Source organism: Vipera berus (assembly GCF_964194415.1).
Source record: "Vipera berus genome assembly, chromosome: 1".
Taxonomy (NCBI): domain Eukaryota; kingdom Metazoa; phylum Chordata; class Lepidosauria; order Squamata; family Viperidae; genus Vipera; species Vipera berus.
In genome coordinates, this window is record NC_138202.1 from 123744695 (window position 1) to 123888873 (window position 144179).

Consider the following 144179-nt stretch of genomic DNA (forward strand, 5'->3'; position numbering starts at 1 on the left):
ATTAAGGTCATGAGAACTATATTACCTCTTTAATGAGGACATTATGTCTCTTAGTCTTAGGCATTAATAAGTATAAATGGCAACCCAGTCTACTTCTGACCTTCTCACACGCATCTGCTTCTTCTCAGAAAAAGATAAATGGAGTTTAAATAAACCTGCAGGCTAAAAAAACAGCCCAAGCTCAACTTAATGAAATTTGCCACCAAGTCATCAATCTTTAATGATTTCTTGCCTCTTGGCAGCCTTTATCATCAAGGTTCACACAAAGCACAGCTATATTCACCCTTGTTCCTTAGGAATTTAAAACACACACCCCATTTAGTAGTTAGCAGAAGCTTCATTGACTTGAGACAGCTTTAAAAAGTTCTTTTATTGCAAACAAGAACATCTAAGGAGCCCAGCATACAGTATTAGCTTTAAGATATAAATTCTTAGTATTTTCAGTCAATGAACATTTGTCCATTCCATTCTCAGCCTTGAGTTGGGAGTTTCCTGCTCAGGGTTGGTTCAAGAGTTCTGATTCAGTGAAACAACACTAGTGCTTTCCTCACCTGTTTCAGCCCTTAAAAGTCTCCAGCATCAACTATAGACATAAACAATCTCTACTACAGTGGCTGCCATGTGTTGATGATCTTGAGAACACCATTTTAGAATGCGATCAGTGGTTTTGGTTTAACCTGCTTGTGCAAGTTGATCCCATTTTGACACATTCATATAAAGAACCAATGATTCAACCCAGCTACTGGATTTACAAATGTCTCAATGACTTCCCAATATCCTTCAATTGCACTGCAAGGAATTTAAGGAACAAGGATTGTAGCTAAGGCTGCTGAAATTCAGTTGCTATCTTCTGTTCTGAGATTCTTACAATGGAGAACAAGGGACTTCCTTCCATGCCAGGAGAAAGTGGGGGGTTAATGTGAGCAGCAGGTCTAAAAGGCAGCGATTCAGGAGGAGGGGATTTCAATACAGCTGTGTGGGAGAATCTATTCACAACTGTGTCCATTGTTTTTCAACGTTTCCAATTTTTGATAGCAAATCAAAGTCAACGTGTTTTCAAGGCATTCCAACCTTTGTGTTCTAAGGACTGCCAGCAAGGAAGAGAAAAAGGAATGTTCTTTGTCTTTCTTCATCCATTTTATATTTAGCTGAATTTTTGAACTGGGTTGTGGGGAACCCCAACTGGAAGCAAACATTCCAATTTCATTCCAAGCTGAAGGGAGAAGATTGAAGCATTTGTGCTGCTGAATGGGTGGATGAGGGATTTGATGACTTCCCACTGGAAAGTATCAGACTGGATTCGTAGGAGGTTCGGTGTTATTGCCATGGGGCTGATTATTTTGTTTTTGTTTGCACCCCTGTCTTCGGCAGCAGGCGCTATAGGCTTTCATGGCCATGTCACTCCAAAATTCAGTGTATTGACGATTGCTAAGACTGAGAATGATGGGTATTGCAGCAGCACTGGCAGTGCCTATGCAGATAACAGTACCAAGGGTGGTATTCTTCTTTACTTCTAAATGCAGTGAGATATTCAAACAAACAATATATGGCACCCAGCACACCAGGAAGATGAGAGATATACTGGCGATACTCTTTGCATGCCTCAGTTCCAGTTGTTGCTCCAAATCTGATGGGGTCTGACTTTGATTCACTGAATTAAGCAGTTTTTTAATGTTTTTAAGCTGCTTTCGGGCTATGCAGAGCATTTGGATACCCATTGCAGCTATTGCAAAGATGATTGGGATGATGAACACGTAGGTTTCCACATAGAGGTAAGGCCAGGATAAGATTTGTTCAACAGAGCAGGAAGTCTCATTGGGCTTCCATTGGTACCAAGCCAATGGCATGGAGGCAAAACTCAAGGGGGACACCCATGCTAAGCATATGTAAAGACCAGCCCGATGATAAACCCAGGACAGGTGGTAGTGCAACGGATGACTGATGCATGTATATTTAGCATAGTGCATCACCAGCAGATTGGCTAAAAAAGAGAGGAAAAGGAAATTGGGAATAGCATAATGTGCAAAACACCAATAGTTGCTCGGAGGCTTTCCAAATGACATTTTGGAGACTTGGGGAAGGGCTCCCCCTGCCAAGAGATCAGCAATAAGCAAACTCAGGAAGAACCAGTTGATGGTACCATGGAGCTTGCGATTAAAAAGGATCCCAAGTATAATGAAAACATTGGCTAGAATGATGAAAGCTGATAGGAGCTGGGAGAATATGGGTATAAGATCTTCCATCTGAGCATCTAATCAAGAATCCACAATCTTCTGGGCTTCTGAAATCACTTCCTCAAGGAAATAGGAAAATAGTCTAAATAAATAAAACCAGGAGATATATGGCTTAGTATTTAGCTTTCTTTTTAAAATAATGACTAGCTATAGAAAAAATCAGTAACATTGCATTTCTTAGCTATTGTAAATTACACAGTGATATACATTCTATAAAAATAAAATAGGCTGCTCTCAATACTGCGAATACCCTAATAATGTACTAATTAGTGCAAAAATTCTATGACTTTAGGTAAACCGTGTAAAAGAAATCTTACAAAAAGTACTGCATAAATGATAAGGGTATGATTAACCACAACAGAGAAGTGAATAATTGCAACTCCACATTTCAGAAATTTAAAATGCAGTCCTGGTATACCTACACAAAAATAAATCCAGTAATATATTGCCAATCACACATATCTAGAGTAATTACTGCTAGAGAAACTTCATAACACATGTTCCAAATGTGATTTTTTTTAAAAAAAGATGGATTTGGAAACATTCAATTGTTCTATATCTTCCTCAACTAACAAAACCAGAATGTAATTTGGAGATGGTGATTTAAACATAATTTTTTTGTGAAAGTGCACAGGGTCTTTTGGAATGTGATGTCATCACACAAGAAAAGTGCAGCCAATGCAAGAACAAACTAGTGCGCAGTACGTAGATCTCTTTCGCTCACATTTTTTATATCATCCCACGTGCTTCTTTGCATAAATAGCCCTTTTCCACTAATTTTTGAAAACAGAAAGCTTAATTTTAACTTACTTGGAAATCACTAGAAGTGGCTGTTCTATCTATAGCAGTAATTCTTCCTTGAGACCCATCTCCTTAGAGAATGCTCTTGAGTGTAGTAGCCATGTACTGTAGGAGACCGAGCAAGGGCAGAGTTGAGGACAGACACAGTGCATTTCCTGTCTTGGGGTAGTAAAACCTTCCCTCTTCTGAGCAGGAACAGGTCAGTTACTAGGAAAGATGTCAGGAAACTGGGGTGGGGAGGAGACTTCCATGGCATCACCGGTGGTTGCAGTCACTCTACAAGCAAAATCCACAAACACCAGGAATGTTATTTTAACAAGCTCATAAAGAAGCAGCAAAAGGCACTTAGAAAGAAACTCTTACCATCTGGCTAGTTATAACAGGAGTCAATTAAGCTATTACAGTGACAGAATGGCCAGCAGGAGAAACCATCCTCAGTGTGACACCCTCTAGTCTTTCTCAAGAGGGAGAAAACAAATTGGGACCTTCCTGATGGAAATGCTCTGAACATCGGGAAAGAGAGAAAAATGTGGAAAAATCCCACTGGTCCTTTTGAGAGGCCAGGTAAACAACTGTTGAAACTGCTTTCCCAGTTTCTAAGGAGGTATGTTTCATTTTTTCCCCTGATCAGAAATGGGGAGCCCAATTCACATCTACATCACTAAAATATTTATTTTTATAAGCTGCTGGTAGTTAAACTCTGAAGCAAAAGTTGCTTCTTGGGCAGAGGTTAATATGATCTCACAGGTTTAAAAGTAATAATGGGATATTGCTCATTATTTTCTTTGTTTTCAAATGAAAAACCTATTGATCAGTAGCACATTCAAATAATTGTAGCTTAGGATATATTGTGGTAAAAGTACTTGTAGAATAAAATTAGATATTTTTTCCTTACTTTGCAGTAAACCATATTGTAGTGTACTCAGTAGAGCTTACTTCTGACAATTATGCCTAGAATTGCATAAAAGATCCAGTACTGAGGCAGGTGAATTTCTTAGAGAAATATCATTTTCCCCTGCATATAAACAGTATTATTATTCCTTGGAAGAAGCCCAGCTCAACTCCCCTCCCCTGTATTAACCATAAAATTAACTCTGTTTTAGAAGTATTTTCCTAAGTGCTCTTATTCGAATTATATTATCCCAAGGCAGCATGTACAATGGGATAATATGATTCACACATGACAGGAACCGTCTTCTGACAATGTTCAAAAAGGCCTGTATGTGCTTAACCCCAATCAAAATTAAGGACCCAACACTGTATTCACAAAAGGCTAAATTAACTAACCTTTTGCAAATCTCGTCTAGACACAACAGGAATCCTGTGGACGTCACCACTCATCACATCCAAAATGTAAGGAGAAGGAGTCAGCACGTTCTGCTTGGGGCGACGTTCTCCGCTGCCAAGAGCTGGTCTTCCTTCAGCTTTAAAACAGTAACATGACCTCTTCATCCAACCCAGAGAGCAGGCAGTCAAAAAAAGTCCCTTCTGAGGAACAGGAAGAGTCCAAATTGCTATCAAAGAACGAGGCGTCTGTTTCTTGTTCTGGCCAGTCACTTCCTTTAAATTATTTGTCAAACCCAGCCTTGAAGATTGCTTCCCTCAGATGCTCAGCTGCCTCCTGGTGGCTCTCAGTTATGGCAGAAAGTGCATTATTGCCAGCTAAGAGATGGAAGAACCTGCTTTTTAGCGTGGGATGCCATCAGCACCTGCCCGCAGAATAGCAGAGTGGTAATGTTAGACTATTTGCTTTAGTCATCATTTTAATCTAATGAACCAGTTAAAATCGATTTCTAGCTTTGCGGAGATAAAGACTGGGATGTCTCTTTCCTTGTGCTCTCTGCCACATTGAGACTTTGGGTACTTTGCACTTGACAAAAGACCAACTAAGAAAGAATAATCTTTGAGTTTTCACTCTGAAAGATGGAAGAGAAGTAACAGTAGCCACTGATTTTGTTCTGAAAAGTAATTAACGTACAAACAGAATACATAGTAGACAACACTACCAGTGTAATACAGCCTCCGTATGTTGGACTGCAGATGTCTGAAATAGCTGCCTAATTTTTTGGATTTTTCTCTTCCCCCTCCCTTTTTAAAAATCTAATTTGCCTAATAAAAGTTTCTGGAGAACTCAAAAGTCTATCATCTGAATTTAAAAATAGATTTTCATTTTGTAAAAGATACCTCTAAAGTGCTTTTGTTTTCATAAAGGAAAGCAGTTAAGCAGAACCCAAACTGAGTTTAGCGCTCAGCTCAGAAATCCGTATCGGTTCTTTCTTCCTCTTCTGCTTTTATTGAGATTTTGGGTTTCTTGATACGGGTTTAAAAATGATTCTATTGTCCTGTTTATTTATAACAGCTTGGTTTACAAATATGGGTTCAGCCAAACCAGTCTGTTCTGTACCAGCCTGCTACCGGCCCTGCAGAAAAGGCAGGGACAACCCCTTTTACAAGAAGGCAAGAGGCTGGAATTACACCTGCCAAATTTATTGCTACAAAAACAAATAGAACAAGACACGAACCAAGAAACAGGAGCTTTTCAAGCGGTTGCCTTCAGCAAACCAGCCCTCCCACGCATTCCCCCTTAAATAAAGTTCAGGGCGTGGCTTCTCTCTGCCTCCTTCTGAGGAGCCCCATTGCCTTCCTCTGTTTACTCCTGATTGACTGCCTCCTGCGTCGGGCGTCCTTGAACAGGGCCAGCTGTGGGTCATCTTCATCCACGCTGTCAGGCTCACACAGCTGGGTCTGCGTCGTGACCAGGTGAGAGGGGCCTGGCTGAGGGCTCTCATCAAGCTGTCCAACCCCCTCAGCAAGCTCTTCAACACCCCCCTCCTCCTCCTCCTCTGAGTCATCCGACCCAACTGCCGAACCCACAGGCTGACCCTGAATCACAACACAGTCCTGCCTCTCTCTCTTTGCAGTTTCTACCCCCCCCGCCCCCACCTTCCTGCTGAGAGAGAGGCGGGGGGGGGGCATGGTAATCTAGTTGATCTGCGCCTAAGGTGGAACTGAAACTCCCCTTCTTCTGGTTTCTAGTCAGACACCTAAATCATTAAACCAAATTGGCTCCACATCTGGAATACCATAAATGCCATCCACACACCATAAAGCTGATTTGCAATGTAGATAAATATTGTGGTTATTCCAGAGAGGAAGGTTTTAGGATATAAACAACCTATCTCATTTAGGTAGAGTTTTTGAGGAGTTTGTTGTTCAGAGAGAAATCATCTCTTATTGGCAATATGCTTGGGGTTTCTGTTTCTTTTATACAGTATCTATCCGTGTGTTCATTCTTTCTATAAAAATGAATATTCCTCCTTAAGGAGGAAAAAAGGAGGAATCCAGTATCCATATGATGATCCGGTTCCATCAGGGCTATGAAAATGCATGTCTTTCCACAATATATTGAGCTGCAAGCTCCCAACTCCATTTTAGCCTAGTCTGCAAGTTGTATGAAGCAGGCAGTATCTTTTAATTGGTAATCCACCTAGATGCACTCAAGGTTTTTTAGTCCACCACTGGTTGGATTCAATGGGAAAAAAATAAATGTAAGAAGGATGTTGCTATACAACTAAAATGAGTGATTCCCACAGTGGTTTAAGGAACAGTGCTTCCATTTATAGAAATACACATCTAGTTTACAAACTCTGCAGATAACGTAGGCTCTAATTCCCATAATCTCAGCCTGCATGGCTGACCCTTAACGGGAATTGATTACAGAGGATGTCCAGTGATTGCCAAATGCTTTTTAAAGCCTTGCATCTGCCTCCTATATTCTCAGTTATGTTCTCAGCTCTCAGTTGCTCAAGAAATTGGTTATACGTATAAAAAATCATAATGTTAAGTCTGTCGTTACTCTTACATACATGACCCTTTTGAACCCTTCCTAAATATTAAGATCTACTTTTATCCACAACTTGAAAATTAAACCATCTCTTCCAATGTTATTGTTAAAATTTCCTATGAGCTCAAAATTATGTAGGTTAAAATAACCTCATTATTCCTACAATGATTCTGTTTCCTCTATCTCTTGGTAATTTCAGAATTTCAGAAAAGCTCTTGAAAGACACCCTAAAAAAAACTTTAGAGTCAGATTGTTATTTCTCCTGACCCCTTTCTGGTCTCATCCAGTATTAGTTATTTGAGTTCCAATGACAATTCAAATTCCAAGAACCAGTATGGTCTAGTAGTTAAAAGCACCAAGCTAGAAAGGAGACCATGAGGTCAAATCCTGGTCTTAACCATGAAAGCCAGCTGGATGACTTTGGGCCAGTTGTTCTCTCTCACCCCAATCCACATCACAAAGTTGTTGTTGTGGGGAAACAGGAGGAGGAAGGTGTGCTGAATATGGTTGCCATCTTGAGTTATTTGTAAAAATAATAAAGGTGGGATACAAATAAATGATTTAAATTTAAATTTAATTTGAGTTCACCTCCAAGATAATGGATAACGAAGAATAACAGATTTTACACATCTTGAGATTAACCTTGGTAAATGTTTCTTCTAAACCAGGGTTAGGCAATCTTGGTTCTTTTATGACTCGTGGACTTCAACTCCCAGAATTCCTGAGCCAGCCATAGAAGGCAGTCTCACTCAGGAAAGATGGCAATATCATAGAGACAAAGAAGGAAAACACTGTTATCTGAGCTTGTTATAGTTAAATACAAACGGAGACCAGGATTCAGTCATTCCTCTCTTCCTCCGATCCATCACAAGCAGAGAACTGCCAATTTTCTCTACATGACTTTCAAGAAGACAATTCATTCTATGTATATCCCGGAAGCCAAGTCTGTTTTACAGGCTCTAGTCTAGCTGAGGAGGAAAAGAATTCACTTTTCAAAAGCATGAAAGATCTAATTGATGAATATAAAAGCACTAAATTCAGAGCTCCTGAGACATTTATTACTGCTTTGGGAAGGGAATGGTGTCTTAAGAGGGTTAAGGTTGAAGGGCCTGTGGCCAAGATGTCTGGCTTCTATTAGAGCAGGGGTGTCAAACTGCCAGCCCACGGGCCAGTTACACCATACAGAGGCCACACCCATCCCAGTTCCAGCAATGCAAAAACAGTCACAGTATGTCGCAACACGTCACGTGATGCGACGAGTTTGACACCCATGTATTAGAGGGAGAAAGGCAGGCAAGGAAGTCTGGACTTTTAAATTCAAATCCTCCTCAGTAAGATCAAATGAGTTGATTGAAAAGCATGAGAACAACTCTCCGCCCTACCTCAAGTGTGTTTGCTCCATTTGCAAAATAAGCAAGAGTCCCATAAAAGACAAGTTAGTTAGTTAGCTTCCACCATCCATCTACAGCTGGGTTCTTATAATAAGATAGTCCAGACTAAAATGGAGTTAGGTGTTTGATGTTTCATCATACTGTGGAAATTCAGCCATTGCTTTAGCATGTTGTGTGAATTATTAAGCCACAATACAGTTTGTTTGGGCATACTGTAATATGACAACATCAAAAAAGCATTTTCTTAATCCAGGTTTAGGATTAAACATGAGGCCATCCTGTGCATTCCTTCAGCTCTGCCTGAATGCTATTTATGCTGCATTATTTCCTGAAAATTGTTTTCTACTCTCTGTGTCACTGAACTTTGCTTTTGGTCTGCCGCTATAACTTTTTCACATATTTCCACAAATATCAATCTCTACTGGTGAAGAGGAAAAAAATAATTTCCAAGGTTGCTTCTCTTGTGTTTTTGCCATAATAATTTCTTTAAGCAATTTCAGTCTTTGATAATTCTCACAAGAACATAAATGTTTTTATTTATTTATTTATTTTTCAATTTTATATAGTTGCCTATCTCACAAAACAACTGACTCTGGGCAGAGTACAACAAAGTTTTAAAAAATACAATTCACAGAGCTTGAAAGAAAATTTGGAACTTTGTTTCATACATGTTGACAGTGCACACAAATGGAAAGACACATTAATTCCCACAATGGAAGAACGGATGGTGAAAGCAATGGAGTTGGCAGAGATGGGAAAATTGACTGTTCTAATTAAAGAGAAGATTCTATCTAGTTTTGTTTTGGAAATGCCTTTTGGACTTTGTACGCAAAACTGAAAAAAATAAAACTTTGATTTTATTTTTTGATGACTATATTGACTTTGTTGTTATAGAAACGACTTGAAATTATTTAGAAATGTAAAGCAAAAGGCTGACAAAATTTTTACTAGTCACTACTTTTTTCTTTCTTCCTCTTTTCTCATTTTTTAATTTTTCTTAACTTTTGTTTCTGTTTATATTTTATCTCACAGTAAACTTTAATACAAAGCTTAAAATAATCACAACATTAAAAACAGTAAAGACTATAAAATGCAATTAAAAATGGGTGAAGGGATGTTAATAATAAACATGACAAAACTTTAGCTCAGGAAAGAATTGAAAAAGCCATTTCAGGTTTTTAGCTTTTTATATAATCAATGTGCTTCTTTCCCCAAGCATATTATCTCATGCTAATTCAACAAGGAAGCATCCACATCGTCTAATTTTAGATGCAAAAGATTTACATCCTCTACCCATAGTGTACACAATGGTACTGTTAGCCCAATATGTTTAAGTGTGTCAATGGAGTTTTTAATATGTTGTAGAAAATTCAAAAATGGTTTAGCTGACTCACAGAAGCCCAAGGACAGGGAAGCCAGATGTGGACTGGAAAAAAAAAGTGACACTCAAGATCCGGATAAAATAAAGAGTTGAAAAGAATCTTTGAGACATCTAGTCCATCTCCTTCTCTGGTATAAGAATTACTGAAAGAACAGATAGTTATCTCTCTTTTCTCTGAAGACTTCCAGTGAAGAAATCTGTCTTTTATGTTATAATAGTTTAAATATCTGAAGACTGCTATCATGTCTTCCCACAGTCTTGTCTTTGAAAAACTTCAATGTTTGTATATTGTTTTAAAAAGGCGGCCCTCTAAAATAGGCTTATTTTATCTTCCATCTTAATACCCACTTGAATGTTTGTGAACATTTTAAATGTAGACTGCTTTGCATTCTTCTCATTCTGTGGAAAGTATCAATCATGGGCTTACATAATGCCATACTTCCATTGCAAAGGTCCAGTTAGCCTTTTAAGGACAATAATGATTTAGCTTCTTAAACTGTCCTCAAGACTGCCTAGTCTGTTTCTGAAGTGCCATAAGTGGACAGTTAACATCCCGGATATCTGGGACTAGATAGAACAAGTCAGCACTGTTAGAGATTAAACTTGATTTGGGTGACAATATTATATAATGGAGTAAAAGCACCTTTAAGGAGTTAAACGGCCTAAGGGTGTGGCTGTAATTATTCCACATAAAAGAGAGTTAGATGTTACACATAGTTGCTCTTGTATATGTGTTTGATGTTAGTGTTTGGATACCTCTTGTTCTCTTGTTTGCTAACTTGATATTTATTCTCTCAAGAATCAACTGCTTGCTACAGTGTATATTGTTTTTGATATTGGTAAGCAGCTTTTGTATTTTGATACTATGTTTTTTATGGACTGACTTTTATGTGCATGATACTGGATTGATACTTGGACTATTTCTTACTGTGTTTCTTTTTGTTGTCTGAGTAAAAATAAGTTATAAAACTCGTGTTAGTGCATTACTGTTTGCCTAAAAGTCCCAGTACAACTTCCATTGTGTATTAATAATACTCTGTTAAACAAACCATTTTTTCAACAACATATTCTAACAATGGTTATGGGCCCAGATCCAGTGTGGTGCTGAGGACAGGCACAGTATTGTATTTATATTTCCTAACTGAGTTTTCAAATTCAGACAATGGCACAAGGACTATTCAATCCATTCTGCATTACCCGGCTTAATGGGTCAAACTACGTATCCTGGTCTACACAATGTAGTTTGCTATTACAAAATCAAGGTCTTTGGAAAATAGTCCATAATCCTCCTGATGTAACTGCCTGGGATCCAACTAATGAAGAAGATAACAAGAAGATTGTAGACTTCAATAAAGACAATGATAAGGCTTTATCTATCATTGGGCTAACATTAGGAGACCAACAGCTAGTCCATGTGCGTGGAGAAGAATCTGCTGCTAAATGTTGGGCTAAGTTGAAAAAGATTTTTGTTTGGGACAGTGTTGGTGCTCATATAAATCTTACCAGAAAGCTATTTAGAGCTAGACTGGAAAAGAATGGCGATATGTTAGCTCACCTTAACTTTATAAAAGCAACTTTGTTGGAACTGCAAGAAAAAGAACTTATTTTTTCAGAGCTTCACCAGGTTTACATCATTTTATCATCATTGGATGAGAGCTACGATGCCTTTGTATCGTCCTTGGAGGTTTTGTCCAAAGAAGACCTAACTGTTTCTTCAATAACTGGAAGGTTGTTGGAAGAATCAAGATGTCGTATGGAGAGAAAACAGTTGAGAGAGCCATTGCAACAAGAAATAAAGAAGACTGAATCTGCTTATATTTTAAGGAAATGCTTTAATTGTGGGTTAAAGGGACATATTGCTAAGTTTTGTCAGAATAGTAATTGTCAGAGAAAGGAAAGCCATAGAAAGAATAAAAAGCTGATTAATGTAGCTGTAGCTAATAGAACTACTAATAACCACAATTGGTGGGTGGTAGATAGTGGAGCTACACACTGTATTTCAAAAATAAAAAGGGATTTTGAGAATATAAGGTCTAGTAAAAAATATATTTCTATGGCTAATGGCTGGAGAGTCAAGGTCTCTGGAGAGGGTAAGGTTTACTGTTCATTTTTAAAACAAAATTTGGAAATGCTATATGTTCCCAGATGTGATTATAATCTATTATCAGTTAAGGCATTATTGGAAGCAGGTTTTAAAGTTACTTTCCAAGGGGAGGAATGTCTTATTCAAAAGAATGAAGTGAACTTAATAGCTAATATGAAAGACGGTTTGTTTGTAATTAGCAATGATCCTATTATAATGGCTACTACTTGTACAAATCAAAAACCACATGATGAATGTATTCATTTATTACATAGAAGATTGGGTCATGTGAATTTTAATACACTAAAAAGAACTGTAGCTTTGTCTGATGGGTTTAAGTTAAAGGCTTGTAAGAAATATCTGCAGTGTAACGTATGTGGTAGAGAAAAGAGCAGGGCAGCACCAGCTAATAGGTTAGATGGATTTAAAACCACAACTCCATTAGAACTGGTATTTATGGATTTGATAGGTCCTATGAAACCCAGTTTAGGGGGTGCTTGCTACATATTAAATATTCTAGACCATTATAGCAGATATGGGTTCTGTTATCTCCTTACGTCAAAAACTGAAACTATACAAACAATATCTAATTGGCTCAAGTTTGTACAAAGGAAAACTCAGTTAAATGTAAAAACCATAATAACAGACAATGGAACTGAGTTTGTTAATAAACAGTTCAATGAGCTGTTAGTTTCAGAGGGAATAGAGCATAGACGTACAGCTCCTTATAGACCTCAGCATAATGCATTTGTTGAACGGAGGGGCCAAACATTGCAAGCTATGATTAGATCTATGATTGAAGATTCTGGTTTACCTGATAGCTTATGGGGAGAAGCAGCAAAATGTGCTAATCATATTTTAAACAATGTGGTTAGTTCAGCTACAGGTAAAATTCCTTATACCTTATGGTATAAGAGAAAACCAAATCTTAGTTATATTCACACATTTGGGACACCTGCTTGGGTACATATTCCAAGTTCAATAAGAAATAAAGGAGAACATAGAGCTAAACAATTATTTTTTGTTGGCTATGAGTTAAACCATAAGTCTTATCGGTTCTGGGAGAAAGGTACTAAAAACATTTATTGTAGTTCTAGCGCTGTTTTTCAAGAACAGTCAGGCTGGGAAAGGGTAGAAGATATTGTATATATTCCTCAACAAGATTTAACTAACTCCTCAAATGAAAGTGATAAAGAAGAGGAGGAACCTGCTAGAGAGATCAAACAAGAACCACTGATAGTGGAGACAGGAGAGGAAGAAGATAATAATGTAAATGTACCTATAAGTCCAATAATTCTCAGAAGGTCTAACAGGGAAAGACGACAGCCTGATCGTTTTGAGGCAGGTTTAATTTGTCAAATAGACATTGAACCTTCTAATGTTGAAGAAATAAAAATGTATCCTGAGAATGAAAGAAAGAATTGGAAAGTAGCTATGGATAAAGAAATAAAGTCTTTGCAAGATCTTAATGTTTATCAAGAGGTTAAAATACCTAAAACAGAAAAGTTAATTGGATGTAAATGGGTTTTTAAACTGAAAGAAAGTGTTACAGGAGAGGTAATACATAAAGCAAGATTAGTTGCTCAAGGATTTGCACAAAATAATAGTGATTATGATGAAGTATTTTCCCCAACGTTAAGAGCTTCCACTCTTAGGGCTGCTTTAGTTTGGGCAGTAAATAAGAATTATAGTATAAAACATGTAGATATTGAAACTGCTTATTTGCATGCAACATTAAACCATGATATATATATGAAAGTTCCATCAGGAATAGAAAGTAAGGTAGGGTACTGTTGGAAACTGAATAAGAGTTTGTATGGTTTAAAACAGTCAGGTTATGAGTGGAATAGATGTTTAGTAAAAGAGTTAAATAGTTTGGGATTTAAAGCTAGTATTGCAGATCCTTGTTTATTTATAAAACAGCAAAATAGTGAATTATCATTGTTATTATTATTCACTGATGATATTGCTATTATAGCAAAAGATGAAACAGAAACTGAAAGAATAATTTCAGGGTTAAAAAGAAAATTTAGAGTAAAAGATCTAGGAGCTATTAGTCATTATCTAGGGCTGGATATTGTCAGGACTAGTAAAGGATTTAAACTGTCTCAAGCTAAGAAAATTAATGGTTTGCTGAAACGTTATAATATGGAAAACTGTAAACCAGTAAAAACACCTATGGTTCAAGGTTTTGAGAGTTCAGCAGATAACAGCAATGTCTTTGATAAAAAGATATATCAATCATTAATAGGCAGCTTGATGTATTTATGTAACTGGTCAAGACCTGACATAGCATTTACAGTTAATCATTTAGCTAGATATTGTGAGAATCCTACAACCAGATGTTGGCAAGGTGCGAAAAGAGTTTTAAGATATTTGAAGCACACCATACATTATTCTCTATATCTAGAGCCAACAAAGGAATTGGAACTAAAAGCATTTGCAGATGCTAGTTTTGCATCTGATACTGTAACCAGGAAATCCACTTCAGGATTGGTTGTATTATTGGGAAACGCTTTAGTAGGATGGAGGTCTAACAGACAGAAGCATATAAGCTTATCAACAACTGAATCCGAATTTTCTTGTTTATCTTTATTATGTACTGAGCTATTGGTATGGAAACAATTATTGTTTGATATGGGTTTAAATTGTAATGAACCAATAAAAGTGTATGAAGACAATCAAGCAGCTATAAAATTAGCAACTAATGCTGCAGTGAAAACTAGATCAAAACATACGGATCTACGGTATCTAAATGTCAGACAATGTGTTAAAGATAATTTGATTAAACTGGAATATTGTGCAACTGAAGATAATATTGCTGACCAGTTTACTAAAGCTCAGGGTGCTATAAAGCATAAATCTGTTTGTGATATGTGTAATTTGAGATTGTAAAAATATATGTATAATATGCCACCCAAAAGGGGAGATTGTTAGAGATTAAACTTGATTTGGGTGACAATATTATATAATGGAGTAAAAGCACCTTTAAGGAGTTAAACGGCCTAAGGGTGTGGCTGTAATTATTCCACATAAAAGAGAGTTAGATGTTACACATAGTTGCTCTTGTATATGTGTTTGATGTTAGTGTTTGGATACCTCTTGTTCTCTTGTTTGCTAACTTGATATTTATTCTCTCAAGAATCAACTGCTTGCTACAGTGTATATTGTTTTTGATATTGGTAAGCAGCTTTTGTATTTTGATACTATGTTTTTTATGGACTGACTTTTATGTGCATGATACTGGATTGATACTTGGACTATTTCTTACTGTGTTTCTTTTTGTTGTCTGAGTAAAAATAAGTTATAAAACTCGTGTTAGTGCATTACTGTTTGCCTAAAAGTCCCAGTACAACTTCCACTGTGTATTAATAATACTCTGTTAAACAAACCATTTTTTCAACAACATATTCTAACAAGCACCATTCTACTATCCAAGGAAGAATTCTATTCCTGGTCTAAAATAACTTAATTTGCTTGCTTTATATACCGTACAAGACCGACTTTTTAAAAGGAGCCTCTGGAACTGATTTTCTCTGATCTTTGTGGTCTATTTATGGGTTTGGCTTCTTGGTCATTGTGAGATGAGGCTTCTCTCAACATGGCTCCTGAAATACTTCTGGACTATAAATTTCATCACTTCTATCAAACCAGAATGGTAAGAGTTACAATCCAAAAACAACCAGGGTCAAGGTTGGGAGAGACTGTAATTAGATATAGCAAAAAGACATAGGAAATGCTTTAGTATGATAACAGATATCTCAGCCGAAGGGATTTTCATACAGATTTTAGGTGTTATCTTTTCCCATATAGATAATAATTCACTTCTTGTGTAGTTATTTTGGAAATATCTATGAGTTTTATTCTTATGAAAAATATTTCAAGTCCTGCTTCCACCTTCAGCTGTTTGTTACAGTTCTCAGAGCTTTCAAGGTCATCCAGCTGACTGCTTATCTATGTCTTGTCTTTGTGCCAGGTCTATCCCAGGGATAATATACTAAAGAATTTTATCTCTATTTCGCCACTAGATGTCACTCTCTTCTGAGTAATAGAAGTTTAAATTGAAAGTTATTCATAAGATTAGTCTCATTCAGTTATTTCCAAGTGCAAATTAATAATTTTGACAGTTGATCAAATTTAGCAAAACAATGACTTTATATTACTCATGGTTTATTATTCTGTATTCTCTATTCCCATCCCTCTTAAAGTTTTCTTCCTGCTGATTTTGTTTGTCTGGTAGGGTGGAGGGAAAGTTCTCTTCCTCCAGTCAAACCTGGGGAGTTCTTGCTTTGGGAGAAATTATCTATTCCAGGGAATAGTGTTAAAAATGGTAGAGAGAAAGAGGCTCTTCTTACCCAGTTCCACAACACACTGTTATTGATCCACTTGTAGGGATAATCCTGCCCTTCCCGGGTATCAGTAGCTCTTGGACAGACTGCATATATGCGGTCCGTCTTTCTTCTGTGGGTTTGGGGGGATTTCCTTGGATCAAATGGGCTGACCGCCATCCTCCCATGATCGAGGGTCCCCTCCTTTCTTGTCGCCTCTCCGGGGCAACTTTTGGCCCTTTGGGGCTCCCCTGGCAGAAGGAAATCAGCTGTGGGGTGCGGAGCTTCGCTCTCCCTACATCTGTATCGCTATGATGTCAAACCGGAAGTCCTAGCTATCAATGATGAAAGCTTTTACACATCCAAATTTAGTTAAATTTGAAAACTCTTTTAACATGTAAGGATATTCTGAATACAGATAGGAAATTAAAATCTAAACAAGAGTTAGAAAATGAGGGCATTGACTTATCATGGCGGCCCCGATTGCAAATGACAGAAATGTTAAAGCATATGGCTTTTATAAAGATCAGACAATGTTTGATCAGGTGTTGTTCACTTCTGATGAAAAATAATTAAAAAATTGTATAATTTTCTATTGAATTTAGAAATGGAAGATGAACAAGTGAAAGAAACGATTATATCAGCAAAAAACTTTGGACATAACATAGAATTAGAGAAACAGCAAAATGTTTGGGAAAGAAATTACAAACTGACAATGGCAACTTCATATGAAGAAAACTTATATAAAATGTTTTATAGATGGTATTTTCCACCTGTTAGATTAGCAAAAATGTTTAAAAATATGTCTAGCAAATGTTGGAAATGTAACCAAAATCCTGGTACATATTATCACTTGTGGTGGACATGTGTAAAAGAAAAAAAATATTGGACTAAAGTACATACCTGGTTAGAAAAAATGTTAGGCCTCTCATTTTAAAGACCATTGTTCATATTGAAAACTAAATAGATGCTGACACCTAGTGGCAGATGAAGATTATGACAGCTATGATTTCCATAGACAACTTGCCAAAACCTGGGAAAAGCTAATCTGTGTTTGTGAACTTCAAAGCTTTAATAATAAAGAACAGCTGTGACAAAAAAGAGAGAGACAACAATCTGGGCTGCAGATGGAGAATTATAAACTTTAGGGGAAAAAATCTTTTTTGAACTCTTTGGATTACAAATATCTATTTAACCGGGACTCTAAAGCTATTTGCAGATAAGAAGGAAAACTTCAACTTTTGGCCATCATGGATCAGAGACATGTAGACAGAACACACAAAACATAAATACCTCTCAGGAGGAGATATATGTTGTTGTTGTTGTTGTTAGCTGCGAAGTCGTGTCCGACCCATCGCGACCCTATGGACAACATTCCTCCAGGCCTTCCTGTCCTCTACCATCTTCTGGAGTCCATTTAAGCTCACGCCTACTGCTTCAGTAACTCCATCCAGCCACCTCATTCTCTGTCGTCCCCTTCTTCTATTGCCCTCGATCTTTCCCAGCATTAGGCTCTTCTCCAGCGAGTCCTTCCTTCTCATTAGGTGGCCAAAGTACTTGAGTTTTAGCTTCAGGATCTGGCCTTCTAAAGAGCAGTCAGGAATGATCTCCTCTAGGACTGACCGGTTTGATCGCCTTGCGGTCCAAGGGACTCGCAGGAGTCTTCTCCAGCACCACAGTTCAAAGGCCTCAATTCTTTGGCGCTCAGCCTTTCTTATGGTCCAACTTTCACTGCCATACATTGCAACTGGGAAGACCATAGCCTTGACTATACGCACTTTTGTTGACAGGGTGATGTCTCTGCTTTTTAGTGTGCTGTCTAGATTTGCCATGGCTTTCCTCCCCAGGAGCAAGCGTCTTTTAATTTTTTGGCTACAGTCCCCATCTGCAGTGATCTTGGAGCCCAGGAAAATAAAATCTGTCACTACCTCCATTTCTTCCCCATCTATTTGCCAGGAATTGAGAGGGCCAGATGCCATGATCTTGGTTTTCTTAATGTTAAGTTTCAACCCAAGTTTTGCACTCTCCTTCTTCACCTGCAACAAGAGGCTCTTTAGTTCTTCTTCACTTTCTGCCATTAGAGTGGTATCATCTGCGTATCTTAGGTTGTTGATATTTCTTCCGGCAATCTTAATTCCAACTTTTGATTCATCTAGCCCTGCCTTTCTCATGATGTGCTCTGCATATAAGTTAAATAGGCAGGGCGACAGTATACAGCCTTGCCGGACTCCTTTCCCAATTTTGAACCAATCAGTGGTTCCGTGTCCAGTTCTCACTGTTGCTTCTTGACCCGCATATAGGTTTCTCAAGAGACAAATAAGATGGTCTGGTACTCCCATCTCTTTAAGAACTTGCCACAGTTTGTTATGATCCACACAGTCAAATGCTTTAGCATAGTCAATGAAGCAGAAGTAGATGTTTTTCTGGAACTCCCTAGCTTTCTCCATGATCCAGCGTATGTTGGCAATTTGATCTCTAGTTCCTCTGCCTCTTCGAAATCCTGCCTGCACTTCTGGTAGTTCTCGATCCACATACTGCTGAAGTCTAGCTTGTAGGATTTTAAGCATGACTTTACTAGCATGAGAAATGAGTGCAATGGTGCGATAGTTTGAACATTCTTTGGCACTGCCTTTCTTTGGAATTGGAATGTAAACTGATCTTTTCCAATCCTGTGGCCATTGTTGAGTTTTCCAAATTTGCTGGCAAATTGAGTGTAGCACTTTTACTGCATTGTCTTTTAAGATTTTGAATAGCTCAGCTGGAATACTGTCACTTCCACTAGCTTTGTTGTTGCTCAGCTTTTCTAAGGCCCACTTCACTTCACATTCTAGGATGTCTGGCTCGAGGTCAGTGACCACCTCATTGTGATTATCAGGGACGTTAAGCTCATTCTTGTATAGTTCTTCTGTGTAATTTTGCCACCTCTTCTTAATCTCTTCTGCCTCGGTTAGGTCCCTGCCATTTTGGTCCTTTATCATGCCCATTTTTGCATTAAACGTTCCCTTCATTTCTCCAATTTTCTTGAAAAGATCTCTGGTCCTCCCTATTCTATTGTTTTCTTCTATTTCTTTGCACTGTTCATTTAAGAAGGCATTCTTATCTCTTCTAGCTATTCTCTGGAATTCTGCATTCAATTGGGTGTATCTTTCTTTTTCTCCCTTGCCTTTCGCTTCCCTCCTTTCCTCAGCTATTTGCAAAGCTTCCTCAGACAGCCATTTTGCTTTCTTGCATTTCTTTTTCTTTGGGATGGTTTTGGTTGCTACCTGTTGTACAATGTCGCGAACCTCTGTCCATAGTTCTTCAGGCACTCTGTCTATCAGATCTAATTCCTTAAATCTATTTGTCACCTCTACTGTATATTCAACAGGGATATGATTTAATTCATACCTGAGTGGCCTAGTGCTTTTCCCTACTTTCTTCAGTTTAAGCCTAAACTTCCCAAGGAGAAGCTCATGGTCTGAGCCACAGTCAGCTCCTGGTCTTGTTTTTACTGACTGTATAGAGCTTCTCCATCTTTGGCTGCAGAGCATATAGTCAATCTGATTTCTGTGTTGACCATCTGGTGATGTCCATGTGTAGAGCCGTCTCTTGGGTTGTTGGAAAAGAGTGTTTGCTATGACCATCGTATTCTCTTGACAGAATTCTATCAGCCTGTGCCCTGCTTCATTTTGCACTCCAAGGCCAAACTTGCCTGTTATTCCAGTTATCTTTTGGCTTCCTACTTTAGCATTCCAATCCCCCATGATGATAAGAACATCATTTTTTGGTGTTAGTTCTATAAGGTGCTGTAGTGCTTCATAGAACTGGTCAATTTCATCCTCTTCAGCACTGGTGGTTGGGGCATAGACCTGGACTACTGTGATATTGAATGGTTTGCCTTGGATTCGATATATAGCGTACTGCAATTAATTCAAATAACACTGAGTTCAATTCACAAAGAAATCCAAAATAACCTTAAAAATACAAATCAATCTATCTCTAAGTTAACTTTACAACAACAAAAAAATTCCAGGAAACAACAACAGAGAAGGAGCAGACAAAACAAATAAGTGGACATAAAATTGAAAATAGAGACTCAAAGATGGAACTTAACAAAGCAACATAATTTAATCCTTGTGGGGGGGAAATTACAAGAAATGGGAAAAAACAACTCATCCCTTAAGACTACAAAATAAATCTGAGGACAAAAAAAACAGATTGGATAAAACGGAATGCAGAGATGTTGAAAACATCAGAGAGAAAGGAAGTGATAAGAGAAGCAAAGAAGGAGAAATAGATTTTCAAGAAATATAGAAAGGCAAAAGCCTCATATAAAGACACTTTCTTTGATTTACTTCTTATATCTATAGCAACAGTCATGACTATATGGGAAAACTTTTTGATTCAGCAAAACACATTGATCAAGAAAGATACCGGTCAAAGGAAAAGGATCAAAGTGAAAATTAAGAAAATAAACGATGGGGTCTACCAGAGAGAATATTTTAAAAAAGAAATATTTGTTTGAATATGGTTAAAGAAATAGAAAAGATTCTGAATACATATGTCATTCTAGGAGAGATGAATTCCTTAAATAATACTGTGTGCTTTTTTCCCTCCTTTTTATTTTATTTCATGATATAAGTAATATGATACTGCTGAAGTGGCCTAAATGAAGGAAATGTTTTAGATAAATAAATGTGTGTGAATTTAGGGAAATTATAATGTATAAAAAAAGAAAAACAATGTTTTAAATAAGAGTTAAATTAGACGACTAGGCACATTAAATGGAATATTTAAAGATTAAATATATTTTAATCATGGTTAAAAAGAATAAGAAATTTTGGAATGAATATATATTAGTTTAGGAGGAATATATATATTAAGTAGTATTTTACTTTTTATCTTTCTTTACTCTTGCTCTCTTTTCCTTTTCTTTATTGTTTTTACCTATTCTGTAAAAGTATTGAGATGGTTTATATGGGAAAAATGGACCTAAATCTTTAAATGTAATTAACTGTTGAGAAAATCTTAACCAGCAAGAATACTTTGAACTTTATGGGAGAAACAAATCTAAATAAGGACTGTAACAGGATATAAGTTGAGGCACCCAGAATGATTAGATAGAAAAGAAATATTATATTGATGTGATCATTATTTCTAGGAATATTGGGAAAAACCATGTATGTAACTTATTTATCAAAATAATAAGAACTGTATTATTTCAAGGTTTGCAAAGAAGACATTTTGGGGAAAAGGGGAAATCAACTAATGTACTATGTGGATTATGCATTATAGAAACCAATTGTTAATGATTTTTCTTTACAAATGTAAACCCAGCAAACACACTGTTTACCAACTATTGATTTATGTTTTAAAAAATCAATAAAATATATGAAAAAAAGAAAAAAATGTTAGGAAAACGGTTTAAACCTGAACTTTTTCTGGCATAATGCCAGAAAAGTTTGATAAATAAAATGTATATTTAACATCACATGTATTAACTGCAGTGAGGATTGTATTTGCTCAGCACTGGAAAAATGAGATAACACCATCAGCGATAATTAAGAAAATATTGGACTGTGCGGAAATGGCCAGACTCACACTGAGAATCAAAGGAAAAGAAGATACAGTTTACTTTCAGACATGGAACTTATTTTATCAGTGGTTGGAAAAGCGGGATAGAGAGTAAGAACTTAATCTTTATGACTAGGCAAAATCAACCCAGACAACACATTGTTTATTAAGCACAAATGAATTGTAATGACAGAAAACTAATAAAATACTTTTTTTAAAAAAAAAGATATCTCAGCAGAAGGAATGCTATTCATCAATACATAGATATGTATTTTTCCCCTTTAGCTACTTCCTGGTATAATCGCCAGGCTTCTTTTTTGTGGCAGAAATTTTCACTCTCCTTTGAATCTGAGAATTTGTGCTCTTGGCACAATTCTTTGTATATGTCTCACTTAGAAAGATCAAAACTTCCTTAATACAAGCGGAGAATAAATGTATGATACAAACTATGAAAGGAAGTCAGTATTTGGGGTTGAGCAATGACGCAGGGACGCGGTGGCTCAGTGGGTTAGGACGCTGAGCTTGTCAATCAGAAGGTCGGCAGTTTGGCGGGTCGAATCCCGAGTGCCGCGTAACAGAGTGAGCGCCTGTTACTCGTCCCAGCTTCTGCCAACCTAGCAGTTCGAAAGCACATAAAAATGCAAGTAGAAAAATAGGGACCACTACGGTGGGAAGGTAACAGCACTCCGTGCGCCTTTGGCGTCTAGTCATGCCAGCCACATGACCACGGAGACATCCTCTGACAAGCGCTGGCTCTTCAGCTTTGAAACAGAGATGAGCACCAGCCCCTAGAGTTGGAAACGACTAGCACGCATGTGCGGGGGAACCTTTACCTTTACCTTTAATGATGTGCATAGGCCTGCTGACAGAACTCATGCAACATACTGAGTCCAATGACACATTTTTTTCAGGAGCTTTAATGTAAATTGGTAAACAGAACATATTATCTGCATCATTTTATTGGCAAAGTCAAACTGAGCCATTGTAGCTTGAAAAAGAGATAGCACTGCATGGGAGAAAATGTGGAGGTATATTAAGTAGGTTATCACTAGAGGCTACAAAAACAATCAGTTTTATGTATTTAAGATACATTGACTTTTTGCTGCTTCTATTACAGTCATTTCTCTGAAAAATGACTGGCCTCTGAAATGACTTTCCCATCCTTGGTCTCAATGGTCTTGATCATCAAAGGCCTCTTCAATGAGCTGCTGTCAGAGACCCAAATCCCTGCAGCTCCAATGTGAGAGGGAAGGGCGATCCCCTGAGTCAGGCGTCCAGCTGCAGAAGCAATGGATGGATTTCAGAATTTGATCGAGAGATCAGAAGAGGAGGAAGGCCTTAATGGAGAAGTTTTTGATTGGCTTACCAAAACCATTTGTCAGAAGAAGAAGCGAGAGAACTCATGCAAATAAGTCAGCCAGACCAATATAACCAAAACCCCACAAAACAACAACAAAAAACCCCCAAAAGGTCAACTGACCGCATGCAATAAGCAAGAGTTTGCTTAAAATTTCCTTCTCCATTCTCCAGTCTTCAAATCTGTTGTGTTTCAATTGTTACTATCCTAAACTATGTTGATTGGGCTGGCATTGATGGAAGTTGTTTTCCAATACACCTGCTGAGCGGCTTCTTGGAGAAAGGTGGTTTTGGCAGAGAAAGTCAAATGCAGGCAATAATTTCAGACTGAGAAATATTTAATCAAACACTGATTCTTGAAACATGGACACTCTACATGACTCACAGAAGAATCTAGAGTCTGGTCCATAATCTCAAATGGGCAATGCAGAGAAGTTAGCATTAGCATTATTGAACAATCAAAAGATAAGATGAATGAGATTTAAAGGATTATTTTGCACTATAATAATAATAATACAATAATACATTCCAATTCTTGAAAGAACACTTTAATGGTAAATGCATGCGGTATGAAATAGCAGCAAAGAATGCTACATGGAAGGTCTTGGCTTCACTTATTTCATTTAGTAACAGAAGGCTAAGTGGCTGGCAATTCTATTATTTCTAATTCCATGGACATGCACCAAGTCAGATTCAGAGGTGGAACAAATACCTATAATTCTACATTGGGCTAATTTGCCATTCACTCTTAGGATGAAATCTGCAACTTCCATCTTTGAATTCAGACTGTTAAAATTCAAAATTCACATGTTTTACATTTGTTTGCATCTCCTGTTTATTTTGATGTTTGCTGGTTTCAAACGTTGACTGTTAAATACTACTTCCCATTAAATACTACTTCCCATAACATTACATGTCCTCCATTAAATGCCATCAATATATAGCAGTGGTTTTTCACCTATGTTTTGGAGACTTGAGAAGCTGTCCTAAAAATTTAACAGCAGTACTTCAATGAGCTAATAATTGATAAACATCTCTCAAAATCATGTTGACCAGCACAACAGATATTTTTCTACAATGTATAAGGAACAACTTTCCAGTAGATAATGATGATGCTTAAGTAGATAGAATAGGATTATTCCCCAGATAATCCTCCATCATGTGCAAGATCTGTTTGAAAGCTTAATGTTAACTACTGCCACTGTTTATCACTGATCACTAGCGCTAAGCCATATTGCATACCAATTTTTGAACTTGAAAATTAAATGTCATTACAGCATACAGTAAGTGGTACCACTAACCAGCTAAGCATACACATTCTTTTCACTTATAGAAACTGTACTATGAACATTCTGTTAATGTTCATTCCTCAAACAGTTGCAATGTTTGGGAACATTTTGTGATACTGAACTCAGAGAGTCAGTTTCAGAAGCCTGTGTGCTACAAGTAGGATATAATATACATTGCTACTATTTCCACTGTGGAAATTCTTTTTTGTCAGATTGCAATTCTTGATATAGCTGTCCTATAATTATACTTTTCCTTGGTTCATCTAGAAATATAACACATACAAGCCATGCCTGTGGTATTATTAGTATTTTGGATGTATTGAGATAAAGGCATATGGAAAAGAAATGCTTCTATAGTTCTTTGTTCCTTTTGATTTTCAGGCATTTTATGAATTCAGAGTTTATTCTTGTGCAAGACTTGTTTAATTACACCTAGATCAAAGTGGCATTAGAAAACACCCCGCAACTATACTTATTCTCACACTTAACTTTTTCTTCCTCGAAAGGGGTAATGGAGGATTTTAAAGGATTTGTTCTGTAGTATTCTATATGGTGAAATCATATTTACTCATATCCTATTAATAAATCTGGGTTGAAACTGGAAAGTAGATTAATTACAGTTTCCAAATGTTCTTTCTCGATGTTCTAATAAAAGTGTGATTGCATTTCAAGTTGTGTAATAGACCAGTAACTGCAGTCATAATCTGGGTTGAATGAGTAAGCATCTTTTAATTTGTTTAAACCAAAATACATGGTTTTGTAAACTATTTAAAAGCCTTAGCAGCTTTCTTCTATGAATTAATTACTGGTAGGCCATGGAAAACTTGAGAAGACTAGTATTAAGTGAGTGTTCTTATTTATTGATACATGAATATGTTTGGGAGACAAGAGAGTAACAGTCCAAAAGCATATTTTTATTCAAAGTGTTGGTGCTGACTATTTAAAAAGGTATTCTGAGGGGGTTTTAATTTAACTTTAAATTTTAATTTGTTTTAATTGTGGGCTAGTCTTAATTTAATTCTATTTTAATTGTATTTATTTGTATTGTTTTAATTCGCCCTGTAAACCGCCCTGAGTCCTTCGGGAATAGGGCGGTATATAAAATCAATTAAATAAATAAATAAATAAATCTAACCCATAATTTAAAATTCAGGGATATGGAATGGCAAAAGTGGCGAAAGAAGATTTTAGGTAAGCCTTTGCCCTCAATTTGTTTCAGTTTTACCCAGGTGAAACTCAGGACACTGCAAAAAGCTCACAGAGAATTGGGAGGAAGAATAAAGCTTCCACAAGAGCAAAAACCTCAGAGGGAGAAAAGTCAGTATCTCAACCCATCAGAACAGGAAGACAGCTTACCTAACTTGTTAATGGCATTGACCTGTTGTGGTGGAACCTGACCAACCATCCTAGGAGAAGAAAAAAGGATCTTTTTGAGTTGGGAAATATGTGAAAGACAGCACGGCTTCTTTTGGAGAAAAAGCCTTATCTTACTTATATAGCCAGTTAAAAAAAAGGTCCTATGTCCAGTTTTGGGAACATCCAAGAAGGACTGGGAAAATATGTCTGAAACCTTGGAGAACTGCATTAGAAAATGCTCTCCTAAAGTGCTCTCGTTGTCCCATCCCAAATGACAGTGACAATCTAGATTCACATCTATATTTCTGCTACTTTGTTCTTCAACGATTCAAACCATTTGTGCCCTGATCGCCTTTCTGCAGTGCACTTTTTGCTGCTTCTGACGGCTTTAATCTGCACGTTCATACGTTTGCAAGCCAGCACATGGCAGCATCAAAGGGCCTATCCTAAGCAACGTTCCATCTACAGAAACCATTTTTTTCTTAGATCAACCTGCCTCAAAATGTTATCCTCCAGCAATACCTGGAAACTGACACCCATCCTTTGGGGAGGGCCCTAGGCTGAAGAAATTTGCCCTAGGCCAGGGGTAGGCAACCTCGGCTCTTTTATGACTCATGGACTTCAACTCCCAGAATTCCTGAGTCAGCATAGCTGACTCAGGAATTCTGGGAGTTGAAGTCCATGAATCATAAAAGAGCCGAGGTTGCCTACCCCTGCCCTAGGCGATCAAGTGCAGAGGAACCAATTCATACCCATGCACGAAAAGTCCAAGCTCACACTTGCTTACCGGTTTTCTTCTCCTTCTAGCAGCTTTCTGTAGGTGGCAATTTCTATATCAAGGGCCAGCTTGAGATTCATCAGTTCCTGGTATTCTCTCATCTTGGTGGCCATGTCATGTTTGGCTTGCTTCAGTGCCTCCTGCAGATCTTGGGCCGTACTTTTAGCACTTTGCACAGCCTGCTCTCCTTGTTCTTCTGCCGAAGCCACGGCATTTTCCAGATTGGCTCGCTGGGCAGGAGGAGGAAACAGGGACATTTCAGTTTCCACTGTCTCGATGGGAAGCCTTATGGAGAGCTCAGCAACTAAGAAAGAGGCAGCAAGGGCTCAGAAGCAAAGCCTCTCTCTCTAAGTACGGTGGGGAAAAACCTGGCCTCTTTTGAGCTGCAGCGGCTTGCCTTCCATTCCGCAAGGCTATTGTGAATAGCCAAGAAGACTGTGAAGAAGTTTCAAGGGAAATAACCTCCCAACGAAGAAGCAGCTAAAAGTCAGCCAAGAAGCCAGCACTGGCTGCAGTCACTGTATTGAACCCAAACTTGTGCAGCTTTTTTCCCCAGCTGAGAGCTGTACTTGATCTTTGAATGGTATGGCCATATTTGCCTTCCAAAAAGCGATAGGACCAATGGTTACTTCCAATCTATTTAATAATATTTGCCTTTGTCACATTAGCAAATATTATTGGCAATTGCTGTTAGAAGGGAATAGCAATTTCTTTGTTTTATATCTCACAGGAGCTCACCACAATTTACACAAGGATCACTCATCATTTTATCTTCCTAAGAACCCTCAAGTGCTTGGGCCAAAATTGCTCAGCAAGTTTCCATAGCTGAATAGACTCTGCATCCAAGACTTCGGAGGCACAGAGGTGGTTTATCTCTATGCCTATTCCAAACTAGACAAACCACACCACAGCTTCACACAATTTATCAGCCCAAATACCATTTTGGGTTAGAAGGCCTCTGGAATGAAATGCTGGCCTCCTGGCCACAAGATTCATCTAGTAATGGAGGAGAGTAAAATTTAACAGCTGGTGCTTTTGAGAAGCCTGTCCCAGTAATAAGAAATTGCTCCGTCTTGTGTTTTATTTTTAAAAAAGGAGAAGACAGTTGTAGCTGGACAAATTAAAACCAGATAGGAAGATTGTAACAGAAGAGATGAACTGTTGGCTGGATCCCAGAATGGGTTGCAGGTAGAGTCTCTGTGGCATTTCCCTGCCACCCTTGTGTGTTCTCTGTTGTTATGAATATTTCTGGTTAAGACGTGTGATTCTGTCTAGAGACTGGCACCTTACCTGATTCTTTAAGGCCTCAATTTCTCCATTGACATGCTGGGCATAGCGAGTCAATTCGGCAATTTGACCTTTGATGCTTTTCATCTCATCATTACGTTTCTGAGTTTGCCTTACAATGTCATCAATCTGGAAGGAAAGAGAGGGGTAAACAGGAATCACTATGATAGCATATTCTGAGGAGTAAGAGGCAGGGACCACAGCAAGAATACCAGGTCTCAGGTAGCCAAACACATAGGAAGATTTCCCACTTTCAGATCTTCCAGATGTGTGGGATATCGTATCATACTGGATTTCTTCTAGAACAAGCATGGGATAAAATATAGGGCATGGAAGGCATAATCAGAAGTTTCATGAAGTCCTTTCGAATAGTGCAAAAGATTGGGTCCAAGTCATGATGCTACAAACATGTTCAAATACACATATGCCTCGTTATTACAACTAGATGAGGATTGACTGGCAGTAGGGGATCATGCAGCATTATTGGCTCTGAAATATTACAGTACTGGAATGATAGAATTATCCTGATAATTCAGGCATTGGTTGAAGGAGTCAGGTTGGAATTAGGAAAGTTTGTTAAAGGAATAGCCGAGGCAGAAAGTTGCAGCTGTGATTAGTAATGAATGGTGGGACACTATTACCTAGCAACAAGAAAGTTACACATTAGAAGGATGCTGTTAGAAGGATGCTAGCTAAGGCACATAAACTTTGGTAACCTCTAGCTTATTATAATAGTAAATCACATACCTCTTTTGATAAAAAAGCTTATTATCATAAACATGCAGTGTATGAAGAAGGAAGGTAAAGTAGAAAAAAGAATAAAAGAGAACATGTGTCAAGGAACCAATAAGTGGTTCTTACGGTATTAACTTCCTTAATCATAACTGTATAAAATTTATGTTTGTGTATTGTTCGGGGTCTTGGCTTCTTTAGCTGCTGAGACCTTTTTGCTGGAGTACTCCAATAAAAGAAGCTGAAAATGCCATTCCTCATGTTCATTGGCTTCAGTGCCAGGCTAGGACCCATTTTGGGAACAAGTCAGGCCTTACCTAAAGGATTACAGTAGCTTAGCTGAAATAGACCTCTGCTGGTCCTGCAAATCCTTAAATACTTTCCTAGATTCCACTGAGTTGCAAAAGAGTGCCAGATTCTTTTCCTTGTTTCTAGAATCTGATTATGATGTTTATTTGGATCTGAAACTAGTTTGCTTTAATCTTGCAACAGTTTGTGTTCAGAAGCTGAATTTCTCAGTTTAATATTAAAGAGGTAGCAAAATAAGATTGCCCTTTAACCAATGTTTGTATGTGTACGGATGATACTTTCATGATGTGGATGCAGGGAAATAAGTGAACCAGTTACCTTGTTTTTGTACCACTGTTCAGCCTCATCACGACTCTTGACACTCATGGTTTTATATTGTTCTTTCACCTCATCAATTATGTTCTTCATCTCCAGTCCACGGTTGTTGTCCATCTCCACAGTGACCATTGCATTTTGGATCTGAGATTGCAATTCCTTGATTTCCTGGATGGGGGCAGGAAAGGCATAATAAGTTGTGGATGACATTGCAACTGTGTAGCCCATCTGGATGTAGGTGAAGCTTAATCATGAGGCAGAACTCAATCCCAGCCACCGCATTATCTGTTCTTTCCTCAGTGCTCTTGCAAGGAGCTACTAGCAAACAAATGAAAATGAGAGAAAAGTAATGTTTTGGATCATTTTCATTGCCTACAATGAATACATCAGTCATTCGTTCATTTTTGTCTCCGGTACTCACCTCTTCAAAGAGCTGCCTGAGGTATTTGATTTCATTTGTGATGCTCTCCAGCTTGGATTCAACATCTACTTTCTGCAAGTAAATATCATCCAGGTCCTGCCAGAAGAGAAAAGCAGACAGCAGGATTCACCTCTGGACACCTGTCATATTCCTTGAATCTCACTAAGTACTGTATGAGGTGGAGGTTTCCAATTTTTGAGTTAATACGGGCCAAATAAATGATCCTAAACCTTTTGGTGAGCCTCTAACTTCCCTTCAAATCATAATGTTTAATATGTGATTCAAGGGGAGAATTATTAAATGCACACTGTGAATAATCAAAATGATAGTATGTAATTTAGTTATAATTATAGTCATGTTTCATTCAGTCAAATTTAGTTCTTTTCCTGCTCTTTATCCATTTTTCTTATGGTGACCCTAGCTTTTCATGCAAAATTCGGCAAGCCTCCACCTTTTTAACCTTTCCGAAGGTCATCATCACCCAGGTCTTGGGGGCAGAGGGAAGATGTCTGAAGTTGGTTGTGGGGCATGTCAAGGAGATGATTGTGGCACTGGGTTTTTATTTGGGTTTATGTTTTTTATAGTGATTGTGAGCTGCCTAGAGTTGCCTTTTTTTTTAGACGAGCAACTATACAAATCTTTTAAACAAACAAATGCAAGTAGCCTTCGACTTACAACAGTTCATTTAGTGAGCGTTCAAAGTTACAACAGGCATCGAACAACCTGACTTTTGACTTTTTCATATTTATGACCGTTGCAGCATCCCCATGGTCATGTGATCAAAATTTAGATGCTTGGCAACTGACTCGTATTTAAGATGGCGGCAGCGTCCTCTGTGTGTGTGTGTGTGTGTGTGTGTGTGTGTGTGTGTGTGATGTGATATCACTTTTGTAACCTTCTGACAAGCAAAGTCAATGGGAAAGCACATTGATTTGTGCTTCTAGCCGCCCTGAGTCCTTCGGGAGATAGGGCGGCATATAAGTCCCAATAATAAAGAAAGAAAGAAAGAAAGAAAGCCCGATTCACTTAACAGTCGTGTTTTTAATTTAACAACTGCAGTGATTCACTTCACAACTGGGTCAAGAAAGGTTGTAAAATAGGGGAAAAAATCATTTAAGAACTCTTTCTCTTGGCTCAGTTGTGGTCAAGGACTACTTGTACAGTTGCTACTTAAAAAAAAAAAGACTGTACCCTCTCTCATTTAGTACTTTCAGTATTTTAAATAAACAAATGTGGGGATATCATTGCAAACACATATGAGGCAGATATGCAAAGCTGAGTCACAACATTATATTTGAGTAGGGAAACATCTGAGGGCACTGAGCTGCTTGAAGGGATTCAACAGCTTTTTGGGAAAAATACAGTTTCTCCAGATAGCAATTAGCTTGGCTTGGAAACCTGAGCCATTTTGCATATAGCAAAACAATACCCTTTTCAATAGTTCTGGAAACTTGAGCAAAGGTGTGCATTTTCTCCAGTGCGCAGGAGGAAAGAATAGTTGAAGTAAACCTTGCTTAGTTCTCTCTAGCTATTGGTAAATTAAAGGAGAGTGGAAATCAAGTCAGGCTAACTCTGTCTATGTATCTACCAATCTATCCACTTTGTGTGCACTTTTCATATTTCACAGACGGATACACAGTGTGAAAGCAAAAACGTTTAACAGTCCCTCTTCCGTCATAACAACAATCCTCTGTTGTATTGCTCAGAAACAGAAGAAAAAGTAAAGGGAATGGGTGAGTATGGAGAAACAAAAGGAAGCTGGCACCGAAAACAGCTTGAACTCCTCAGGAAAGAAAGTTGTGTTAGTTGGAAGTTGCAGAAGAGGGAAAAACAATCCCCGACTAGTCAATGGTAAGAAGGTCTTGTACCACTAATTTTTAGTGCTCCAGTACTCATTTCACCTTTTTAGTCACCACAAATTCATTTTCCAGTTGGTTACGGTGATTTATTTCCTCTTCGTACCTATAGATTAGAGGACAAGAGACAATCGTGTGAGGTGCTATGGGGAAGAAAGTAATGTCATTGTTGAATGGGCACGTACCAATTACCAGCTTCCTTTTCTCTAGCCTCTCTGTCTTCAAAACATCCAACTTGTACCATTTTATATTAATGTTATAAAATAAATAGGAAACTAGCTATTGATAGTTGTAGCACTGGGAATTCAATAGATCAGGGGTGTCAAACTCAATTTCCTTGAGGGCCGCATCAGCATTGCAGGTGCCCTCAGGGGGCCGGGTGGGCTTGGCCAGGGTGGGCGTGGCCTACTGGGTGGGCGTGGCTAGAGTGCATATGGCCTACTGGGTGGGCGTGACCAGCTCTACATCGTTGGCATCAAGGGTGCCTATGGGGGCCTGGGCAAGAGTGGGACTGATCTGAGGGTCTCTGGCAGAAGGAGGGTCTCTGGGCCAGGGCCAAGGCAGTGGGGGCCATTCCCTCACTGTTTCCAGGATGGCTTCGTGGGCCACATGAAACCACTTCGCGGGCCGGATCTGGCCCCCCGGGCCTTGTGTTTGACATGTCTACAATAGATGGTATACTAAAACTCAACTGAGGTAAAATAGGACTGAACATAAATTGCTTTTCCAAATTCTTCATCTAATGTGCAGGCAGCAAAACGAGCGGGTATTTTTTTCCAGGCAGAAGAATAAATGCTCAACTTCGCAAGGGCACAACCATCACTTAGTCACTGCTACTGAAACCCCCCCCCAAAACAGGAGTTCCCTCATTATATCTTCCCTTGGGATTTAATGGAATGTGGGAAGCCAAATGTCAGTTTTCTCCCAGCATACTGAACTGGAAACAGATAAGCTCTCAAGGTTTCTAAACCTCTGCTAAGTAAAAATGTTCTGTAGAAAAACTAAAGAACTCTGTTGTGTATCAAATACAAGACCTATTTATAAATAAATTATTGTTCAAATTCTTGCATCTCTTTTTCTCATCTATATAATTTAATAGCTAGAAGCTAGTCTCTTCTGGGAAGGAAGGGCAGTTTTAGTTACAGACAGATCTGGTATCAGGCTGTGCACATTTGAAAATCAGTTCTCATGTGCCAATGTGGCTGCAGATGGATTGGTGCACTACCGTTCATTATACTTTCACCCATCCTGAGAACTTTATAACTAAGGACAAACCCACCACATTCTACTCATAAGGTCATTAGAGAGAAAAAATCCTGCCCCCTTGAAAAAAATTCTGAAGTCATGACACACATGTGTACTCATGCATACAAACAGAATATTAAATAGCAAATCTCCCTTTATCTCTCATGATTTGCTCACTGGCTTTTTAGTTCCTCCAGAAGTGTCTGTGTCTGGTCCAGCTCATTTTGTAACTTCATCTTATCTTGATTGAGCATGTCTATCTGCTGCTTAAGGGGCTGGCTGTGGGCTGTCATAATACGCCCCACATTGGATTTGTATTGGTCCTTGCCCTTCAGAAGTTTCAGCTGTGTCTCCAGCACTTTGTTCTGCTGCTCAAGCTTACGTACCTTGGAGAGGGAAAACAGAGAGGTAAAGAAGAAATTAAAAAGAGAGTAATTGGGAAAGGCATTTAAATTTTTTTGATCAAGATGCAGGAGTTTTATTTGGCCATTTATGTATACTCTCACAAATCCACTGTGTGCTGGACTAGTATACATTCATCTGCTCCATTTTATATCTAGTTTAGGAATTAAGAACTGTGTTAGTGGATTCAGCATTACAGGGTTAATACAACCCCCTTAGCAGCATTGTATATGAGAACATGTAGCATTAACAGGGTTAAACGTTATTTCCTCAAGAGCTGTCTTATGGGAACTGTAGTCTAGCTGTATAGTGAATACCATGCTTTCTAGTTAAGTGGGCGGAGCTTTCATAGTTTATGGCAGAACTTCCTGCCTTTGTCTTTGTACTATCTCTCTGGATGAACCTGGCATGTGGCTGAGAATATCAAGCTCCATCTTCAACATGTAACTTTGCACAGGATGGAAAGTTCATCATTTTTTTACCTAATGAGATGGGTTCAAATTACAATCTTGCATTCCGGATGGACCATTGCTGTAACCGTGAGTTATTGACATTGGACGCATGAGAAATAAAGTAGTTTGTTTATTCCCATTTCATTTAAGTTTATTCTGGCTGTTTCAAGAGGGATCAGCATTCACATCTCTACGTGAAACAGAACACACTGTGTAAGTATCTGTGGAATCTGTCATATGAAATTGCTGTTAACCAATTCCAATTATGTACACTTTCCCCACATGTCAGTTAAACTTTAACAGAAGTTATCCTTAGTGAATTGTTGCCATTGGGGTTTTTTTTCTAAACAAAGTCACAACTGGTCCAGAATGTGGTACTACGAACATTTTTGGCCACCCCATTATTCACCTGTGTTACATTGTTGTTGTGTGAGCTATATTTGATTATGATTAAGAGCCATCAAGTTGTTTCAACCCATAACAACCATGTAGTTAGACTTTCTCCATGATTCCTAACTTAGGTTTTTAACCTTGACCTTCAAGCACTTCCAATGAGCCACCCCTGAAGTAATTGTATCTTTCTACCTTGCTGCCGGTTATCCCCTTTTTCTCTTTTCTTCCACCTGTCCCATCATTATAGTCTTCTACAGGAAGATAGCTCTTTGTGCAATGTGTCCAAAGTAGGAAAGTTTGAACCTGATCATTTGCGCCTCAAATCAGAACTCTGGGTTGATTTACTCAATGACCCATTCATTTGTTTTCTTGGCTGTCTACAATACTCCCAGGAGTCTTCTCCAACACCAGAGTTCAAAGGCATCAACACTCTTCTTCTTCTACATCTTCAAAGTCCAACTTTTTCTTCCCTAGAATATCACAGGGGATACTATGGCTTGCAGGATTCTGACCTTTGTAGCCATAAAGACATCAACATATTTGAATATGTTTTCCAAGGGCTTCATGATCTACCAAGTGCCAGTCTGTAGCAGATTTCCAGGCTGCTGGTTCCTTTACCTTTGATGGTTGATCCTAAAAGTCAGACACTATCCACCACTTTGATACCTTCATTGCCAGTTCTAAGCTGATTGTTCTATCTTTTGTCATTAGTCTGGTTATGAGTTGCATTGGCTTCTGGTGTTTGTTTTTTTCTAAATAGAATTTAAGACGTTGGTTTTCACCTAACCCCCCCCCCCCAAAGGTACAGAGCCAGGTTATTTGTGGGACCTTCTCACCCTGAAGGTATCTGCCTGTTGCACTAGGTCTTCCAGGGTGGAAGGCTCCAAGTCACTTCCCTTAAATCTAGTGGAACATAGACATGTACCTTCTCAGTACTTGTCCCCTCCCCCCCCTCCCCCCTAATCTTCCAAAAAGTCCTAAAATAAACTACATTGGGGCAATACAAGACTGGAGTGCAGAAAAATTCCTTGTGGATATATGGGAAAGTGTTGTGGTTGGAGGCTGCAATTTTGTTTTGTTTTTTTACTGTTTACTTGGGTCTGTGTGTCATCTAAAATTATGTAGTACAAGAACAGCAGCTATACTGTGCATTATACATACATACATACATACATACATACATACATACATACATAATGTTGGCAGTCAGGGAATTTGACTGGAACATGTAAAACAGGAGCTGCAGCTGATCTGGAGTGGAAAAAAAATGCTAACGTGGGATGGGTGGGGGTGGAAGAAATGACACCGTTTCCAGATTTGAGACAGAAGATCTTCTTGGTCCTAGGAATTCAATCTGTTTTCTTCCTCTGCAGAACATGTGCTCTACTGTTGAAATCTTTTCTTTGAAGAAAACAGTCAAGTATTGCAATCCTACTCAGGGATCTGATTGTCTATCCCTTTAAAATTTCTTTTCAAGCTAGCCTGGGAGTAACCAGTCATACTGGAACCATAGTGAAAGGAGAATTAACCCTTTGGTCACACTACCTGAGTTTGGATATTCTGGCTTGCATCATTTTTGAATTATTCGTGGAAGAAAGGATTTCTGAAAATGGCTATTTTACCTTCCTACCTTGTGTTGCTGTTTCTGTGTATGTTTATTATACATTTCTCTTCTTTTGTGCACTATTTTCACTCACTCTCTGGCTGCTGGAATCCTTACACCAGTGCTTACCAAATCTGGGTAAACTACCCAAAATTGGGTAAAAGGGTTTTTTCACAAACAAAAAATTCTACCCAATCACAACAGGGACATTTAAATAAGGACTTTCTGATACGCAGTTTTCGGGCAATGAAAGAAAAGGTTTGGGAATCATTGTTGTCAGCTGATTTCATCTCATCCTTACATAGCTATGGTCTCTAATATATTTGATTTTGCTCTAAAGATTTTTTTTTTAAAAAATAAGCACCATCCTTTTGCAATAAAGGTAGCTGTAAAAAGAACATAGTTCTTAAAATTTAATGCAATCCTTGATGACTTTATGGAGATATTCAAGTAGTTTTCTTGGCTGTAAAATATAAGAGAATTACGACCTTTTTTTTCTGGACTTTCTTTTCTTTGCCGTCTAAAGTACAGCTTTAAACTATTAAAATGGTATCTCAAGCTAATTGAAACACTAAACGAGACACACATCTTCGAATCAATGCGGGTCTGTATTACCAACTTTTAGAAACATTTTTTTTCTTTCTGTTTTCCAGTACCCTCATTATTACCGGTCGTGCAAGCGCCAACTAGGCACGGACGCGTTTACATTTCCCTCTCCCACACATGCCTACGTTCGCCTTAACACGCGTCTCCGAAGCCGCACCTTGTCAATGAAGGAGGCGAACTGGTTGTTGAGCCCCTTGATCTGTTCCTTCTCTTCCGTGCGAATCTGGTGCAGCTTGGGATCGATCTCCAAATTGGGCAGCGACGGGAGAAAGAAAGACGCCGAGGGAGAGTTGGACAAAGCACTGAAAGATCCTCGGAAGAACCCCGGCTGAAAGCTGCCCGAACCGCCTCGGTACAAGGAGCTTCGATTTGGAACGGATCCCAGGGAGCGGCTGCTAAAGCTCGCGCTCCTCGGAATATGGTAATTGACGTTCATGGTGCAAAAGCGCGCTTGATCTCCAGAGGCCACTGAAGCGAGAAACAGAACTTCGGTCCTCCGAACAAAATAAATACCTGAAGCTCACTGATTTCACCCTCCCCTCCCCGGCGTATCGCGGCATCTTATTGGCTGAGAGGAATCTTCACCCTGACGTGCCTATTTACCTATCGTACTCCCGCCACCTCATTTGCAGACCTCATTTGCATTTTCAACCAGTCCCGCCCGCGTGCGCGATACCTGAGCAGCCGGACTCATCCCAGAGTCGAGCTAGAGCAGGGGTAGGCAACCTCGGCTCTTTTATGACTCATGGACTTCAACTCCCAGAATTCCTCAGTCAGCATAGCTGACTGAGGAATTCTGGGAGTTGAAGTCCATGAGTCATAAAAGAGCCGAGGTTGCCTACCCCTGAGCTAGAGTCATTGTGCGTATACCTTCCCCCCCCCCCCAGCCCCCAGCGCGTCTGAGTTTTGCGCTTCTCACGACAGTCACCGTAACTTGTTTTTCCAAGGGGATATTTTATGCGGTCTCGAAGGCTGACCTAAAGTCGCACCTTTTCCCCTCGGTCGCTAACCAAGGCTTATGCAAATAGCACGCTCCTTCATTGGCTAGTTTCTCTCGCTCTACATGCAAATTACGAGGATTCGCCGGTGCTGTTCGACCAATGAAAATCGCAGCGTTTTCCTCATTGGCTGACCGCTACCTGAACATGCAAACGAGAATCCCAGGAGCTATAAATAAGGCGATGGGCGCCGAAGGAGCTCAGGTAGCAACAATGGCTTTCTCTCTGTCTCATCCTCGGAACGGCTCCGGACGACTCTTCTCCAGTTCCTCTAATAATGCCTCCGTGCGTGGTAACTCCAGCGGTTCCGACGTTCTGTTAACCCGGCTCCGTGCGGCGCTCCCGGCAGCCCGAGTCAGCTTAGCGGCGGCTCCTTCATTGCTGGGCCCGGGCCGGCAGCAGGAGGCGCTGCAGGGATTGAACGAGCGCCTGGCCGGCTATCTGCAGCGGGTGCGGGGGCTGGAGGCGGCCAATCGAGCCCTGGAGGAGGAGATCGCCGCCATCCGGTCGAGCAGGGCCGGGGCGGTTGGCCGTCAAGACTGGGAAGCCTGCGAGCAGCCCCTGGCCGCGCTGCGCAAGCAGGTGAGGGGAGTACCGGTAGTAAATAGCAAGAGTTCCCCGAAGAGTTAAAAACTCAGAGCAAATAGGATGCAAAGAAACAAATGCGGCTCCAGGGAGAACTTTGGGGACAAGCTGGAGTTTGAGCGAAGGACGGTCTTCAACCTGGTGCTCTAAAAGGGCCTTGGTGTTTAGTTTTATTTTTTTTATTTTATTTTAATTCCATTTATATCCCGCCCTTCTCCGAAGACTCAGGGCGGCTTACAAGCTTAGCAGTAGCCTTCATTCTATGTATATGCCTGCTTATTAGGGCTTTCACACACACACACCCAAGCGGCATTATTACAAAGTCAGCTTAATTGCCCCCAACAATCTGGGTCCTCGTTTTACCTCCCTCGGAAGGATGGAAGGCTGAGTCAACCTTGAGCCTGGTGGGATGCGAACCTGCACTAATTGCAGGCAGCTGGTGTTACTTAAGGAGGCATTAGCCCACTGCTCCACCAAGGCTCCCTTGATTCCAGCCTGGCTTGAAGTTATGGGAATCGAAATAGAGGCTTGAGGGGTCCAAACAGAATTATTGGCAATGATTCGGTGGGTTAGCAATCAGGCTAACTTTTACGGTGTTATTTTTTACTTTGGCTATTCTTCTGAAGCGAAGATGGATATGGGAGCAGAATAAGCATATCCCGTTTTAGTCCTGTAATAATTTTATAATCTATATTTTTATATAATAACACAATAGCTTTGAAATAGATGGTGACGCGGTGGCTCAGTGGGTTAGGACGCTGAGCTTGTCGATCAGAAGGTCGGCAGTTTTGGCGGGTCGAATCCCGAGTGCCGCGTAACAGAGTGAGTGCCTGTTACTCGTCCCAGCTTCTGCCAACCTAGCAGTTCGAAAGCAAGTAAAAATGCAAGTAGAAAAATAGGGACCACTACGGTGGGAAGGTAACAGCGTTCCGTGCGCCTTTGACGTCTAGTCATGCCGGCCACATGACCACGGAGACGTCCTCGGACAAACGCTGGCTCTTTGGCTTTGAAATGGAGATGAGCCCCTAGAGTTGGAAACGACTAGCACGCATATGCGGGGAACCTTTACCTTTTTATATTAGCTATGCATACTGCCTTGGGTTGGCAAAAAATCAAATAATTTTTATTCTAGTTGTATGGGCAAAGTTCTCTCACCTCTGTAGTATATAATAGGTGTAAAAGCAATTATAAAGTGCAGGATGAGGAGGAAAAGAAAAGTGTTGGATGCATCTTTCATAGCATTAGTACATGTGGCCATTTAAATTTCCTCCCAATATGACCATTTAAACTCTGCCTCAAACATTACTTTACTGTCTTAAGGAACAAACAAAATCCTGTCACATTATTCCTCACATATTTTTTCATTCAGTCCAGATACTGGTGAAATTCAATTAGTTTACCAGGCCAAATAAAACTATACTGACATACTAGTCATTATATATATTCTTGTTGGACTTCACAGATTTCTTTATTATCTATCATAGTTATATTCCATAGCAATCATAAAATAGACTCTTAATGGTTCATAACGCATAACACACAATACCTAATAATAAAAATGAAAAGTACAGAAGTGTACAATTATTCCTGTAGATAAGTGATCGTATTTTAAAGAAATAGTAAATTGATGTTATCTGTCAAATCCAGATGAGTCAGTTGAACAAGCTGGGCATAAAGGAAGATACATAAATACATATGAGTGGAATTAGTAAAATGTGGATGAAAAAGGGGCCAAGATTGAGTTAGTGAGGCAGGAGATGCATTACAAGATTTTGAATTAATCAGGAAAGTAAGAGTAAGAGTAGCAGGAAGAAAGCAAAGGGTAATCTTAATTTCAAGTATTTCAGAGCACAGTATCTTAAAAATGACATTGAATAGCTTGTTCTACTTGGTATTGTCCAGATGGGGCCATTCTATCACCCAGGCCATGCTGATTGGGAGGACAAAGATTGGAGAAAACAGTTATACAACCTTTAGAATCCTTTAGATACTGTTATAACCTCAAAATAATTCTGAGAAATAGATGAAGCTGCAAAACCTCACTGTTAGAGAGGCAATTTGTAGAAAAGGTAATAATAAACATATCCCAAATTTTATGTAGAAAAGGTAAACCGCACGGGCAACAAACCTTTTGCAGACGATGGGCAAAAAAGGTATCTTGGGAAATGGGCTGCAGAGCCACAACTGAAAGATTTAAATTCGATGCACTTAAAAAAAAGGAATATAAAAAAAATGGAAACATCTCTAGAGAAGACTTGACTTAATCGGTTTAATAATACAGGCAGTAACTATGTGGGGTATGAAAAAGATGCATCTGCATGCTGAGCTTCTTTAATAGATATTTGCCTATCTCAATGATTTGTTTCCCATTGGGTGACCTGTTTCTATATTTGCAGGAACTACACCAGAGATTGGGCTGCAAGTCTTTCAGAGGGACAAATGGCTTGTTTTTCTTTTAACTCTCATTCATAGGAACAGCTGGATGTTTCTTTTAGCAGGTGCCTAAACAAAGGCACAGAATAGGAAGGTCATAGGCAGGTGGGCAGGGAGATTAAGCGGAGTTTTTTTTAATTTCAGGACCTACTGCAGCTTGGGGCAAGGTGATATTTGATCCTTGTGTCTTGTGGTTGACAGATTGGATTGCTTTGGAAAATGTGGGGTATAGGAGTGGTATATGTATAAAACTGCCCCTAGGTGTGACTATATCCTGTTGCAATCACTAGAAAAGCACTCATGCAAAATATCACACTGTTTTCAACCGGATTTTGCTATATACTAATATTTACTTGAATAAGCCCCAAACAAGGAAGGGAATTAAATAAGGGTGATTTTCCATTTTTGCCCAAGACAAACTTTTTTTAAAATTGACTTTCTTTTCTTCCTTGTGCAGTCAGTTTGCCAAAAATAAAAAAAGGATCTTGGATTCAGACTCACGTTATATTTGGTCTGTAATTACTTACGTGATTATGTGGCATCAAGTTGTTTTCAGCTCCTGATAGATTTTCTCCATGAGGCTCCATCCCTAAACTGTTCTTTCAAATCTTCCAATCACCATTGTCATGGAGTCCATCCATCTTGCTGCCTGCCATCCTATTCTCTTACTTTCCACATTTTCCAGCATTAAGTAAGGGCTTTTCCAGAGAGCTGAGTCTGGAAACTTCACATAATGTGGTTGACTACTTGTGTAAAAATACCCATCCTCTAAAATACCCATCTCCCCTTCATTAAAATGCAATCATTTTAGTTTAATTTAAGGTTGCCAAATCTGGGCTGCAAAAGTCTGGGTGAGCACTATAAATCAGCAAAGAGATTCAAAAAACCACTAAGACTTGGTTATCATTTACTATCTAGACCACGGGTCGGCAAACCGCGGCTCTGGAGCCGCATGCGGTGGTGTGCGCACACCTCTCCAAATGGAGAGTGGCACCACCCGTTTCAAGAGGTGCGCGCGCACCTTTCCGAAGGGTGGAGGTGCACGCGCACCTCTCCAAGCCGCCGCCGTCCCGTCCGGAGACCTGCCGCGTTCGTCAAACATTGACGAACACGGCAGCTGTGCAAACGGGATGGCGGCGGTTTGGAGAGTGCGCGTGCACTCGCCAAACCGCCGCCATCCCGTCTGGAGACCTGCCGCGTTCGTCAAACATTGACGAACACGGCAGCTGTGCAAACGGGATGGCGGTGGTTTGGAGAGTGCGCGCGCACCTCTCCCAAGCTGCCGCCGTCCGGAGACCTGCCGACGTTTGGGGAGGTTTGGGGAGGTGCGCGCGCACCTACGGTCGTTCGGAGAACCGGTTCCATCACACATTAAAAAAAAAGGCAACCTCACGCATCCGCGCAAGAAAAACCCGACGCACGCACGCGGCTCCCACTTTTTTTATGTGTGATGGAACCGGTTCCCAGTGGCTCTTTTCCTTTTTCGGGTTGCCGACCCCTGATCTAGACCTTTAGAATTTGGATGTGGTAGTTTTGATTTAATTGCTAGCCTTTAAAAGTCAATGATTTTACCATTGCAGATTTGTTTCTGGAACATTATACATCTATTAGGTTGTTTTTCACTCTTTGGAAGAATGCAAATTTCTGCTCAGTTGGTTTTTAGATCATTATTATAACACCAAGAAAATGCTGAAACACGCAGCAATCAGTTTGGATCAATTGCACATTTTCATTCATACATTTTTCCAAAAATATAAACAATGACCAATATTTCATGAGCCACTTATTGCTAGACTGCAACAGCCAATCTGTCCTAAAAGTCCCTAATAGTCAGGCCAGCTCTATTTTCTTTATTATTATTTTTCTTTTACTTTGTAGATTTTTGGCTCAAACTACTCCTCTAGTTTTAAATATAGACAAGCTGTGTAATATAAGAATCATAAGAATGCTGACATAGTTGCTTTTGTTGTGTTTGGAATACAAATCAGCAATGTATTAAAAATTTATTTATTCACATTTCTACCTCTCTCATCTCACCTAAGTGACTCTGGGCAGTTTACAATAAAAGAAATATTGCTGCATAAATCTGTTGAAATGTAAATACCTTGATCAAGAATGTGTGGGGGGAAACATATGTGAAAAATTTACTATGTACCCTAGAAATCTAAGCTGAGGAAGGAATGTTCATATTACACTTCTTTCAGGTTGAATCTAGTAAAATAACAATCAGCTCAATTTATGCTCTGAATGATGACAAAGAAAAAAAGATTTTTTTAATTACTTATTCAAAATGCAGAGGAAGATATCTTGATTTTTGAAAGTGTGAATGATTCCCCCCCCATTTTTTTTTGTTGTTGTTAGTTGCGAAGTCGTGTCCGACCCATCGCGACCCCATGGACAATGTTCCTCCAGGCCTTCCTGTCCTCTACCATCTTCTGGAGTCCATTTAGGCTCACGCCTACTGCTTCAGTGACTCCATCTAGCCACCTCATTCTCTGTCGTCCCCTTCTTCTATTGCCCTCAATCTTTCCCAGCATTAGGCTCTTCTCCAGTGAGTCCTTCCTTCTCATTAGGTGGCCAAAGTATTTGAGTTTCAGCTTCAGGATCTGGCCTTCTAAAGAGCAGTCAGGGTTGATCTCTAGGACTGACCGGTTTGATTGCCTTGCAGTCCAAGGGACTCGCAAGAGTCTTCTCCAGCACCATAGTTCAAAGGCTTTAATTCTTTGGCGCTCAGCTTTTCTTATGGTCCAACTTTCACTGCCATACATTGTAACTGAGAAGACCATAGCCTTGACTATACGCACTTTTGTTGGCAGGGTGATGTCTCTGCTTTTTAGTGTGCTGTCTAGATTTGCCATGGCTTTCCTCCTCAATAGCAAGCATCTTTTAATTTCTTGGCTGCAGTCCCCGTCTGCGGTGATCTTGGAGTCCAAGAAAATAAAATCTGTCACTACCTCCATTTCCTCCCCGTCTATTTGCCAGGAATTGAGAGGGTCAGATGCCATGATCTTGGGTTTCTTAATGTTTAGTTTCAACCCAACTTTTGCACTCTCCTTTTTCACTTGCAACAAGAGGCTCTTTAGTTCCTCTTCACTTTCTGCCATTAGAGTGGTATCATCTGCATATCTTAGGTTGTTGATATTTCTCCCGGCAATCTTAATTCCAACTTTTGAGTCATCTAGCCCTGCCTTTCTCATGATGTGCTCTGCATATAAGTTAAACAGGCAGGGTGACAGTATACAGCCTTGCCGGACTCCTTTCCCAATTTTGAACCAATCAGCGGTTCCGTGTCCAGTTCTCACTGTTGCTTCTTGAACCGCATATAGGTTTCTCAAGAGACAAATAAGATGGTCTGGTACTCCCATCTCTTTAAGAACTTGCCACAGTTTGTTGTGATCCACACAATCAAATGCTTTAGCATAGCCAATGAAGCAGATGTTTTTCTGGAACTCCCTAGCTTTCTCCATGATCCAGCGTATGTTGGCAATTTGACACTAGTTCCTCTGCCTCTTCAAAATCCTGCCTGTACGTCTGGTAGTTCTCGATCCACATACCGCTGGAGTCTAGCTTGTAGGATTTTAAGCATAACTTTACTAGCATGTGAAATGAGTGCAATGGTGCGATAGTTTGAACATTTTTTGGCACTGCCTTTTTTTGGAATTTGAACGTAAACTGATCTTTTCCAATCCTGTGGCCACTGTTGAGATTTCCAAATTTGCTGGCAAATGGAGTGTAGCACTTTTACTGCATCCTCTTTTAAGATTTTGAATAGCTCAGCTGGAATACTGTCACCTCCACTAGCTTTGTTGTTGCTCAGCTTTCCTAAGGCCCATTTCACTTCACATTCTAGGATGTCTGGCTCGAGGTCAGTGACCACCTCTTCGTGGTTATCAGGGACGTTAAGCTCATTCTTGTTTAGTTCCTCTGTGTAATTTTGCCACCTCTTCTTAATCTCTTCTGCCTCTGTTAGGTCCCTGCCGTTTTGGTCTTTTATCATGCCCATTTTTACATGAAACATTCCCTTCATCTCTCCAATTTTCTTGAAGAGATCTCTAGTCCTCCCTATTCTATTGTTTTCTTCTATTTCTTTGCACTGTTCATTTAAGAAGGCATTCTTATCTCTTCTAGCTATTCTCTGGAATTCTGCATTCAATTGGGTGTATCTTTCTTTTTCTCCCTTGCCTTTCGCTTTCCTCCTTTCCTCAGCTATTTGCAAAGCTTCCTCAGACAACCATTTTGCTTTCTTGCATTTCTTTTTCTTTGGGATGGTTTTGGTTGCTACCTGTTGTACAATGTTGCGAACCTCCGTCCATAGTTCTTCAGGCACTCTGTCTATCAGATCTAATTCCTCAAATGCCGCTTGGGGGGGGGGGAAAGCCCTAATAAGCAGGCATATACATAGAATGAAGGCTATTGCTAAGCACATTGGTTTGTGCTTGAATTGTAAGCCGCCCTGAGTCTTCGGATAAGGGCGGGATATAAATGGGATTAAAGTAAATCTATTTGTCACTTCTACTGTATATTCGTCAGGGATATGATTTAGTTCATACCTGAGTGGCCTAGTGCTTTTCCCTACTTTCTTCAGTTTAAGCCTAAATTTTGCAATGAGAAGCTCATTGTCTGAGCCACAGTCAGTTCCTGGTCTTATTTTTACTGACTGTATAGAGCTTCTCCATCTTTCGCTGCTGGATAAAATAACTTTATCCAAAAGAAACATCGGCAAAGGTTTCCCAAATGTTTTAGATTTTATTTGATTGTTTTCTCTCTTGGATGTTGAGATATAAATATCCCATATAGAGCAAATACACCCACTATTCAGTTCATAAGGAATTAATTAAACCATGAATGAATGAATGAATAAAATAATCTGATAAGTAATAAGCCATTGGACAATCCCAAGTTCCCAACAGAGACTGCTGATTGGCCAACGTTGAAGCCCTGTCCTTTGCTTAGGACAGGGGTCGGCAACCTGAAAAAGCAAAACAGCCACTGGGAACCGGTTCCATCACACATAAAAAAAGTGGGAGCCGCGCGCGTACATCCACGCACGCGCATGCGCATAAAACAAAACGTTTTGCACATGCACAAAACGTTTTGTTTTTTGCATGTGCATGGATACACGTGATCGGTTCCACTTTTTTTTATGTGGACGCACCTGCACACCAGCGGCGACGGGTCTCCGTGGTGATGGGCGCTGGGTTGCGGCGCCGCCTTCAGCCCGGGTGCCGCCGGAGCCACCCCCAGGACCTCCAAACTGCCGCCCGAACACCCGTTTGGAGACCTGCTGGTGCCGGTTTAGAAAGTTGCCGCAAGCCGCGGCAGCTTTCTAAACCAGCACCAGCAGGTCTCCAAACCGCACCTCGGCCCGAACACCAGCAGGTCTCCAAACGGGTGTTTGGGCGGAGGTGCGCGCGCACCTCTCCAAACCTTTGGAGAGGTGCGCGCGCACCTCCGCCCGAACACCCGTTTGGACACCTGCTGGTGTTCGGGTGGAGGTGCGGTTTGGAGACCTGCTGGTGTTGGTTTAGAAAGCTGCCGCAGCAGCTTTCCAAACCAGCACCAGCAGGTCTCCAAACGGGTACCGCCGCTGCCCGTTCCAAGAGGTACGCGCGCAGCTCTCCAAACCTTTGGAGTGGTGCGCGCGCACCTCCTCCCATTCGGAGTGGTACGCGCGCACCTCCGCCTGTTCCGAGAGGTGTGCGCGCAGCTCTCCAAACCTTTGGAGTGGTGCGCGCACACCTCCACCTGTTCCGAGAGGTGTGCGTGCAGCTCTCCAAACCTTTGGAGTGGTGCGCGCGCACCTCCTCCCGTTCGGAGTGGTGCGTGCGCACCTCCGCCCGTTCGGAGAGGTGTGCGCGCACCGGGCGACTGGGAGCCACAGGAGACGGCTCAAAGAGCCGCATGCGGCTCTGGAGCCGCGGGTTGCCGACCTGTGGCTTAGGAGCTTGACTGAGGCTCAGGCCTCATGATCTGCTGCCTGCCCATCTATTCCTATATTTTAATTTCAAGAGATATATTTAATTAGAGTAAATTTTCAGTAAGAATTCAATTTATTGTAGTTTATATTCTCACTTGTTGATTTAACTGCAGCTTCTGATATTAATTCTTAGCTCAAAGCTTAGCTGTGATTCACGATCTTTTAAAGTGATATTTCAAATTATTCCGAATTCACTAATGATCTATTGTATTAGGAAACTGTAATGTTCACGATATTTTTAGATCCCTTGTGTGCTAATATGTATTTTAATTATTATTTTTTTACTGGTCATTTATTTGTGTTTGCTTGTATTTTTTCTTGAAAATGTCAATATAAATAAATACCCGAAACTTTTCTCTCACAACTACACATTCATACAGATTGTTCATTTTTGCAACAAGGATGATGTTTAAAGCTTGGGCACCTGGAACAGCATGCTTGATTTAATACGCTGTGAGACTTGATCCAGTTGAGATACTATCAGCCTGTAGGCTAAAGTTGATTAATGTGAGAGAACAAGTACACTAATTTGAATGCTTGAGTTATTGATAGACTTACCTGCTGGGTTACTTATCAACCAGATGGCATTTCATAAGTGACTCACTCTGGTCAATATAACAGTTAATCCTCCCTAGATTTTAATGACCCAGGACCTGCAGATCAAAACAAAGATATTAGTTTGCTTTGCAAATATTTAAGATTATTTGGACAGCAACCCAGTGTTTGATTCAAAGATCTGGCTGGTTTCAGCAGGAGTTAAGAAAATGAGATTGACCTGGAAGATCCCATAATATGCCAAGGCAAAGTCACTATAGTTAGTTAAATCAATCTTACATCTTGGACTACATAGTTCCATATTGTTGACACTTGATTGGCAAGAGTTTCCTAAGTTTTTCCATTATCTGAGGATCCATGGAATGAATGAATGTTACACGTTCCTTTGGAAATTAAAAAAAAAGCTTGAGAAATTACAAGACAATTTTCTGTGCAGCTGTAGTCCAATACAATAGGATTTGTTTGCTACATACATATTTCATGAAGGCAGTGATATACTTTACTGTCTAGGGAACTCTTTAGAAGACTTTCTGAAACAAGGGAAGTCAAACAATATACAAACTTCCCATTGTCACTTCCACAAGAATCATTAAGTTCAAGAGTTTAAATTAAGGACCTAACAAATACACCACTTGACTACTAGTGCAACTTCTGATGGAAGGAGAATGCTTGATTATATGAACTTTAAATTAGATCCTGGCTCTTAAAAATATGGCGTACATATGCCATTATTGAAGCTATACCTTGCTGTTGTATTTGCTTTTAATAATAATAATAATTTATTTGTTTAAAGTACAAATACAACAAAAGAAAAACATGGAGAAAGTAAAATCATAAACAATTGGACACCAGAAGCCTTGGCTGAGGGGAATTACAACATTCTCCTCTAATAGTTAAAAGGTAAAGGTAAAGGTTCCCCCGCACATGCATGCTAGTCGTTTCCGACTCTAGGGGCCGGTGCTCATCTCCGTTTCAAAGCCGAAGAGCCAGCGCTTGTCCGAGGACGTCTCCGTGGTCATGTGGCCGGCATGACTAGACGCCAAAGGCGCACGGAACGCTGTTACCTTCCCACCGCAGTGGTCCCTATTAATAGTTACAGCTCTTTAAAAAAAATTAGAGACCTGAGAAGTAATATATGAGGAGCCATCCCCTAAACAATATAAGACCAAATTACTAGCATTGGGACCAGAAGGGTCTATTTTAAGGAGAGACAGTAGTTTAGTTCTGCCTGCGTTATACATAGGGCAGTATAAAAAGACATGCTCCACAGTTTCAACCTCAGCCCTATCACAGGGGCATAATCGCTCACTAATCGGGAGCCTCTTAAATCGCCCGTTGAGTAGTGCTGAGGGCAAGACATTGAAACGAGCTAGAGAGAAGACTCTCCTATACTTGGGGATAGAGTGTAGAAGTATGAAGCCATCCTCAGTCCATAATTATTAGATTGGCTGAAGATCAGAGGGGAGCAGGTTTTGTTAGCTCTGGCTCTTAAATATTGCAAATCTATGTCTACAAGCCATTGGACTACCCTAGATTGGGCGTCCTTATAAGGCCATAATCTCCCAAGGCATCACCCGAAAAACCTAGCAAGTGGAGTTTCTTCGTCAGCTCCCTCTCCCAACGAGAGGTATGAGGGTCAGCAAACACCAGGGAGAGGTAGCTACCAGGGACTGCCAAGAAGAGCACCCGAAACCACCAACCTTGCTATTGTATTAGAATTCCACACTTCACGTTTTAAGTAAAATGTTTCTGTAGTCTCACAATTCATACAAATGAAAGACCAGGCTTAACCCAGGTGTCACCAGCTGTTTATTTGGACAAATCCAAAATGACAAGATGGCAAGGTGGGCAAGAGTGCACTTTATCAGGAGCTAAAACTCAATGACTGCAATGGGAGTGTTTTTGCCTAGGTTGTGCCTATGTCATCTTTTAAGAGTTCTCTTTCTATGACAGGTTGAAGAGCTGAATATGGAGAATGTCAGGCTGCTTCTGCAAATTGATAATGCCAGGCTGGCAACAGATGACTTTAAGCACAAGTAAGCAATAATGTTCTAGTATCTTTGTTTACACTATCAGTGTAAACATGGCTACCTATAAATTCATCATGGCCGTCTTGTAATCTCTTACTCTTAATTATATTTGATTTTCCCATGCCAAAATCCTGATCTATGCAGTTCAGGAACAAACATGTATTTTGGCTTTGAATTAGAATCAGCTCTGGATTAATGTTTAAATCAAGGCTAGGCTACCTCTTAGAGGCCAAGGGCTACATATAATAATTTTGGGGAAAATCATTTGTATTTTAAATTGCAGGAAACACTGCATTGACTAAAAAGGACTTGGTTGTAGGATAAAGATTTTTGAAGAGCTGATTCAGTTCTTCAGAAGTCTGAATTATAGGGAGCTAGCCTTGTCCCCAAAATAAATACTTTATTCAGCATCTTGAGAAGTTGCAGTTCCATTAGCTAAAGTGTGTAACTGCCAACTTGGCAGGAAAAAATGAAATACTGTATACTTTGTAAATATACAGTAGTTGTCTACAGCCTCTTTTTCAGATCTATACTAATAATTTATGTTAAAAAAAGACATGCCATCTACACCGATATGCTCTTTACCCTGAATGAACTAAGTCCTGTATTTTGTTTGGTTTCCTGGCCTCCTTTTTTTAGGCTGGAAGTAGAACAGGCTGCGTGTGACAGTGTCCAGAAAGACACACAAGGATTGCGCAAAATTATAGATGACACCAACTTCCTACGTTTGAAGCTGGAAGGGGACTTGGACTCCCTCAGAGAGGAACTGGCTTACTTGCGTAAAAGCCACGAGGAAGTAAGGCCTATCTGTGCACTTCCATAGTTTAAAAAAAAAAAGCTGTCTGTCTCCAGTCTGTGTTCCATCAGCACACATGACCTCTTAAAAATGTCACAGACAATGTTCCTCTTAAAAATGTCAGTTTCCCTGTCCAAACAGAATTCAAGAACAGAAGAAAGGCGTGCCATTGTGAACCTAAAGGAACCTGCACTTGTTTCAATAAATTTATTGTGTAATGGGCTTGATTCCAGTAGAGCAGACATGTCAAACACAAGGCCCGGGGGCCGGATCCGGCCCGCGAAGTGGTTTCATGCGGCCCACGAAGTCATCCTGGAAACAGTGAGGGAAAGGCCCCCACTGCCTTGGCCCTGGCCCAGAGACCCTCCTCCTGCCAGAGACCCTCAGATCTGTCCCACTCCTGCCCAGGCCCCCATAGGCACCCTTGATGCAAACGATGTAGAGCTGGCCATGCCCACCCAGTAGGCCACACCCACTCAGGCCACACCCACCCGGCCCCCTGAGGGCAACCGCAATGCTGATGCGGCCCTCAATGAAATTGAGTTTGACACCCCTGCAGTAGAGAATAGGAATAGGGTGTGATGTTGGGAGACTGCTTGTTCACTTCTCTCCATTGCAGGAAACGGAGGCTCTCACTGCTCTGGTGGCCAACTCTGATGTAACAGTTCAAGTGGACAACCCACAGAAGCCTGACCTGAGTGAGACTCTTGCTGAGATACGCAACCAGTATGAGCAAGTGGCTGAGCAGAATCGTGCCGATACCGAGAACTGGTACAGAACCAAGGTGAGGACTGGCTGAAAGTGGTTAAAAGAAACAAAAGCCTGAGCTTTTTAAACACCCGCCCATCCCCCCCCACTCCCTTTCTGCTGTCCCTGGCTCTGACAGGTTGACTCCATGTCCCAAGAAGCCAGCATGAACACCCAAGCCCTCGAGCAGGCCAGGAGTGAATTGTCAGACCTTCGTCGGCAGTTGCAAGGTCTGGAGATTGAACGTCAGACTCTCCAGAAAATGGTAAGGGATGCTCTCTTCCCTTTCAGTCGCTGCAACAGTTCTTCATCCTAGTTGGCAAAGAGGTCTTCTTTCCAGAATGATAAATAACTTAATGAGCGTTAGAAACAGTTGAGTCTTGTTTAACAGAATAACAGAGTGGGAAGGGATCTTGGAGGTCTCCTAGTCCAACCCCCTGCTCAGACAGGAAACCCTATATAATTTTAGATAAATGAAATTAGGATGCAATTGTGGACCCCTATAACCGAGATAAATCTTGAGAAAATCAACAGCAATTATCTTTATTTTCATCCTGTGCATGGAGCATCATCTGGAGGATGAGTTCACCCTGATTCCTTGTGCTCTTAACTCATTGCACACCTGTGTCACTTTTGACCATTATCTGTTTTTGTACCAAATTATTTCTGGCTTAGCTGTGGCATATTTGAATCTGCATTAAAAAATCAAAATATAATTAGATAATGAAAACCTGTGGAGCACAGGTTTTCTGTTTCCATATTTGCAGGGAATCATGTCTCATCATACTTGGGACGTGGCTTCAGTTGCCCTAACTGATCTTTCAAGGGGTATGCAGCTCTGAGGCAAACTTTGGGGTAGAGGGATGAGCTCCATACAACCAGATGTATGCCTCCAAGTTTAGACATGGGTTTGTGCATGTGCAATTTTTTTTTAGATCCTAAGGCCTTCGAGTTTTGCAGCTCTAGATTAACATAAGGTACTCTATGATACAGGTGGATGCTCTGGAGAACACACTGAAAAACACAGAAGATCACTATCTCAGTGGCCTGGCCAATCTGAACCAAGTTATTGCTAGTCTGCAAGAGGACCTGGCAGCCTGTCGGGATGATCTGGAGACACAGTCCCGAGACTATGAAACACTTCTGGACCTCAAGACAAAGCTGGAGAATGAGATTGAACACTATCGTATTTTGATTGAGGGTGTAATAGACAGGTGATGGATGGATGGGATGGATCTCTCTTTCCCCTTACTCATCTTTCTTGGGTCCAAACCCGTTTTGGAGGAATTAAATGTCCTGGTTATTCTATGAGGCCCACAGAAAGTTACAGCCAAGGGTTGATCCGGGGGACTGTTTTATAATATTAGCCATTAAATGGAGTAACTTTATAATATAGCAACAATTAGCTACAAAGTGAGACTTTGGAACATTTTTTTGTTAAATTTAAAACATTAATACAAATTTTGTCCTGCATCATGGTATAAGACATTTTGCTTATTCAAAGGGAAAACAAAAAAAAATGGTTATCCAAATGCAGGCTATGTGTACGTTTACAGATTAACAATAGGGCAAAAAGTACCGTCAGGGTAGGTATTCCAAAAAATCAGAAAATTCTAATCAGTGAAAGAGAGATCACAATCTCTTTCTCTGTCTTAATGCAGCAAATTAAGGTGATAAAGGTAATTAATTTAAACTTCTCTGTTCCCCCACTCAAGTATATGTCAATTTTTCTATGGCTCAGAGATATAAATCAATTTTTCCATGATTTTTTTCCCCGTGTCTAAGATTGCAGCAGTATATTGGTTGAATGAGTGCTCTCTAACTTAACGATTCTCTAAACGAGATCAGATATGAAGGGGAGAAAACCACGGATTCAGCAACTGATAGGTAGAATACGTGTTCAGATACAGAGAAAGATCATGTGCATTTTAGAACGGCACAGATAAAAATACATCTTAATAGTCTTTCTTTTTCAACCTATAGAGTGAAGCTGTCTCTCCAGTGAATTTTATCCTATTAGTTGTTTTAAAGACTGACGGAGCTCTCGTAGGATTTAATTGTGGCTACCTTGTGAAGTCAGGAGTGAATAGTTTTTATCAATTATTCTAAATCCCTTAAACAGCACCCAGAACACATTCTGTCTTCACAAAGGTAGCAGGTGTTTATAGAAGCTGATCTCAGGGTGTTGTGACTCGGGGATAAACAAATACGTAGCAGGAAGCACACTGGGTAAGCAAATTGTCTGGTGACAAAGCACACAACATTTGCCATGTTTTGTATTTGCAGAGGGGATGTGTTGAGCTCAGGAAAAGCAGGTAAGTAGCAGTGGAGACACTAGCACACATAGCTATCTGCTTCGGGCATCTGCTATTTGTCATTCTCATTGTTCGTTCTCCTGAGCTTTAGTGCTGCTCTTCACACAATCATCATTTGAAAAGAAGCCAGAGGTTAACAATTGTTGGATTGAATCAGTTCAGGTCCACAGGGACTGTAAGCATTTTGTTCTTGCCAGACAACAGCGGTACTACTTTTAGGAAGTCAAAGATTGCCAAAATCAATGAAGCCAATGCATCTGATAGTAGCTTCCTTCCGAGAAGAAGTGCATGCAGCCTCCATATAAATATAGAAAGATTAACTAACAAAACACTCTACTCTTGGTCGTTTTTAAAAAAATGAATTTCAAAATCAAGACAGCACACACAGAATTTCCTATTGGTTATTCATTCAATTAGCAAATCTAGCTCTAAAGCAGGCATGTCAAACTCGTGACGTCGCGCGACGTATCACGACTTTTTCCCCATTGCCGGCAATGGGGAGGGCGTGGTTTCGTCATGATGCATCCGGCCCACGGCCGGCAGTGACACCCCTGCTCTAAAGGATCTACATCATCTGGTTTAGATAACAGTCTGTGCTTTACAGATGTTCTTTCTAATCTGTATTCTTATCTGCTCCTTATGGCCTTTCCAATCACCTTGTCTCCAGAAATCCTAATTAATGGGAAAGGATATGGACATAACAGTATACAAGTTTTAGGGATACCTAAGATTACAAACGAAAAAGGAAGATCAGTGTAAAAGCAATTATCCCTTTCCCTCACATGCTGTCCTTCCATGCAAAAAGTATTAATATTCCTAGGTCTGCTAAACCAGGGGTCCCCAACCTCTAGTCCACAGCCCTGTACTGTTCCACAGCTATTGGGAACTGGGCCATGCAAGCAGTATCTGAGCTTGCGAAGCCATCACCTCTCCTCATCCCGCCACTATTGCTGCCGGTCCAGAGTACAAAAGGTTGGGAGCCGCTGTGCTAAACTCTTGGAAAGTGGCTGCGGCTGCTGCTGACTTGTAAACTTAACTATATCTGATTTAGTTTAAACATGGTCTGCCTCTAATCAATATTTTTCCATTTTTTTGCAGAGATCAGGAGCCACAGAATTAAAAAGGTGGTGATCATTACACACAAAATTGTGAATGGGCAAGATATGTTCCAGAGATCTGAAGAAATAACTCAATAAGATTTCCTAATGCTTTACTCTTCCATCAACAATCTCTTCTGTTGACTAAAATAACAATGAGCAAATCAACATCCTATTGCGATGTTTGCCAACTGGGTCATGTTGAGTTTTTTGTTTTTTTAAAAAAAATATTACTTGCAATAGAAATTGAAGGTTACCTAAATGGTAACCACATTGCTACTGATCTTGTGCTATTATCTCTCTTCCACTTTTCACAATCTTCTGAAAATGTGGGCATAATTTCTATATATTTGAAAGGGGACAGAAGAGGCAAGTCCATATATATTCTCCAAAGACACAAAGAAATTCAAGAGCTTCAATGTATGTTTTTCAGAATTGTACTGATGACTTCCTATTATGCTGGAAATACAACAAAAAATCTGGATTAAAAATAAAAGGCATCTTATTTGTTATATTAGCATTTCACTACTTTAAGCCTATGGAACCTTGGTTCAAAGTCACCAAATATTTTCTCCTTTGCAAGTTGAGATTTTTATCTATTGAGGGCATGCATTCAATTATATATATTCATGGTTACAGTGAGGGAAAAATTTGATCCCCTGCTGATTTTGTATGCTTGCCCACTGACAAAGAGATGATCAGTCTATAATTTTAATGTTAGGTTTATTTTAATACTGAGAGACAGAATAATAGCAAAAAAATCCAGAAAAACGCATTTCAAAAAAGTTATAAATTGATTTGCATTTTACTGATTTGCATTTTACCCCTTCGCAAAACATGACTTAGTACTTGGTGGCAAAACCTTTGTTGGCAATCACAGAGGTCAGACGTTTCTTGTAGTTGGCCACCAGATTTGCACACATCTCAGGAGGGATTTTGTCCCGTTCTTCTTTGCAGATCCTCTCCAAGTCATTAAGATTTTGAGGCTGACATTTGACAGCTTGAACCTTCAGCTTCCTCCACAGATTTTCTATGGGATTAAGGTCTGGAGACTGGCTAGGCGACTCCAGGACCTTAATGTGCTTGAGCCACTTCTTTGTTGCCTTGGCCTATCCGTGACCCATTTTCAATGCCCTGGCTCAGGGAAGGCAGTTCTCACCCAAGGTTTGACGGTATAGGGCCCTGTCCATCGTCCATTTGATGTGAAGTTGACCTATCCCCTTTAGCAGAAAAACACCCCCAAAGCATAATGTTTCCACCTCCATTTTTGATGGTGGGGATGGTGTTCTTGGGGTCATAGGCAACATTCCTCTTCCTCCTCCAAACACAGTGAGTTGAGTTGATGCCAAAGACCTCGATTTTGGTCTCATCTGACTGCAATACTTTCACCCAGTCCTCTGAATCATTCAGATGTTCATTGGCAAATGTCAGACGGGCCTGTACATGTGCTTTCTTGAGCAGGGGCACCTTGCAGGCACTGCAGGATTTCAGTCCTTCATGTCGTAGTGTTACTTATTGTTTTCTTGGTGACTATGGTTCCAGCTGCCTTGAGATCATTGACAAGATCCTCCCGTGTAGTTCAGGGCTGATTCCTCATGATCATTGAATCTCCATGAGGTGAGATTTTGCATGGAGCCCCAGACCGAGGGAGATTGACAGTTATTTTGTTTCTTCCATTTGTGAATAATCGCACCAACTGTTGTTAACCTTCTTACCAAGCTGCTTGGCAATAGTCTTGTAGCCCATTCCAGCCTTGTGTAGGTCTACAATCTTGTCCCTGGCATTCCTTGGACAGCTCTTTGGTCTTGGCCATGGTGGAGAGTTTGGAATCTGACTGATTGCTTTTGTGGACAGGTGTCTTTTATACAGGTAACAAGCTGAGATTAGGAGCACTCCCTTTAAGAGAGTGCTCCTAATCTCAACTTGTTACCTGTATGAAAGACACCTGAGCCAGAAATCTTGCTGATTGATAGGGGATCAAATACATATTTCACTCATTGAAATGCAAATCAGTTTATAACTTTTTTTGAAATGCGTTTTTTTGGATTTTTTGTTGTTATTCTGTCTCTCACTGTTAAAATAAACCTACCATTACAATGGGCAAACATACAAAATCAGCAGGGGATCAAATAATTTTTCCCCTCACTGTATATGTTTCTCTCCTGTAAATCTTTTCTGATTCTGTTAAACGCAAACAAGTAGTAATGAATACCCAATAATCATGCTTGGTAAGATAGAAAGATCTCCTTTATTAATGAACCTAACAATATTTCTTCAGATACAGGAATTGTGAACTCAAAATACTTGGGAGAAAAACAAGTTAATATTGCATTATTACCATAAGAAATACTGCAACTCATAACCGGTAAACATACTGCAAAGCAAAACAGCTTGAAAAAGGGGAGCAGGAAGGGGGAAAGAAAAGAAAGAAAAATGGATCAAAATGGAATCAAAGGATGTTTTCATTTTTTTTAATTAAGTCCTTGCAAGCACAGCTCGATGCCACTGATCACTTTCCAAACTTGTGTAGAAAACATAACCCAATTGGATTTACTTCCTTAAGAGCCCAGAGAGGTGCAATATTAAAAAGCTACGATTATCAGGTAGCAAGTGCTCCAGCCTTCTACCGCAGTTGTCCGATTCCATCTTGCCTCAGGCTTTAACGGGACGCAAATGTCTTCCCCCTGGCAAGAAGTCAGAGAGTGTAGGGTGAGGGTGGTTCCAGTAGTCCTACCTTATGATTTTGGGGTTCTAAGATTTACCCATGTCCCATTCCTTTTATCCAGTAACATTCATACAAAAATCATAATCTTACATTTCAGACTTAAGTACATACAATTATTGCTAACATCAAATTTCTTCAGTGAGAAGACAGGAATGGAATGGTTTGATTATCAAAATTACATACTCAAAGGGCATTAATAACTCATACCCACTAAAAATTCTGGCAATCTAGTGCATTACACTTTTCCTTCTTTTCAAAGTCAATACAGTTACTTTGACCCCTTTCATCTTCATTTCACCCCAGTCTTGCGTTACATCTGTCCAATAGGTCTCTATAAATTAGAGATGAGCACATAGTAAGCTATTTTGTACGAAATGTCCTTATGTGGTACAGGTAGTCCCTGACTTGTGACCATTTAAAGACAGTTCAAAGTTACAACCTATACTTGTATCTATGATCATTGCACCACCCCTGCATACGATTGCAATTTGAGTGCTTGACAATTGGCTCGCATTTACAATCAGTTGTTGCAATCTGCAGTCACTGACATGATTTGCAACTTTTTTTGCAGTTTCCCCCCAAAAAATCACTGGGGAAGCTTGATTCAATTAATGACCATGTGATTGACTTAACAATCATGCAATTCGGTTTATTCTGTCCTAAAACCACTTGTAACCACGCTTACTTACAACTGAAATTCTGGTTCCAATTTTAGTAGTTGTAAGTTGTGGAGTACCTGTATTACAAAAATTGTGTGTACCACACTTGTATAAATGTTCTCATGTTTCTAGTTTTCACATATAGACTGCACCTGAATTCATATACTTTGGTGAACAAATACAGTCAACTACAAAAAAAATTTGTTTTTCTAATTTTCAATAAAAATAGCAACTGAAGTAACCTCAGGTCCTTAAAACGTTTTATTTTAAAGGAGATAATGAGCAATTATCTGTTCTCATGAACACCCACACACTTTCACATTCTTTGTACTCCGGGTTCGCTTGTTAAGATTAATGTAGCATAAATTTCCAACTGAAGTGAACAGCAGAAGAAGTGTAGCGGCAGTATAAATAATACCTAGTTGTGCTCACAAATATCTTACCAAAAAGAGTTTATAATTATAATTCAAAGATGAAGGGAATTCAGGGATATAAAGTGATATTCCCCCAAATAAGAGAACTTTATTTTTCCTTAGTCTCTCTCAGCAACATTAGGGATTTGTGAGAAGTAAATGCCATGAACTTAAAAGCCTGCAAGTATGATACATAGGGGGTACTAGAAAAGCTAAGAACACACAAATTATGTATTGAGGCTTTAGCCTGCAAGTATTTTGGATTCAAGGATATAGCTACTAACCCAGCAAGATAATGCAATGGAGACTGAGTTCTACTTCGTAAAGAGCCATTCATATTTCAGATGAGCAGCTATGGAAGTTTACCAAATAAATCAGAAAAAGATACTGCCCCTTTAAAACTCACGTGATTGTTTTCATTTCCTTCTTTTCTGCATCTGGCCGGGCACGATTCAGTACTTTGAGGAAATCTGATGTTTTTGCCCTCATGCGCGTGTGAATGTAAGCCTGCATTAAAGAAGAAGAAAAAACATATCTAAGGGCTCTTCATAGTTCTTAAAATTCAAGCTAAATGTCAGGTGCAAGAAACCAATAGGACAGGATGATTTACTTAGGGTGGTTTCTTTATTGTTGTTCACCTAGAGCAGGGGTAGGCAACCTCGGCTCTTTTATGACTCATGGACTTCAACTCCCAGAATTCCTGAGCCAGCCATGCTGGCTCAGGAATTCTGGGAGTTGAAGTCTATGAGTCATAAAAGAGCCGAGGTTGCCTACCCCTGACCTAGAGAGAGAATCTTGCCAGACTAAAGCACAATCTGCATAACTATCAGATACAGCCACTCTGGGCCTCTTCCTGGATACCAAGGATTCCAGGCTATTTTGCCTCCTGAAATATCTCCTCCTTTCAGTGAATTTGCATCAGATTTCACCACACTCTCTAGTTAATCAAAACTTGCAACTGACCCAAAAGATCTGCATCAAATAGCTTGCTGAATTTCTACATTCAAGACAGCTAGAAAGATGGAAAGAAAAGCATCTGTTCTCAAGGGAAATTGCTTACTGTTAAAAAAAAAGGCTGTTTTTTTTTCCTGTCAGGAGTGTGGAAGGGAAAAAAGGGACAGAATTACATGGAAGTCATAATCTATTATTTTTTCTCTGTCTCTCACTGAACAAAAAGGCTACAGAGAAAAGGAAGTTTATTTTATTATTTTTAAATTTCTTGTATTTTTTCCATAATTTGATGCATCAGATCATGGAAACTGTTGCTGTCATTCGCAGTATACTTTTATGTATAATGATAAGTTAGTATGTGTTAGTAGTAAATCTCTGAAGGAGTGCTGATAAACAAAAAAACAAAACGGTTAACAGGTAATAGGAAATAAATTTATATATACCATATTGAGAAAAAAAATGAACTTTTAGGACTATCTGTAATCCAATAGCAGTGAGACCCACAATATGATCTGAACTTTACCTAGTCTTATTAATAAATATATTCTAAATAATCAACAAACCAAACAGCATACTATGTACCTTTTTAATAGAGTATTATTAATACTATTAGTTCTTAATAGTATTGTTAATACTATATTAATAAAAAGTATTAGTTACTCATTATCTTGGTTAGTAAAAAACCCCATGAAACCCTAGAATAGGCAGCTGTCTTAAAAGGAGTAAGTTGAGTCTAGTCTTCCAATAAATAAGATAATCAGATGTGAACCTGTGATCACATTGTAGGTCACATTACTGCTGGATTACAGTTTTACATGTTTTGCAAACTTTCCACTGGTAATCTGTGATTTATGACCACAACTGAGCCCAGAATTCAGAATTCCGGAAAGTCAATAGGCTCATAAGTGAAGTCACCATGTGACTGGACTCAAATTTATGGTCATTTTATAACAGTTTTAAAATGATTCACAATGGTTATTAAGTAAATCATGCGGTCATTAAGACTATAACCACTTTATCCAATTGGGTTTTGGTTTTTTTGCCGGAAAACAGCAAAAAACATTGCAAAACATGATCAAGTACCATGGGAATGCTGCAACCGGTTGTAAATGCTGGCTACTTGCCAAGCACCCGAAATGTGAACACATGACCACACGAATGGTGCAACAGTGGTAACTTCAACAGCCGGTTGTAAGTAACTTTTTTAAGTCTGTCGTAACCAGTCCTTTCATTTCCCCAAACTGTATGTTAGGCATTTGCATCCCTGAGACTCCAGATGCCATTCCTATACCTTGGAGCATTTGATGTGATAGTGCAGGTAGTCCCGGAATGTGTGGATCAGATTTATGGTGTTGTCCCTTGCGGCAGAATTGGTATGGCGGGGAAATAACACTGCAAAGAGAAGGCACCAAGAAATGTTTACTCCTGAGTAATCATTGCATAGCTACATTAGACAATTGCCAAACTGACCTACCTTATTCTTTGGCTCGATATTCATTTGCATCATTTCCATAATTAATAAAGGTGTTTGTATAGAACAGATATAGTCTAGTCCTCCCCAGAGCGACAAGCAATTACCAATTGCATTTTGAGCATTCTAATTGTGTCAGGTACGGTAGACAACTAAGATAACACTTAACTGTCAGGTAGATAACTAAGATAACACTGAGCCCAAAATTTTCTTTATGCAGATTTTCATTAAATAGAGCCAGAATTCAGTTAGCACTGATAGAAAAAGAGAATTTTTTTTTACAAAAACCTATTTGTGACAACAGTACTAAGTATGTATGCAGACACTGAAATAATTTTTGGCAGATTCTGCAATCTTTTTCAAAGATTCATGGTAACTTTATAAGTTGGTCCTCTTTCATATGATTTATTAAAAAAAGTAAAGCACCTCAATGCTATTTTATTTTCTCTTTGTCACAGTAGAATGGGAAACTTTCCTATTTCAATGAAATAAACATTCAGCTTGACAAGGATGAAGGCCCCCTCTCAAAATATACAATTCTGAAAATTCAGGTGTTTAACATTGTCTAGAATGCCTTAAACAGATAGTAAATGATTTCCACAGTACAGATATGGAAATACAAGACAGTTAGGAAAGGTAAGGAAAAAGAGAAGTGAAGTCAGCATGCACATTTTCCCTCTGGCCACCCCATGAATCATACAGTTGGAAGGGGCCACACAGGCCAAGTCCAACTCTTTGCTTAGTGCAGGTATCGAAGTTAAAGTACCTACAACCAGTGTTTGTTTTTTTTTGTAAAAGAAAAAGGCGCCGGAACTCACATGTCATACAACCCACTTTGCCTACAAGGTTCCATCCAAAAAAGGTGCTGGAACTCCGTTCTGGGTGTTCTATGAGAAAAAAAAGCCCTGCCTACAACCATTGTGCTTTTAGGCCCTGCCTGAAGATATCCTACGGTGGGAAGCTCCCTACCTCATTATAGAATTGGTTTTACTATACAAAGGCACTCAGCATAGCATAACTATTTTTTTTCCACATTTTGCCTGTCCGACAAGAGAGGAGTTGACTTTCTTTTGTGTGACATCCCTTCATGTACGTCAAAAGGCTATCTTATATTCTTCCCCAATTATCCACTGCGTGCTTTTAACAAATGCTGCATATGGCATCTCTGGGTTAGACAATATTTTGAAACTGAACATTTTGTGCAGTGATGACACGCTAAAAAAAAGCTAAAGAACAAAAGGATTGCTATGCAAAAATCAAAGGCTTTCCAGTGGAAAGAAATTCGGTCACTCCTGATCCCGGAGAAATATTATAGCTGACTGCTCTTATTACTCCATTCTCTGATGCTACAACACATTTGGGCTGCCACAGACAGGACGCACAGCGTGTGCTGGAATTGAATGCTGCATGCCTCCCAAGTTCCAACAAGTGATCTACGCTGCTTTGCCAATCAGCTATAATTCACGATGGGCTGTGCCCAACATCCTATTATGGTTTTAGGGAAGCAAGCATAAATATGAGAAAAAAGTACTCCCTGTTATGGTCAGCATGCTACTTTCTAGTGAGAAGGACTTCTGTGTTAATAGAATGGTCCAAATTGCTTACCTCATCTCACAGAATAAGAGAATCAGGATTTAGAGAGATACTGCTAATATCTCAACATATTTACTTTTTATGTGCAGAAATTTAAAATATATTAAATTTTCCTAATTTGAGTGAATTCATATGACGGATGTACACAAAGCAGCAAGCATATTTAACTTATGATCTTTCTACCAAAGTTACTGAACTAGGTCTTTACAAACATTCAGATGAGCTAAAAATCAGGATCAAAGAACCATAAATCCATCTACCAGCAATGTCAACCTGTAAGATCAATCATTACAACTGAATCAGAAATCAGACACTTGGATTCTGAAAATCCCACCGGTCAGAGAATGCCGTCTGGTGGCCCCCAGGGGGAGGTCCTTCTCTGTGGGCGCCCCGGATTTATGGAATCGGTTGCCGGTTGAGCTCCGGATGGCGCCCGACCTTCGCTCCTTCCGGCGCGATCTGAAGACTCATTTGTTCGAACAAGCCGGCCTGGCCTGATGGGTTGGGATTTTATTGTTGTTGTAAATATTTTTACTTATTGTTTTAGCCTGGGCAGTTGTTTAATTTCCTTTTAACTTTTGTATCTTTGTATTTTTATATGTTTGCCCTGTTCACCGCCCTGACTCCTTGGGGAGAAGGGCAGTATATAAATAAATTATTATTATTATTATTATTATTATTATTATTATTATTATTATTATTATTATTATTATTATTATTATTATTATTATTATTATTATTATTTAACTGAAGAAGTGGAATGCTTCTGATTGAATGATAGCTCAGGCAATCTTCAAGGTCCACAGACAAATTCCTAATAGAAGGTTTCACAGCTACTTTCTTGAAGGCAGTCAGCTCTTCTTAGGAGAGATACTAAGTCCTAGGGCTAGCTCAGGGGTCTTCAAACTTGGCCCTTTTATGACTTGTGGACTTCAACTCCCAGAATTCCTCAGTCCACAAGTCATAAAAGGGCCAAGCTTGAAGACCCCTGGGCTAGCTGATCAATCTTGGTTTATAAATTTTCCAAGCAAAGCCAAATCAAGTAATCTTTATTTAATCAATTACCAGCTCAAGGAAAACAAAAAGATAAAGACACATAGAAAGCACAGACCTACAACCTTGATCTAAAACATCTTAAGCAGCATAAGTAACGTAATAGTATATTACAACACCAACATAGTAAATCTCAAGAATATAATATTGTTAGCAGGATGTTATGTCTAGCTTTAAAGGCTCTCTTTCTTAACTTGGGAAAGATGAGAGGATATCAATAATTTGCTGGTTTCCATGCACCCTTATCAATCTAAATTCTATTATTCTGGGACAGCCTATTTATTTCAGCCTGATGCTTCATATCATTCATTTTTAGGATAAGAACTTGCTTAGCCTGATTTTATCCGATCAATATTAAAAATGGTGCCAAAAGCCTACGTGATAAAACTTTTGGCTCCACCACCAATTTCCAATTTGAGAAGAAGTAATCAGCAAAAATTAAAGGTGGCAATCCTATTGGAAAGAATTGAGTTTTCACCAATAATGAGACCTCGCCCTTCAACATCGTACCTGTATTTTGGGAATTCCTGTCTCCAATCTAACCTGGGCATTCGCTATCCTGTTAAGGGCAACAAATACAACTCTCAAGAAAGAAAATGGAAGCAGGTTTTTTCTCTCTCCAAGTATCTTGTCAACAACTGTAGTGTGGCTCAGTGATAGTCTAGAATAGATGTAATTTCTGAGTGCATTTGTTTAAGTAGTGACCAGCAAGGTACAGCTATATACAAAGCATACTAAGAATTGTGTATCATAATGCTTTAAAAGAAATGTGTACATTTATGTTGTTTGGAATATAAAGAAAGGCTAATTTCTTAGAAATAAAGAACGTTTAGAGAAAAACAGCTCTTATATATTTACCATCCGATCCTAGCCTGGCTGAAAACACGTTCACTTACCAAATGTGATATATCCAATGTTATCTCCAACGGCTGCATCTGTATCTTTCAGTTCCAAGGGGGGCTCCCTGTGACTAAAGAGCACTTGAGGGGCTGTGTGACTGGCACGACGGCCCTCTTTAAATTCCTAGGGTAGGAAAAGGCATGAGAGTATTGGGATTGTTAAAAACAACACACCGAAATCATGGAATGCAAGTTTAATAAAGATTAAAAGCTATACTGTTAGTTGTTATTGGCCAACATAAACACAACTAATCATTGGCTTATCTAAATCATAGTGACAAAAGAGTTCATTTTTCTTAACATGGAAATAACAAATTCAAAAGCTCGGGTGTAGTTTATAAGAAAGCTCAGCTCCTTCACACCCTTCCCAAATACCTTTATTGAAGGACACATAAAATCATACACACTAGACGTGCATGACTTTAAGGTAAAGGTAAAGGTTCCCCCGCACATGCGTGCTAGTCGTTTCCGACTCTAGGGGCCGGTGCTCATCTCCGTTTCAAAGCCGAAGAGCCAGCGCTTGTCCAAGGACGTCTCCTTGGTCATGTGGCCGGCATGACTAGACGCCAAAGGTGCACGGAACGTTGTTACCTTCCCACCGTAGTGGTCCCTATTTTTCTACTTGCATTTTTATATGCTTTTGAACTGCTAGGTTGGCAGAAGCTGGGACGAGTAACAGGCGCTCACTCTGTTACGTGGCACTCAGGATTCAACCAGCTAAACTGCCGACCTTCTGATTGACAAGCTCAGCGTCCTAACCCACTGAGCCACCGCGTCCCTTTACTGATAACTAAATTGTGAGGTTTTATAAAATGTACTATATTTCAGTGTTGTAAAGTAATTTTACTGTTCTCTTCAATGTTCATTTTATTCAGATTTAAATATTTCTGACCTTTTTTCTTTTCATCATTTAAACTTATTTCTCACATTAAAATTCTTATACTTGAAAAAAAAACCTCTTCAATGTTCTTCCTATATATGTATTTCTTTCACTTTCCACTAATGTTGCTTCCTACTTCCCTTGCTCGAGCAATACACAATTCACTTTTTGAAAATGTTTTAATTTCTAGAGAGAAAAGCAGATGCTGAGAGTCAAATCAATTTTGAATTACGAGCCTCTGGCTGGACAACATTATTCCTAATCCAAAGTATGAAGGGGTTCTAACATATTCTGCATTTGCATTTACCTATTATTTTCCAGGGCCGAACATGAACATGATGAAATAGTATTTGGCTGTTCTATTAGAATGAGAAGGGACGCGGTGGCTCAGTGGGTTAGGACGCTGAGCATGTCGATCAGAAGGTTGGCAGTTTGGCGGGTCGAATCCCGAGTGCCGCGTAACAGAGTAAGCGCCTGTTACTCGTCCCAGCTTCTGCCAACCTAGCAGTTCGAAAGCACGTAAAAATGCAAGTAGAAAAATAGGGACCACTACGGTGGGAAGGTAACAGCGTTCTGTGCGCCTTTGGCGTCTAGTCATGCTGGCCACATGACCACGGAGACGTCCTCGGACAAGCGCTGGCTCTTCAGCTATGAAACGGAGATGAGCACTGGCCCCTAGAGTCGGAAACGACTAGCACGCATGTGCGGGGGAACCTTTACCTATTAGAATGAGAATAGAGAGACCTCTCCTCCTGAACAGTTTACCTGCTGAATTGTGGGTGACCCCCCCACACACACCTTTATGGTCTTTGAGAAGGTGAAATCATGGCTTTTTTTGAAGGGCCTTTAGATATTAGTCATACACACTGTTTGCCTTTTCTATAATTCTAGCTTCTCTAGTTATTATTTTAAGTAATTTTATTCTGATTTTCATGTTGCTTTTATTACATAAGTTCTATAAATGGCTTAAGTTCAAAAGGTTTCAGGTGATAAATTTTATAAATACATTTCATAAGTATGTAATTCAAACCACTGGAATGGATACAATTCAGGAAGCCCAATAAAAGAGTCTCCAATAGCTGACACTGGCATAATACAAAACACAATTGTGCCTCAACGGAGCAATTCAAATTCTCTTCTTCATCTTCCACTCTGGATCCTGCCAGCAGGAAATGTAGCCAGCCAGGTGGCTGTTCAGAGCAAACAGATAATGTCTCAAATGAGCCTTTGCTTTTCTATTCAAGTTCCTTCTTCCCTTGCAGACAGCAAGACAGATGGTAAGTATTCTTTAATTTGCATAAAAAAATAAGTAAATTTCAAGAGGCACGAGCAATATGAAGTTAAGTTTTAGTGGAGAACTTCACTTTAAAGGCAATAGTGTATTTCTAAGAACAGCAGCACCAACCATAACCCAATCAATTTCTACAGAACAGAAACATCCATACCTGCATAAACACCTTTCCAATCACAACGTCATCATCATCCTTAAATACCGTGCTGAAAACTACCGTGACACGATCTTTCTTTGATTCCACATACCTAGAGAGAGAGACATTAAATAAGCCAACTGCTTAAGAAAGTCACTTCAATACTAAAAGCCCACAGGTTTACAAACAGAAAGGTTTACTGATAGTTTAATAGTGCTAGTGACACATACCACACCTCCAATGCGAGTATACACAACAGCCTGAGAACTAGTACATTACCACTTTGCAATCCTTAATCCTTTTGGTGTTGGCATGTCCAATTTGGAATTTTTAGAAAGTGGTAGGAACACCACCACAAAACAGAAGGGTCTTTCACAAAATGGTTGTTAACTGTTAACATGGCCAGTCAAAAAAACACAAACTTCAGTGAAAAGTTAGTGCTAAACAGAGAAAGATCCTCCTCCCAACTCTTTCCTTCTTTCATCCTCAATATATGACAAAATCAACTACTTGTCATTCAATATCCTTTCAAGAACTGCCCTCTGCCATTTCTTCTTTTTTCCTCTCCTTTCCCCCTAAAACAGTGATGGCGTACCTTTTAGAGACCGAGTGCCCAAACTGCAACCCAAAACCCACTTATGTATTATCAGGTGCTGGGTGGGCATGGCCCTTTGGGTGGGTGTGGCCAATTGGGTGGGTGTGGCTGCAGTGGTAATGGCAGACTGGGTGGGACTAAAAAGTTCAATCAATCAATTCCAACTTTGCGAGAACTTTTTTTTCCCCACGAGAAGTTGAAATTGATTGCTTGAACCTTTTTTTTTTTGCAAATGGCGGCGGAGGCATAAAGCGAACAGGTTTTATAAAGCCCAGCTGAAGGCCTAGGACTGAGGCAACAGTGCACGTGCCCAGAGAGGGCTCGGCGTGCCACCTGTGCCATAAATTCGCCACCACGACCCTAAAACATCTCAATTGTTCTCCACAGCTTTCCTCAATACACTCTTCCACCCACTTCTTCCTCTTTCATGTTGGCCCCTGAGACTCTGATTTTGCTATTTCCTCCTCCAGCTCCATAAGGTCACCTGCCACAATCCATTGTACATTTTTCCAATATGAGCTCCTTCGTACAAAAATTACAGGGTTAGGGCTTTTCTTTTTATTCTAGACAGCCAGTAATATTTCAAAGCTCTGCTCACAGGACTTTCTGAGTTCCTCGGCATCCTCACACAAAAGTTGGGGGTAAGGCTGAGAAACAAAAGTGGACAGGGCTATTTTATTTTTAATATGGTCCTGTGTGCCTATTTTAAGATTGGCATGTCAGGGATTCTGATTCAATAGCAAGAAAATTTCAATTTTTAGCAATCAGGGTTGGAGGAGACTGAGGACTATAAAATGGGATTCAGGGACCATAGGCTGCCATTCCTACTCCAGCATAAGGGGACAATGCTTCAGGATTTTAAACCAATTCACGTTAGTGTATAGTACTCTATATATTATGATGTATATAGGAAACCTGTGTATGTTGATTTGTACTGCGTATTTCAGTCAGCCTTTAGCTTTAACCAGCTGTCAACATTTATCTATAGAAAGATTTGTCATTTCCTATCTAAAAGAGCTTTTGGATGCCAAATGATAATGGATAGAGGAAGGTAGAATGTTTTGAAGATCTTAAAATCTGAAGGTCTGGAAACTGACCAAGTTGCTGGGCAAGAAAAAGACAATACTTCTTACATGGTCTCATCATCTCGGTAATGGATGACTGCTCTTTTCTCTCCATCTTTGCCTTCCTCTTGGAACGTGAAATATTTCTCAAACACCGAGGCAAAGCAGTTGCGTTTCAGCATGCCTGCTTGGTGGACAATGGAGTCTTTGGCAGCCGGAAGGCTTTCCAAATCATACAGCAAAGACACATTGTAACCTAGAACAGGTAAATAATAAGAATATTTGCAGATTTCCTTTCAACATTAATTCTTTCTAGAGAAAGCAATACAGTACCGGCCAGTCATTCACAGGTTCTTTCTGTCCAATTCCTCAACAGTAAGATACTCAAATAAAATATTGGCAATATTAAGCATGCCTTTCTCCTTCAATCAGGCAACTGTTTCTCCTCCTTTCACCAACTGTGAGAGAAAGCAATTCATATCCCTGCATTTTGGGACAAATGAGTGGGAAGCAGTACTGTTGAAGGTAACCATGGTTTTCCAGAGCTTTTGAATGCCTGTCACTCTCTTTACACAGTACAAAGAATCCCTAGCTAGATAAGGCGGGCCTTGCTTGGGGGTGGATCCAGAAGCTTATGCTGCAGAGAAATAAACTTCTGATGTTCTCAGTCCTCCATGTGGAACTCTGAAGAGAGGCGGTTATTTTTTTTAAATAGCACTGCAACAAGGAGTGCCCAACTGTGAGCTGGCTTGAAAACATGGGTGTTTGAAACACAGAGAATAATTTCAATTTAACAGCAGATTGAATAAGAACCAAGGCACAAATTATGCTGAGGCTTACCAGACTCTGGAGTTACCAAGTAGTTTCCATACACTCTCTTTAATAACTAGGAGACAGAAAAAATTACTGTGAGTTTTGACATGTCTTTTTATTTGGTCCCTTCAGAATGCCCCATCCTTAAAATCTCTCAAATCTTTTCTAGTCACTTCTAGGACAAATCATTTTTAGATGTCCCAATTATTATTTCTAATCATCTCAAAATAAAAATTCAGGCAACATTTATTTAAAAATGGAGACAAACCTAAGGCACAATGAAAGCAAAAAACAAACAAACAAATTCACCACTGTTACTTTATTCTCATCTTGGAGATTCATTTAGATATTGTTCAACTCAAGATATGACAGATATATAAACTTCACAATTTATTGCCTCTAGTGGGGCATATTGTCTGCTTTCATTTCCGAAAAATGAGGGAGCCAGGAAGGTGAGAAATAAATTGGTGAGCTGCACACAACCAAATCTACAAATAAATTATTTGTGAAACAATTTGCATAGCGCATAACACCTCTATCTGCATTGTCTCCAAGGAGGAAATGAATATAATGTGTCCTTCAAATTAGTATTTCTCATACTCAGTCTTGAGAATAAGAAATTTAGGTTATCACCCCACAAACCGCCCGCAAAGAATTCTATAGTGTTTTAGCTAAATACACCCATGTTTGCTGTCCTAAAATTACTTGCTGGTCAGTGTGTTTTCGAATAATGAATTTTATATGTATACAACAATTTTATTATTTATCATAGTGCTTTCATATGAAAAAAGCTGGTGCAGATTTCCCCAGTATTTGTGGATACCTGTATTTCTCTTTCTCAGAAACAAATCAATCTCAAACTGACTTTCTCAGACAAACCAGGCACCAGGTTTTCAGAATGTGTACAGTGACTGGCATGGGCCTTAGCTCCTGGGCTTTCATACCCTTTGGCTCTTTGTAGGTGACCCTCAAAATGATTCAAGCGATGTTATAAGCTTTTATGTAAAGCGACACCAATTGCAGCACGAATGCTGCAATTATGAAACATCTGAAAACCATTTCAGGAACTGAGTCACACTTTCTGCTGAGACATTTAACCACAAGGCACAGAAAGGAGTATTTTTTCTACCATAAATGGTTATTTTCAAGAAACCTGCAATATAACAGAACTTTATCAATTCATTTTTCAGGAGCAGCATGAGCTAAATTTAAGTGGACCCATATTATGAGTCTCTCTACTCTAAACGGTTCACCAGAAGCTTCCAGGTTTAACACAGAATAAACAGTCTATCATTTAATGGCAGTGACCCAGTCAACAGGAGAACGACTGCGGTCCTTCTCTCCATTTAGTTGTTACTTTGCTGTCAGAACTTAAGTTATTAACTGAAACACAAGTAATATTGGAAATTCAGTTCAGCAGATAGCAGTACCAAACTGACTCTGGTGATTCAAATGCAAAGCAAGATTCTCCTGGCTGATGCTTAGACAGGGTGGGGGGGGTGGGGAGGGGGGGGGGGCAAGAGGAGAGACAGAATTCCAGGACTGCAGGATAGACTGGGAAGTTGGAAAATACATCATGACAGAATGTCTATGGAGATTCTCAATCATTCAAGTCACGGCTGTCCCAAAGGTGCTTTTTTTTTCAAAAGGCAACTGGACTTGGGATTTTTCCCTTTGAAAACATTTCACTTCTCATCTAAGAAACTTCTTCAGTTCAGTTCAGTTCATTTTCAAAGGGAAAACCCCCCCAAGAAAGTCCAGTTGCCTTTTGAAAAAAAGCACCTTTGGAAAGAAGGCAGAGCATACCATTTCTATAACACAGGCAAGAACATTGCATGGATGAAATCATCAGGAGCTATGTTTGACTTGAAGGTATATTTACCACTGTTCAATATTTGGAAACAAAATTTAATTTGTTCCTTAAGAATATGTTTGTTCTATTACTTTTACAAATATGGACATACACTTTAGACTAATGCTCTTTACTATCAAATCATAAATAAAAGCATAGTTATAACACAATTAAGTCAAGCCAATATTGTTAATGAGATCACTAAAAGGCTGAAACAATATATGCATAAACAGCTGGAGGCAATTAAATACTAAATATGCCTTCTTTTGAAGATAGTCCTTTGGCTGCAAATATTCAGATATATAAAACACACACACACACACACACACACACACACACACACACACACACACACACACAAATACTTATTGTTTTACAGAAGGAGGGCATGAAACCATTGGACTTTCAGCAAGTCAGGGAAAGGAGAATGTGTAAGGCAATGCTTTCAGAAATACTGCACCAAAACAACTGAGTCAGACCTGACATCCTAAATCACAATCATAATATCTACTTATGTTAAAGCACTGCATATTTTATGTTACTGATTGTATATGTGCAAACCAGTCTATCCTCTGTTTGTGGAAATGAAGTTTTAGAACACCCCTTTTTAGGTGGATGCATCTGACTTGAAATTCATATATAACTAAAAAAAAACCCCAAAGCCTTGAGGAGGAGGAAGCAATGATGTTTGTGCATTTTCTTAAATACTATAATATCAAAATGCATTTTAAAAGAGAGGCATCATGATTAACTTACAAAGAACGAATTGATGAATATGGGGAAGCTTTCATAGAAGACGTATGCAATACATCTAATCTCACCTCATCAGCGCCATGTTCCTGGAGCTCTTTGTAGAATTTCAGAGAAATACTGACCATAACCTTTGTTTTATCACCATTTGGATTGGAAATATGGTAAAGGACTCCATCAAAATCTAGGAAGAAAGCATTTGAAAATGTGAAGTGCTTGCATATTTTCAGTTTAGGTATATATTGGAAGACGAAGCTGCCTAAACAAGGAACAGAGCAACTGTATACATTGTGGACCTATTACCTCTACAGACTCTATAAAATGGAAATAAAAAAATCAATTACATGTACCCATTACCTATAAAAATATGTAAAAACCCATTACCTGTAAAGAGTTAATCAAGTTAAAACTGAAATATAATAAGGATGGATAAATCAATCAAATATAGTTTCTTCTAGTTTTTATTCATTATATATATTACAATTTTATTACTCCATCTTATATTTGTTCTGCCCTGTGTATCACTTGAATTTTTCTGAAGACCCATAAAAATTCTTAGTTATACACAGTGTAAGTAAAAAGACAACATGTTTTTTTTCTGCAGTTTTCTTTAGATATATACTTTTCTATACTAATACACATTTTGGATATAAAACTAAAAAAAATATATCAGGGTATGAATAATAAAGGGCACCTGCATTCCAATCTCTATGTTAATTCAAGAAATGCGAATTAGGAAAGGCTGTATTAATGATAACCAAGCACTTTCATCTTTCATGCCTATTGGTGCAAAACAATCAACTTTACCAAATTTATGTCTTGCACTGATCTACATACAATTCACGTCCTCCCAAGCAATGACTAAGTACGGGGGATCATATATTCCAACATATCCAAAGCCTCCAGATTAAAGGCTGAACATCTCCAGACTGGAGAAGGCAGACCATCCAAAGGGATGGCGTGTCTCCCCTGGAACATCCGGAGAGTCCAGGGCTGAGGAGAATGCTGTTCCAGGCCCCTCCGACATTGAGGGAAGTGCTCGACCAGATGGGGAGCTGGCTGCCTTCATGAACGTAAGGGGGATCGGCTGCAGACGGGCAGTAGCGATGAGAGACAACAGATTCCCCTCTGATGAGGAACAGCTGCCTCCCCCACTCGATCTGCAGGTGTGGAGGGTGCAGCAGAGGGAAGCTCAGAAGAGGTCTGCAAGGCTGCTGGGGAGGTTGCCCCGCCCCTCCTCACAAGGAACATCTGCCTGAGGGTGATTTAATCAGAGGCGGGGGGGGGGGGAGGTTGCATTCATTGGGAACAACTTTTCGTCTTGATACTCACACCCATGACTTTTGGAAACCTTGACTTCAACCCGTATTTCAGCCTCTGAATTTGCCTACCTTGCTTTGCGGTCTTCTGACTCTGGATTATGGCTTACAGACCTTGTTTTGTAACCTCTGCATTGGGTTTGTGGACTTTGATTTTCTATCTGTTTGGGGGCTTGGTTCTGGTGACTATTGGACCCAGCTGGTGAGACTGGGTTACAATGACTGTTGGTGGTTGTTTTGTAAGGAAAAGTGGAGTAGAGTTTTACCAACAGCCCTGGAGGACCATCTGTTGTGTTTAGCAGTGCAATAAACAATGTTATTGGTGCCTGCATCTGTCTATGCCAGGGGTGTCAAACTGCTGGCCCGTGGGCCGGATGCATCATCTGGAAGCCGCACCCACACCATTGCCGGCAATGGCAAACTGTCCCGATACATTGAGCGACGTCACATGACGTCGCAAGTTTGACGTGTCTGGTCTATGTGATCTGGGTCAGAACATTTCACTTCCTTTTACACCAATAAGTTTTTTAAAATTAAAAAGTGGAGAACCTACCTGCGAATGTTACTTCTACTGCCTCAGGTTTGTTTCTGGGGAAGGAAAGAGAAAAATAAAAGATGAATTACTTATAAAGGATTTAAAGGAACAAGAGAAGATTTCCATCAGAAAAGGTTAAATTTTAGGTTTTCCTTTATACCCTGTCAAATATACACGTAACTATTATGCATTAGTTGTGTTCTGGCTTTTAATTAAATCCTCTCTGCTTCTATAGTGAAATGGACAGAACTGTAACTTAATTCTGCCAAATACATTTTCATAAATTGAAGTAAACAGAACTCAAATACCCATTTCCTCTCATTTGTACAGGTAGTCCTTAACAATTTTTTCCAATGAGTTCACATTCAGAATGGTCTCAGAATGGGTTCTTTACAACTTGCAAAATGTTGTAAAGCACCCAGCTGAAGACATCCCTCCCTATCCACAAAACTACATTTTGGCAATTGGCAACCTGCTTGCATTTATGACTGTTGCCAACTGCCCTCTGATCTTATGATCATCATTAGCAATCTTCTCTGCTGCCTTCCCCAGAGAGTCAATGAGGAAGATGGCAGGAAATGTTGCAAGTAAAGGGAACATTGTGTTTGAGGTCCATTCCTCCAGTAGGTTGAAGGATTTCCCCTCATCTCTGTACAGGGAGGATATCTGAGGAATGGAAATCAAATCTGGCAAAAATACTAGTGAATGGCACTGTTCTAAGCCTTTAAGAATGCTGGCATTTGCTCGTGTTTCCCCTGCCAGAGGGGGACAACTGTTGGCATGCACTGTCGTTTTCCCTGAGGGGTGAAAATACTGGCATTTGCCTCTCCAGAAGGGAAAAGGCTAGCACATGCTACCATTATTGCAGTTGTTCTCTCCAATGAGGAGAGGACCCCCCCCCCAGTTTGGGAGGGGGGGTCAGGCTCCCTCTCCATCCCACTACACCAGGAGGCCTGGCCCTTTCTCCAGTGCTCCACTTAACGACTCGTGCAGTTGCTTAGCAACTGCTACTGGGATAACCAGGATTGTAATCGTTAAACAAAGTAGCCATATGACATCTCGCCTAACCATCACTTTGCTCAATGACCAAGATTCCGGCCCAATAATGGCTGTTAAATGGAGGATTACTTGCATAGTACAGCTTAATGATAAAGATTTCTGATATATTTTTGCCTGGATTAAACAAGCATATAGAGTTGTAATATAGGGATGCGGTGGCTCAGTGGGTTAGGACGCCGAGCTTGTCGATCAGAAGGTTGGCAGTTTGGCGGGTCGAATCCCAAGTGCCGCGTAACAGAGTGAGCGCCTGTTACTTATCCCAGCTTCTGCCAACCTAGCAGTTCGAAAGCATGTAAAAATGCAAGTAGAAAAATAGGGACCACTACGGTGGGAAGGTAACAGCGTTCCGTGCGCCTTTGGCGTCTAGTCATGCCGGCCACATGACCACGGAGACGTCCTCGGACAAGCACTGGCTCTTCGGCTTTGAAACGGAGATGAGCACCGGCCCCTAGAGTTGGAAACGACTAGCACGCATGTGCGGGGGAACCTTTACCTTTACCTTACATAGAGTTGTAAAGCAGCTTTGGAAGACCAGAGTTTCATATACCATATTAACAAATTTGAGTACTGCTTTAGTGACTCTGATAAAATTTATTGATTACTTACAAACCCAACTACATTGGTTATCAGCAAATTAGATCTAGGTGTGTAAACAGCTGCTTGTTCCATTACATTTTGTACCAAATGTAGCTTCCAAATACTCTTCAAGGGCAGCTCATGTAGACTGCATTACAGTAATCCATGTAGGAAGTGACCAGGGAATGAATGATGGGGTAGAGCCACCCTATGCAGAAATGTATACAGCTGGCACACAACCTGAAGCTGTGTAAAGGCTCTCTTAGCCATAAATGCCACTTCCTCTTCAAGAAAGAGTCACAAGTCCAGGACAGCCAAATTGTGTGCAGGGTCTGTCTAGGGCAGGGGTAGGGAACCTTGGCTTTTTATGACTTGTGGACTTCAACTCCCAGAATTCCTGAATCAGCATGGCTGATTCCACAAGTCATAAAAGAGCCAAGGTTGCCTACCCCTGGTTTAGGGCAATGCAACCTCACCGAAACCAAAGGTAGTAAATTCCTAGATCCCAAAAGCCACAGGATTAAGTCGAAGCCTGAACGTCCTATCCAGCCTCCAGACACTGAGACAGGATGTTGACAGCACTGTTTATTGGGGGTGGTGGAGAAATAGGTTTTCCAGGCAGTTTCTGCAAAGAAAATACTGAAAAAAATGTATACACTAGGAAAGACACTCTGCATAACCTTCTATTTTTTCCAGTTGTCATAATTGTGCAAGAAAGGTAGTAGTAGCTGTATAGGGAGAAAATGGTTTCCTTACTCAGTTTCTCATACCATGCACAGAACGTAATCGCTTACAACCACTTCCTGTTACACAAAACCTATTTGCTCTTCCTGTTTGTTTATTCTAGGTTGAAAGTTCCCTGAAATTTGGGGAAGGACTGTATCATTCCTGACTTATCATCAATTAATGTAGCAATTTACTTAAGTAACAAAAACACCTTGCTAGAGGACTGCGTACTAATGCATGGAGTAAAGACTAAGGAAAAGAATGAAAAATGTATTCCTTCTTGGCCTCTTTCAAAGCTCTCTAGATTTAAGAAGGCAAGAGTAAACAATACCAACCTATCTATAGTCCATATTGTTCTAATAATCACCAGATACAGACTTCTTATCTATAGATGTTCCACTATGAAAAACAGTAATTAATGCATGAAGTCTAAACCTTTGTCCCATATACAGTGGATTAAGTGGTACACAAAATATCAATTTAAAATGTGGAATCTTTCTCTATTTTTGTTTGGACAACATACCACATTTTCAGTAAAATTCTTATATTTTCTGCACATCATGCTAGAATTTGGCTGGGTCTTCTGCCAGACTATAAAAATGTGTTGGTCACACTCAAAGAGATTCTACCATGTATTCATTGCATTCTCTGGAATATTCCTATCATATTCATTGTACATTCACAGCTCTACCAAGATAAATTATAATTTTGTCTAGAAAGGATTCAAATAGATACAGGCTTTTTTTCCATTAGCAATTCCATTTTTCAGAGAATCACGACAAGTTATATACAGCGTTTCTTGTCCCCAGAGGAAGGCAGTATCTGGGATTTCATTTTCAGTCTCATATTTGCAATAATATAAGCTAATATAATCCAAAACACTAGACTTTATAAACACTAGTTTATAAAGCAAAATCTTGAATATTTAATTATGTTTTAATGAGCTACTGTCCAGCTAAAAGCTACATAGATCATTTATTTTCACAACAGCAAAACCTTATACGGTTAGAATGTTGTTTTATACAGTATAATTGGAGCTACTGGAAACTATTGTGATCATTTTTTTCATTTGCGTTATATCTTTTGGGATCCCATGGGACAGCAAGAAAATACTAATAAATAAAATGTGGCTTCCGATATTTGAAACTGCTACTTAGCAATTCGAAAACACTTAACATTTCCAAGATGATTCATTATAAATGTATCCCTTGGGCAAAAAAGCTGGTATCAAAAAATTATTTGTTCCTCACAAGTATATCCTGCATAAGAGAATGCTGGACTACCTGTGAATGAAAACTTGCAGCCTAAAGATATGTTTAGTAATTTTAGTTACCGTAATCATATTTAGAATGATTTGCAGGTAGTCTTTTAACTTATGACTGGTTGCTTAATCACTGTTTGAAATTACAACAGGCCAGAACAGTGCTTTATGGCAGATAAAGTACCTCTGGCTGTTGCAAAACACCTATTCAGAAGAATAGGTTCACACTTAGAACCTTGGAGTTCACTTAATGACCATGGATTCACTTAATGAATGGTTGATTCTTTAAATGACTGCCTCCCAAAAATGTCAAAAAATTGGATCTGATCACATGGTTTCCTTGTCTTACAACCGTAATGACTTACACCAAGAAATCCGGTCCCAACTACAGTCATTCAGATGGGGAACACCTATACCAGGGGTAGGCAACCTCGGCTCTTTTATGACTCATGGACTTCAACTCCCAGAATTCCTGAGTCAGCTGACTCAGGAATTCTGGGAGTTGAAGTCCATGAGTCATAAAAGAGCCGAGGTTGCCTACCCCTGACCTATACCATCAGCATGCCATACAACATGCCATACAGCTGCATTTCTGAGCTGATTTTCTACTTCCAATGGCTATTTTCATTCCGCCGGGACCTGAAGACCTGGCTCTTCGAGCTCTCTGGCCCAGGCTGAGAATTTTAATTTTAATTTTAATTTTAATTTTAACTGGGGTTTTATTTATTCAGGGACGGATATAATTTTTTTAATTTGTTTTTAACTTTTGTATTTTTGTTTTTAATCACCCTGTAAACCGCCCTGAGTCCTTCGGGAAAGGGCGGTATATAAATGTAATAAAATAAATAAAATAAATATTTTCCCAAGTCACTTGCCTTCACATAACCAAATGATCTCACAAGACTGCTTTCATTCTAGAACAGGCATGTCAAACTCGCGATGTCATGTGACATCGTGCGACGTATCGGAGCTCTTTCCCCATTGCCGGCAATGGGGTGGGCATGGTTTCGTCGTGATGCGTCTGGCCCGTGGGCCGGCAGTTTGACACCCCTGTTCTAGAACAATTATTTTCTTCTACTAACTAGTGAAAACATACCTTATGTTTTCATGAGCTTCCTATAGTACAAGCTACCTGAAATATACCGTATATACTTGAGTATAAGCCGAATTTTTCAGCCCACTTTTTGGGCTGAAAAATTCCACTTCGGCTTATACTCCAGTCAACAAAAAAAACTTACCGAGGACTTGTGCGCGGCCGAGGCTTTGGTGCTTCCGGGATCGCCCGCACCTCTCCCAAGCCACCGCCGTCCGAGACCTGCCGAAGTTTGGGGAGGTTTGGGGAGGTGCGCGCGCACCTCCCCAAACTCCGCGCCTTGCCTGCCTGCTTCTTTCCGCAGCGGAAAGAAGCAGGCAGGCAGGGCGCGGAGGAACGGAGACTTGCCGACGTTTGGGGAGGTTTGGGCGCCTCCCCAAACCTCGGCAGGTCTCCGTTCCTCCTGCCGACCTTTGGGGAGGTTTGGGCGCCTCCCCAAACCTCCCCAAACCTCGGCAGGTCTCCGTTCCTCCTGCCGACCTTTGGGGAGGTTTGGGCGCCTCCCCAAACCTCGGCAGGTCTCCGTTCCTCCTGCCGACCTTTGGGGAGGTTTGGGCGCCTCCCCAAACCTCGGCAGGTCTCCGTTCCTCCTGCCGACCTTTGGGGAGGTTTGGGCGCCTCCCCAAACCTCCCCAGGTCTCCGTTCCTCCTGCCGACCTTTGGGGAGGTTTGGGCGCCTCCCCAAACCTCGGCAGGTCTCCGTTCCTCCTGCCGACCTTTGGGGAGGTTTGGGCGCCTCCCCAAACCTCGGCAGGTCTCCGTTCCTGTTTGGGGAGGTTTGGGCGCCTCCCCAAACCTCCCCAAACCTCGGCAGGTCTCCGTTCCTCCGCGCAGACCTGCCGACCTTTGGGGAGGTTTGGGCGCCTCCCCAAACGTCCCCAAACCTCGGCAGGTCTCCGTTCCTGTTTGGGGAGGTTTGGGCGCCTCCCCAAACCTCCCCAAACCTCGGCAGGTCTCCGTTCCTCCGCGCAGACCTGCCGACCTTTGGGGAGGTTTGGGCGCCTCCCCAAACCTCGGCAGGTCTCCGTTCCTGTTTGGGGAGGTTTGGGCGCCTCCCCAAACCTCGGCAGGTCTCCGTTCCTCCGCGCAGACCTGCCGACCTTTGGGGAGGTTTGGGCGCCTCCCCAAACGTCCCCAAACCTCGGCAGGTCTCCGTTCCTGTTTGGGGAGGTTTGGGCGCCTCCCCAAACCTCCCCAAACCTCGGCAGGTCTCCGTTCCTCCTGCCGACCTTTGGGGAGGTTTGGGCGCCTCCCCAAACCTCGGCAGGTCTCCGTTCCTCCTGCCGACCTTTGGGGAGGTTTGGGCGCCTCCCCAAACCTCCCCAGGTCTCCGTTCCTCCTGCCGACCTTTGGGGAGGTTTGGGCGCCTCCCCAAACCTCGGCAGGTCTCCGTTCCTCCTGCCGACCTTTGGGGAGGTTTGGGCGCCTCCCCAAACCTCGGCAGGTCTCCGTTCCTGTTTGGGGAGGTTTGGGCGCCTCCCCAAACCTCCCCAAACCTCGGCAGGTCTCCGTTCCTCCGCGCAGACCTGCCGACCTTTGGGGAGGTTTGGGCGCCTCCCCAAACGTCCCCAAACCTCGGCAGGTCTCCGTTCCTGTTTGGGGAGGTTTGGGCGCCTCCCCAAACCTCCCCAAACCTCGGCAGGTCTCCGTTCCTCCGCGCAGACCTGCCGACCTTTGGGGAGGTTTGGGCGCCTCCCCAAACGTCCCCAAACCTCGGCAGGTCTCCGTTCCTGTTTGGGGAGGTTTGGGCGCCTCCCCAAACGTCCCCAAACCTCGGCAGGTCTCCGTTCCTCCACGCAGACCTGCCGACCTTTGGGGAGGTTTGGGCGCCTCCCCAAACCTCCCCAAACCTCGGCAGGTCTCCGTTCCTGTTTGGGGAGGTTTGGGCGCCTCCCCAAACCTCCCCAAACCTCGGCAGGTCTCCGTTCCTCCGCGCAGACCTGCCGACCTTTGGGGAGGTTTGGGCGCCTCCCCAAACGTCCCCAAACCTCGGCAGGTCTCCGTTCCTGTTTGGGGAGGTTTGGGCGCCTCCCCAAACCTCGGCAGGTCTCCGTTCCTCCGCGCAGACCTGCCGACCTTTGGGGAGGTTTGGGCGCCTCCCCAAACGTCCCCAAACCTCGGCAGGTCTCCGTTCCTGTTTGGGGAGGTTTGGGCGCCTCCCCAAACCTCCCCAAACCTCGGCAGGTCTCCGTTCCTCCGCGCAGACCTGCCGACCTTTGGGGAGGTTTGGGCGCCTCCCCAAACGTCCCCAAACCTCGGCAGGTCTCCGTTCCTGTTTGGGGAGGTTTGGGCGCCTCCCCAAACCTCCCCAAACCTCGGCAGGTCTCCGTTCCTCCGCGCAGACCTGCCGACCTTTGGGGAGGTTTGGGCGCCTCCCCAAACCTCCCCAAACCTCGGCAGGTCTCCGTTCCTGTTTGGGGAGGTTTGGGCGCCTCCCCAAACCTCCCCAAACCTCGGCAGGTCTCCGTTCCTCCGCGCAGACCTGCCGACGTTTGGGGAGGTTTGGGGAGGCGCCCAAACCTCCCCAAAGGTCGGCAGGAAGAACGGAGACCTGCCGAGGTTTGGGGAGGTTTGGGGAGGCGCCCAAACCTCCCCAAAGGTCGGCAGGTCTGCGCGGAGGAACGGAGACCTGCCGAGGTTTGGGGACGTTTGGGGAGGCGCCCAAACCTCCCCAAACAGGAACGGAGACCTGCCGAGGTTTGGGGAGGTTTGGGGAGGCGCCCAAACCTCCCCAAAGGTCGGCAGGTCTGCGCGGAGGAACGGAGACCTGCCGAGGTTTGGGGAGGTTTGGGGAGGCGCCCAAACCTCCCCAAACAGGAACGGAGACCTGCCGAGGTTTGGGGACGTTTGGGGAGGCGCCCAAACCTCCCCAAAGGTCGGCAGGTCTGCGCGGAGGAACGGAGACCTGCCGAGGTTTGGGGAGGTTTGGGGAGGCGCCCAAACCTCCCCAAACAGGAACGGAGACCTGCCGAGGTTTGGGGAGGTTTGGGGAGGCGCCCAAACCTCCCCAAAGGTCGGCAGGTCTGCGCGGAGGAACGGAGACCTGCTGAGGTTTGGGGACGTTTGGGGAGGCGCCCAAACCTCCCCAAACAGGAACGGAGACCTGCCGAGGTTTGGGGAGGTTTGGGGAGGCGCCCAAACCTCCCCAAAGGTCGGCAGGTCTGCGCGGAGGAACGGAGACCTGCCGAGGTTTGGGGAGGTTTGGGGAGGCGCCCAAACCTCCCCAAACAGGAACGGAGACCTGCCGAGGTTTGGGGACGTTTGGGGAGGCGCCCAAACCTCCCCAAAGGTCGGCAGGTCTGCGCGGAGGAACGGAGACCTGCCGAGGTTTGGGGAGGTTTGGGGAGGCGCCCAAACCTCCCCAAACAGGAACGGAGACCTGCCGAGGTTTGGGGACGTTTGGGGAGGCGCCCAAACCTCCCCAAAGGTCGGCAGGTCTGCGCGGAGGAACGGAGACCTGCCGAGGTTTGGGGAGGTTTGGGGAGGCGCCCAAACCTCCCCAAACAGGAACGGAGACCTGCCGAGGTTTGGGGACGTTTGGGGAGGCGCCCAAACCTCCCCAAAGGTCGGCAGGTCTGCGCGGAGGAACGGAGACCTGCCGAGGTTTGGGGAGGTTTGGGGAGGCGCCCAAACCTCCCCAAACAGGAACGGAGACCTGCCGAGGTTTGGGGACGTTTGGGGAGGCGCCCAAACCTCCCCAAAGGTCGGCAGGTCTGCGCGGAGGAACGGAGACCTGCCGAGGTTTGGGGAGGTTTGGGGAGGCGCCCAAACCTCCCCAAACAGGAACGGAGACCTGCCGAGGTTTGGGGAGGTTTGGGGAGGCGCCCAAACCTCCCCAAACGTCGGCAGGTCTGCGCGGAGGAACGGAGACCTGCCGAGGTTTGGGGAGGTTTGGGGAGGCGCCCAAACCTCCCCAAACAGGAACGGAGACCTGCCGAGGTTTGGGGACGTTTGGGGAGGCGCCCAAACCTCCCCAAAGGTCGGCAGGTCTGCGCGGAGGAACGGAGACCTGCCGAGGTTTGGGGAGGCGCCCAAACCTCCCCAAAGGTCGGCAGGAGGAACGGAGACTTGCCGAGGTTTGGGGAGGTTTGGGGAGGCGCCCAAACCTCCCCAAAGGTCGGCAGGAGGAACGGAGACCTGCCGAGGTTTGGGGAGGTTTGGGGAGGCGCCCAAACCTCCCCAAAGGTCGGCAGGAGGAACGGAGACCTGCCGACGTTTGGGGAGGTTTGGGGAGGCGCCCAAACCTCCCCAAAGGTCGGCAGGAGGAACGGAGACCTGCCGACGAGCCGCGGCCACACAGGGTATTCCTGTGTATTCAGGCTTGCAGAACGGCGGATCGGCTTATACTCGAGTCAATAACTTTTTCCAGTTTTGGGGGGTGAAATTGGGGGTCTCGGCTTATACTCGAGTCGGCTTATACTCAAGTATATACGGTAAGTGACATGGATTGTTTCTTTTTGCTGCTCTCTGCTCGAAGGAACAAACTAATAAGGTATATAAACCAAAAATACCACTCAGCAGCCACTTGTCTTTCCATCTTACTCCAAATGCAAGAAAGATTTTTTTTTTTTGACAAGCTCATCTGAACTCAGAGGATAAAATCAGCAGACTTTTTTTTGGCCAAACGTGGTTCTCCATTCTTCTTATTAGCATAAAGAAGCACTGTATCCTTTTAAAGCAGGGGTGTCAAACTGCCGGCCTGCGAGTCGGATGCATCATAGCAAAACTGCGCCCACCCCATTGCCAGGAATGGGAAAAAAGTTGCATTACGTCACAAAACGTCATGTGACATTGTGAGTTTGACATCCCTGTTTTAAAGTATTCTTTGAATCCAAATGGAAGGACATCTACCCTAGTGCTGGGATGAGAAAGGGATCTGGCTGGTCTTTCTTCCTGCTGTCCTCTTTCTCTCTTCAATCAACCATAATTGCATACTATTTTTATACAAAATTGCTGTAGTTTTTGAATAAGATTGCCCCCATACTCCCACTGATCGAAGGTACTGGCAACTAGTATGGCTTTAAATATGCACATATTTTAAATCATCTTCAAATACTCATTGCACAACATATACTTTGTCTACTCTATACTGATAGAAGGCAAACAGCACAAACTATCTGTAAGTTATAGAATGCAAAGGAGACTATCGCACAGAATTTGCCTATTATTTATAAAATCAGAACAAAGTGGGGTCCAATACATATATGAGGCATGAATGGACAATGCAGCATAGCTAAGGACAGAGCAGAAATCACAATTAATATCTGGTCCAAATAATAAAGCTGAGAGAGGATTCCAGGGTACACAAAACAAAGGGTATACTGGATTTTGGAATATATAGTACTGGCAAGCTCACATGTTACAATCCTAAGCAAAATTACTTGGGGAAGAAAGCTTTTGTTCCAAATGAAAACATACAAGGCAAAATCAATCATGTTAAAAAAGAAGAAATCAACCGAGCATATTTTTGAGGCGGAAGACGAGTCAATGCATTCCTTTGATAAAACAAAAATATTGCTAATTCAGCTACCACTGTGCCATCTCTTCAGTTCAGTGCTTCTAGTATATTTATGTATTCTTTATGCAGCAAGTTGACATCTCCAATCAAAGGACTGATTGAAGCTTTGCATTAAAGTGTTCACATGACATTAGGAGCCAATAGCTGTATTTTCAATTCAGTGTATTTCAGCATCAATCACCTGAACTGAAGTGCCTAGCAAGGATTACAGCATATTTTGCATTCTTTTTTGTTACATTTCTTTTTCACTCATTTCAACATTTCTTTTTATAAAGTTACTCAGAAAATAAATCCAAGTAGTCACACAAAAAAGGAAAAGCAGAATGATACTGATATGCAAAGAAGGAAAAAATTTTAAAAAATTAAAAACTACTTGGTTACAAATTACACTTTCCTTCCATTGTGCCCCAACTGACAATTGTAGTCAATATATTGATAAACATTAGAAATTTCTTCTGATTTTTATTTCAGTCCATTTTTTTCCTCTTAGAAACAGTTTAAGATTGTAAGTTTGCCTTGTTGTGTAATACAAGTGTTGCAATCCCAATTGCATACTGAAGTGTCTCAGGAAAGAAATTAAATATTCAGAATGATAGCATAAGCATTCACTATACTGAAATTCTTATATAGTGCAAAATTCCTTGAGAGAAAATGAAAACACTAGCTTCTATGAAGAAGTTCCAATATTAAAAACTTCAATTTGGTCATTTTTAGAAGACTTTCTAGGACAGCCTGCAGACTAACCAATGAGAACTGCCTATATTTAAGCTGTCAGTCATTATATGCCATCAAGTGAGTGTCAACTCTTGCCACCCATATAGTATTTCTCCATTATGATCTATCCCTAGACCTGGCAAATTTAACAAAACTTTTACCTGTTAATATTTTAGATAACCAGATTTTGTTCTAAATTGGTTGTGGTAAATTATTTATAATAAGGCCTAAATTGAATCTGATACCATAAAGCTTAGAGGATCATAAGAAATAAAAAAAATAATCTGAAAAGGTATGCCAAGGAGACCTCTGCAGATTACCATGCAATCTTAAACGTTACACTTCTTCAGTAAAATTCAAGATAGTTCATTGAGTGTCACTTTCTCATGTGAATTCTAATGTGGGAAAGAGCAATATGTGCCCTTTATAATTACATTTAAATTAAAGTGAAAATTGCTAAATAAAGCAGCAGGATATGACAGCATAAGATGTGTGGTTATAATGTTCTCAAATCAATATATCCACCAACACTGGATGATTAGCATTCTGGGCTGCTCTAATGCTGTCTTTTTAATGTTTAAGACTACCTATTACTTAATGTTCTTGGACACTGATGATGAAGTCATACAAGTGTTCTGCAAATATGCAAACAAAGGTAGCTTGATATAAAAAATGAACGCCAGATATATTTCCTAGAACTTCCTTGCCCTTTGTTCTCTATTATACAAATCCAGTTTAAATTTGGTGGCTTGATGCTCAACAGTGAGCATAACACTTCTATAACACGTTTCAAAAGAGATGAGGAAGAGTGTCCTTGCTTCTCTATCAAACAAAGGGAAGGAAGGCTTCCAAATTTTTAAAAAGAAATGTAATGACTGAATCACAACTGTTACAAGTTAGTCTGAGTATATTCCTGGATTTTACCTAAAAACATTACCAGGAAACCTGGAGCCCTCAAATGTAAGTCACGTTTTATAATCATACTACTCAACTGCATTATAACCTGCCTATTTTGTAGCAGTTACTTGATTCACTCAGTTCATATTTGCAGTTATAATTTTATTATTTTAAGGAGACTCAAACCAGTACAATATATTGTTTTCAAATTTAACAGTTATAGTGATCTATTTTTAAAAGGAAAGTACCCTGAATTTTGGGAAATATGGCTTGATTTTTTTCTCTCCAATAAATATAAGAAACAAAGCTTGCTGTACACACCCATTAGGTGTATTTTAAGAGATGACTCAGCTTGAAGCAAATAGATTAGCATTCATTTCAGTTCTTTGTCTTGGCTCTGAGCTTGTCAGGACATGGTTTCTGTCCTTAAAAATGCAGAAGTAATAACTTCCTTTCTGTTTATAATCTAGTAGTATTAATGCTTCTTCTCAAGAGGGCTTTTTATATTAACTGATAGATGTGTTATTCAACTGGATACTACTAAAAGTTGCTTAATATATTGTTTTAGTGGGCATAACATTTATACATGGAACACACATTTTTGCAAATAGGAATGTCATTATGTTCATGGGCTGGCTAGACAAAAGCTAGATGTATATAAATTAAAATCACTGCAGAGTATCAAAGTTCAATATATGAGTTTGGGAAAATTAACCTTACCAAACATAGAGATTAATAAAATAAAGATGATACTTTGAATTAACCAGAGCAAAGGCAGAGTAAGACAATAAGCATGCACAACTGCATGTAATAAATATAAGTTCTATAGGGCCTCTATCATTCTTCTGGCAAACATGAATTTACTGCACATTCACTTCTTTTCTGCAATCATCAAAAGTATCCACTACAAGCAACAGAGTAATTTGCACACCTATTTACCTAAAGCAGTGTGAAAAATGCATGTCTACAAATATGAAACTTCCAAAGACATTTGGGACTGGTACTACAAACGTATTCAGGACCAGCAGATATGGCTACAGCTAATAAAACAGTTGAATTACATATAGAACTGCACTTTCCCCTATAGGCCAGCAAAAGTTTCAGGTCATCAACAGGGCATCTCTTGTGAATCCCCACAAGAGATACATTGGATATGTACAGTTATAACAACTATATTCTGTAAAGCTGAGCACACATTATGGAACAACTGACACATAAGATGATGAAAGTTCCTTATTACAGGACCAAAATATATCTAGGTCTTTTTCTGTTTTTGTGGTTTAATGTTAAGCGTTCACTGTCTTGGTTTTTAAGTGGCTTATGATTGCCCAGAGCTGTTAAAAGAGTAGCTGGCATAAGCATTTTTAAAATAAATTTAAAAAGTGGTATGTGTTGCTATCTAGATTTCACCACATAATATCATAAGATATACTGTAGCGTTGCATTGTATGGAAAAGCCTACTTATGCATGACAATGAACTTAAAAGCAATGCAAACTCAGCTGTATCTACTGCATTAGAGAAATGGCTCTTTTCCATTTGAACCAACTTCCTGAATGCATTGATTGATTAGCTTTAGTTAAGCAGGCAATATTTTATGCATAGTTGGTAGATACAATAATTTTATCAAAGTTAAATTTATAAAAAAGCATCAAAGATATGCTTCTATTAACACTGGTATATAACATAATGAAGGTACAAATACCTAAAAGTGGCCCAAACTGTCTAAAAACATTTTTAAGTGCCATTTGAGAGGTATGTCATGGACTGCATCTCAATTTCCAGCAAACCAATTAAAATTTGGAGGGTTTTTGATGAATACTGAAATATGGATTTTATTTTTATACTGCAAGGCATTTATTGACTATTCATTATAACAAATCTCTTGGCAAAATAGGCTGTGTCAACAGCTACATCACACAAATGTTTTCAAACGCGTATACCATACAGAAAATGGCCAAGAGACTAGACTGGGAACAGGGAAAGACAAGCCACACCCAAGAAACATTCCGTAGGCAGGAAACTAGGGATTCAAATATTTTTGCATTTCTCAAGCGTGAATATCAAGATCTCCCTTTTCTAGATTTTCTTACGAGGCCTCACTCTCCTCTGAGAAAATACTGAAAACGCTCGTCTTTCCTGTTGGGTTAAGACAGGAGTCTTCAAACTTGGCCCTTTTATGACTTGTGGACTTCAACTCCCAGAATTCCTCAGCCAGGCATGCTGGCTGAGGAATTCTGGTTGTTGAAGTCCACAAGTCATAAAAGGGCCAAGTTTTGAAGACCCCTGGGATAAGACGTGTCTGTCTATCTATCTATCTATCTATCTATCTATCTATCTATCTATCTATCTATCTATCTATCTATCTATCTATCTATCTAAGGTGGCTGGATGGAGTCACTGAAGCAGTAGGCGTGAGCTTAGATGGACTCCAGAAGATGGTAGAGGACAGGAAGGCCTGGAGGAACATTGTCCATAGGGTCGCGATGGGTTGGACACGACTTCGCAACTAACAACAACAAATCTATCTATCATCTATCTATCTATCTGTCTGTCTGTCTATCTATCTATCTAAAAACTATACCGTTCATATAAAGCAGGGAATTCACCCAGATTCTTTAAAACGTGATCGAATCAGCCGCCAGGAAAAGGCCACTTTCAGACGAACAGAAAAAGAAGCAGATGAGCAAAAGCCCAGGAAGTGGCAACATGTGGTGTGGTCGCCCCAGCGCTTCCGATAAAAAGGTAAAGGTAAAGGTTCCCCCGCACACGCGTGCTAGTCGTTTCCGACTCTAGGGGCCGGTGCTCATCTCCGTTTCAAAGCCGAAGAGCCAGCGCTTGTCCGAGGACCTCTCCGTGGTCATGTGGCCGGCATGACTAGACGCCAAAGGCGCACGGAACGCTGTTACCTTCCCACCGTAGTGGTCCCTATTTTTCTACTTGCATTTTTACGTGCTTTCGAACTGCTAGGTTGGCAGAAGCTGGGACGAGTAACAGGCGCTCACTCTGCTACACGGCACTCGGGATTCGACCCGCCAAACTGCCGACCTTCTGATCAACAAGCTCAGCGTCCTAACCCACTGAGCCACCGCGATATCACCGCGATATCACCGTGATATCACCGCGATATCACCGCGATATCACCGCGATATATTCCGATACCACTACCGTATTTCTCCTAAAAGACTTTCCACCGACTGAATCCTTTTGGGCCCGGAAGGAGAACTCCCAACATGTTGACAAGGGGGTGGTGGTGGTGGTGGTGGGGGAGAAGATGCCAGCAACCGCCTCCGAGCTGGGCTGATGATTCAAACACCGAGCCGCAGCGAAATGGCGAGCTTCTTCCCAGCGGAAAGAGCAGCCGGCCTGGCTCCGCGCCCCTCGCCGGAGGCCAGAGTTCGTGGCCCTCGCCTACTCGGTGGGGTCTCTCCCACCAAGAGCTCCACCAGCGGGCAGTCAAAAGAGGCAGGGAGAGGGGGGGGGGTAGGGTGGGAGCTAGGCCTGATATCCCCGTCCGCTCGCTCGGCAGCCCTTGACAGCCTTCTTCTCTTCCTTAGCAAGCAGTTATATGGCTGGTGGTGGCGCCCGGGCCGAGTCCCGAGCACCCGCTCCGTTTGCCGCCCGCCCGCCCGCCTGTCCGTCCGCTGCCACTCCCCCTCTCCCAGCCTCTCACCCAGCGGCCGCGCCCTCGAACTTGAGCGCGAGCGTCTCCTCAATGATGCGGTTGTTGACCTCCAGCAGGATCATGGCGATGGCGACAGTGAGGAGGGGTACGGAAGCCGGGCGGGGGAGGAGGAGGAGGAGGAGGAGCGGGGGACAGGGAAGGGGAGAAAAAAAAATCCACCTAGCCGAGGAGCGCGCTGCACCGGGGACCCGCCCGACTCCAGTCGCTTCCGCCACTAGGGGCCCAACCCACTCTTCTCCGAGCCGGCACTGTGCGTCACTTCCGGGTAGTAGGGAAAGGCGAGCCTGCGTTATGCGCATGCGTTGTTTCGTACGCTCCTCCCGAGACTCGCTTCTCCGCGGGGGGGGGGGGCTGCTCTTTTCTGTGCTGAGCTTGCGCGCGCAGATTACTTCGTCGCGGGCCCGGAGTTTGTAGGGAAGGTGTGCGGTTGGGTCTTCTGTCGCCTTGCTTGGGACGTCGCGCTTGGGATTTTCAGTCGATGAAAATATAGAGAGATAAGGTTGAACTGACTTTGCTAGCCTGCCCTATCTATGTTTCCTGGTAAAATAGATGGGAAAATCCCATTGGAGGAAAATTCGGGTTAGGGTTAGGTCACTCTGAGTTTGTTGGCGATGTCTTGTTTTCCTCTCCGAGTTCATGGTGACCTAACCCTAAGTGGAATTTTCCTGCAATGGTATTTTACCATCTATTTTACCAGGAAACATAGGGCAGTCTAGAAAAGTAAGTGTCCTCCTAACCATACCCAAGTATTCCGAGTTTGTTGGCAATGTCCATTTTGCTCTCCAAGTTCATGGTGATGTAAACCTAACCCTAAGCGGAATTTTCCTCCAATGGGATTTTCCCATGTATATTACCAGTAAAGATAGATAGGGCAGGCTAGAAAAGTCAGTGTCCTCCTAACCATACCAAAGGACACTGAATTTGTTGGTGGTTCTCATTTTGCTCTGTGAGTTCTTGGTGACCTAACCTTAACCCTAAGCTGAATTTTCCAGGAAAGAGAGATAGCACAGCCTAGAAGTGCCCTCCTAACTGTACCATACACTCCGGATTTGTTGGTGATGTCCATTTTCCTTTCCAAGTTCATGGAGACCTAACCCTAAGTTGAATTTTCCTCCAATGGGATTTTCCCATCTATTTTACCACGAAAGATAGATGGGGCAGTCTAGAAAAGTAAGTGCCCTCCTAAGTATACCCAAGTATTCCAAGTTTGTTGGTGATGTCCATATTGCTCTATGGATTCATGGTGACCTAACTCTTAAGTGGAATTTTCCTCCAATGGGATTTTCCCATGTATTTTACCAGCAAACAAAGATAGGGCAGGCTAGAAAAGTTAGTGCCTTCCTAGCCATACCCAAGCACTCTGAATATGTTGGCAATGTCCATTTTGCTCTCCGAGTTCATGGTGACCTAAGTGTAAACTGATAGATCTGATAGACAGAGTGCCTGAAGAACTATGGACAGAGGTTCGCAATATTGTACAAGAGGTAGCAACCAAAACCATCCCAAAGAAAAAGAAATGCAAGAAAGCAAAATGGCTGTCTGAGGAAGCTTTGCAAATAGCGGAGGGAAGCGAAAGGCAAGGGAGAAAAAGAAAGATACGCCCAATTGAATGCAGAATTCCAGAGAATAGCTAGAAGAGATAAGAATGCCTTCTTAAATGAACAGTGCAAAGGAATAGAAGAAAACAATAGAATTGGGAGGACCAGAGATCTTTTCAAGAAAATTGGAGAGATGAAGGGAACGTTCAATGCAAAAATGGGCATGATAAAGGACCAAAATGGCAAGGACCTAACAGAGGCAGAAGAGATTAAGAAGAGATGGCAAAATTACACAGAAGAACTATACAAGAATGAGCTTAATGTCCCTGATAATCACAATGAGGTGGTCACTGACCTCGAGCCAGACATCCTAGAATGTGAAGTGAAGTGGGCCTTAGAAAAGCTGAGCAACAACAAAGCTAGTGGAGGTGACAGTATTCCAGCTGAGCTATTCAAAATCTTAAAAGAGGATGCAGTAAAAGTGCTACACTCAATTTGCCAGCAAATTTGGAAAACTCAACAGTGGCCACAGGATTGGAAAAGATCAGTTTACATTCCAATTCCAAAGAAAGGCAGTGCCAAAGAATGTTCAAACTATCGCACCATTGCACTCATTTCTCATGCTAGTAAAGTTATGCTTAACATCCTACAAGCTAGACTTCAGCAGTATGTGGATCGAGAACTACCAGAAGTACAGGCAGGATTTCGAAGAGGCAGAGGAACTAGAGATCAAATTGCTAACATACGCTGGATCATGGAGAAAGCTAGAGAGTTCCAGAAAAACATCTACTTCTGCTTCATTGACTATGCTAAAGCCTTTGATTGTGTGGATCATAACAAACTGTGGCAAGTCCTTAAAGTGATGGGTGTACCAGACCATCTTATTTGTCTCTTGAGAAACCTATATGCGGGCCAAGAAGCAACAGTGAGAACTGGACACGGAACTACTGATTGGTTCAAAATTGGGAAAGGAGTCCGGCAAGGCTGTATACTGTCGCCTTGCCTATTTAACTTATATGCAGAGCACATCATGAGAAAGGCAGGGCTAGATGAATCAAAAGTTGGAATTAAGATTGCCGGAAGAAATATCAACAACCTAAGATATGCAGATGATACCACTCTAATGGCAGAAAGTGAAGAGGAACTGAAGAGTCTCTTGTTGCGAGTGAAGAAGGAGAGTGCAAAAGTTGGGTTGAAACTAAACATTAAGAAAACCAAGATCATGGCATCCGGCCCTCTCAATTCCTGGCAAATAGATGGGGAAGAAATGGAGGTAGTGACAGATTTTATTTTCCTGGGCTCCAAGATCACTGCAGATGGGGACTGTAGCCAAGAAATTAAAAGACGCTTGCTCCTCGGGAGGAAAGCCATGGCAAATCTAGACAGCACACTAAAAAGCAGAGACATCACCCTGTCAACAAAAGTGCGTATAGTCAAGGCTATGGTCTTCTCAGTTGCAATGTATGGCTGTGAAAGTTGGACCATAAGAAAGGCTGAGCGCCAAAGAATTGAGGCCTTTGAACTCTGGTGCTGGAGAAGACTCCTGCGAGTCCCTTGGACTGCAAGGCGATCAAACCGGTCAGTCCTAGAGGAGATCAACCCTGACTGCTCTTTAGAAGGCCAGATCCTGAAATTGAAACTCAAATACTTTGGCCACCTAATGAGAAGGAAGGACTCACTGGAGAAGAGCCTAATGCTGGGAAAGATTGAGGGCAATAGAAGAAGGGGACGACAGAGAATGAGGTGGCTGGATGGAGTTACTGAAGCAGTAGGCGTGAGCTTAAATGGACTCCAGAAGATGGTAGAGGACAGGAAAGCCTGGAGGAACGTTGTCCATAGGGTCGCGATGGGTCGGACATGACTTTGCAACTAACAACAACAACAAAGTGTAAACTGAGTTGTTAACTCTTGAGCACTAAGTATTCCACAATCCTCACTTTCCACAAAAACATGCTTGATTTTTTGACACCCCTCAGCATGCAGTCACATAGGCGATCTGGATTGTGCACACGTGAGTTTTATAATTGGCAATTGGAGAGATTTCCTATCTGCAAATAAATTATTTCTGTACCATGGAGCATTCCAGATGTGCAGTGGAGGCGACTGCATATGGGATTTTCACAATTCTGTTTCCTTGTTCATTATTATTTTTTGTCCTTTGGCAAGAACCTTAGGTTAGTCATTGTACTTCATAAAGCACAGTTTCTATTGAGGGAACAATACAAATAAAATTATATATGTCTTTCTTACTAAATGATTGCAACGTTAAATAAGAGGGACATGTATTTATTGCATTCTGCAATCAGGATGTACTTTCTAGAACCAAACAGCAAATATTGACGGACACTGAAAAATTAAAAGACATGTGAGATGATTTCAGAAACAAAGCAGTGGAAACCTGGCTGGTATTCTTTCCCATTAATTAGGTGTTCATTAGTTTATAAATGAAAAGAAATCAGACAGAGATTAGCAGCCTATGGATATATTGTAAAACCCAGATCTCACTATGAATGCTCTATTGAACTTAAGTTGAATTGTAGTAAGAGAACCTGATTGCAACCCATTTAAGTTATTTAATGAAAGTTACCGGTAATTAATTTTCTTGTTTAAACTTTAGAAAGTGAATATGTAGTTTGATGTCTTCCCCACATTTCACCAAATCACTGGGAAAAAAAGAAATTCCAAATTAGAAATGGCTTAATGGGATTATACCTTAATTTTAAATTAAAATAAGAAAAGGAATCCCCCATGACAGTGGTGCTATTCAAGAAATGTATACCAGGAAAAATGTTAAAGAATAGTTTGGAATTCCACATTTTTAAAAATGATTGAATTAATTCTATACAGATAAATCCCCAAGTTACAAGCGTTCACTTAATGCTCATTCGAAGTTATGTGATAAGCACCCCCTAGTGCTTATGAGCAAGTCCTAAAATTACAAATATTGTAGCACCATGGCAATCATTTGCCCTTACAAGCGACCACAGAGGCTCTGCAACATTCCCCCCCCAGTTATTCCTCCCTCCCCACCCCCTCCCCGGGTCTCCCTAGGCACCAGGCCTTCAATACTCACCCTGCAAAAATCGAGATCCTTCGCTTTCTTAGCTGCTCCAGATCCTTTGGTGTGTTCGCAGAGAATGGAGGCATAAAGTCATGTAAGATCAAGCTGGAGAAGGCCTCTGGCGCCCAGATTAGGCCGCCAGAGGGCCGCAGAAGCGTCCCCTGGCCTTAGTTCTGGGCGGCAGCAGGAACCGCAGCAGAGAGGAGACAGATCTTTTCAAGGTGAGTCCGGCACAGCAGGAAGGGAGGGAAAAACATGAGGTATCTTAGTGGGTCGGGGAGGCCTTTGGGCCTGTTCCATCACTAGCCCCTTCATGGCCTTCCCCACACTGAGATACTTCATGTTCACTTAACGAGCCATGTGTGTCTTAATGAGCAAGGGAGTAATCTCGTTCAAGGTACCAGATTCACTCCCACAAGTTTTTGAATTACAAGTAGAATGGGCAGGCTCCATTACACTTGTAACTCAAGGACTACCTGTAGTGTTAAGACTACCCAATGTTGTGTATGTAAATAGTTGCAAACTAGGGAATTTGCAGACTGCACCGTAGCTAGGTTTGAGCGGGAGATTCAGCTGCAATCATTGGCTGCGAATAGCAAGAAGCGGGAGAATAAACGCCTCTAATTGGTTACAGTTCAAACAGTTCCACTATAAAAGGTTGCAACACTTGACAGTTGCCAGTTGACATTTGTGTATTCAATAAACTCGTTCATTGCAAAAACCACTCTGAGTCCTCGTCTATCAGAACAAAACAATTGGCGACGAAGGTGGGATAGACAGAAGACCAGAGAATCGGAGAATTGTTGCGCAAAGGCGGCAAATTCGAAAATGAGTCACAGTCAACCAGCGGCCGCGGTGAAATAGAAAAATTCTCCGAATGGCGCAAATAGGGTCCTTGAAGGAATTCGACCCAAACTTCCCCGAGGATTGGGAAGAGTACATCGGTCAAGTGGAAGGGTTCCTGCTAGTGAACGGAATCACTGATGACAGGAAAAAGGCGGCAGCATTATTGACGATTTGCGGCACACCGGTCTACAGAATCGCCGTCGGACTGTGTCAACCGCAACCAGTCTCTAGCGTGCCTTATGCCGACCTTTTAGCCAAACTAAAGGTCCACTTTACACCTAGGAGATCTGAGCTCTTTTGGTGCCGCATCTTTGAGAAAAGGAACCAGAGACCGGGTGAATCCATTCAAAAATTTGTCGCTGCCGTCAGGGAAGCCGCAGTACGATGTAAATACGATAACTTAGAAATAAGAATTCGGGACCGAGTCGTACTGGGCTTGCATGATGAGCAGCTACAAAACAGAATAATCGCCAAACCCACCGGCGATCTGCAGGAGGTGATAGACGAACTCTTAACGTACGAGTCTACCGGGTATCGCGACCCCCCCCCGCAGTAGCATGGCAGCGGCGTCCGAGATCAACCAAGAGGGCTATGTGGACTGTGGGGAGGTGGACCAGCAGTGGGAAGACGACATCGCCGAGGTCTCAAGACGATTCGGGAAATTGGCGCCAAGACCGCCCAGAAGTGAGGGGCCCGATCCTAACCGCCGACAACAACCCGCAACTCCGCAAAGACAAGCGACCGGGGCACAACGACCATGGAGGGACACCTCAACCAGACCGAGAGACAACGACAGCCAAAACCGGTGCGGCAGCTGCGGAGGCAACCATCCCCGTGCATCTTGCCGATTCCGAAATGCAAAGTGCAGGGCGTGTGGGAAGACTGGCCACATCCAGGCCATCTGTAGGAGCCGCGCTCGTGACAACCGCCTGCACGAAGTCGATGTGTGGCCCGAAGGTAAGGTAACCCCTTACTTTAGTGGCAAAGAGACCCCTAGACCCCAGGTTAAAATTCCAAATCTAGGGGAGGTGGCGCGCGTCAATCGCAGGTGGAAAGGGAAAAACAGCAATTTTCCAGAAGGAAAATTAAAAATCATAGTCCATCTGCAAGGGGTTCCTTGCAGAATGGAAATAGATTCAGGGGCTTCAGTGTCAATAATCTCCAGTGAAACCCTTGAGAGGATTGAACAATTAAGTGGAAGAAAAATTCCACTTAGTTCAACAAAAATTCAGTTAACAGACTTTCAAAAAAGCCCAATAAAAATAAAAGGGAAGGTTAGCCTTAGAGTTAAATTTAAGGGATTTAAGGGGGTCTTAGATTTAATAGTTACTGAAGGGCATAGGACTAGTCTAATTGGCCTTAACTGGTTCCCGGCCCTGGGCATTTGGGTCGGGGGAATAAATTCAGTAATTAAAAATAAGACCCTCGAATCAGTCTGCAATGAATTTGCAGACGTATTCGATGGGTCTCTCGGTAAATACAAAGGGCCCCCGATTAAATTTAACCTAGACCCTTCAGTGAAACCTATCAGGCTTAAGGCCCGAAGGGTGCCTTTCGCCCTGAAGGAAAAAATCGAGGCCGAGCTCGACAGGCTTGTAGGCCAAGGAGTCTTAGAACCTGTTGAGGGTGGCCTATGGGAAACGCCGATTGTCACACCCCTCAAACCTAATGGGGATGTGAGAATCTGCGCTGACTATAAGGCCACCCTGAACATTGGAATGAAAAAGCATGCTTACCCGGTCCCGACGGTGAAGCAGGTCCTCGCGACGATCCAGGACGGCGCCATGTTTGCCAAGTTAGACTTGGCGCATGCGTACTTACAATTGACTGTTTCTGAAGAAGCTGCAGAAGCACAGACGATTGTTACCCACAAGGGGGCGTTCCGGGTCCACAGACTGCAATTTGGTATTGCAGCTGCTCCAGGCATCTTCCAAGAAGTGATGGAGAGGACCTTAAAGGGCATACCTGGTGTATGCCCTTACTTTGATGATGTCCTGATAGCTGGAAAAGATGAGAAAATGTTAGTAGAGCGGCTGGAACAGGTACTGGGCAGATTTAGGGGGGCTGGATTGAAATTAAAAAAGGAAAAATGTTCCATTGGGGTTAAGTCCACTGATTTTTTGGGATTCAGGATAGACAAGAATGGAATCCATCCTACCCCTGACAAAATTAAGGCAATTAAATGGGCTCCTGAGCCAAGAAACAAGGCTGAACTACAAGCCTTCCTTGGCTTGGTAAACTTTTACCATACGTTTGTACCTCACAAGGCTGCCATTGCAGAACCCCTCCACAGACTCTTAGATAAGAAGGCCCCTTGGCAGTGGCAGAATAAACATAGAGTTAGTTTTCAAACGTTAAAAGACATTCTTTCCAGCCAATCAACTGTAACCCACTTTATAGAAAATAAACCTATTTACCTAGCGTGTGATGCTTCACCTTATGGTGTGGGGCTGTGATTAGCCATTTAGACAACCAAGGGATACAAAGACCAATCGCATATTACTCCCGGACACTAACCAAAGCCGAGAGGAACTATGCGCAGATTGACAGAAGCATTGGCAATTGTGGCGGGAGTAAAGAAGTTCCATGACTACCTTTACGGTAGGAACTTTACCATACTGACTGACCACAAACCCCTGTTGGGACTGTTTACCACGGATAAACAGACTCCCCAAATCATGTCACCCCGAATGCTGAGGTGGTCCATTTTCCTCTCAGCATATTCATTTTCTCTCCAATACAGACCGGGCAAGGACATGGGACATGCTGACGCCCTGAGCAGGCTGCCCTTGAACATCACTGAGGATGACCCTGCCCCTGTGGGACAAATAATGTCTCTACAGGACATCCCTGACTGGCCTTTAACAGCTAAAGATATAGCTGTGGCAACAAACTCTGATCCAACTTTAAAGAGAATAATGGCCTGGGTTCTAAGCGGGTGGCCAAATGCAAATCCGGATGCCAAGTACATCCCATATTTCAGAAGGAAGGATGAACTGTCAGTTCATTTGGGATGTTTACTGTGGGGAAATCGTGTGGTTATTCCTGAAATCCACAGGCCAGCCATTCTATTAGAATTACATGAAGGCCACCCAGGAATAGTACGCATGAAGGCGTTGGCTAGGAGTCACTTGTGGTGGCCAGGTCTGGACAACAACATTGAGGAATGCGTTGCCAATTGCTACCTGTGCCAACGCTCTAGGCCAGAACAACAACACATTCGTACGCATAAATGGGAGTTAGCTAGAAATCCTTGGTCCAGGATTCATATTGATTTCGCTGGACCATTCCAGGGGGTAACATTTCTGGTGGTTGTTGACAGCTTCTCTAGATGGCTAGAGGTAGTACCAGTCAGCTCTACGACTTCGGGTAGAACAATACAGGTATTAAGGGGCCTCTTTGCCACTCACGGGTTACCAGACGTAATCGTGTCAGATAACGGGCCACAATTCACCTCTATTGAATTCCAGGATTTCCTCAAGGCCAACTCGATTAAGCACAAGACATCAGCACCCTTCCACCCATCCACCAACGGCTTGGCTGAACGTAATGTGAGGACCACGAAAGACGCTTTAAAAAGGATCATCCGAGGCGACTGGCCTCAAAGACTGGCCGAGTTCTTGCTGACCCAACACACGACCCCATGTACTGCCACGGGCAAAAGTCCAGCTGAAATGAGGTGGGGAAGAAGACTAACCACCAAATTGGACAGATTACACCCTGACAGACTTCCACCAAGTGCTGAACTGGACATGCCTAGTAGAACATTTAAAGTGGGGGATTTAATCTGGGCTAGAAACTATGCACAAGGGGACAAATGGATCCCAGGCGTGGTTACTGAAATTTTAGGTCCCCTGTCTTATACTATTGAGGGGGAAGGGAATAGGATCAGCAAGAGACACATAGACCAGTTGAGGAAGCGAACTAGTGGGTGCGTACCTGAAGAAGGGGAGCAAAGCACATTTGTGGGGAACAGTACATCCTGGTTCAGTGATAACAACCTGCCAGATAGTGGGGTTGCAGAATTGCATAACAACTCAGTCCCTGGTAACCAACAACAGCAAGCTAGTCAGTACGATTGGGAAATACCCCTGCGGAGTAGGCCAGGATCAGATGATCTTCAAACACAAACAAATCCACAAAACAGCAATAGGGAAGCATCAGAGCCAGTTAACCAAGAGCCCAGGTCCAACAGAGACAATCAGCTAAGCAGACAATCCGGTAAGGGTGTCCCTAGCAGCCAGGGCAATAGATACCCTTCTAGAATCCATAGGCCACCTAAATACTTGAAGGATTTTGTTCATAAATAACAACAACTGGGGGGTAAGGGGTGTTGTGTATGTAAATAGTTGCAAACTAGGGAATTTGCAGACTGCACCGTAGCTAGGTTTGAGCGGGAGATTCAGCTGCAATCATTGGCTGCGAATAGCAAGAAGCGGGAGAATAAACGCCTCTAATTGGTTACAGTTCAAACAGTTCCACTATAAAAGGTTGCAACACTTGACAGTTGCCAGTTGACATTTGTGTATTCAATAAACTCGTTCATTGCAAAAACCACTCTGAGTCCTCGTCTATCAGAACAAAACACCCAACATGACCATTTATGACTCTGGACCATGTACCACATTAAAACAATTTTAAATAATCCAAAAGAACAACACGCACCTGGAGAAAAAAATAAGCATAATAATTATGAAACCATCACACAAGAGGCCCATTACTTACTGTAATCCAATACCTGGGGGAACAGCCATGCTGTAAGGGCTTGTTAAAATAAGATCAGAGTAGGGCTGTATGAATTTCTGGGGGGATTTTGTTCCAGATAAAAAAAAGTCCTGAATTTCTTCAGGTGACACCATTTAATTGACAGGACTCAGATTATGTTGACTCTGCCTGATCATATTGGATGTGTAAAAAGCTATGGGAACATATATAGTCCCTTAGATAACCAGGCTCTATTCCATGAAGCATTTTATAGCACATGACCAACAATTTAAATTGCACTGAGAATCCTACTGAAAATTTTGTACAGCTTGCAATGCAGAGGTATGTATGTGGGCACACTGGAATATGGCCATAATTGGTTATGCAACTGCATTCTCAACCAACTCCAGCTTCTAAATAGTTTCAAGGTCAGTTTCATGTTGAGTGCTTTGCAAGCAGACACAAGTTCACCAAAGTATGAATGAGTGTTCTAAGAGTTTCTCAGTCCAGGTATGGGTGCTGTTGGCTTACTGTATGGCCATGGTTGCCATCTGTCCCATGATCAAGAAGATTCTCAAATTGTGCCCCAGTCTCAAAGGGGAAAGTGCAGACTCACTCAGGACTAAAGATGAAATCTCCAAATCTGGGTGGTCCACATATGAGTAGTCATTGTCAGATTTGAGTTTAGTGTTTCTCTGCAGCCAGACTAGCTCATCTTCCAGAGACTGGGATAAAGTTATTAACAGTATCACCTGATTGGTCTAATGTTAAGAAATCACAGCTAGAAATCATCTACATATTGCTGACATCCAATCCCAAGCTAACAGGGTTTGTAATTAATCACTACATTCATTGTTGAAGAATATGCCAGCTCTTTTGGTATAGAATAGAATAGATCAAAACATGCAAAACAGGTGGACGTGTCCCTAAATGAATTGCTGAGACAAGTCACTGGGTGACTAAAACTGACCCCAACTCGAAAGGTGCATTATGTAGCTCGTATCCACCCTCCAAAATTCTGCTGGGAAAAGTGCTATGCAGAAAGAGCGGATTAAAGCAAAATCTACAGAAACAGACCTGTTACACAGTCATCCTCCAAGCTCAAGACTGAGATTGAGGAATGGCTTCCTCAAAACGTCTGCCCCTCCTGTCAATCAGTCACCACACACAGCCCTGGAATTATGGAAAGTGAGTAAGGAATTACCGGGCAACTGGGCACAACAACACAACTGTCTATGACCCAGTCAAGAACAACCTTGGCCTGTATGGAAATCACTAAATACACTGCGGGCTAGGTAAAAGATCAAAGAATAATCTAAGGAAGTGGGGCTCCTTCTCTGTGAATGTGAAGAAGAACAATCTATTTCACATATGCCATGGTGCATACAAAGTCTTTCAACCTGTAGGGCAAAAGACCTCATGTTGGTGAGAAAAAATGCTCTTGATGGGGCTTGATATTGGCGAACGTCATTCAAGTTTTAATCCTATTTATTTTGCATATCTTCTTCACATGCTATATTTCTGTAGCCTATTTTATACTTATTTTACCTGTGTTGAATGTTATATGTCCATAATTTGAAGATGCTTTTGACAAAAATAAACCCACATTCACTTTTTATATATGTACATGCTATTCGATGCATACATATTTTATTCCACAGTGAAATTTTGAGTTATTGAATAAAATACAGTTGGCTAAATCACACTTTGTATTAATTCATAAAGTAGGTTCATATAACAGGTTAAGCTAAAACCAGGTTACAATATAGCATGATATTGAATTGGACTATTATGAACCTGACTTCTTCCTTTTATTGGTTTAAATACATTCCATTAAATTCATTCCACGTAAAGATCAAAGAAATACCTGTTTTGATTTCTGTAAAATTATACTGCAATCTATCCTTCTGCTATATTTGCTATCAAAATATTTATTGTACCACTCCCAAAGCAGATAGAATTAACCGATACTGAAATGTTTGAAGTCCAATATAATATCAGATGTTATTTCTATAGTTAATAAACTTTTGTTGCTTTCTCTGACCACAAAGTGACATGTTTATATTTTGGTTTTTATCTGACATGACTGTAGCAATCCCTTCAAAAACAACTTGGATGATGGCAAATGGCAAAATGGTCACTCTTCAGTGGGAAGGCTTAGCTACTTCATCTTCTGAGGGCCTATGGTGATTTGCTGATTTCTGAATATCCGTAATTAAGACAGGAAGACGTGTTACCTCCTTCTAGAACTGGGAGAACACTGTCAAGGAAGCCAGAAAAAGCAAGCCTCATTGGTAGACATAACAATGGACAAGGACGAGAAGTTTCTGTCTCTTTCCTTTTGACTGAAGGTCTAGTGGGTGTGGCTTCTGCCAGCAGGTTCATATAGGAAACTATAGAAAGGCAGATAGGATGCCAAGTTCATGGAGAAGTTGATGATACATCAAATGCATTTTAGACCCAACCACCAAAATAAGTGGGTAGAGCATACATACAGAGAGGATGTAACGGATCATTTGAATATGCACAACACCATTATCTTTATTGTTTGGGCACCTCATATTTCAACTTGAATGCTGAAATAAGATTGGTTGATGTGTCATTTATTGCCCTATGATGAATATTCAGTATTTGATTTTTGTTTTGCAAGAGTATAACGTATTACTGAAAAATAAATTTCAACGGAATCCCAGTTTGTAATGTTAAACTCTGTAAAAAAGATTAGGCATAATCTTTCAATGACACTGAAATTGTTAACCAACATGGCTTCAATGAACAAAAATAGGCAATCAATTTTTGCCCTATTTGCATTCACTGTTCTTTTTTTAAAAAGTGTTACTATTTGCGTCAACTCCCTCCGCCCTGTGCGTTCCCACAGAGAGGGCCTCCTCAGGGTGCCACCGGTCAGAGAATGTCGCCTGGTGGCCCCCAGGGGGAGGTCCTTCTCTGTGGGCGCGCCGGAATTGTGGAACCGTTTGCCGGTTGAGCTCTGGATGGCGCCCGACCTTCGCTCCTTCCGGCGCGATCTGAAGACTTATTTGTTCGAACAAGCCGGCCTGGCCTGATGGGGGATGGGGTTTGGATTTTATTGTTGTTTTAAATGTATTTTAATCTATTGTTAACTTGGGCATCTTGTTTAATTCCTTTTTAATTTTTGTATTTTGTATTTTTATATGTTTGCCCTATTCACCGCCCTGAGTCCTTCGGGAGAAGGGCGGTATACAAATAAAATTATTTATTTATTTATTATTTATTTATTTTAACAGAATTCAATAATAATTATTCATCATAAATGTGTTGTCTGAGTATCTTATTCAGTAATACAAATTAAATTCCTAATCCCTAAATCTTTTTTCTAACCATTGATAAAATAGGTCCCAAGTTTGAAAATATTCCGTTTCTTCTTTTTCTTTCAGCCTTAAAGTAAGTCTGCCCATTTCCACACAGTCTAATATTTTTTTTATTATTTCTTCTTCTGGTGGTATTTCTTCATTCTTCCAATATTGTGCAAATGTAATTCTTGCCGCTGTTATCACATGTAGAATCCAATATGTCCTTTGCTTATCAAGTTTTTTCTGGCATTATACCTTGAAAAAAAAAGTCAGGTTTATAGTCTTATGTGTTTCTCTAACATTTTTTCCTAACCAAGTGTGAATTATTGTCCAATATCTCCTTGCTTTAACACATATCCACCATACCTGGTTTGTATTTACATTTCCAACATTTCTCTGACATATTTTTAAACATTTTTGCTAATCTTATTGGTGGCAAGGGCCATCTATAGAACATTTTACATAGGTTTTCTTTATAAGAAGCTGACATTGTCAATTTATCGTTTCTTTCCCACAAACTTTGCCACTTCTCTACTGTTCACTTTTTTTTAAGTGTGGCAATACTCTCTTTTGAAGTGCAGTACCTGATGTTTAATTCAAATGCCTATGTCTGAAAAAGATTGTGCATACCTAACTTAGAGTAAGTGTTGGAATTGGGTTACCATTAGCCAGATGGCAGTTATAACAATGTCAGCTCAGCAATGACCAACTAATTAGCTTACAGAGTTTAACAGCTTTTGTCAATTATAATAATAATAATATTGCTATATTATTCCATACTTTGGAGGCATCTTGAGAAATCCGAGCACAAACAAAAATCTGTCCACCACAGAGCTGGATACTCTCTGTTATGTATCCAGTTGCAGGCATCTGCATAGCAACAGCCACTAGGGGGCGTTGGCCTGGACGGTTTTGGCGGGAAACCTAGTTTCAGCGGGAAACCTAGGGCCAACCCCATTGGCTGGCCGCCTCCCTGTCCGGGTATATAAGGAGGCCAGGCAGCCCTTGTTCCTCAGTACGCACCCCCCACAATAAAGAGCTGAACACGTACTCCGGCTGGCGTCTCTTTCTTGCGTCGGACCCACTACATTACACTCTCTTCCTTTCCCCAACAGCTTTCTTCAGTAAGAAAACAGGTGGAGACTAGCTTCCTTTTTGTGTAAAAGGCTTTGCTTCATGGGAAGATTGTTCTCCTTTTTATTGTTAATAAACCAAATAAATATTTATTTGGATACCTAACAGATAAAAACCACTGCTATTTACCCTGAGGAGGGATGGGTGGGATAAATGTAGTAGATCTGATGTAACATTAAACTAGTAAGTCAATAGTTCCTGCAAATTTAACAAATATATCAAACATTTGCCTGGCTTGATCAAAAGAATGGGTGAACCTCCAGAATAAGAGGCTACTTTATTTGGAAGGTCATGAATTAAGGTTTGGATGGCATAGTTATTTATCGTATGATAAAGTTAATGTTGATTTTAATAATCACTTCACTAGATGTGCCATACTGAGAGTATGGAATAAATATAAAACAAGGTTCTTCGCAAAGCTGCCTCTTTGGGTATCCTCACAGGAACTCTTTTTTAAAAAAGAAACGGTTATGAAACTGGACTGGTGGACCTACGGTAAAATAATACTTTTCAACTCGGGTGACCCTACTGTTAAATCGAGGGAAGAGTTAGAATCAGAGGGTTATGTTTCTCATTGGTTTACATATCAACCACTGGAAGAAAGATTTAAACTAGATAAAAAGACTTTGGGGTTTGATTTTACTAAAAATGAATTTGAAACATTGTGTGGCAGTGATGAACATATTATTGCTAGGGCTTATAAAATGCTATTGAAATTAAATTTGGAAAGTGAACATGTAAAACACTGTATGATACAATGGGCAAGGAACTTTGGTTATAATGTGATGCTGGAACAATGGGAAAATATGTGGATGAAAAGTTTAAAATTTACATTGAACTATAATTTAAAAGAAATTTTCTATATTTAACTGTATACATATATATATATATATATATATATATATATATATATATATATATATATATATATATATATATATATATATATATATATATATATATATATATATATATATATATATATATATATATATAAAATTCTATATTTAAATATTCTGTACTTAACGCCAGACAAGCTGTCTAGAATGTATAAAGGTATTTCAAATGTATGCTGGAAATATAAAGGTAAAGAAGGGACTTTTTACCATTTATGGTGGACATGTGATAAAGCAAAGAAATATTGGAGAAGGATTCACATTTTGATACAGAAAATGCTTAAAGTAAAAATAAATATGAAGCCAATTTTTTTTCTTTCGGGTCTAATGGAAAAAGACTTCAAAAAAGTTTTTGGAACTTTGATCCTGTATATGTTGACAGCAGCAAGACTACTGCATGCACAAAAATGGAAGGACATTTTGATTCCCACTATGGATGAATGTCTACAGAAGTTGATGGAGCTGGCAGAGATGGCTAAATTGTTTGTTTTGATTAAAGAAAAGAATACAAGTACTTTTGTTTCTACATGGAGACCACTTCTGGACTTGGTGCTTGAGATGGAAAAAAATGAAACTTTGGGTTTCACTGCTTAGATTGATTTGTTGTTACAGAAATGGCCAGTTTATACAAGTGTGAAAAAGTAAAAAGCTGTGGCTTGACGTTAATGCTTTATTCTACTGCAACAGAGGAAGTCGGAAATCAATGTCTCTTTTTCTTTTTCTCCTCTTTCCCTCACTTTCTTTTCCCTTTCTCTTTCCCATTGTGTCCTACTATTTGCTTTGTATTTTGTATTTTACTCTATAATTTAATAAAATGTTTTAACCCCCCCCCCCAAAAAAAAATACTGTATATCAAATATTGTAAGGCCTTAATTGTCTCAGTCCTGGGTATACTTCGTGTTGCTGTATTCCTCTGAATTTAGAAGCACCTCTATGTGTGTTCAGACTTCATATGAACTTACTCAAAAGTAATCCTTCATTGAGTTCAGGGAAACTAACTCCCAGTAGCAAATATTCAGGAAAGCCTTTCTCAACCCGGCATCCTGAGTGCGATCAAACTAATTCAATCACTCCCATTCCTATAAGGATAACAGTTTTAGAAATGGGTTTGCTCTCTAATATATTGTAAAGTTTAAGTTGAGAAAGATTAATGTAAATAATTACTGCCTTTAGGACTATATTTATTACAGAACCCATGTATAAACTTAAAGCAGATAACATACTTTGTTTGTGTTATGTATGGGACAAGTCAACTCAAGAGTTTTCACTCAAGGCACAAATGTCCAGGCTCAGTTAAAAAAAATATTGGTGCAATATAGCAACCATGATATAGATGACCCAGACATGATGACCCAGATATGATAACAATAATGAAATAAATCTAAAAAAAGATAATAGTGACAATACACAGAAAATAATAGATAGCATAGTAATTAAATAATTGTCATTTAATATATCCATAAAGTGTTAATGTAGAACCAGCTCAATCTTTTAATATATTGTATACTATTAAATCTAACCAGGCTAAAATTATCCTACTTTGGACACCTTATGAGAAAACCTGGTGCAGCTTCTGATTAGGAAGGCAGCCCCATGTAGATTTGTGAGATGACTAAGGCATGAGTAACAGTCTGCAGGGCCTAAGTAGGTGCTCTAAGTAATTGTTTTAGATAGGTGCCAAAGATGTTGGCCTGGCATCACTTGGGTTTGTATGACTGTTCATGGCTGTGCCATTTATCAGGATTCATATGCTTCCAACAATGCGTCTACAATCCCTTAGACCAGGGCTCCTCAACCTTGGCAACTTTAAGACTTGTGGACTTCAACTCCCAGAATTCTTCAGCCAGCTTTGGGAGTTAAAGTTCACAAGTCTTAAAGTTGCCAAGGTTGAGAACCCCTGCCTTAGACCCTCAGTGTGACTGCCTAACAATGAAGAGGTAACCACTAAACTGCATTATAAAACTATGCAACCATGTTTTTCTATTTACCTAATTATGCAGTAAATGTGGTCCTTTCCAACTTGGTACTTTCCAAATATGTTGGTCTATCCCAGGGGTGTCCAAACTTTTTTCAAAGAGGGCCAGATTGGATGAAGTGAACATGCTGGAGGGCCGAACATTTTTCCGAACATTCTTTGAACAATTGCAATTAAATGCAAATGAATTATTTTATGCCAAGTTAATTGCAAATGGCATACTTTTCATTTTATAACATTAAGATCAACTGGCAGCTGAGTTTTCACAATGTCGGCAACCCGCGGCTCCGGAGCCGCATGCGGCTCTTTGAGCCGTCTCCTGCGGCTCCCAGCCGCCCGGTGCGCGCGCACCTCTTCGAACGGGCAGTGGTGCGCGCGCACCTCTTCGAACGGGCAGTGGTGCGCGCGCACCTCTTCGAACGGGCAGTGGTGCGCGCGCACCTCTCCAAATGGAGAGTGGCACCGCCCGTTCCGAGAGGTGCGCGCGCACCTTTCCGAAGGGCGGAGGTGCGCGCGCACCTCTCCAAGCCGCCGCCGTCCGGAGACCTGCCGACGTTTGGGGAGGTTTGGGGAGGTGCGCGCCGGGGAAAAGGCCGGGAGAGGAGGGGGTCCAGGCTGGGGGGGAGGGATGGGGTGGGGGAGAAGGAGGCTTCCCGGGCTGGGGGGGGGAAAGCAGAAGCGAGGGATCAGGACTCCTCCCGCTTGGCTGCTGCCGCCGCCGCCACCACTCCTACGGCCGCTGCCGCCTGCTCTCTCGGCTGGTTGCTTTCCGCTTCTCTCCCCCCGCCTGCCCTCCTTCCTGCCTTCCTCCCCTCCGCCTCGCCTTCCCCGCTCCCGTGTTTTCCCTCTCCCCGCCTCGAATTTGGGGTGATTCCCCGGGAGAGGGTGATGGGATTCCGGCGAGCTTTCAAGCCTTCTCGGCGGTCTCCGGCACGGCTCAGGAAGTGTTTCTGCGCCGCCCGGCCGGAGCCTTTGCCTCCTTCCCTCCCCCAAGCAAGGCGTCCTTTTTCAAGTTGCAAAACCAAGCGGGGTGAAGCGGGCTGTCGGGAAAGACATTCAGGAGGGTCACCCTGGAGAGGAGAGGGAGCGGGAGCGGGAGAAGGAGGAGGAGGAGGAGGGAAAGGAGGAGGAGGAGGTGATCGACTCGCCCGACCCAGTCCGGGCCGGCCAGCCCCGTAACGTCCGAGCTCGCACCGCGGGCGGAGAGGCAGGAAGCCGAGAGGAAGAAGACCACCAGGAAGCTGCCTCTGCAGCCGCTGCCGCCGCCTCCTCCTCCTCCGCCACCGCGGCCTCTGTCTCTGTCGCCACCGCTGCTAGGAAGGCTGCCGGTGCTGCGGCCGCCTCCGCCACTGCCTCCTCCGCCACCGGGGCCCGACCGGGGGTGTCGCCGCTGGATCTCGCTCGTCCCCACCGCGAGTCTGGGAATGGAGGGAGGCCGGGATCCAGCGGCGACACCCCCGGTCGGGCCCCGGTGGCAGAGGAGGCAGTGGCGGCGGTGGAGGCAGCCGCAGCACCGGCAGCCTTCCTAGCAGCGGCGGCGACAAAAGGACGCCTTGCTTGGGGGAGGGAAGGAGGCAAAGGCTCCAGCTGGACGGCGCAGAAACACTTCCTGAGCCGTGCCGGAGACCGCCGAGAAGGCTTGAAAGCTCGCCGGAATCCCATCGCCCTCTCCCGGGGAATCACCCCGAATTCGAGGCGGGGAGAGGGAAAACGCGGGAGCGGGGAAGGCGAGGCGGAGGGGAGGAAGGCAGGAAGGGGGGCAGGCGGGGGGAGAGAAGTGGAAAGCAACCAGCCAAGAGAGCAGGCGGCGGCGGCCGTAGGAGCGGCGGCGGCGGCAGCAGCCAAGCGGGAGGAGTCCTGATCCCTCGCTTCTGCTTTCCCCCCCCAGCCCGGGAAGCCTCCTTCTCCCCCACCCCATCCCTCCCCCCCCCCAGCCCAGACCCCCTCCTCTCCCGGCCTTTTCTCCGGCGCGCACCTCCCCAAACCTCCCCAAACGTCGGCAGGTTTGGGGAGGTGCGCGCGCACCTCTCGGAATGGGTAGCAGAGAGTCAATACGGCAGGAGGAGGAGGAGGAGGAGCAGCAGCAGCAGCAAGCAGCCGCAGGTGCGGCGGCTGCAGTTGTTACCTTTACCTCCGGGAAAGGAGGAGACGGGGGCGGGAGCTGGGTCTGGGTCGGGGGGGCCGGGCTTGCAGGTTGAGAGCCAAGCAGAAGAGAGCCGCGGCGGGAGAAAGAGAGGGAGGCAAGATGCTGCCAAGCCTCCCCACCCCCACCCGAGAAAGGAGGCGATCCGCAGCCGCGAGAGGACGGGATCCCGCTCTGGCTGGGCGCAGCGAATGCGGTTGCTTTCTACGCTCCGCCCGCTCGCTCGCTCTTCCGACCCTCGGCGAAGTGGAATCGTCCCCCTCCGGCGAGCTTAATGAGCGCCCCCCCAGATGTTGCGCCTGGTGCGGCCGGCCCCCCCCCTGCACCCCCCACGCTACGCCACTGTCAGGCATACAGTAGTCGGAGCAGCATTTGAACTTAGCTTGAATTAAATAAATATGTTTATAGGAGTAGGCATAACCTTGAAAAACACTTGGGAGTCACCGTTCTTTTTTCCCGAACTTAAAGAAAGCCAAATTCTTCTCTTTTCCTCTCTTTTCCCCTCAAGTTCCCACTCACTTAAGACACACCGAGAAGAGGGTGGAGGACTCCGAGAGCGCGAACTTGATGCACTTGTAGTAGGGCAGTGAGTCCTGCCAGGCCGGCCCCGCGCCTGCGCCGCTCGTCTTCCGAGTTTGGGCAGTGACGTCAGGATGCGGCCCTCTCACCGCCCTCCCTCCTGCGGCAGACAGTCTTCTGCTTGCCGCCCTCAATCAGAAGGGAGGGCCGTGGGAGGGCCGCATTTGCACAGAGCAGGGAGGGCTGTTAGAGGGCCGTATTAAACCGCCCCGTGGGCCGCAAATGGCCCGCGGGCCGGACTTTGGACATGCCTGGTCTATCCCCTGTCATTTTTTAGCCTGAGTGGCTACATGAACTTTGGAGCAACACTTTTAAAAAGCAACAAGCTGAAGAAAATGAAAATTATAGGATTGTTAGTACATCCATCAAGCCAGCGTTTTGTTACATATTTCTATTTTAAGAAGCTGTGCAAACTGCCTGACCATGGCACAGAAAGGGGGAGACAGAGCTCATGGGGAAATGAGAGCCTTCTCAGCACATATGTTAATTTCCACACTGGAAATAAGCAATCTGTTGCCTTTTGGTTTTGGGGGGAGCAACTCTCCTCAGTTTGCAAATGTAACCTTTTGCTCAGGTTTAACGCCAGTGCTGCCTATCAAAATAAAACTTTGATTGTGAGACGGTGCAAATCCGTGCATAGATATCTTGTTGAAAGTTTAGATTATAAAGTTCATCGATGGTGATCACCTTAAATGCAGGAGGACTAGGTTATTTTAAGTCAATGGTAAAACAATCAGCTTGAAGATAATCAGAGCTGGGAAGCCTTTCATAAATTTGCCCGGCAAAGGAGGGAACTCAGAACCGCCTCTCCACCAAATATCAACATGGGGTAGACATAGAAAAACACAACTTTTTTAAAAAAATATCTCCACCAATAACTGAAGTCAGTTAAGAAAACTACAGGGTTTGACTAGCCCACACCAAGCTCTCTCCCCTTTCCTCCCGCAAGCCTCTGTGTATCCTGGGGAAAAACCTCTTTGAGGCTTCTTCCTTCATGGTCTGGACCTGAATCTAATCAGGGTGACCATGAAGTGGACAGAAGCCTGTCAGCATCCTCCACTGAGATGGACTTGCTCTTATAGTACCAACCAGCTTCTGAACCAGGAGCTCAATTTAGCACTTCTGGTACATTGTGTCCTTTGACTTTTGAAGAACAGCCAGAAAGAGCCAGACCACTTGGTCTGACCTACTCGATCCAAATCAGGCAAAGGCAAGGTACACCAATGCCCCACTTCTGAACTGACCTGAATTCCCCGCTCCAAAAATCAATGTCTTCAGAATTTCAGGAAGCAAGGTGAGTTGGCCCAACTAAAAAACACTGGTGCAGAGCTATCCATAAGTGACCCCATCTCCCTTCCCTCCCTTTCCCAAACTTATCTACCACGAGTCTCAAGTCATGATCTTGCATTGGAAAGGTATTCTGCCTTCCTCAACCTGATTCCTGATTTATTTATTCTATTTTTATATACAAGGTGAATTTTCAGATCCCTTTATTTTCCCCCCACTTCATTTCTCTTCCTTCTTCAGCCCACATTTTTTTCCTCCCCTGCTGAACTTTTGAATCCCAAAGCTAAAGCACTTGGATGAATACTCCTCCTCTACTTTTCCAAAACATGATTTCTCTTATCCAAAGTTTGGGGAAGTTCTGGCCCCCAAGGATTCATCACTGCTGTCCCCTCAATGCTATTTACAATCTATTTTTCCAACAATTGCTAATTTCTCCTTCACTGTCATTTCTCATTGAAATATTTCATTGTGTTGTTCTTCAATAATATCCAACCTCTTTCTCAGAGACTTGAGTGGTCATCATTTTAGATGTCCATATTCACTCTAAAATCCATAATTTTAAACGTTTTGTCATTAAAATACCTTGCTTTTGTAAAGTCTCAGTTCCTGCTGGATGGTCCCTGAATAACAAGTGACTTCTGAAACTCATTTACAGAATCCTTGGCAGAGGACAAATTTGTCCTGTGGATATTTTGACTTGTAGCTTTCTTTCTTAGGCATGTTACTAGATACTTCCGTTCTGATTAGTAGTTGCATTTCTGTGCAAAGGGAAGCACCTTAATTCGGAATCAATAACTCTGATTTAGTCTCTAGTTCTATAATACAATTTCTTGAGGGAAGAGTGGAAAAATATGTGTAGGAAAGTATAACATACAGTATATTAACTAAAGGTCTGCCTTGTTCTTAACTTTAGCATTTTGACCCTGGCTTTTGCTCTCTTGAGAAAAAGAGGTTGGCTGCATTCCCATCTGATACCTTTTGGCACTGGTTTAAAAGCTCTTAGTGGTTCAGTGGCTACAATTTCACTTCCTTGTTCTTGTAACTCAGAACAGTGGTGCTTATAAAACCAAGTTATGCATACAGTATAAAAGTTTGAGAATGTTAGAACATAGCTTTATATGTTTAGAAATACATTCCTTTGACTTTGACTTCAATATGGGTTCTTGATGCAAGTTTTTTTCAGAACTGCTTGGTCAGAACTGGAATATACAAGCCCTATATGATATGGGATCAGGTTATTTGAGTCTCTTCCTAGTTATATCCACCCATCCTATCAAGGGCCAGAAGAGGCATGCTCCAGGTTCTATCTAAGAAGAATTTCCATCTGATGGCACCCACGAAAGACACACTTTTTCTTTTCTAGCTCCTGCTCCCTGGAACATTATTACCTCTGAGGTGAGGTTAGCTCCATCTCTGTTAGTCTTTCAGAAAATCTTGAAAACATGGTTCTTCTGTCAGCCCTGGGGATCCATAGTAAACATGCAAAGTGGCTAAATCAAACTATTATTTTTTTTAAAAAAATAATTATATTGAAAGTTTTAAGAAACAAAAATAAAATATAATCTAAAATAAAGTAAGAAGGAAGAAAGAAAAAGGAAGAAACAAGAGAAGGCTAAAAAAGAAAAGAAAAAAGAAGAAAAATAGAAAAGATAGAAAAAAGATATAAAAAGGTCACTTCTGATCTTCTTTATGGCAGTTGTAAGTACAATTGTAGGCACAGTGAGTCTCTTCTTTCTATAATCTCTCCTATCTAACTGTCATAACCATGCTGTAAGTTCATTTTTTTATTTTTTATCCAAAAAGTCGACGTTTCCAGTCAACAATAATCATAGATATTGTCTTTTCCCTAATCAAACAGGTCAATTTGGCCATCTCATCAAGTTCTATCATCTTCACCTTTCCCCCTTTATAGGTGTTGCTGGATATTTCCATCTCTGTCTGTATACAATAATCTGGCTGCAGTTATCATTTTAAACAGAGGTCCCCAGCCTTTTGGGCACCAGTGACCGGTTCCATGAAGAGAGGTTTTCTGCAGACCGGACGGGGGTGTGGTTTTGTGTGCTGCCTGCATCTTGTGGATAGGGCTTTGCTTGTTTGTGCAGACTGGTTGCTGGCATGCCCCAGCCCGGTACTGGTTCACGGCCCAGGGGTTGGGACCCCTGATTTTAAAAAAGAAGATTCCGTGACTTTTTTTCAACTGTTTATCCATCAGTCTGGAAGAAAAATAATCAGTTGGCTTCAGTTGTATATTGATTTTTAAAATCCTTTGAATCAGTGTATGCATGTGAATGCAAAACCTTTTATCTGTTTTGCATATCCACCAAGCATGATATAATGGCCCTTCTTGTTCTTCACACTTCTAACATAGAGCTGAAGTACCTTTATACATTCCAGATAATTTTTCTGGTGTCATATACCAAGGGTAGGCAACCTCGGCTCTTTTATGACTCATGGACTTCAACTCCCAGAATTCCTGAGTCAGCTGACTCAGGAATTCTGGGAGTTGAAGTCCATGAGTCATAAAAGAACCGAGGTTGCCTACCCCTGTCATATACCAATGGTACATCATTTTATAAAGTTTTCTTTATGATTGTAACATAGTATAAATTACATCAATTTTCCCATTGTTCCAACTGTACATTATAAACAAAAAATTAGTCCACTTTATCATATATTTTACTAGTTCTTTTTTAATGTCAATAAAAGTTTATACATTTTAGCAATCACGTTCATCATTTGTATCAATTCTGTTTCAAAAGCAGTCTTAAAATGTACAATATCATAAATTCTTTTGTTTTTGAATCTTTCTGATAACTAATTAGAAAAACCATTAACTATATCCCTCTATCTTTAGATGTTCACTTTATTTTATTTTATTTTCCCTTTGATGCAATTCTAGTATCTCACAGTATGTTAACTATGTGTGCCTATTATTTCTCCACCCTAAAATGCTTTTTGTGTTGAGGGCCACAAAGGTGTTTTCAGGCACAATCTGGATTTATATCTATTCCATATTCTCAAAATGACATTTCTAGTCTAATGATTTTTAAAATCTACATTAACCTTGGCTAAAACTAAAAAGAACATGTTTCATTTTTGTAACTGAAATGAGGGGACTTGTAACTCTCTAAAGATTAACAGATTTATAAACAAGTCATGGATTAGAGGTCATAGCATAACACATACAAAACATATCACATTAGTTCTATTTATTTATATATAAATATATACATAGAGTATCCACAGGCTGAACAATAAATCCATTTGGCTAACTTTTCTGGTTCATTTGATTTACTGTTTGCCAACATTTGATACATTACAAATAATGAAAATCAGAGGATCACTGTTACTTTGTTTTTTTAAAAAAGGATAACTTTTGTTTTATGACAGTCATTTAGTACAATATTCCAATTCTGCCAAAAACCATCACATTTCTTACTAGTTATCCTGAGTATCTGTTAAATTAACCAACAGTTCCCTCTGCTGGTAGAAGGTGCTTTGTAAATAACTCAGGCAGTTCTGATGGGAAAGAATTGCCTTGGCCATCTTTCTATAATCTCTCTATTCCTGGCTCTGTTACAGCTTCATACCCATGTGCTGTAAGGAGAATAATTCTGATAAACAATTGTAATCCTAAAATGTCACAGGACAAAGTGCAGTGCAAAGTGAAAACTTCAACATGTTCCACAATTTGTCCCACATTTTCTATGAATGCTGGCATAGAATCTATCAATAATATAATCTACAAATAATAACTATGTACATATGAAATAATTTAAGCTTCAAATTGGCATACCTTTGAGGTGGAAAGGCATTTCCTTCAACAAAGTTATTCAGAGAAAAACGCAATAAAATATGCAGCTGGATAGTGCATTTCATACTGTTTAGCACTACTGTACTTGACTTCCATTCGACTATCATTCTTTTCATGTATGTGATTTTATAGCTGAAGAAGTCCTCCTTTTGAACTTTGATCTGAAACAGAGATGCTGTGCTCTCAACTTCAATCTTTTCATAATTAATATTTCAGAGGGATTACTTAAATTCTATGCCTAAATGGGGGATTTAGACAGAAGATCTTATATTGGATTTATCACACTTATGTTTTTGATCATTATTGGCAGGGCCTAGCATTAGTATGAATGGGGTATCACTGCTGGTGCTGACATAGAAGATGTAGACAGTGGAAATATCTTGTGCCTCCTACCACATGACGAGTGGAAATTTACCTACCTTTTATTAGCTTATTAATAAGTAATTAGAGATTTTTGTAAGCTATGAATTAACTTTAGACACAGCTATTAGTTGTTCTTTTGCCTGCTAGGGACACTTTTTAACACTGGGTTGGTGTTGGCCAGTAGAAGACGTAGACAATGGAAATATTCTATGCCTCCTAACAGCAGATAGTCGTACAGCTAACATAGTTAAGTTCAGAATCTGGAATGATCCGGACTGAATGGTCTTGTGTTCTCCACAATACATAATCAAACATTCGTCTCTTATTCCTCTCCGCCATTCCATGCACTCTGCCATTCCAACCACTTTTCCATTCCTGACCTAATTTAGAGTAAACCCAAGAAATGTTTGCTAGAGGGGAAGGAAATGTTCTAAACATTTTCAGTTTCACATGTTAAATTCACTCCAGTGTTAGGACTCTAAAGAATGCTGCCCTTATGCTAAACACCTTACTTGAAAATATGAACTGTTTTTCCCAGACATGGTTTGATAAAACAACAGAGTTGGAAAGGATCTTGGAGGTCTTCTAGTTCAACCTCCTGCCCAACAGAAGATCCTATACCATTCCAGACAATTCCAGACAAATAGCTGTCCAATCTCTTCTTTAAAAACCTCCAGTATTGGAGCACTCATAACTTCTGAGGGCAAGCTATTCCACTGATTAATTGTTCTCACCGTCAAGAAATTTGTCCTTAATTCTACGGTAGGTTGGATCTCTCTTTGATAAGTTTCCATAAGGAGAGAGTTTTGAATCAAATAAATGTTAAATGCCTGTGATCAATTGTTGTCCACTGCTGAAAAAGTTGCCACAGTGTTCCTGAGTATTTGTTGGTCAAGCATTTAGCAAGCTGCTGAAGTATGGTCTTGAGACAAGCTACAACCACAGAGCAAGTGAAACCACATTTTACAGAGCAAAATGATTTTTGTGCACCAGTCAGAAAGTGATTTTCCAGGTTTAAAAATACATGGAAAAATAGGTTTTACAAATGGGAAGTCACTTCTGAAGAGATTGTGACTTAGTACTAATAAATTCAACCTTCTCAAGATAAGTTGGTGAGTGGTCTTCTGTTCCAGCATTCATGCCACCCAAATTTATTTATTTATTTATTTATTTAGATTTCTATACCGCCCTATTCCCGAAGGACTCAGGGCGGTTTACAGGGCAGCATAAAATACAATATAAAAGATAATATAAAATTAAAATAAATTAAATTAATTAAGCCCAACAATTAAAACAATATTTAAAAAGCTAAAACCCCTTCAGTCCATGCTCTTGATAAGTAGGCCTTGGTTGAAGAAATGTTTTCCTGTCCCTTGTTCTCAGTAGCTATTAATCAGATAGATACTGCCCCTGAAATTTCATCTCAGTGATTGATCATGTATGAGCTTCTTCCCAAATGAACATCTCCAGAAGCATGCAAGACCATTTGGGGACTGATTACATTCACAAGACTTTACATACTCAGTATGTGAACAACCACTTCCAAGAGTATTGTGTATTTGCTGTGACCACCATTTTCTCAAAGCGTCACATGTATCTTATGAGCCAGGACAGCTATGGATAGGAAAAAGCTGCTGAGTAGATATCTACCCCCATCTCTAGCTTCACACCTTTACTCTGTCTTAATACCTCTGCCTTTAATGCTGTTCCTCTAATTATTATTGCTTATTTCATTAGTGTGCTAATTTCCCTGTTGTGATGATCTTCTACTGGAATGCTTTTATTTGAATTGCTTATATAATGCTATGGGGTAAAAAGATATTGCATGCTTCTATTCTATGGATAGGGTAGATACCTTTGTGTAAAAAGAAAAAAAAAGTGTGATCAAGGCACAGGGAAGTTACAAACGGAAGACAGCATTAGTGCATTGTAAATTTCCCTATGAATAACACGGGAACGTTGCAAGATAAAAGGCTCATCTAAAAGCCCTCCTGTTTCTTTGTATGATCTTCTTCCACAGTTCCAAGTTCATATTGCTGTTTGTTGCCAAATTTCAGCTCTCCTTTTCTCATCTTCCCATCTAGAGATGTCAGTGAAGCATTGAGGCTCAGAGGTGCCAGTTTGAATAAGAATATATGAAAGGCACAAAGCTTATTGTTTACATTCTGTAATTCTTGAGCAAAATAGTAATCACATTTTGCAACATAAATACCTGATGTCTCATTCCTTCCCTTCCCTTCCCTTCCCTTCCCTTCCCTTCCCTTCCCTTCCCTTCCCTTCCCTTCCCTTCCCTTCCCTTCCCTTCCCTTCCCTTCCCTTCCCTTCCCTTTCCTTTCCTTTCCTTTCCTTTCCTTTCCTTTCCTTTCCTTTCCTTCCCTTCCCTTCCCTTCCCTTCCCTTCCCTTCCCTTCCCTTCCCTTCCCTTCCCTTCCCTTCCCCCAATTCTACAGCAGACTTCCCAACCTGTACCTGCATGGCTAGCTAGGAAATTCAGAGAGGTGCAGATCTCAAGAATCAACCTTGCAAAGATTATTCTACAGGCACTAGAGCAGCTGAGAAGTCCACCTGCTAAACAGTGTGAACAGCTTCCTGTTGCTTTATTCACCAATTCTCTGAAGAAATACTTAGAAGGGTCTAATGTTCTTTTCTGAGCACTGTGAAGGGAAGTTTTGCAAGGGTCAGTTCCTCCTGGTAAGGTTGAATGTTCAGAATCAAATTTGTGTACTCATAAAAGGATTGTCCAGAGCAGGCAGGTAAGTAAGGAACATGCTCTTGCTCATTTTACATAACAGTGATATGAAAATTAAGTAGGAAATTAGGGTGCATAAGAGTGGAAGTGAGTTGAGTAGGAATTATTTGGTAAAATGTATGTTTTGGATGCTAATGGTATTAAAACTCAAGCTGTACTCCCTTTATGCCTCCAAATGCAATTATTACAAAGCTAGAGCACCTTTCACCAATCTAGTGCCCTCCAGGTGAGCTGGATAAGTCTCATCATCTGCAGTCAAAATATTTAGATCACACAGGATTCTGGGAGACATTTGTTCAATGCATTTGGAGGATATCAGATTGGAAAAGGCTGTTGCAGAAGATGAAACATTTTGATGAAAAACTGGTTAGTGGACACAGAGACTATTGCTGCAGTGTATATGTAATTAAAATATTTCATATTTTAATGAATGTAATGACCAAAGCTGAAAATATGCATGTTTTTCTGTTCAGCTTTTTTTTAAAAAATGTCTCATTAAATTGAGAAGGAAAGCAGTTGTTCTCCTCTAGTTGGGGACAGATGGCAACTGGGAGCATTTTAGGGCCACCAGATTTAAGAAAGCATTTGGGTGATCTTTTGGAGGCCTTGATCTATAAATCCAATGATTTACAGTGATTGGTCATATTGTCTGGTTCCAATATCTGGTTGGAGAAAGCCAAATATTTAAACAATTCTTATCTACTATCTTCTGGATTATTTATGTTCTCTATTTATGGAATGTGCCCAGAAGAATGGCAATTATAATCTGGACCTTGTAACTCACTAGGTTGAGGAAGGCAGACTGTCTAGAGCTCTCATCACATCGCATTGAGAAGTTGGGGTCGGGGCTATAGAGATAGCAAGTTATGCATTAAGGCAAAATCTAGGACCCTTTATCCTATCTCAATCTTTCCCAAAGATATAATGCATCAAGGATACTGCTAATGCAAGCAAGACAATGAAAGACATGGGATTCAAAACAATAAAGTCATAAATTTAATAAAACCAGAACTCAGTAAGCTTCCTTTACAGAATAGGAAAAGACTTTGCAGTTGTATGTAGCAGTAAATGGTAATGGTGAATTCTTCCAGATGAGTTCCAGAACAAGCTTCTTTGGTGAAAATGCCTTGCCACCTTTATTCACACCACTTTTCTTTCTAGTTTATTAAGTAGGAGAGCTGCACAATATATTTTGATTGTTGGAAGTTGTGTATCTGAAATCAAGCATCTTTAAGTAGACGGAGAACATCTCTGTAGAATCAACCTTTACTTTAGATTAAAAATAAGGATCTCACCAGGATAAGTGCTTGATTATTTCCATTATGAGGGGTCCCTTGTGCTCTCTGAGCTTGGTTGTTTTCTTGCAGATGTTTCATTATGGATGATCAGGGCTTTTTTGTCATAGAACGCTCAGAACGGAGTTCCGGCACCTTTTTTGGATGGAACCTTGTAGGGTAGGCAAGGCGGGTTGTATGACATGTGTGAGTTTTGGCACCTTTTTCTTTTACAAAAAAAGCACTTTGGATGATGTTATCTAGTTTGTGCAATGAAACATCAGCAAGAAAACAACCAAGCTCAGAAAGCACCAAAGACCCCTCATTTCAACCCTGAGCTGCAATATTCTCATCAGTATTTCCATTATTTCATTAATGCTGAAAAGAAATATTAAACACTGAATATGCAAGGCTCTAAGAACATCCCCATGGAATGTGAAGTTTTCAAAATTACTTCAATTAATAATAATAATAATAATAATAATAATAATAATAATAATAATAATAATAATAATAATAATAATAATAATAATAATAATAATAATAATAATTTGGAAGGGAACTTGGAGGTCATCTAGTCCAACCCCCTGCTAAAGCAGGAAACCCTATACCATTTCAGACAAATGGCTGTCCAGTCTCTTCTTAAAAACTTCCAGTGTTGGAGCATTCACCACTCCAACACTTAAAAAAGAATTTCCTTGCTTGGAAGTAGCTACTTTTAGCTGTAAGGTTTCTACAGAGCTCATAGTAAGATTGTGGTTCAGTCATGCTTGTCCTCTTTTGTTTTTTGACAGAAGGAAAATCCATTAGCTCTGGAAGTCATCAAGGTGGTGTACAGAAATATTTTTTTCACTGTGTGATACACGACAGTTGTAATTATATACAGAAGATGTTCTGAAGTGGCATTCAATATCTGCCTAGTAATTTCCTTATACAGAGATTCCAAAACTACCCTTGGCTGCTCAAGAGCTCTGTAAATTCTGTTTTAGTTTTGTTTGTATGAATGATCAAGAGAGAGATTGTAAATCAAACACTTCTCCTGCCTAGATCTTCAAAAGTATGAGTAATGAATTAAAATTGTTATACACAGAAACAATCTCAACAAAAGTGAGGAGCTCGTTAAAATTAGAAAATACACAGGTTCAGAGAAGAATGATATTTTTGTGTTGTAAAGCAATCAGAAAAAAGCGTTTTCTGGGTTGTATTAAAGTATATTTTCTTTCTTTGAAATTAGAAAATCCAAGTTTATGTTTTCTTAACTAAGAATAAAGATTGCTGGGGCAGACAATCACATCATGACGTGTTAATCAGTAGCTGTTTTTGTGTATTATTTATTGATTTACCAGATCTATAATGCTGTTCAGCTCAAACAATGTGCACTTGGGTGGTATACAATAAGAAAAAACTAACCAACCCCCCACATAATATTTAAACATACAGTATATAAATATAAAGGGTTGTTGAGACATTTCCATTCTTAAACTGTATGGAACTTTTCTGGATGTAGTTTAAATGTTTTTTTCCTCCCTGGTAGTATTAACTACCTGAATCCATGGGGCACCTCTTGTGCATGCCTACACACCCTCCCTGACTTTTTCCATTCCCCTAAGTGCCTTCTCTGACTGATGGAATGCCTCTTGCATGCCCCCCCCATGCATCAGCTGTCTATGAATCTACTTATAGTGATTATATAACAATAAATGTCATAGGCAGATGATATCAGAGACTAGGGGGAAAAAGGCAAAAGTACACACACAAACTAACAACTATGATTTATAATTGTTATATGTCAGAACAAAGATAAAATTTGCAGTCCTTCTCTAAGTAGTGTCTCCGATCGTGTATGTTTCACAGTTTAAACATGTCACTAAAACAATCGACTGATGAAATAAAGATCGTGTAGTGTTTCACAACATGTCATTAAAAGGTAACGATGTTAAAGAGAAGGAGCTTTTAATTACCTTTATCCTAATGTTAAAAGCATTTATTAGTGGATACCACCACTCTAAAATCAGTCCCAGATCTTATGGGATCCCATGTTGTTTTGTTTGTTCAGCCACTGAGCAGATTTATTTTTACCTCGGCCACAGGATATCCAAAATTGGGGTTGGATGGGGGGGAAATAAAGGTTTTTTTCATTTGCAGATTTGAATTTCTGCAGAGGTTGTATATGTTTTCCTATAGGAAGGAACCTGCTTCAATCTCCTGCCTTAGTCAGCTTCTCCATACTTCTGTTCAGAGGTCAGCTACCTTTATGTTTTAGAGTGATCTTTTACTTTGACCATACGAGGATAGAATAAAACCTGAAAAAACTGCACAGCTTCTCTCCTGCCTTCATTTATGATAGCATAAATGAGCTCGGCCTCCTGTAATCATCTGTGTGTCTTGGGTCTTGGTATCTATGTGTCTGTGGGTCTTGGTCATATAGAAATCATCATCCACACATGTGCATTCCTCCTGCACATATTTATGCTGGATGCCTAGAAGCTGCAAGGAAGCTACAGTGACATGGCATCAGGGTGAGCATTCTGGAAATTAACAACTGTATGGAACTGTGTGTGCCAAGTGCCCATGTTCAATGTCTATTAGCTTATCTTTTTTTTAACAATTATCAACTCTGGTAGAATCACTTTATGATTAGGATATTGCCTTTTGCCTAGAAAAAAAAGTTATTGACCTGTCTTTGCTTCATGTTCAACACAGGCCTACAGCAAGATATCCAAGATGGAAGAAATCCAAGCTGATTGGGACGATATTCTGCTTACAGGCATCCTAGATAACTATACTGATTACATGAATTATACTTTAGATTCCCTAGGTGTATATGCAGAACCTTGCAAATCACAGCATACAACAGTTGCAATAAAATATATTGTAGCATTTGTCTATCTGGTGGTTTGCATTTTGAGCCTCCTGGGCAACTCCTTGGTGATTCTGGTGGTGAGCCTCAGCAAAGGAAACCATTCTGTTACTGATGTTTATCTCCTGAACCTGGCTATTGCCGACCTTCTCTTTGCAGTCACCTTGCCCATCTGGGCTGTGTATCGAGCTCATGAGTGGATCTTTGGCACTGTCATGTGCAAAATCACCTCGGTTCTGAAAGAAGTCAACTTCTACAGTGGTGTCCTCCTATTGGCCTTTATCAGTTTTGATCGTTATTTGGCAATAGTTTATGCTACTCGGGCAGCCACTCAGAAGAGGCACTGGGTCAAATTTGTCTGCATCGGCATCTGGCTATTTGCCTTCCTCTTCTCGCTCCCAGTGATCCGCTTCCGGGAAGCTTTTATAGACCCAAATTCCCCTCACACGGTTTGTTATGAGGACATTGGTGGGAATCAAACAACTAAATGGAGGGTAGTACTGAGAATTTTACCACAGGTGTTTGGTTTCCTCCTCCCCTTGACAATCATGATGATTTGCTACGGAATAACAGTGCACAGACTCTACCAGACGAAGAACAAGCAAAAGAAGAAGGCAATGAAAGTAATCTTGGCTGTAGTGCTGGTCTTTGTGATCTGTTGGCTACCCTACAACATCACCCTGCTTATTGATACTTTGCTGAGGAGTGGAGTCATTACAGAGACCTGCTCAGTTCAAGAAAGCATTGACAGTGCTCTGTCAGGTACTGAGATTTTGGGAGTTGCTCACAGCTGTATCAACCCCATCATATACGCCTTTATAGGACAGAAATTCCGGAACAACTTCCTCAAGATCTTGGTCTCGCAAGGTATCATCAGCAAAGAGATCCTGATTCGATATAGGAAGGGATCCAGCTTTTCCACTTCCTCTGGTAACACTTCGACTACCCTGTAATAAACTTCCCTGCCAGAAGAAAAGGCGACTGAAAATGTTCTCTGGCTGGGCAACCTGGCATCTTCCATGGGGATACATCAAAAACTGTAGAGATCACTCTTTGCTCTGATTTGGGAAAGCTATTAACATTGTTTTTAAAAAGCTCTGTTTATTTGTCTGAAAAGCCATTTCTCCAAGTTATGGGACTGGTCTTTTGATTTCCTTCCTTCCCATAATTTGCATCATTTTTCTTATTTTAATATAGTGGTTTAGTACATTGGGTCTCTAAGCAATATATTAAGAACTCTACATGCATTGATATAAAAACTTGGCTTATGGATCGCAATTGAACAGACTTTGCATATAATCAAACTACATTTAGGATTTGTCTGTTAAACAGAGGTTTTACTGCAAATGGATCCATTTATATCAAACTATTACGCAAATGACCTAACTTTAATCACATGACTTGCATTTGGTTTTAAGAGAAATTTGGATTTAATGGTCCATCCTCAAGCACATAATAAGATAGGGGAGGAAAGGTTTTTTATAATTGTTTTAAATAAGCTGTAATTGGCCACAAGTGCAACTGCAGAACAAACAGGCTGAATATCTGAATATCTGTTAAATCAATTAATAGTTCCCTCTGCTGGTAGAAGGTGCTTTGTAAATGACTCAGGCAGTTCTGTTAGTAAAGAATTGCCTTGGACATCTTTCTATAATCTCTCTATTTGTATCAATTCTAACAAATAATTTTAATCCTAATGTGTCACAGACAAAGTGCAATAATTCAGCCTCCCACATGTTCCATAATTTGTCCCTTGTTTTCTATGAATGCTGCCATGGAATCCACAAGTAATAATTGTAATACATCCAAAATAATTTAACCTGTAAATTGGCATATCTTTGAGCCAGAAAGACATTTTCCTCAACACAATATTCAGAGAAAAAAAACAAAATATGGAACAAAATATGCAGCTGGATAGCGTGTTTCATATTGTTTTAGCACTACTTCCATTCTCTTATTATTGAGTTTACATGGCAGCTCTTCATTGTTTTCATATACATGATTTTGTAGCTGGGAGAAGTTCTTTTGAACTTTGATCTGAACCAGAGATGCTGTCCTCTCAAGTTCTATCTTTTCACGATTAATACCCCAAAGGGATTACTTAAATTCTGTGATGTTGCTCAAATGGGGGAATTTAAACAGAAGACCTTATATAACGATTCAGTTTTCCACAATCTTATGTCTTCCTGATTAATGGCAGAACCTAGCATTAGACTGAATGAGGCTATCGCTGCTGGTGTTGCCATAGAAAATGTAGACCAGGGGTCTTCAAACTTGGCCCTTTTATGACTTGGCCCTTTTGTGGACTTCAACTCCCAGAATTCCTCAGCCAGCATCCCTGGCTGAGGAATTCTGGGAGTTGAAGTCCACAAGTCATAAAAGGGCCAAGTTTAAAGACCCCTGATGTAGATGGTGGAAATATCCTGTGCCTCCTATTGCATGACAAGTGGAAATTTGCCAGCTTTTATTAGCTTATTAATAAGTAATTAGAGGCTTTTGTAAGCTATGAATTAACTTTAGACACAGCTATTAGTTATCCTTTTGCCTGCTAGAGACACTTTTTAACACCTGTCAGCAAGAGCTAGAGGGATCAGCCATAAACACTCCATAGGCTGCTATATAGACTAACAGGTTATAGATTTATCACTTAGCTAAGCACCTTGCAAATGAACCCATTCCTGGATTCAAGGAAGGTGTCATGAAATTTAGCTTAAGCAATGGTTAGAGATGTCTGGACAAGGATCCGTAGAAGTGTAATGTTTATCATTAGTACAATAAAAAAACATACTGAGGGGTAGTCAGTATATATGATAATGAAGTAGGGTTAACTAATTAATAGGGTATTGTGGAATGACTTTGTTTTGTGCACGTGTGTGACTGTCGAGTAACTTTGTAACCAGTTGGCAATTCTCTTACTTTAGTTTCCAGTGGTAAATTGTATAAAAATAATTGAGCCTAATTTCTGGGTGTGAAACTCAGAAGTGTCCTCTTCTGCTTCTGTACAGAAATAAAAGAGTTTTGTCTTTCCTTGATCCTGTGTGGACATTGGCTTCTTCACACTGTGTTCTTGTACCTAGCCAGCCAACACTATAGAAATATAGCAGATGGTAGTAGAGCTAATGTAGGTAACTTGAGAATCTGGAATGATCTGGACTGAATGGTCTCATGTTCTGCACAATACATAATCAAACATTTGTCTCTTATTCCTCTCTGCCATTCATGCACTTCAATTTCTTCCCTGCTCCTGAGAATAAACTCTTTGCTAGTCTGGGGAAGGAAATATTCTAAACACTTTCTCTTTCACAATTTAAATTCACTCCAGTGACAGAACTCTAAGGAATGCTGCTCTTATGCTAAGCACCTTACTTGAAAGTATGCAGTGTTTGTTCCAGAAAAGGTTAAAATATTTAAAAAGTTTAAATAAAAGAAAGCCTCTCTAACCATGCACATGATGACAGTTTTTCCCCCAATTATATTTCAAAAATTAAGATTTCCAGACTAAACAAACACTAAAATTCTTCTAAATTGCTGAAGGTCAAATGTTGGTTATGGGCTATAATACATGCTAGGAGGTATAGCTAGAGTCAATCTGAGATCAATCCGTTTTTTCTAAAATTCCCCTATAAATATTCAAAGAAAGCAATAGGAATGACAAAAGAGTTCTGAGTGAGACAAAGGAGAGAGATTTGAATCAAATAAATGTTAAATGCATGTGATTGTCATCCACTGCTGAAAAAATTGTCATAGTATTACTGAATATTTGTTGGTCAAGCATTTAGCAAGCTCCTGGAGTGTGGTCTTGAGATAAACTGCAACACAGATCAAGCAAAGCCACATTTTACAACACAAAATGATTTTTGTGCACCAGTCAGAAAGTCGTTTTGCAGCTCTAAAAAATACATGGAAAAATAAGTTTTAGAAATGACAATTCACTTCTGAAGGGATTGTGATGTAATTCTAATGAATTCAATCTTCTCAAGAAAGTTGATGAGTGGTCTTCTGTTCCAGCATTCATGCCACCCAAATGCTCTTGATAAGCAGGCCTTGATTGAAGAAATATTTTCCTGTCCCATGTTCTCAGTATCTATTAATCAGAGGTATACTGCCACAGACATTTCATCTCGGTGACTGATCACACATGTGTTTCTTCCCAAATGAACATCTCCAGGAGCATGCAAGGCCGTTTTGGGGCTGATTATACTCACATGACTTTATATACATAGTCTGTAAACAAATACTTCCAGGAGGATTATGTATGTGCTGTGACCACCCTTTTCCTAAAGGATCACATGTATCTTATGAATCAGGGATAGGAAAATTGCATCTCCCCCTTCTCTTTGTTTACATCTTTATTCTATCTTAATATTGCTGCCTTTAATGCTGTTCATCTAATTATTACTGCTTATTTCATTAGAGTGCTAATTTCCCTTGTTGAAAAAAATATATCTTCAGGTCCAGTCTAAGCTGGGAATAAACAAAATGGAGACACTTAGGAAAGATGGTTCGGTTTATTGAAGAACAGAACCAACAGCATGTATTTATAGGAAAGCTGACAAAATGGAGTTGGGATAGGTGGGCTTTTATACCTTCTTTGGGCTTTGTATTTGAGATTCTTCCTGTTCCTGTGGCTTTGTATTTGAGGTTCTTCCTGTTCCTGTCCTTGGGAGTCTGTGTTTCTAATCCTATCAGCTTGAACCTTCTCTGGGATTGTGGCTGAAGGCATTTTGCTTATGAATATGTGGCCCAGTCTTTTTGAATGGGATTATCAAATCTGCATTTCTATAGACTTGGCCTGCTGAATTTCTGCTTGGGGGAGACTGGGGCTGGCTTCTGCCTAAGATTTCTCTATTATTCCTTTGGGGAAGTATAATATTCTGCCTCTTTTAATATTCCCCAAAATATTTCCTTCTCTGGTGTGTGTGTGTGTGTGTGTGTGTGTGTGTGTGTGTGTGTGTGTGCTGACTTCCTACACCCTGTTCTGGTGATCTTCTATTGTAATTCTAAATGAATTTCTTATAATGTTATTAGGTAAAAGCACAATTGCACAATTCTATGCTTTCTCTCTAACTGGATAGGGTGGGTACATGTGTTAAAAATAAAAAAACAGTGATAAGAACACAGGGGAGTTACAAACTGAAGACAGCATTAGTGCATTGTAAATTTCTCTATGAATAAGTCAGGAAAGTTGCAAAATAAGAGGGTCATCTAAAAGCCCTTCTGTTTCTTTGTATGATCTTCTTCCACAGTTCCAAGTTTATATTGTTGTTTGTGGCCAAATCACACCTCTCCTTTTCTCATAGTCCACCTAGAGATATCAGTGAATCATTGAGGCTCAGAGATGCCAGTTTTTATGCTCTTGCATATAAAAGGCACAAATCATAGTTCACATTCTGTAATCCTTGAGCAAAATGGTCATCACATTTTGCAGCATACTGTAATACCTGATGTTTCATTCCAATAGTTTGCTTTGCCTTGCCTTTCCCCAATTCTACAGCAGTCTTCCCAACCTAGTAGCTGTATGGCTAGCTAAGAAATTCAGAGAGGTGCAACTCTCAAGGATTCACCCTGCAAAGGTTATTCTACAGGCACTAGAACAGCAGAGATGTCCACTTGCTAAACTGTGTAAGCAATTTCCTGTTGCTTTATTCACCAGTTCTGTGAGGAAGTACTTAGAGTCTTAGAAGGATCTGATGTTCTTTTCTGGCTACTGTGGAGGAAGGATTTTCAAGGGTCAGTTCCTCCTGAGAAGGTTGAACCTTGAGACTCAAATTTGTGTATTGGTAAAAGGACTCTCCAGAGCAGGCAAGTAAGTAAAGAATATACTCTTGCTCATTTTACATAAAAGTGGAATGAATAAGCAGGAAATTGGAGAACCTAAGAGTGGAATTGAGGGTGAGCAGGAATTATTTGATTAAATGAATTCTGTGGACAGAGTTTTGGACACTAAGGCTATTAAAACTCAAGCTGTATTCCGTTTATGCCTCCAAATGCAATTATTACAAAACTAGAGCACTTTTCCTCAGTCTAGTGCCCTCCAGGTGAGTTGGACTACAGTTCTTTTCATATGCAGTCAAAATATTTATGGGATTCTGGAAGACATTTGTTGAATGCATCTGGAGGTTATCAAGCTGGGAAAGGCTATTGTAGAAGATGGAACATTTTGATGAAAAGATGGTTAGTGGACATAGAGACAATTACTCTAGCGTATCTGTAATTAAGTGTTAAATATTTCTTTTTTTTTATTGAAAAGTTTTAACATACAATTTTTCTTTAAAACCCCCCCTTCCCCTCCCATCACCCTCCCCCCCTGCCCACTCTCCCCCACCCTTCTCCCTCCCCCCCTTCCTCCCCCCCCTCCCCCCCTCCCCCCCCCGACTTCCCAGAGCTAAATACAAGGTATATATATAAAAAAAACAATCATAAACAACCATATATTAACAACCATAAACTCTAAAATCTATCACTCTCTAGCTTATATAGGATAAAACAAACCTTAATAATATCAAATATATATATATAAAAAAAAACTAATATAGAAAAAGAGACAAAGAAAAAGCCTTATTCAAATATAAAACTTCTTAACCCTATCCTTATTCTGGATAAACTCAAACCATTCTCTTCCTTCCATAATATAGCGTTCCTGCAAGTAATCTTACAAATAGGCCAAAATCTTCAGCATTTCAACCAAATCAAAAACCTCTAAAGCCCACTCTTCTATAGTCGGCAGTTCCTCTTTCCAATACTAACCTATCAAAAATCCTACTGCCGTAATTAAAACCTTTTTACAGGTTCCCCATACATGAAAATAAATTACATCTTCATCACCGCATCTCCAACATTTAGGCTAATAATTCAAATACATACTTAGCTTTTTAAAATCTAAATACCATCTATAAAACATTTTGTAAAAATTTCTTAAATTTCAAACTTGTTTAAATTTTACATTCCTCACCCAAATCTTTTCCCACCTCCCACTACTTGGCTGTAAGTACATTGTGAAAGTTCCATAGACTTCTGCTGTTCTTGTTCTTTTATCTTCTTTGATCGTTTTAAAGCAGCACGCGTCACCCTCTGTTCTCTAAGATCATCCAAAAGTGTTATAACTTGATCTCCTCCAGCAGCATTCTCCTCTATCTTTCCATCTTCAGCCTCTTGATGTTCTCCTTCTCCAGATCCCTTTGCAGCTTCCAGAAGTGTTGATGGAGTTACTTTTAAAACATTATTATAAAAATCACTCGCTTGCATCACAGTAACCAGACGATACCTTTTACCTTCATACGTCACCATAAGCCCAGCTGGAATCTCCCATCTAAACCTTATATCTCGTTGCTTGAGCTCTTGCACAAGAAATGTAAAATCCTTCCTTCTCCTTAGAATCTTTGAAGGAATTTCTTTTAGAACCAGAACTTCTTGATCAGCAATCACGACTTTAGTGTCATAGGCACCTTGTATAACTTCATCTCTAATTTCCCTTTTTGCAAAATAAACCACCACATCTCTAGGCAACTTTCTCTGTCTAGCAATCCATGAATTTACACGAAACACTTTATCCATGCCTTCTTTTATTTCGGATGCTGGCTGCTTCAATACCACTTCAAGAGCCTCAGAAACCAGCTGCTTTAGATCTTCCTTAATATTCTCCTTTAAACCTCTGATTCTAATAGCAAACTGCATCTGGAAATACTGGGCAAGACTCAAATCTCTATCCATTTTATCTCTTAAATCTTCATTCTCCAGTACTTTTGCTTCTAATATGGCATTCTTTTGAGTCAAATCTCCCACTTTTTCATCCAAATCTTCCACACATTCAGCCACTTTATACACTGAAGGCAAAATGTCTGCCTTCATCACCCTGAACTTCTGTTCCATCCTCTCCTCCATTCTCTCCTCCAACTTCTTCAATTTCTCCTCCATCTGTGCAAATTTCTCACCAATTGTTTGATTAATTGATTCCAAAAGTTTATCCAAAGCATCTCGCAAATCCTTCAGTGTCAATACATCAGGAGGATGCAACGCCTGTAATAATGATTGTTGCACCGGAGAAGATCCACCACTCCGAAGAGTTTTAGAGGGAGGTTTAGCCGCCATCTTTAACTTTCAATTGTGACGCACTTTCACTTAAAGTTTAAAAAAAAAAATCCATCAAGCTCGAGAGTAAAATAAAATAATCCTCTTCACCTTTTTCTCTTGTACCGCTCTGCCTGCTTCTTTTAATCCATAGTCCTTCCTTCAGGCAGGGGTGGTCGCAGACGCCTGGCTCTGCTCCATAAAGCCAGGAGCAGAGGCGCTGGCCAGCTGGGAGCGACCCAGGCTACGGGGGAGTTCGATCTTTCAGCCGCCCAAGCTACAAGCTCAGGCGGCCTCAGAGAACTCGACCCCTACCTGGGGCCTCACCCCCTCCTCTTCTCCCGAGGAGGGGGCTTCAAATTCGCCCGAACAGCTGATCGGCGCTGTTTCGGGCGAAAATCACTCAGCTGAGCCGCGGGCAGCCCGGGAAGGCTGTCTCCGGCGCCGCGGAGCCACCGGAAGTCCTCAAGTGTTAAATATTTCATAAGGTGGATTCCCTTTATGTGATTATGTATTTTGCTTACACAATCAATCTTACCAATAGAGTAATTGAAGCAGCAACAGGAGTGTCTTTTCATGGAAAAGGAGACAGGAAAGCTACAGGACTTTTAATGACCAGGGCAGAAAATAAAGGTAATTCTTGACTTACAACAAGTCATTCAGTGACCGTTCAAAGTTACAAAGGCACTGAAAAAGTGACTTATGACTGTTTTTCACACAACTGTGAACAAAATTCAAACTCTTGGCAACTGATTCATATTTATGATGGTTTGTAGTGTCCCGGGATCAAATGATCACCTTTTTGTGACCTCCCAATAAGGAACATCAATCTGGAAGCCAGTTTCACTTAACAACCATGTTACTAACTTAACAAATGCAGCAAGTCACTTTGCAACTGCGGCAAGAAAAGTCGTACAATGGGTATAAATGACTTGATGACTGTGTTGCTTAGCAACAAAAATTAGGGCTCCATTGTGGTTGTAAGTTGAAGACTACCTGTGTGCATGTTTATGTTGGACTTGGAAGCCTTGATCTATTAAATCCTATCCTTTACAGTGATTGGTCATATTGTCTGGCTCCAATATCTGGTTGGAGAAGGCTAGATAACTTGTGTGCTACCTCTCGTGTATTTCTCCCAAAGCTACTTCTCCTGCTTTCCCCATCCACACAACCCCTCTTTTGCACATTGCCTGCATAGCCACGCTGACCCTTTCCACCTACTAAGTCCTTTTCCTGATCAATGCAGCACCTGTTGCGTACCCCCATGTATTCTTTCTGTATGAATTTAGTATGATATAATGAATATAATGAAAACTTCATAGACAGAGGAAATGTGAGGGGGAAAAAACTACATACACAAACTACATGCAGAAACTAACAACTATGTTTTGTAATTGTTATATTCTTTATATGTCAGAACCAACAAAGACAAAATTGACTGTCCTTCTGTAGGCAGTGTCTCGGATCAATATTTACATGTCATTAAAAATTCCCAGTATCTGTCAGATTGAAATGAAGAATACCTTGATGTTAAAAAGCATCTACTGTATTTGTGGATATTGATAATTTTGGCGATTTTCTGGTGGGGTCCTTGCACCACTCTAAAATCAGTCCCAGATCTATGGGATCCCATGTTGTTTTGTTTGTTTAGCTGCTGAGCAGATTATTTTTAACTCAGCCACAGGTTATACAAAATTGGGGTTGGATGGGGAAAAATAAGGGTGTTTTTTTCATTTGCAAGTTTGAGTTTCTGCAGAGGTTGTACATATTTTTCTATTGGAAGAAACCTGCCTCAACCCCCATCCTTAGTCAGCTTCTCCATACTTCTGTTCAGAAGTCAGCTACCTTTATGTTTTAGAGCAGTGTTGGCGAAACTTTTAGAGACTGAGTGCCCAAACTGCGACCCAAAACCCACTTAGGTATCATTGGGTGCCGGATGGGCATGGCCCATTGGGTGGCTGTGGCCCATTGTATGGGTGTGGCTTCCGTGCTAACGGCAGGCTGGGTGGGACTAAAAAGTTCAATCAATTCCAACTTTGCGAGATTTTTTTCCCCTACGAGAAGTTGAAATTGATTGATTGAACCTTTTTTTTCTTTTGCACACGGTGGCAGAGGCCTAAAGCAAAAAGGTTTTATAAAACCCAGCTGAAGGCCTAGGACTGGGGCGATGGCACGCGTGCCCACAGAGAGGGCTCTGCGTGCCACCTGTGGCACGTGTGCCATAGGTTCACCACCATGGTTTTAGAGTGATCTTTTACTTTGATCATACGAGGATAGAACAAAAACCTGGAAAAGCTCAAGTGCTTCTCTTCTGCCTCCATTTATGATGCTATAAAAGAATTTGGGCTCCTATAGTCATCTGTGTTTTCCACTGGGTCTTGGTCATGTAGAAGTCGTCATCCACACATGTGCATTCCTCCTGCACATATTTATGCTGGATGCCTAGAAGCTGCAAGGAAGCTACAGTGACATGGCATCATTAACAGGGAGGCAGGGCTCGCCAGTGGCATTCACGAGATGAGCGCTCTGGAATTTAGTATCTGTATGGAACTCTGTATGCCCAGTGCCCATGCCCAAAGTCTATTACCTTATCTTTCTTTTGAACAATTATCAACTCTGGTAGGAGCCCTAAAGAATCACTTTATGATTAGGATATTGCCTTGTGCCTAGAAAAAAAGTTATTGACCTGTCTTTGCTTCATGTTCTACACAGGCCTACAACAAGATATCCAAGATGGAAGGAATCCAAGGCGATCAGGAGGATTTGATCTTTTCAGGCATCCTAGATAACTATAGTGAATACGCAAATGATAGTTTAGATTTCCTAGGTTCACTTATAGAAGTTTGCAATTTACGGGATAAATCAGTTACAATAAAATATATTGTACCAGTTATCTATACATTGGTTTGCATTTTGAGCCTCCTGGGCAACTCCTTGGTGATTCTGGTGGTGAGCCTCAGCAAAGGAAACCGTTCTGCTACTGATGTTTATCTCCTGAACCTGGCTATTGCCGACCTTCTCTTTGCAGTCACCTTGCCCATCTGGGCTGTGTATGGAGCTCATGAGTGGATCTTTGGCACTGTCATGTGCAAAATCACCTCGGTTCTGAAAGAAGTCAACTTCTACAGTGGTGTCCTCCTATTGGCCTTTATCAGTTTCGATCGTTATTTGGCAATAGTTTATGCTACTCGGGCAGCCACTCAGAAGAGGCACTGGGTCAAATTTGTCTGCATCGGCATCTGGTTATTCGCCTTCCTCTTCTCGCTCCCAGTGGTCCGCTTCCGGGAAGTTTTTAAACTCTCAAATTCCTCTAACAGGGTTTGTTATGAGAACATTGGTGGGGATCGAACAGCTGAATGGAGGGTAGTATTGAGAATTTTACCACAGGTGTTTGGTTTCCTCCTCCCCTTGACAATCATGATGATTTGCTATGGAATAACAGTGCACAGACTCTACCAGACGAAGAACAAGCAAAAGAAGAAGGCAATGAAAGTAATCTTGGCTGTAGTGCTGGTCTTTGTGATCTGTTGGCTACCCTACAACATCGCCCTGCTTATTGATACTTTGCTGAGGAGTGGAGTCATTACAGAGACCTGCTCAGTTCAAGAAAGAATTGATAATGCCCTGTTAGGTACTGAGATTTTGGGAGTTGCTCACAGTTGTATCAACCCCATCATATACGCCTTTATAGGACAGAAATTCCGGAACAACTTCCTCAAGATCTTGGTCTCGCAAGGTATCATCAGCAAAGAGATCCTGATTCGATATAGGAAGGGATCCAGCTTTTCAACTTCCTCTGGTAACACTTCGACTACCCTGTAATAAACCTCCCTGCCAGAAGAAAAGCCACTGAAAACGTTCTCTGGCTGGGCAACCTGGCATCTTCCATGGGGATACATCAAAAACTGTAGAGATCACTCTTTGCTCTGATTTGGGAATGCTATTAACATTGTTTTTAAAAAGCTCCGTTTATTTGTCTGAAAAGCCATTTCTCTTTCCTATAATTTTTATCACTTTTCTTATTTTAATATAATATCTGTTTCATTAAAAAAAATCCAGTAAGAAGCCAGACAGATGGAGTTAACCCAGGCTGTCCTGCATCAACAGAATCTGAATCAAATATATCACATTCTGAACATCTGAAAATAGTATCGTCTAAGAATAGGATATTGCCCCTTTTCAAACTTAAGTCTGCCAGTTTGTTTCTATGGAATGTTTTGTAAATGGGACAAAGAAATCTGTTTTTCTACAGCTCATCTGTCCAAAATGAAAATCTAGCATGCATTTAGGTAGATGAAGCCACCATTTTCATTTGAGCTTTACTAAACATAAACATTAAAGCAGCTGAAGTAGCAAAAACGTTGATTTTTCCCTTGTCATTTCTATATTGTACACTCTGTATGCTTGTTCATCTGAATACAAATAATTTTGCCTGTGCAATTATAATTAGATTAATGCAGATTTTTTTTAAAAAAATGATACAAAAACTTTCTATCCCAGTCTGAAGAAAAAATGGTATGTGTCCTGTGAAAGGATGGGGGAGGGGAGCATTCATTCAGCACTGCTGAGTCTCCCACTTAATTAATATCAAAGCCCTGCTGAGCCACACATCTGTTGGTTAACCAGGGATATTTGTGGTCCTAACATGAGCTGTCTCGATTGAATAGTTGCCGTTTGTTGGTGGTAATGATGGGGAGAAAGTTTCTCTCCTTTTCTTTGCAGGGAATTTGTCATTTGTGTGTAGGTATTTCAAATTTGAAAAACTACCAGATATTAATGCACTTTGATTTTCTGTTGTTGTTTTTTTGTTAGCCTTGTCTAGACAAGATATGTCTTATCAGATAAAATGCTGAATTAATAAAGATTATTTCCTTATCTATTTTATATGTCTTACATTTTCTGGGTATAAAGCACACAGTGAATTATTTCTGAAACACACACAGCTGGTAGAACCATAAGAATTTTACATTTATATGAAATATTTTATATATCCTGAATATGTTATAACAACTTGCTCATTTGGAAGAATGCCCCAGAGGAAAACTTCATGTAGTATACACTTTTTATTGAGAGCATTTAAAACTAGGTAGAACTTGGGCTTGGCATGTAGAAAACTGACACATTTCACAGTAGTGCAAACTATACAATTTTATGCTTTGCTCTTCGGACTACTTTCATTTTTTCCAATAAATGCAGTTCAGTTATGGACTATGTCAGGTTCTGCACTTAGGTGGAAAACCCAGATGCACAATTACAAGCCTGTGTCTGGCTCAGCAATACTACTTTTGATTAGGAGCTGCTCAGAGTTGATTGAAAGATGGGTGGCTATATAAATCAGGGGTCCCAAGCCCTGGGCTGTGGCCCACTACTGGGCCACGGCCTATTAGGAACTGGACCCCATGAGCAACTTTCTGGTGTGCATGCATGCAAGCAGCTCAAGTAGAGCTGTGGGTGTGGGCACCCCAGCCCACTGCTTGTGCAGTCCGGTTCCCCTCTCCTCCCCCTTACAGACCACCAAGCTGCAAAGTTTGGGGACTGCTGATATAAATGTTTTAAATACATAAAATAAATATTTGTGAGAAAGTTTGGGTGTCTTGCTCACAACAGATTAAGTCTTAGTTAATGGTATGTTTCAGTTCCCAAAGAGGTAATGCAATGTTGAAGTACATCAACATAGGTACAGTGTTCCAATCATGGGAACTAATAGTTCCACTCTATGCTGCACTGGTCAGACCATACCAGCCATTATTGTATCTGATTCTGATCACCGCAATACAGGTGCTATAGTGCTTGACTTATCATTACAATTGGGACTGGAATCTTGGTTGTTGTGCAAAGTGGTTGCTGAGCAAGACACCTATGTGGCTGCTTTGTTCAACAACCGCAAACCTGGCATTTCCAGTTGCAGTCATTAAGTGATCTCCCAGGTCATTAAGTGGCTGGAGCAAAAGGGCTGCCTGTTGAGTTCAGCTCTACTCCATGTGCGGAGGAGAACTCATCTGAAGGGCTGCAGGAACAGAACTCAGACCCTTGGTGTTTGATTTTCATTTCTGCATTCTGCATTCTGCTGGAGGAGTTCCCCTGCCCTCATCAAGCAGTCCTTTTGTTCTTGAAGGGCTACCTTCTGGGGTGGCAGAATCACAGCTCCACACAAAGCTGAGATTTCTTCTCAGTTGAGATTCTTTTTTAGCAAACAGCCATTCCGCTCTCAAAAAGCTCTCTGCAGGGAGGGAACCGGAACCTTCTCTGCCAGCTTCTACAATGACTTTCTGGAAACCAGCAGAAAAAAATTGCAAATGGTGATCATATGATTGCGAGGTACTTTGGCAAGCAGTCATAAGTGTGAACAGATTGCCAAGCACCCAGATCATAATCATGTGATTATGGGGTGGTGATACCTCATTTTGTGAGAGCAAGAAGTGCTTTATAGGCTATAAAGCATTCCTTCTATGACTGTTATAATTCTGGACTAATATTAAATGAACAGTCATAAGTTGAGGCCTACCTGACCAAGGGGACACAGAAGAATTAAAAAGAGTGCAGACAAGAGCGAGAAAGATGGTAAGAGGCTTGGAGATTAAATCCAATGAAGAACAATGGAAGGAACAGGGTGTTGTGATTCAGGGTCAGCCTGTGGGTTCGGCAGTTGGGTCGGATGATTCAGAGGAGGAGGAGGGGGGTGTTGGAGAGGTTGCTGAGGGTGTTGGAGAGCTTGCTGATGAGAGCCCTCAGCCAGGCCCCTCCCACCTGGTTACGACGCAGACCCAGCTGTGTGAGCCTGACAGCGTGGATGAAGATGACCCACAGCTGGCCCTGTTCAAGGACGCCCGACGCAGGAGGCAGTCAATCAGGAGTAAACAGAGGAAGGCAATGGGGCACCTCGGAAGGAGGCAGAGAGAAGCCACGCCCTGAACTGTTTAAAAGGGAATGCGTGGGAGGGCTGGTTTGCTGAAGGCAACCGTTTGAATAGCTCCTGTTTCATGGTTCGTGTGTTGTTTTTGCTCTGTTTGCTTTTGTGTCCATAAATTTGGCAGGCTTAGTTCCAGCCTCTTGCCTTCTTGTAAAGGGGTTGTCCCTGCCTTATCTGCAGGGCCGGTAGTAGGCTGGTACAGAACAGTTTGCCTTCAGCCTCCCACCCCTTACTATTATTATGGAGCAGCTACGTGCTGAGAATGCCCAGCTCGCCCAGCAACTGACGTTGTTGGCAGCTCAGGTGGCTCAATTGCAAGCTCAGGTCCATGCTGCACCCCCACCATCACCCCCACCCAGGAGAAAATGCCAAGTTGCGATGCCGGATAAATTTACTGGCAATCCAGAACTGTTTCCTGCTTTACTGGGACAATGCCAGCTCTTTATCAGCGTGAGAGCAGCTGATTTCCCCACTGACCGGGATAAGGTGGGGTTTGTGTTAAGCCTTCTTTTGGGTGATGCAGCTGGTTGGTGTTCTGTACTAGCCTGCTACCGGCCCTGCAGAAAAGGCAGGGACAACCCCTTTTACAAGAAGGCAAGAGGCTGGAATTACGCCTGCCAATTTTATAGCTACAAAAACAAACAAGACACGAACCAAGAAACAGGAGCTTTAAGAAACAGGAACTATTCAAGCGGTTGCCTTCAGCAAACCAGCCCTCCCACACATTCCCTTTATATAGAGTTCAGGGCGTGGCTTCTCTCTGCCTCCTTCCGAGGAGCCCCATTGCCTTCCTCTGTTTACTCCTAATTGACTGCCTCCTGCGTCAGGCGTCCTTGAACAGGGCCAGCTGTGGGTCATCTTCATCCATGCTGTCAGGCTCACACAGCTGGGTCTCCGTGGTGACCAAGTGGGAGGGGCCTGGCTGAGGGCTATTATCAGCAAGATCTTCAACCCCCTCAGCAAGGTCTTCAACACCCCCCTCCTCCTCTGAGTCGTCCGACCCAACTGCCGAACCCACAGGCTGACCCTGAATCACAACAGTTGGGGCACGCCTCTGCTGGCTCAACCTAGTCCATTGTTGGACAACTTTGTGGGGTTTTGTGATCATATGCGTCTGATGTATGAGGACCCTATAAAGACTCAGACTGCTACTCAACCGCCTGAAAGCTCTGAGGCAGGGTCAACGCCCCCTACAGGGCTATATCAGCAATTTTCGGCTGCTTAGCCAGGATTCCGCCTGGAATGAGGCTGCGCTTGTGGATGCCTTCCAGGATGGATTGTCGGAGGAGATGTTGGATGAGGTGGCCCATGTGGATATTCCCTCAGACCTGAATGGGCTGATCCATCTCTGCCTGCGGATCGATGCTCGGTTGCAGCAGCGAAGGAGTCACCGTGCCACCCCACAGACCCCTGCAGCCCCTGTTGTGCATGAGACCCCAGTTCAAAGGGAGGAGCCAATGGAGCTGGGTGCCGCCAGGTCTCATCTATCGGTGACTGAAATGAACAGACGACGATCGGGGGGGTTGTGTTTTTACTGCGGGGACCCTGGGCATTTGGCTGCTTTTTGCCCAAAGAAGCAACAGCGGGCATCAGTGACCGAGTCTGCCCCGAGAAAGTCCCCTACTTTTCTGTCGGGAAACGCCCCGAGCCCGATCTAGACAGTGTGATAGATCGGGCGTCCCACAACAACACTGAGCGACGTCTTTCCGATGCTGCCTGTGGACCTCCATGGCATCTGATATTGGAGGCATGTCTGATCCTTCCTGGCAAGCCAGAGGGGATTCCAGTCCATGCCTTAATTGACTCTGGGGCCACCACAAATTTTATGGACTCAGCATTTGTGGCCAAATGGGCTGTTCCCCAGTGCCCGGTGGATCCGCCCATGTTAGTGGAGACTATCTATGGTCGAGTGCTCCTGTCTGGGCCAATTATGGCCGCCACGCAACCATTATGTATGGCCATCAGTTCCCATGTGGAGGCCATCCAGTTCTATATCACCTCAGATCTGCATTTCCCCGTGGTCTTGGGACTGGCGTGGCTCCGGGCGCATGACCCACAGATCTATTGGTCACAGAACTTGGTCACCTTCCCAAGCTTGCAGTGTGTGGACCACTCCCGCCATATCTGTGCCGGCCAGGTGGAGGGTTCCCCAGGGGTTTCCTTGCCTCCCGAACTGTCCGACTTTGCTGATGTGTTCAGCGAGACAGAGGCAGATCAATTACCCCCGCACAAGCCCTATGACTGCCCCATTGATTTAGTCCCTGATGCGCCTCTCCCAGTGGGGCGTTTGTACTCCATGTCAGACCCCGAGTTGGCTGCATTGCGGGACTTTCTGGAGAAGAATTTGGCTCGCAGTTTCATCCAGCCCTCGTCCTCGCCAGTGTCTGCACCCGTGCTCTTCGTCAAAAAGAAGTCTGGCGAATTGCGGCTTTGCTGCGATTATAGGAAACTCAACGCCATCACGGTGTGCAATCGTTACCCGCTGCCCCTCATCCCCAAACTCTTGGACTGACTCCGGGAGGCTAAGATCTTCATGAAACTGGACCTGCGTGGAGCTTACAACCTCGTCAGGGTTTGGCCGGGTGATGAGTGGAAGACGGCATTTGGTACTTGTTATGGACATTTTTGAGTACACGGTGATGCCGTTTGGCCTGACCAACGCCCCCGCTGTGTTTCAGCATTTCATGAACGACATTTTCCGGGATTTGTTGGATCAGTTTGTCGTGATATACTTGGACGACATCCTGATCTACTCCCCAGGAAACCAACTTTAGATTGATGACTTAAAAATCAAAAAAGAATAATGAGCCAAGATACTGACTTGGATAATTCTTTTATATTGGATTTACAAATGAGGTTTGTTAAAGCTTGGATGAATCTTGTGAGAAGGAATTTAAAAATGAAATCAACATTACTTGAATGATGTAAAGATTAAGATTGTTAGAGGAAAGGAAAAAATATAAAGTTGGCTTATTTAATCAAGACTAAAATAGATAGATAGATAAAATAGATTTCTGGAAATCCTTAATGAACCTTTGCTGACACCAGGACCTGAAATGACAATGCTTTATGAATTTATTTATAAATAAAAACTAAAACATGGAATAAAGGGATCATTGGTTGAAAATTAATAGGAGGTGAAAAATTGTTGACATGAAGATTAGAAGTAATTGTATCCCCTTCCTTCCTTCCTTCCTTCCTTCCTTCCTTCCTTCCTTCCTTCCTTCCTTCCTTCCCTCCCTCCCTCCCTCCCTCCCTCCCTGTCTCCCTCCTCTACATTTTTTCTTTTCCTTTGCACTTTTTACTCTTTTTTTAGTTTGTGATAGTTTTTACTATTGCAATTATAATCTTTAATTAGTTTTTTTAAAGGAAGTAAACTCCAGAGAAAGATTAAGCTATAATCTTTATTGAGACAAGCTATAGTAACAGAATCTTACAAACTTGACTGTGCTTTACCTCCCCTCCCTCTTACATCCCACTGAATCAGGAGGACCCTATATGAGTCTCTTCCAAATATCATCTTGCTTTTCAGGACTTAAAGAGAGTTTCAGCCCTCCTTGCTTACAGAACAATTCTTGCCTCATTCCCTCAAGGGCATCTCCCCAACTCTCTCTATCAGGGTTTCCAAAACAGTGAGGTGTACCTCCCTTGTGGAGATGCAGATCGAGTCCAGGGGAGATTAAAGACATGTTTAGTTACGTTACTAAACTAAATCCACCTTTCCTAGAGTTTCATTACATTGTTTCCATTGTTCATTTTGATGTTTGGATTTTTAGGATACGTGTGTACATTAAACGAGATGTGATAGCAAATGTTTAGGATCCTCTGCTCTACAACCGATTCACTTTGCCTAATGGTAAAGCCAGTCCTAATAGTGATATTTGCATTCTGTACTGTAGTTATTACAACTGGACCTTGATCAGGGCCAACCATATCCAAGCCCCACATCCCGCTTCAGTCCCCGAGCAAAGTGAGTCATTTTTTCTTAAGTACAACTGATTTCATAGTACTGTGATTGCAAGGATGAAATTATGGCAGCTCCACATAGTTGCTTTGAATTTTAGAGAACAGGTGGGTTCTAAGTGCAATGAATACATTATATTTGTATTATATAAATATAAATTATGTTATAAAGGATTGTATTTGTACTGGAACCCTGAACTTTAGTATAGGCCAATAATTTAAGGTTAATTGAGGTAGAAAGGAGAGACGGGAAGGTTGTGAGACTTTGTCTTAAATTATTCTCAAAAGAATGACACCTATAGCAGTTCTAAGAGGTAGATTTGCTTTCTTTCAATTTTACCCCTCAGTTTGTCAATAGAATTTGTGGGAAGTGTAAGCATGAAATACTTTTCTTCTTCCCAGCTACTAACTTTGTTGTTATGTTCTTTTGAAAAATATGTGTCCTCATTGCCTGTCTTCTGAAACCAGTCGTGTTGCCACACTAATTTCAAAATGTGTGACACAGGACACTGTTGCCATTGTTATCCCCTCTGTAAAGATATACATCTACTCTACAACCTACTAAAAATGAATTACAATCCTACTCAGAGTGTATGCTACAGTTTCAGATATTTACTGTAGATCAGAGTAACAGCCATCTTAATTTGTTCCTATCACCAAAGCCAGAGTTGAAGAGAACATCTGAATCAAAATGAAAACTCTATACCTTTTTGGAAATAATTAAATGAGATTATACTTTCCCCAAATCAATTACAATTGATGAATGCACTAATTATCCCATTTAGGATTTTAAAGGATATTATAGTGGCAAATAATTTCCCCCAAACTGGGAGAATGAATATTTTAATTTGTTTCAGGTGCTTTAAATGGAGGACCCAGGATTTTAATCCATAATAATAGTAGCAAAGGAACACCAAATGTCAGACTAATTTATTTTAAGAAAGATTTGGAAATGTAGATACAATGCATCCTTTTGTAAAATGGGCTATGTGATTGAAAATATTAAAACTATAAAACTCTACATTCAGAGTTCACACATTGGATAAATGTATTAGCCCAATTTCTGAAGATAATCATTGTCACTTGTAAACCATAATTTAGGACTCATAATTACTTATAACCAGATCATTCTGACATGTTCAGTAGTGAATAAAACATACTATTTGAATTTGCCCCAAATTGTGATTCAACTGAATGAAGAAACCTGCTTTAGAAAGTACCATGAAGAGTAGTTAGAAAAGATGCAAATAGTCATTTGAACTCTGTTGCAAGATTTTCAAGGTGATGATTCTAATATACTTGGCAACAAAATGTATTGTACTTATTCTGTTCACATTATACAATATCAGGAATATATTTAATGCAAAATGAACTGAACACTGGCACACAAATTAATTCTAGAATAAAGTTAGGATTAGGCAAAGATATGGAGTTTGTCCTTTTTCAGTGCTGCCAAGTACACAGGTTTAAATGTTATAAAAATTTCCATAGATGGATTGAGAATGGAGTTAATAAGCATTTACCTTGAAAATACTGTTGAGCCTGTGGGAGATGTTTAATCTGACTTCATCTATTTGAAAGTGAAAAAAGAGGTATCAAAAACCATTATTTTTGCTGTCCTCTAGTAATTGTCTGGAGTTTTGCAGCAGAGATATGGCCAACTTAATTATAGATTAATAAAAAATGCATGGCAAAACACAGATTAAAATACAATATCTATTTGCAGAGAACTGTAAAAATGAATTGTAGAGTAATTACAGAATGAGAGAATAATATCCACAGACATAAAGCTAGTTTAACTTTCATACATTACAAAATCATTTTCTTAGCATACATTCCCCATAATGTATAATATAGCAACAATGATTAGTTAAGAGATATTAATCATTTGCTTTATAAATCCTATCACTATAATCTTTTGAACATGAAGATTCTGAATAACAGTTTTATCAGTTCAGTAATTCTAGATGTCTGGTATCTAGCTGTTTCAACAGTTTTTTAAAAATTCTTTCTCACTTGATTCATCACGCTAAGCCATACTTTAAAACTCATGACTTACTGAATTAACCACAACTGGCTGGGTTTACATATGTTACATACTGTGCTATGAACCATGGATTGCAAACTACAGTGACTAGTTCACAAAGTATGCTAAGTGTAAATAAAAGAAATATTATTTGGCTAATAATGATAATAATATAATATAATATAATATAATATAATATAATATAATATAATATAATATAATATAATATAATATAATATAATATAATATAATATAATATAATATAATATAATATAATATAATATAATATAATATAATATAATATAATATAATATAATATAATATAATATAATATAATATAATATAATAATATAATAATAATATAATATAATATAATAATATAATATAATATAATATAATATAATATAATATAATATAATATAATATAATATAATATAATATAATATAATATAATATAATATAATATAATAATATAATATAATATAATATAATATAATATAATATAATATAATATAATATAATATAATATAATATAATATAATATAATATAATATAATATAATATAATATAATATAATATAATATAATATAATATAATATAAAATAAAATAAAATATAATTAAAGCCATTAATACATGGGCAGTCCCAGTGATATGCTACCCAGCTGAAATTATCAACTGGACTTTGGCTGAATTGGAACACCTAGACCGGAAAATGCATAAACTTTTGAATATGCACCACGCTCTACATCCACAAAGTGACATCGACAGGTTGTACCTGCCAAGAAGAATAGGGGGCAGAGGGCTACTGCAAATCCACCAAACTGTAGAAGAAGAAAAACGAAGTTTGAATGACTATGTAAATAAAAGTACAGAAAAATTGCTGCAGGCTGTGAAAACAGAGAGCATTATAAAAATAACAGAAACAAAGGCAGAATATAAGGAAAAACGGCTGGATGATAGATTAAATAGATGGAAAACCAAAGCTTTGCATGGACAGTATTTGAAAAACATTGAAGGAAAATGTGATAACAATTTGACATGGGCATGGCTTAAGATGGGAACTATCAAGAAAGAAGGCTTAATACTGGCTGCTCAAGAACAAGCACTACAAACTAATGCCATGAAAGCGAAGATACAAAAATCTACTGACAATCCAAATTGCCGACTTTGCAACGACAAAGTTGAAACTGTTTTACATTTAATATGTGAGTGCAGCAAAATTGCACAAACTGACTACAAAGCTAGACATGACCGAGTTGCTAAACTAATCCACAGGGCATCGTGTAAAAAATACAACTTGCCTGTGTCTGAAAAGTCGTGGGAACATAGGGTGGAAAAAGTTGTTGAGAATGAGAGGGTGAAGATCTTGTCAGACTTCTGAATACAGACAGATAGCCATTTGGAACACAACACACCAGATATCGCAGTCATAGAGAACCGAAGCATACAGTTGATTGATATCGTTGTACCAGGAGATGCCAGAGTCGAAGAAAAAGAACTGAAAAAAATTACAAAATACCGCGACCTGGCCATCGAAACTGCGCGATTATGGATGAAACATGTAACAGTGATACCCATTGTCATTGGGGCACTGGGAACAATGTCCCAAAACTTTGCAAAATACATCAAGAAATTGCAGCTTCCTGCAATAACTCCAGCAAAGCTACAAAAAACTGCGCTACTTGGAACATCTTACATTTTAAGGAGATACTTGGTTGATACCTAGGATGCTGGCAGCAACCCGTGTCAACCATTAGTGCCAGTCAATTTGAGCGTTCAGTTGACTGAGTTTCATGTTTTATGAATAAAAGCTTTATATAATAATAATAATAATAATAATAATAATAATAATAATAATAATAATAATAATAATAATAATAATTATTATTATTATTATTCTTAAAAACTTCCAGTTGGAGCGCAGGTTGTTCCACTGGTTAATTGTTCTAACTGTCAGAAAATTTCTCCTTAGTTCTAGGTTGCTTCTCTCTTTGGTTAGTTTCCATTCGTTGCTTCTTGTCCTGCCTGCAGGTGCTTTGGAGAACAGCTTGAGTCCCTCTTCTTCATGGCAGCCCCTGAGATATTGGAACACTGCTATCATGTCCCCCCTCACCCTTCTCTTCATTAAACTAGACATACCCAATTCCAGCAGCCGTTCCTTATATGTTTTAGCTTCCAGTCTCCTGATCATCTTTGTTGCTCTTCTTTGTATTCTTTCTAGAGTCTCAACATCTTTTTTTTACATCGTAGTGACCAAAACTGGATGCAGTATTCCAAGTGTGGCCTTACCAAAGCATTGTAAAGTGGTATTAACACTTCACGTGATCTTGATTGATGTGAGTTAACTCTTATCTCCATTTGGTTTCTTTGGATAGAACAGGATTATTTTTGAATCCTGACCAATATGTGATTTTTCTCCTGATAACGCTATAGAATGGTGTATATATAAGTCCACATTCTCTTAAGCTCTTGGAGAAGCCCCCATATTTGAGGTTTTACATGACTTCCACATATCTTTCTTGGAGGGTGGGTGAAATTTCTCAATTTTTACACAGTCTATATTCTGTGTGGTATTTTGATTAG

At 41.0% G+C, this 144179-nt stretch overlaps 6 protein-coding genes across 12 annotated transcripts; 3 read left to right on the forward strand and 3 right to left on the reverse strand.

Moving 5' to 3' along the window:
• Positions 1-247: 247 nt before the first annotated feature.
• Positions 248-3266, reverse strand: GPBAR1 (G protein-coupled bile acid receptor 1). Its single transcript, XM_081346756.1, has 2 exons — positions 3045-3266; positions 248-2316 (listed from the first exon to the last, which is right to left on the reverse strand). The coding sequence occupies exon 2, from the start codon at positions 2241-2243 to the stop codon at positions 1290-1292; it is 954 nt and encodes a 317-aa protein (XP_081202882.1). The 5' UTR covers positions 2244-2316; positions 3045-3266; the 3' UTR covers positions 248-1289.
• On the reverse strand, positions 3105-36487 carry LOC308679535 (keratin, type II cytoskeletal 8-like). 5 transcript variants are annotated; one of them, XR_014028796.1, is made up of 10 exons: positions 36173-36487; positions 32737-32945; positions 31360-31420; positions 29459-29554; positions 29041-29205; positions 27685-27810; positions 26404-26624; positions 25617-25666; positions 4323-4523; positions 3105-3311 (listed from the first exon to the last, which is right to left on the reverse strand). XR_014028796.1 is itself a non-coding variant. In XM_081346755.1 (9 exons), the coding sequence occupies exons 1-9, from the start codon at positions 36449-36451 to the stop codon at positions 4947-4949; spliced, it is 1254 nt and encodes a 417-aa protein (XP_081202881.1). In that variant the 5' UTR covers positions 36452-36487; the 3' UTR covers positions 4329-4946. The 5 variants fall into 5 exon arrangements, 2 of the variants coding, with proteins under 2 accessions (XP_081202881.1, XP_081202880.1); XR_014028797.1 differs by lacking the exons at positions 3105-3311; positions 4323-4523 and adding exons at positions 22722-22893; positions 23096-23241; XR_014028798.1 differs by lacking the exons at positions 3105-3311; positions 4323-4523 and adding exons at positions 22722-22893; positions 23096-23244.
• A 461-nt stretch (positions 36488-36948) lies between these two features.
• Positions 36949-54039, forward strand: LOC308660056 (keratin, type I cytoskeletal 18-like). Its single transcript, XM_081314274.1, has 7 exons — positions 36949-37595; positions 48517-48599; positions 49233-49389; positions 50009-50173; positions 50276-50401; positions 51130-51350; positions 53550-54039. Exons 1-7 carry the CDS (start codon positions 37116-37118, stop codon positions 53569-53571), a joined length of 1254 nt encoding a protein of 417 aa, XP_081170400.1. The 5' UTR covers positions 36949-37115; the 3' UTR covers positions 53572-54039.
• Positions 54040-55767: 1728 nt separating this feature from the next.
• On the reverse strand, positions 55768-88286 carry ARPC2 (actin related protein 2/3 complex subunit 2). 3 transcript variants are annotated; one of them, XM_081314763.1, is made up of 10 exons: positions 88064-88286; positions 72566-72600; positions 70765-70877; positions 68119-68164; positions 67348-67534; positions 65638-65731; positions 63310-63436; positions 59588-59688; positions 57752-57852; positions 55768-56232 (listed from the first exon to the last, which is right to left on the reverse strand). In XM_081314763.1, the coding sequence occupies exons 1-10, from the start codon at positions 88135-88137 to the stop codon at positions 56208-56210; spliced, it is 903 nt and encodes a 300-aa protein (XP_081170889.1). In that variant the 5' UTR covers positions 88138-88286; the 3' UTR covers positions 55768-56207. The 3 variants fall into 3 exon arrangements, with proteins under 3 accessions (XP_081170889.1, XP_081170888.1, XP_081170890.1); XM_081314762.1 differs by lacking the exon at positions 55768-56232 and adding an exon at positions 56248-56604; XM_081314764.1 differs by lacking the exons at positions 55768-56232; positions 88064-88286 and adding exons at positions 56248-56604; positions 74659-74874.
• A 32207-nt stretch (positions 88287-120493) lies between these two features.
• On the forward strand, positions 120494-121582 carry LOC308674080 (C-X-C chemokine receptor type 2-like; the record flags this gene model as incomplete). The annotated part of the gene is made up of 1 exon (XM_081338277.1): positions 120494-121582. The coding sequence occupies one exon, from the start codon at positions 120494-120496 to the stop codon at positions 121580-121582; it is 1089 nt and encodes a 362-aa protein (XP_081194403.1).
• Positions 121583-131429: 9847 nt separating this feature from the next.
• On the forward strand, positions 131430-132518 carry LOC308674148 (C-X-C chemokine receptor type 1-like; the record flags this gene model as incomplete). The annotated part of the gene is made up of 1 exon (XM_081338401.1): positions 131430-132518. One exon carries the CDS (start codon positions 131430-131432, stop codon positions 132516-132518), a length of 1089 nt encoding a protein of 362 aa, XP_081194527.1.
• Between the last annotated feature and the right edge of the window lie 11661 nt (positions 132519-144179).

What these genes read in the sequence shown, in the direction of transcription:
- GPBAR1 (XM_081346756.1), bottom strand. Translation starts at nt 2,243, where the DNA reads ATGGAAGATCTTATACCCATATTCTCCCAGCTCCTATCAGCTTTCATC.
- LOC308679535 (XM_081346754.1), bottom strand. Translation starts at nt 36,451, where the DNA reads ATGAACGTCAATTACCATATTCCGAGGAGCGCGAGCTTTAGCAGCCGC. An exon ending in CTGGAGGAACTAAAAAGCCA is followed by an intron (nt 31,421 to 32,736) that starts GTGAGCAAATCA and finishes TCTAATCTATAG; the next exon opens with GTACGAAGAGGAAATAAATC. An exon ending in TTGAGGCCTTAAAGAATCAG is followed by an intron (nt 26,625 to 27,684) that starts GTAAGGTGCCAG and finishes CCTCCTGCCCAG; the next exon opens with CGAGCCAATCTGGAAAATGC.
- LOC308660056 (XM_081314274.1), top strand. Translation starts at nt 37,116, where the DNA reads ATGAAAATCGCAGCGTTTTCCTCATTGGCTGACCGCTACCTGAACATG. An exon ending in GTCAGACTCTCCAGAAAATG is followed by an intron (nt 50,402 to 51,129) that starts GTAAGGGATGCT and finishes TCTATGATACAG; the next exon opens with GTGGATGCTCTGGAGAACAC. An exon ending in ATTGAGGGTGTAATAGACAG is followed by an intron (nt 51,351 to 53,549) that starts GTGATGGATGGA and finishes ATTTTTTTGCAG; the next exon opens with AGATCAGGAGCCACAGAATT.
- ARPC2 (XM_081314762.1), bottom strand. Translation starts at nt 88,137, where the DNA reads ATGATCCTGCTGGAGGTCAACAACCGCATCATTGAGGAGACGCTCGCG. An exon ending in TACCGAGATGATGAGACCAT is followed by an intron (nt 65,732 to 67,347) that starts GTAAGAAGTATT and finishes CTCTCTCTCTAG; the next exon opens with GTATGTGGAATCAAAGAAAG. An exon ending in AAGGAAATGAAAACAATCAC is followed by an intron (nt 56,605 to 57,751) that starts GTGAGTTTTAAA and finishes TCTAATTTATAG; the next exon opens with AGACCTATTGGACAGATGTA.